We start from the raw sequence: 117,754 nt of genomic DNA on the forward strand, positions 1-117,754 counted from the left end.
CTTGACTTAGGGCATTGTAGATGGCCCTTAGTTCCAGAATATTTATGTGAAGGGAAGTCTCCTGACTCGACCATAGTCCTTGGAAGTTTCTTCCCTGTGTGACTGCTCCCCAGCCTCGAAGGCTGGCATCCGTGGTCACCAGGACCCAGTCCTGTATGCCGAACCTGCGGCCCTCTAGAAGATGGGCACTCTGCAGCCACCACAGTAGCGACACCCTGGTTCTTGGAGACAGGGTTATCAAGCGATGCATCTGAAGATGCGATCCGGACCACTGGTCCAACAGGTCCCACTGAAAGATTCTGGCATGGAACCTGCCGAAGGGAATTGCTTCGTAAGAAGCCACCATCTTTCCCAGGACCCGCGTGCAGCGATGCACTGATACCTGTTTTGGTTTCAGGAGGTCTCTGACTAGAGATGACAACTCCCTGGCTTTCTCCTCCGGGAGAAACACTTTTTTCTGGACTGTACCCAGAATCATACCCAGGAACAGTAGCCGTGTCGTCGGAACCAGCTGTGACTTTGGGATATTCAGAATCCAGCCGTGCTGGTGCAGCACCTCCTGAGATAGTGCTACTCCCACCAACAACTGTTCCTTGGACCTCGCTTTTATTAGGAGATCGTCCAAGTACGGGATAATTAAAACTCCCTTTTTTCGAAGGAGTATCATCATTTCCGCCATAACCTTGGTAAATACAATCGATGCCGTGGACAGTCCAAACGGCAGCGTCTGGAATTGGTAATGGCAATCCTGTACCACAAATCTGAGGGACTCCTGGTGAGGATGGTAAATGGGGACATGCAAGTAAGCATCCTTGATGTCCAGGGATACCATGTAATCCCCCTCGTCCAGGCTCGCAATAACCGCCCTGAGCGATTCCATCTTGAACTTGAATTTTTTTATGTATGTGTTCAAGGATTTCAAATTTAAAATGGGTCTCACCGAACCGCCTCGCTTCCTTGTTAGCCCACCCAAAGGCTCTTTTCAGAGCCACCCACCCTGTCCAGGCAGAGCTGTAGGCGCACGACGTCACCTGTAGAGTGAATAATAGTCGCCAGATTTGAATGATTTATTGTCTCTGAGAGAATAACAATGGTGGCGGTATTATAGGGCAGATACAGTATCTCGGCGCATGAAGGTCGTTATACCCATCATGCAATTTGTTTCATGTAAGTTCCTAAGGTCTCCATTGAATTGTCTCAGACAGGCAGTGGTCTAATCAGTAGACTAAACTAGAATTCGCATAGACATTATTCATGCCAGCAGCAGAGAGCTATTATTCCTACGATCAGACGCTGCTAGTACTGGACGGGTTATTTCTATGCGTGGCAGCTGTATAATGAGTACAGGAGGTAGATGTATTGCAGCGCTGCTCAGTATGACAGTGTTCAGCGCTAATCACACGCTACATAAGCAATGTGTCTGCTGAGCCGTGGTACAGAGAGCAGGAGAAAGATCGTGTTACCCAAGATACGCCAGTCACCCGCGCTTATCTACACTACACAAGCTCGCCTCACACAGCGGCAGCTGATATCTCGTTTCCTCTGCCACACCGTCACAAAGCAGGTCCTGTTCAGACCATCTAATTAGGCTTTATGTTCCCAGAGTACAAAGGGAAGGAATCTTATTTACCTCACGTCTAAATATACAATTATGGTAAAGGAAGAACGATACATAGAAGCATTTCTTGATAAGTAGTGACATTTCATCTCTCTAAAATGATAAATAGCGTGTTTCTCGGTGGATACATTGTAATGAAACCTACACTGCCGCCTTGGGATAGGAGGGAGATTATTCAAAATGGACAAATGACAGCAGAGCAGAAATCGGCGGGAGGGGAAAAAATATATTCGCCGGAGTCAGCAATTCAAATCGCAGCCTGAAAAAAACTCCTCTCTCCCATTCTCCCACCGACATTGCCGCTTGTGCCTGGGCCCTATGTGACGGCTAGCAGTATTCCTGGCGCCTGGGTTTGGTTATTCTGGTTAAAGCTCCGCATTGATAAGCGCTCCGGCATTACAGTTGTTGGTCCCTTTTATATCACTGTATAATGCGCCACTTATCTGCATGTGGTATTGTATATGGGGCCAGCTCAATATAAGCCTGAGCGCTGCAGCTACTATACTCAGCCGAGTCTCTATCCAGGTCACTGCTGCACAAATAACCCTGGAAGCGGTGTTACTGTTATTCCAGTATAAGGAGCACTCAGAGCAGGTGTGCCTACACAGGAATCACGTGGTGTCATCACTAAACACATTGATACATCTAAATGGATCCTGTTCTCATGAAACTAACTGGGAACAATAGAACCGCAGTAACGCCGGAGTTTGCGCCCTGGTGCTATTTCTGCAATTATTGGAATATGCTGACACAGGTCGTCTTGCAGTAATTATCTCCAACTGTGTGTATCCGAGATGCAGAGTGATCATAATACTGGCACAAATTGTTAGTGTAAAAAGATACTTTGTAACATTTTAATCAGAGCAAATAATTTTCCAGTTCTACAACTACACGGGCAGAGTATGGCTGTTTTCTGTCAGCACCTACAAGGAACTTTTCTAATGTAAGGAATATAGAGAAACCGGTTCTGTAGGAACAACAATTATAAACTGCAAGACTCAGTCTATACAGCCCCTGGGGTACTGTGATCCAGCCAAGTAGACACCGCACAAACCATCATAGTCACAGCCCGATTAGAGAGGAGGTGGGTGGCTCTTAAAAGAGCCTTTGTGTTGATGGATCGGAGAAGGAAGGGAAACTACTTGGCGCTGGTGTACTTGGTGACGGCCTTGGTGCCCTCGGACACGGCGTGCTTGGCCAGCTCTCCCGGCAGCAGCAGACGTACTGCGGTCTGGATCTCCCGGGAGGTGATGGTGGAGCGCTTGTTGTAGTGAGCCAGGCGGGAAGCTTCCCCCGCAATGCGCTCAAAGATGTCATTGACAAAGGAGTTCATGATACCCATAGCCTTGGAAGAGATGCCGGTATCAGGGTGCACCTGCTTCAGCACCTTGTAGACGTAAATAGCGTAACTCTCCTTCCTGCTCTTTCTACGCTTCTTCCCATCCTTCTTCTGGGTCTTGGTCACCGCTTTCTTAGAGCCTTTCTTGGGCGCCGGAGCAGACTTCGGTGGGTCAGGCATTCTAGCGTTTTTGTACAGCACAATGCAGAAAATCTGTGTGTCTGCTTACCACATCTGTTGTATTTATAGGCATCTTATGCAAACGAGGTATCACCAATGCAAGCTACACTATTGGGTAGAAGTGTCATGTGACACTGTTACGCATCGTAACCCCACCCTTCTTTTTGCGGATTGGCCTGTGGATGAAGTTGAGCTGCAATTGGTCTGCTTGTAAGCAGACCAATCACAGAGCAAGCAGCATGTCGCTTCTAGTATATATGTAAGAGGATGTGGATGTTTTGGAGATATTTCTTTCAGTTGAAATAGAGGGGTTTTTTTTTGTTATTTCATTGAACCTCACAAGCATGTCTGGAAGAGGGAAACAAGGCGGCAAGACCCGTGCTAAGGCAAAGACTCGCTCATCCCGTGCCGGTCTCCAGTTCCCAGTCGGTCGAGTTCACCGTCTGCTGAGGAAAGGTAATTATGCCGAGCGGGTGGGAGCCGGTGCACCGGTCTATCTGGCCGCGGTACTGGAGTATCTGACGGCTGAGATTTTGGAGCTCGCCGGAAACGCAGCCCGCGACAACAAGAAGACCCGCATCATCCCCCGCCACCTGCAGCTGGCTGTACGCAACGACGAAGAGCTCAACAAGCTGCTCGGTGGGGTGACCATCGCCCAGGGAGGCGTTCTGCCCAACATCCAGGCTGTATTGCTGCCCAAGAAGACTGAGAGCCACAAATCGGCCAAGAGCAAGTAACGTGATGCTGGCAGCTTCCACCACAGAACCGATATGTACCTGACACACAACACAAAGGCTCTTCTCAGAGCCACCCACGTCTTCCCAAGAGAGCTGTGTGTACTGCCATTGTCATTGCTGTATCGATAGCCGCGCTTTTATTAACCACACTTCATTCACAGACGGCGGTGCAGGGAACAGGATCATTCTGTATTATACACATGTATGAGCTTTAGCTGCTATATAATTTGCTAATGTTACGATGCTCCCACTTTCGGCGCTCTTATCTATTGTGGTTTAGTCCAGTGAAAGTATAAATGTTCCCTCTGCTATCACTGCATTCTGCCATTGAGGCCCCTTCAGCTTTTCTGGGACGTGCACTGATCGTATATAGCCGGGATTTCCTACCTAAGCTCGGCTTTGTGTGCGAGTGATCTATCTTATCACACGGCGCAATGAGAACTATATCCTCTATCCGTGCGCTCCTCACTGCAGGAGACATGCTGGAAAAGCAGCAATTCTCCAAGGCGATGTATCGGGAACACTGTGCTCTGTCCGTCATGGAATTATTTCATACATACTGTGTAACATTTCTTTATCCCTCTGGCTTTTGTTTATTTCTTCATCATAACGTATACATGTATTAGATTTGTCCAGTCAGTTGTAGCGCGGAGGGTTCGTCACAACTGGATGTTGCTCAGACATTTATAGGTTTATGATTCAGCTAGTTTATAGGAAGATTTGGTGGCTCTGAAAAGAGCCTTTGTGTTGCTGCATATATAGGGGTGCCGAGTATCTATGCCCTCTCCCCTCGGATCCTACGGGCCAGCTGGATGTCTTTGGGCATGATGGTCACCCTCTTGGCGTGGATGGCGCACAGGTTGGTGTCCTCGAACAGCCCCACCAGATAAGCCTCACTGGCCTCTTGTAGGGCCATGACGGCGGAGCTCTGGAAGCGCAGGTCGGTCTTGAAATCCTGGGCGATCTCCCGCACAAGACGCTGGAAGGGCAGCTTGCGGATCAGCAGTTCGGTGGATTTTTGGTAGCGGCGGATCTCTCTGAGAGCAACAGTCCCGGGACGGTAGCGGTGAGGCTTCTTCACGCCGCCAGTAGCTGGGGCACTTTTCCGGGCGGCTTTGGTGGCTAACTGTTTGCGGGGAGCTTTCCCACCGGTGGACTTCCGCGCTGTTTGCTTGGTCCTGGCCATATTTCACAAGAAGCAACTGCAAATACTACTGTACAGCTATAACAATGAGAGAAATGGCTACATGCAAACCTATTTATACACAATGCTGCACCCTGATTGGATAACGCCGCCTCCACCGATTGGTTTTAAATAACCGTTTGAACTATGGGAAAAAAACCGCCATTTCTAGTAGCAGATAATTGTTACAAAAATCGACATGAGAAGGCGTTGATTGTCCTATATATAATTTAACCACTTTAGCCGGACTGCGCAATTTATTTTTCAGTGTGAGCTGGAAATACACCAGCCAGATGTATCCAAGTCAGTTTAGTTCTTTAGTTAATAATGTACACATTGTGTAGGAGGATGTAACAGGGCATTGGATACAATGTGTATATATAATGTATTTCCGCTTATAGCTCATCGGCTCATACCGCTGCAGCTCAGCTTCCAACTCTGCAGCTATTACATTTATTTCGCCTTGACCAGGTCTCATGTATTAGAGGTGTAATGTCCCGGTGATCACACAGTATAGTGCTATGATCATGTAATGATCTATGTTACTGGGGCAAACAGCAGAGTTATTCCTCTCAATTCTGAGTCCATATGAAGGATATATTTTACTATTATTTTTTCACTTCCACAAAATATAGTAGTTCCCCTCCCCAGACCAAGGATTTTTTTTGTGTCTTTGAAGAGAACAGGGATTTCTTACATTCAATTGACAAAAGGAACTCAGCGCTGAGAAGACGAAAATCTGTAGAGAGTTGCGAGCGTAAAACTATACAATCAATAACAACCCGGTGCAAACATCAAATCAATCGATATAAAAGACAAAACAGTTCACTTTGGTGTTGGCACCGATTTGAAATAATGATATTTTAAAGAATTGATAATTTTATTGAATAACTTTTTATTTTATTTTTTTTCCTTCCAGCGCTTATTTTTATGGTAGATTTCTTCTGAAGATTTTCTTAGGGTTATATCTATAGGAGATCACACATTCCTCCTCACAGCTGTGGGTCTATTAAAACACAGAGATCTTGTTATCTAGCAGCGCCCAAAAGGTACCATTGGTTTTAATGCAGATACCTAATTATACATCCCCATAGCAGTCTGTCTCCTGTTGTAGTTACTCCTATTCATCTGAGCAATACTAGTTACAGTAGCTAATACTATGTAGACATCATAGAAACACGATTACAGAACCCGCACCAGAATAGAACATACACCTTTAGAACAATCTGCACAGCCTGTGCAAGTCTATGGAGCACCACTGATACCTACAGTAGTTGCAGAATATAAATGGTGGCCGTATATCAGCTTTATTATTACATACATGGAGAGCGGATAGACCGCAACCTAATACAAATAAGGTTCTCTCCCCGGTGTATAGTCAGGAGAAGCAGTGTAGAGTAATACTGGCGCATGGTTATAGCTCTCTCATAGAAGAGATGGGCGGCCCTGAAAAGGGCCTTTGTGTGCGGGTGATGGTATTAGATGCGCCTCAGTGTTTAGCCTCCGAAGCCATACAGAGTGCGTCCCTGGCGCTTGAGAGCATAGACCACATCCATGGCGGTGACAGTCTTCCTCTTAGCGTGCTCGGTGTAGGTGACGGCGTCCCGGATCACGTTCTCCAGAAACACCTTCAGCACCCCGCGGGTCTCCTCGTAGATGAGGCCAGAGATGCGCTTCACGCCTCCTCTCCGTGCTAGACGGCGGATAGCAGGCTTTGTGATGCCCTGGATGTTATCCCGCAGCACCTTCCTGTGACGCTTAGCGCCTCCTTTCCCGAGCCCCTTTCCACCTTTACCTCTGCCTGACATGTTACTTCCTGATCACTGCTGTAACTATACCACAAAGAGAAACCTCTGACTGTTATGTCACTGCCCTGAGATCCTCCTCTTATAATGTTTGGGCGGACTTAGAAGAAAACCTCTGTGCTATGAGGGCGGGGTCATTTCTAGCGTCACTTCCTGTTCTTTGTGAAACTGTTTCAATAGGGACAACATTTCGAGTCCAAATCCTCCTGATACATATATTGGAGCTTTCCTACAGATCTCACCCCCCAAACATACACTGATTGAATAGCAGCGTCCATGTGTCTAATGATACGCGTGTCCCTATTACATGGTAAATATGACATCACTGTCTCTATGGAGCTGCTGGTTCCCTCCCATCCCCCCTTTCTCATTTTGAAATATCACTTCTCTAGGTGTGAATGTGAACTTGCCTGTGATGGTCAGCAGTCTCTGCGGAGACCTGAGGCTTCTCCTGCGTGTCCATCTCTAGACTGCAGGGTGACCATCATTTCCTGTATACCTGGGTTTAGCCTGTAGTACAGATTTCATCATACGATCAGATAGTCTGTGTGAGTGAGAACCTGTACTGGAGGTGTACTGTAGGGAAGGTGTTGGGAACATGCCCTGCTCCCTCAGCAGGAAGAGGATCCACACGTTGGGAGGGGGCACAGGATTTACAGTACACAAAGGTGGGGACCAGCAGCACAATCACGGGTCATTGTGTACTCAGTTCTTCCAGCCATACAATGCGAATCTCACTAAAATAAAGCAATTAGATAACCCTGCACATTAGATATCAGCACAAACACATACCCCATATGAAAGAGACAGGGAGAGGTGATGTGTAAATCGCACAGGATTACATAGTCACTAGACACAAATGTGCCCCCTACAGGGCATGTCGTGTGCCTACAGCTCTGCTGAGAAAGGGTGTGTAGCAGATATTACTACTCTCAGCCCTCTGTCTCTCCAGCTCTCCAGTACCCATCTAGCTGCTGTCAGCTCTCTTCTGTCTCTACAGCCATCACCTCCCCCTTTTCTCTCCTCTGACAGCCCCTCTCCATCTCTCTCACCATCAAGCAACCCCCACTCTGTATCCTCAGACAGGCCACATCTTTCTGTCTCAAAAGCCCCCCCAACAAACACACTTTTCTCCCCAGCTACCCAGTCTTCCCCCGGTCTAACCAGTCATCACTCTACTGTCTTTCCAGCCACAACCCTTCTTTCTCTATGGCCCTGCATTGTTTCCCTAGCCCCATCCAGTCCCTTTCTGTATCTCTAGATCTCTCAGCCAACACCCCTTCTGTCTGCTTTATCTCTCATCTCAAGCCCTAGTGAGCTCCTCGTCATGACTTAGGGGTAAATTTACTAAAGCTTCTAAAACAGAGATTTGGTGAAGTTGCCCATAGCAACCAATCAGATGCTGTCTATCATTTTCTAATAGGCAATAGAGAAATGATAGCCAGCATCTTACTGGTTGCTGTGGGCAACATCACCAATACTCTGTTTTAGATGTTAGTGTAAATTTACCCCTTAACATTCACCTTCTTTTCTTTCTGCTACTCACCCATCTGTCTCATCAGCCGGCACCCCTTCTGTCTCATCAGCCAGCACCCCTTCAGTCTCATCAGCCAGCACCCCTTCAGTCTCATCAGCCGGCACCCCTTCTGTCTAATCAGCCAGCAGCCCTTCTGTCTCATTATCAGGCACCCCTTCAGACTCATCAGCCAGCAGCCCTTCAGACTCATCAGCAAGCAGCCCTTCAGACTCATCAGCCAGCAGCCCTTCTGTTTCATCATCAGGCACCCTTTCTGCCTCATTAGCCGGCACCCCTTCTGTCTCATCAGCCGGTACCCCTTCTGTCTCATCAGCCGGCACCCCTTCAGTCTCATCAGACGGCACCCCTTCTGTCTCATCAGCCGGCACCCCTTCTGTCTCATCAGCCGGCACCCTTTCAGTCTCATCAGCCGGCACCCCTTCAGTCTCATCAGCCGGCACCCCTTCAGTCTCATCAGCCGGCACCCCTTCAGTCTCATCAGCCGGCACCCCTTCTGTCTCATCAGCCGGCACCCCTTCTGTTTCATCAGCAGGCACCCCTTCTGTCTCATCAGCCGGCACCCATTCTGTCTCATCAGCCGGCACCCATTCTGTCTCATCAGCCGGCACCCCTTCTGTCTCATCAGCCAGCACCCCTTCTGTTTCATCAGCCGGCACCCCTTCTGTCTCATCAGCAGGCACCCCTTCTGTTTCATCAGCCGGCACCCATTCTGTCTCATCAACCGGCACCCCTTCTGTCATCAGCAGGCACCCCTTCTGTCTCATCAGCAGGCACCCCTTCTGTTTCATCAGCAGGCACCCATTCTGTCTCATCAACCGGCACCCCTTCTGTCATCAGCCGGCACCCCTTCTGTCTCATCTGCCGGTATCCCTTCTGTCTCATCAACCGGCACCCCTTCTGTCTCATCAACCGGCACCCCTTCTGTCTTATCAGCCGGCACCCCTTCTGTCTCATCAGCCGACACCCCTTCTGTCTCATCAGCCGGCACCCCTTCTGTTTCATCAGCCGACACCCCTTCTGTCTCATCAGCAGGCACCCCTTCTGTTTCATCAGCCGGCACCCATTCTGTTTCATCAACCGGCACCCATTCTGTCTCATCAGCCGGCACCCCTTCTGTCTCATCAGCCAGCACCCCTTCTGTCTCATCAGCCAGCACCCCTTCTGTTTCAACAGCCGGCACCCCTTCTGTCTCATCAGCAGGCACCCCTTCTGTCTCATCAGCCGGCACCCATTCTGTCTCATCAGCCGGCACCCATTCTGTCTCATCAGCCTGCACCCCTTCTGTCTCATCAGCCAGCACCCCTTCTGTTTCATCAGCCGGCACCCCTTCTGTCTCATCAGCAGGCACCCCTTCTGTTTCATCAGCCGGCACCCATTCTGTCTCATCAACCGGCACCCCTTCTGTCATCAGCCGGCACCCCTTCTGTCTCATCTGCCGGTATCCCTTCTGTCTCATCAACCGGCACCCCTTCTGTCTCATCAGCCGGCACCCCTTCTGTCTCATTAGAAAGGGTAGACTAGATGAGCCAAGAGTTTATGTGCCATCAAATTCTATGTTTCTATGTGTAAGCCCGCCATTCCCCTTGTGTACAAGTGTGCGACTACAGGTGCAAGGCCTGAGACACCAACATTGTGCAATACTCCTAAATAATTATAGTAACAAACAACATAGATCAATAGATCTGCATATAATGTAAGATTCAGAATGACAGGTTTATCATTTGATTATTAATGCATTAAGAATACATTTAGATGGCAGGCATCAGTTGTCATATTGTGAGTAGCTTTAGCATTGAGAATGACACCTGCATGAATTGGGGACAATATGATGCAAATGGGAAACAATAAATAGTGTTATACAATTGTTACTATTCTGTTAAAACATTAGTGGATACAATATGTAATAAAGTATCACCTTAGGCCACAAGCTAAACATAGAATGTTCATGTAGGAAATACAGGGCTACATCTGTTTAGTAATTTGGATTACACTACAAATTCTCTTGGTGGAAATATCAATAGTGAGTGCACCGCTTTTCCCCTTATATTTGCACCCAGACTATGCACTTTTTTTAAGAAAGATTAAAAGTCTTGATAGCATTTCTGGCTCAGGTCTGTAAGGGATAGACAGGTACCAGGAAGGACCCTGGTCGTGGTGCAGTGTAAACGGGTAAGCCAGGTCAATGCGACCCGATACCCATTCACTGCAGGATGATGCTACATACAAGTAGCTAAAGGACCCTTGATGTCAGGAGGAGAAGTAAGGCCCAGGGATAGTACTTTCACTACCCACGTCAACAACTACTCCCTTTAGTAACCTTGTGTCAAGCAAAGTCAGGCATGGAGCCCGAAGTGATATCAAGATCCCTAAAGATATCAAGAGGTGCTATCATGCTCAGTGCTATTGGCACTCCTCCCATTCACCATCAGGTGTTTAATTAGCTTGATTCCTGCATTTCAGATCACACACTGATAAGGCCCTATTTAGAGGTAAGTCTTGAATAAATGTATACAGTGTGATAGTATCAGGAATGTTAGGGACCCATGTGAAGAAGTCACCTGGCCGCGGTACATGGGCCCGCATATTTGCCCAAATGTGTGCTAAGAACTTCAATTATACTCCATGTTAATTGTGAGGGTTTATTAAAATTATTTTTACTATCAGTGTTCTTAGTGCTAAGAGTGTGCATCTGCATCTCTCTTCCTCCAGCATAGTGTTTAGGGTTGGACTGGCCCATAGGGGCACAGGGGAAACCACCATTGGGCCCACTGCCTGGGGGCCCACCTCCTCCTCTAGTGATCAAATTCCAGACTGTGCACTAGAATTATACATTATACATATGTATAATACTTATACTATATGCTTATAATTAAACTGTAAAGTATATATTTATCAAGGGGCCCAGCCTATGCACTCTCTTATATTTAGTCAAGTCTCCGTGGCAGCTTGCTAACCCCATCTGGAGACTGGCCACCCCCAAAACATGGGCCCCTACCTCCTGCACCTCCGGTGGGCCCTTCATGCCCCAGTCCGACACTGATAGTATTAGAAGCCTCAGCATGATAGCACCTCTTGATATCTTTAGTAATAGGATGTGCAGTGCAGTCCAGGTCCCCCCCACCCCCACCCCACATCTTTCTGGTTTCATTTGGTGCATTTGAAATGTCAGAGCTGAGTCACAGTTTTGCAACTTGTGTGAAGTGACATCCAGTCCAAAAGAGTCCAGAGCAGAAGTAAGGGAGCCATTGTAGATGGAAATGGTTATCAGGGCGAGATACAATGGCAGTGGTAGAGAGAAGAGTTTTTAGCAGTGATGATGAGGTTTTAGAGCCAGACTTCTTACAGACAGCTTTCTTATAGCATGGGGTCAGAGAGGTGGTGTTACTGCAGGATGGAGAATGGGTGCAGGGATAATTATATGCTAGAAAATTATAGTAAAAAAGAGGGACTTCATCAATAGTGGTTGGACACACTTAAGCAGAAATTCAAGACTGTTTCAAACATAATTTCATCCAAACAGACTGTAATGGCAGCAGTGGCAACTGCAACCAGGGCCGACTTAATGGCAGTATTGTAAGCCGTGACCACACAAATAAACTGAGGCCACAACTCAAGCTTATTTACAGGATAGCATGCCAGGAGAGAATAAATAAAAAAAACAACATAATAATAATTACCCTTCCTGCATCTACTCTCCACATGTGTCCATACATTAAATGGCTGTCAGCACTCTTATTGGTGAAAAACTCAAGCAATCCACCAATCAGTATGCTGACAGTCATTACACCGTCTGGCTGCATTCATGGAGGCATTATTATGGTTATTTGTTATTATTGTGTGATAAATGGAGGCACTGTAAGGTAATTTTACACTGTCACAGTCTCCTTTACTTAACAATATCTATTTTGCCAGCAAGGTAGGTATCAAGCATAATTTAAACCTGCTTTTGGTTGGTGCAAAGAGATGCAGACTGAGTAAATTATTTGATTATACAGTCCTAATATAGAGTATAGTACACTAAAAGAGGAGTTGTAACTCCAAGTCAACCTTTTCCAACGTTTATGTAGCCTGGTTCCGGCCTATCATGGGGCCTGCTGGGTGACCTGAGCCTAATGCCCAGGGTCACCATATTCCCTAATGGGCCACACTTACACTAGGGCCTAATGCCCTCTATTACAGGCACAGGTCTAATGCCTGCTATTGGCCCCGTGCCTAGTGCCTGCCTACTGCGCCCACAGGCCTGAGGCCTGATTTATCCCCCACGGGCCTAATGCCCGATCCCTGATGGACTAGGGAGGAGAGGGGAGGGTGACAGATGCCATCTCCAAGGGCCTACCAGTCCCGGTGGGAGAGGCACCGGGAGGAGCTTCGTCAGATCTTTTGGTTTCCACCCTTGGTGACCTCTCCGGTGTGGTCCTTCACTCTTCTGCCGCTGTCCCATCCTGGCCAGCAGCGCCATCACCTCTTCTCCACGTCCAGCCAACAATGGACATCTTCTTTGGTGTGCCCGGCGTCTTCTGGCCTCTTCCGCGGCCTCAGGAACACTTCACGCTCTTCCGTGTGGCCTGCTGCGCTGCTCCTCTTCCTCTGCGGCGTCCACACTTCTCCAGGTCTAGGTGGCATCTGCCATCATGGGGGCGGGGCCCATGAAGTGGCGAGCACTAATTGTCTCGCCACGGCCGTCCGTGATTGGCTGGTGCTGGATTTGAAATGCTGCATCCAGTGCTTCCCATTGGCCGCTTCTGGTCCGGTGCAGGGAACCAATGCATGGTCCCAGCACCGGACACCCGTCACCACTGCACAAGCAGCACTGGGGACAGACAAATTTAGGTTGTGCGAGACATTGCAAAATGGGCATGCAAGCACACTTAAAGATAAAAAGCAGCAATTGTCTATTTTTGGATTACAGAACAGGAAAGGTGCACTGGTCGTGGAAGTACTGCAATATGTGGATAAAGCATGGAGTGGACATAGCAAGCTCTTTTCCCATCTCCCTGTTCTAAAAATTCATTTAATATATGGCCTCCAGATAGTGGGCGTATCAGAGATTAAATTTATGAGAATAGATACAGTACTACACTTGATCTTAGCCAAAAGCATCAGCGGCCTACCTGCCTGCTTGCCAGTCCCTTCTGATGCCCTGTCTGGATTTTGCACACCGACTCCTATCTGCCTAAGAGACAAGCAGGAACAGTCTTGTGTTTGTCACTTGCTAGCTGGAGGCACAATTTGCATGAGCTCCACCTCTTGCACCAGTGGCGGAACTAGCGAGCGGTGGGCCCAGGTGCAACAAAATGCTTTGGGCCCCCCATCCCATCCAAGTCCACCCCCTCACCCCTGGAGAGGATCTGGTGAGGGGGACCTGCTCAGGGCCAGAGAAATGGATACCTAGCAACAGTGTCGTAACTAGGCATTTTAGCACTGTGTGCAAGAAACTGCATCGGAGCCCCACCCCTACATGCAAACAGGGGCAGTGCACGCCGTAGGCGCGCACAAAAATACATACTGGCGTGGCTTCGTGGGGAAGGGGTGTGGCCACAAAATAATACCAATTCATAAAACGGTACACAGTAGTCTCCATTATTCAAATTATGCTGATCAGTAGCACCACTACACCAGGTAGAGACCCTTTTACAACTTACGGCGGACAGATTCCTCTTTTTACACATTACGGCAGACAGCGTCCCCCTTTTTACACATAACGGCAGACAGCGTCCCCCTTTTTACACATAACGGCAGACAGCGTTCCCCTTTTTACACATTACGGCAGACAGCGTCCCCCTTTTTAAACATAACGGCAGACAGCGTCCCCTTTTTACACATAATGGCAGACAGCGTGCCCTTGTTACACATAGCGGCAGACAGCATACACTTTTTACAAATAACGGCAGACAGCGTGCCCTTGTTAAACATAGCGGCAGACAGCGTACCCTTTTTACACATAACGGCAGACAGCGTGCCCTTGTTACACATAGCGGCAGACAGCATACACTTTTTACACATAATGGCAGACAGCCTGCCCTTGTTACACATTACAGCAGAGAGCGTCCCCTTGTTACACATTACGGCAGACAGCGCGCCCTTGTTACACATTACAGTAGACAGCATCCCCCTTTTTACACATTGCGGCAGGCAGATTCCCCCTTTTTACACATTACGCCAGGCAAATTCCCCCTTTTTACACATTACGCCAGGCAAATTCCCCCTTTTTACACATTACGTCAGGCAGATTGCCCCTTGTTACACATTATGTACGGCAGATTCCCCCCTTTTACACATTGCGGCAAGCAGATTCCCCTTTTTACACATTGCGGCAAGCAGATTCCCCCTTTTTACACATAGCGGCAAGCAAATTCTCGCTTTTTATACATTACGGCAAGCAGATTCCCCCTTTTTACACATTGCGGCAGGCAGATTACCCATTTTTACACATTGCGGCAGACAGTCCCCCTTTTGAAAGAAAGAAAGAAAGAAAGAAAGAAAGAAAGAAAGAAAGAAAGAAAGAAAGAAAGAAAGAAAGAAAGAAAGAAAAAAAGAAAGAAAGAAAGAAAGATAGAATTATACTTACCCTCTCCGCTGGCTCAGGCTCCTCGGTGCAGCTTCTGGTCACGATTCCCGCGCAGGAGAGAAGGAGGAGGAGGGAGGTGGAGGAGGGAGCCGCAGCAGCGCTGTGTTATTGGTGGAGGCGCTGCTGCTGCTGCCCCTCTGCTTTACTATAGGCTGTTCTCGGAAGACAGCCTATAGTGAAGGAGAGGGCCAGCAGCAGCAGTGCCTCAACCAGTAGTAAAGCGCTACTGCGGCTCCCTCCTCCACCTCCCTCCTCCTCCTTCTCCCCCGTGCCGCTGCGTTGTTCTTCTCTCCTGTCCGGTCGGCTGTGTGCTGTGGGTAGCTGTTGCCCGCAGCACACAGCGGCATGTAATGAGTCAGTTTGACTCATTACATGCTTTGGGCCCCTGGACAGTGGCGGGCCCCAGTGCAACGCACTGGTTGCACTGGCTGTAGTTCCGCCTCTGTCTGGCACACATCTACAAGCCGGCTGACTGGCATCCTACCTGGCTCCGTGACTTTTGTCTGTACATTGTGATCCATCAGACATTGTGAAATACTTCAATGGAATATTTTCTAGTTCCACAAAATTCTCATCATTTGAAAGCTGTGGCAAGAGGCTTTAAACCGGCATTTAGTAGTTTCTGGAACTGCAATAGTGTTCTGGAATGTCTGTTCTATGATCCATGTTCTATGATGTGTGTGCTTGTGTGCTTTCCATTTTGAAATGTCTTGCAAAGGCCTACATTTTTTATTTTGGAAATGGCTTACTTTGGTGCACCTTTACATTCAATGTTTGAGTTGTTCAATGTTTGATATCTCTCTGGTTTTATCTGGTGCATTTGGAATACCAAAGCTGAGTCACAGTTTTGTGACCTGTTTGAAGTGACATCCAGTCCAACAGGGTCCAGAGCAGAAGTAAGGGTGCCATTGTAGATGGAAATGGATTATCAGTGCGAGATACAATGCCAGTGATAGAGAGAAGAGGTTTTAGCAGTGATTATGAGGTTTTAGGGCCAGACTTCTCGCAGACAGCTTTCTTATAGCATGGGGACAGAGAGGTGGTGTTACTGCAGGATGGAAAACGGGTGCAGGGATAATTATATGCAGTGCTTAAAGTGGTCTTAGAGAGGAGGTGGAACTACCCCCCCCCCCCTCCTGGCACCCATGCAATGAAGGTATTGCGCCCCCCCCCCCCACAAAAAAGGGGCGTGGTCTCAAAAAGAAAGGAGTGTGGTCACACAACAGTAATAATGCCCACAGAAGTAGCACCCCTAATACACATAGGGGGTCATTACGAGTTTATTGCTCGCTAGCTTGCTTTAGCAGCCATGCAAACGCTATGCCGCCGCCCACTGTGGAGTGTATTTTAGCTTAGCAGAAGTGCAAACACATGTGCAGCCGAGCTCTACAAAAACAGTTTGTGCAGTTTCAGAGTAGCTCTGAACCTACTCAGCGCTTGCGAGCACTTCAGCCTATTCGTGTCCGGATTTGACGTCATACACCCGCCCAGCGAACGCCCAGCCACGCCTGCATTTTATCAGACACGCCTCCTTTTTTGCAAACACTCCCTGAAAATGGTCAGTTAACACCCAGTAACGCTCCCTTCCTGTCAATCTTCTAGCGGCCGCCAGTGCGAACAAAAACTTTGCTAGAACATGAGCACAACCACAAAGGGCTTTTTACCTGTATGTCACGCGTGCACATTTCCTGGGGCATGCGCAGAAGTACCGTTTTTTCATCTGATCGCTGCGCAGCAAAAATTGGCAGCGAACGATCAACACGGAATGACCCCCATAATGCCCACAGCAGTAGCAACCCATAACACACAATGCCCACAGCAGTAGCACCCCTTATACAATGCCCACAGTAGTATTGCTCTTTATGCAATGTCCACTGTACTGGTAGTGCCCACAGTGGTAGTAACATAGTAACATAGTTAATGAGGCTGAAAAGAGGCAAAAACCCCATCGGGTTCAACCTGTATTCTATATTAAGCAGTGCACATTATAATGCACCAGCTGAAATAATGGTTTCATACCTATTGACAACTATATGTAGTGCCCCTTATATAGAGCCCATAGTAGTGGTGCCCCTTATGCAATGCCCCCAGTAGTAGTGCCCCTTATATAGATACCATAGTAGTGGTGCCCCATATGCAATACCCCTAGTAGTAGTGCCCCTTATGTCCTCAGGAGTGATGCCCCTTATAAAGTGCCCCCTTTACAATGCCCTCATTAGTAGTGCCCCTATTAGTAATGCCCTTAATGGTAATGCCCCTGTGTAGTATTGACCCCAGTAGTAATGTTGCCTGTAGTAATGCACCAGTCATTTAGCCCCCTGTAGTTTAGCCCCAGTAGTTATGCCCCCAGTAGTTTAGACCCCAGTGGTAATGCCCCTGCAGTTATGATACCAGTAGTTTACCCCCCCCCCCCTTTAGTTTAGCCTCCCAGTTGTAAAGCCCCCAGCAGTTTAGCACCTGTAGTTTAGTCCTCATGTAGTTTGCCCCATGTATTTTAGCCCCCAGTGACAATGTCCCCAGTAGTAATGCCACCTTGTAGAAATGCTCCCAGTAGTTTAATCACTGTAGCTATGCCCCCTAATAGTATTGCCCCCTGTAGTTATGCCCCCAAAAGTGATGTCCCCAGTAGTAATGTGCCCCAGTAGTAATGCCCCTGGTAGTAATGTGCCCCTTTAGTTTGCCCCCAGTAGTTAGCCCTCTTGTAATTTGCCCCCAGTAGCTTGCCCCCATGTAGTTTGCCCCAGTAGCTCCCCCCTTGTACTAAGCCCACCAGTAGTTTGCCCCAGTACTTATCCTCCAGTACATTTCCCCTTATATTTAGCCCCCCAGTAGTTTGCCCCCTTGTAGTTTGACCCCAGTAGTTAGCTCCCAGTAGCTTGCCTCCTTATAGTTTGTCCCCATTAGCTTGCACCCTTGTATTTAGCCCCCCCAGTAGTTTGCCCCCAATAGTTAGCCCTCAGTAGCTTGCTCCCTTGTAGTTTGCCCCAATAGCTTGCCCCCATGTAGTTTGCCACTAGTAGCTTCCCCCTTGTATTTAGCCCCCCAGTAGCTTGCCCCTTTGTAGTTTGTCCCCAGTAGCTTGCCCCTTATATTTAGCCCCCCAGTAGTTTGCCCCGTTGTAGTTTTCCCCCAGTAGTTATCCCCAATGTAGTTTGCCCCCTTGTATTTAGCCCTCCAGTAGTTTGCCCCCTTATAGTTTGCCCCCATGTAGTTTGCACCCAGTAGCATTCCCCCTTGTAGTTTGCCCCCAGTAGCTTGCTCCCTTGTAGTTTGCCCCAGTAGCTTGCACCCATGTAGTTTGCCCCCAGTAGCCTCCCCCTTGTATTTAGTCCCCCAGTAGTGTGCCCCAGTACTTAGCACCCCAGTAGCTTGCCCCTTTGTAGTTTGTCCCCAGTAGCTTGCCCCTTATATTTAGCCCCCCAGTAGTTTTCCCCTAGTAGTTATCCCCATGTAGTTTGCCTCCTAATAGTTTCCCCCAGTAGCTCGCCCCCTTGTATTTAGCCCTCCAGTACTTTGCCCCATTTTATTTTGCCCCCTTGTACTTTGCCCCCAGTAGCTTTACCCCTTGTAGTTTGCCCCCAGTAGCTTGTCCCCTTGTAGTTTTCCCCCTTGTATTTAGCCCCCCCAGTAATTTGCCACATTGTAGTCTGCCCCCCAGTAGTTGGCCCCCATTAGCTTGCTCCCTTGTAGTTTGCCCAGTAGCTTGCCCCCTTGTATTTAGCCCCCCAGTAGTATGCTCCCTTGCAGATTGCCCCCCTTGTAGTTTGCCCCCCTTGTAGTTTGCCCCCAGTATTTAGCCCACCTAGTAGATTGCCCCCTTGTAGTTTGCCCCCATTAGCTTGCCCCCTTGTAGTTTGCCCTAGTAGCTTGACCAATTGTAGTTTGCCCCCAGTAGCTTGCACCCTTGCAGTTTGCCTCCTTGCATTTAGCCCCCAGTAGTTTGCCCCCTTGTAGTTTGCCCCAGTAGCTTGCTCCCTTGTAGTTTGCCCCAGTAGCTCGCTCCCTTGTAGTTTGCCCCAATAGCTTGCTCACTTGTAGTTTGCCCCAGTAGCTTGGCTTGCACCCTTGTATTTAGCCCCCCCAGTAGTTTGCCCCCTTGTAGTTTGCCCCCATTAGCTTTGCCCTTTGCAGATTGCCCCCAGTAGATTTCGCCCTTGTTGTTTGCCCCCTTGTATTTAGCCCCCCAGTAGTTTGCCCTCTTGCAGTTTTGCCCCCAGTAGTCAACCCCCCAGTAGCTTGCCCCCAGTAGCTTGCCTCCAGTAGCTTGCCTCCTATAAATTTTGCCCCCAGTAGCTTGCCTCCTTATATTTAGCCCCCCCCCCAATAGTTTGTTCCTTTGTAGTTTTCCCCCAGTAGTTAGCGCCCTTGTACTTTGCCCCCAATAGTTAGCCCCCAGTAGCTTGCGTCTTGTATTTATTTAACCCCACAGTAGTTTGCCCCCTTGTAGTTTGCCCCAGTAGTTAGCCCCCCTGTAGCTTGCCCACAGTAGATACACACACATACTGTATGTAAAACAAAAAACCCACCATACTCATCAAGCCCCTCTCCCGCGTCCGACCGCTGTGGTCCTTCTGGCGTCCGCTCCTCAGCACTATGAGACATTATGACGTCTCTCCCATAGCATACACTGACAGAGCCGGAAGCCGGAGCTCAGTAGTTAGCTCCTGCCTCCAGCTGCCGCTGTGGAGAGAGAGAGCCGGGAGCCCACTGGTTACACAATCTCAGCATGCACCTAAAATCTACCTGAGGCGGTGGCACTCAGCGAGTTAGGTGAGACGGAGGAAACAGAACTGCTTTCCGTCTCCAAGTGGAACTGACGGAACAAAGTTCCGCCCGTTTTGGCTCACTTTAACCCCTGATTATATGTAAGAAATTATAGTAAAAACGAGGGACTTCATGCAATAGTGGTTGACGCACTTAAGCAGAAATTCAATACTGTTTGAAACATTATTTCATCCAAACAGACTGTAATGGCAGCATAAAAAGCCGTGACCAAACAAACAAACTTGGGCCACATATCAAACTCATATACAGGATAACATGCCGGGAGAGAATAAACTAAAAATATCCCATAATAATAATTACCCTTCCTGCTTCTACTCTCCACATGCGTCCATACATTAAATGGCTTCCAGACCACTAATTACTGAAAAGCTCAAGCAATCCACGAATCAGCATGCTGACAGTCAACCACGGTCTGGCTGCATTCATGAAGGCATTAATATGGTTATGGGTTATAATTGTGTGATAAATGGAGGCACTGTAAGCCAATTTTGCACTGCCCCGGTCTCCTTTACTTACCAATAACTAATTTGCCAGAAAGATAGGTCCCAAGCATAATTTAAACCTGCTTTTGATTGGTGCAAAGATCTGCAGAGTGGATTCTTTGAGTATACAGTCCCAATATAGAGTATAGTACAGTGAAAGAGGAGTTGTAACTCCTAGTCAAACTTTTCCAAAGGGTGTGTAGTCAATATGTTCAGGCAGCATGTTAACATGGTCAGAATTTTTACATTCAAGTCAAAATGGTAGAATAATGTATGTTATCTTGAAATACATGTAATCATTTTTTTAAATGCATAGCAAGAGGGATCCAGATGTGACCTTTCCAGCTCATTGAGTGTGTTAGCTCTTTAACTTTGTTTGGGCTTCAAAATTCCTTTGCCATATCCCAGGTCCTGATACCTGGTCCCCTAACCTGATCTACAGTTTCTATGCCTACTCCCTGTGTACCGCACCACGATTCTGTCTTGCCATCACGGGTTGGGTCCCCGGGGGAGATCATATCTTCCAGATGTTCCCGGTTGGACAGGCTCTCATGGCGGCTACCTGGAGTTGTCCAAACCCTACTTCCTGCCCTCCATTCCTCTACGCTGAGCCTCGCTCTCCTCCCAACATGGCTCCAGGAATTACTCGAGGGCACATCTAGGCTGGACATCACTAGTCGCTGCTTCAGCTGTCATTAATGATTAAAATAATACAAAGAAGATGCATATGAGACATATTCTGTGTCATATGCATCCTCTTTATATTATTCTAATCCCTAATCCTCTGAAAGTGGGGTAGGGAGGCACCGATCTTGGTGCCTCCCGTTGTCATTGGGGAAAGATATGGGAGCAGGGGGCGTGTGCGGGCTGGGCCTAGCAACGGGCAGGAAAAGCCCATTGAAATAACATGGGAAACATATAGGGACGTGCTTTCAACCTATGAAAGCACTCCCCTGTCAGTGAGGCCACAGTGATTGGCCGGCGGATCCGTCACTGGATCCGCTGTCAATCACTGTGTGGGCGATGGTGGCGGAGGAGGTGCGAGTGGCGGGATGCGGCGGTGGTGCGGGCGGCGGGATGCGGCGGTGGTGCGGGTGGCGGAAGTTTACCTGTACCAGAGTTTGGCAGCGGAGCTGTACCAGTTTCAAAAATGGTACCTCAGCATAATTTCTGAAATTCTAGATGGCCTCCGAGAGCCAATCACGGCTCGCCATGTCATCGCCCCCTTATACAAGTCAGCAAGAGGGGGAGGCTGTCAGTCCGACGGTGGAGGAGGAGCTGTTTAGAGCGCCTGAAGAAAGAAGACGGCTGAAGTCCTGGATGGGCGGCGGCTATGCAAAAGAGCTTAGCAACCGCGACCCACCAGGTGAAGACGCTGGAAACCCTGGGGAAGGCGGCGGCCATGCAAAAGAGCTTAAAGGCCATCGCCTCCCAGGTGAAGACATCGGAAGCCCTGGGGAGGCGGCGCCCCCCCAGGTGAAGATGCCGGATGCCCTGGGAAGGCGGTGGCCATGCAAAATAGCTTAAATGCTGCCGCCACAGGTGAAGTTCCTGCACAATAAAATAATAAAACATTAGGTGTTGTGTTTTTATTTTAATATTTTCTTTACAGGCGGACTACGGGTGCCAGTGGGCCCTTTATGTCCAGGCATGCTGGCACTTGTGGTTCTCCAAGTGCCAACATGCTGGGGCAGGCTTCCTGGGACCTGTAGGTTGCCTGTAAAGAACAATATTAACATACAATGAACCCCGCATCCTCCGCAACCAGGGGTGCGGGGTGTAGCACTGGGCTATAATAATAATAATAATAATAATAATAGCGTATACAACCCTTTTCTTCTAATGCGACACATGTGCTCTCCTTTTCTCCTCTATTTACATATGCTGGATTTAAACAATTTATGCTATGAGGAGAAGGTGTGAGCTTTTGGAGATTGGACACTGCGCATTAGAAGAAAAGGGTTGTATACGCTATTATTATTGTTTATACACCCCCAGATATTACCACTGTATATGAATTGTTTGTCTCAGGCGCCTGGTGGGACCCGTGGTCATAATTTTTTTCTTGTACCAGTGCTGGTTGTTGCTCGGGAGGGGCCCCCTTTCCGAGGAATTCCAGCCCTGGGCTGACTAGTTTGAGGGGTGATTAATGTTATGGCAGGGGGACCCCACACTGAGTGTCTCCCCTGCTATGGCATTACCCAGCCCGGCTGGTTCTGCCTGGTGCTGGTTTTAGTGATGGGTGGGGCACAACACTTGTTTTTTTTGCAGGGGTGGTGGTGTTAGCTGCCAGTGCCTCCCCAGCCAGTTACCTCACCGCACGTCACTGGTACTTAGGATTGCTTTTTTCCCTCACAGCACTACATTGAGATGTTAGGTGGGTTAATACTCTATTTCACAATTAATTTTTGGACCAGTTATTGGTCGTTTCACTTGCAGATGTTCAGGGTTTGTTTTTTATCTTACACATTTTATCATCATTTTACTTATAACTCTACTGCCCCCCATCAAAACCATTCCTCCCATCTTCTCTCATCCCTCCCTCTCCCTTTTGTTCCCATCTAAACTTATTCTTTTCCTTGTTCCTCCTATTTTGCGTCACCAATCCTATACTTCAAATACTGATTCTTGCCCAGAGAGTGGAGTGGGAGCTACAAGAGTGAGCAACTTCTAGGGGGGGAATTCAAATGTTTAAAAAGTTATTTGGGTGTCTGTGTTTTTCCTATCTAATAGACAGGAGAAAACAGACACCCAACTGACTTTTCAAACAATTGAATGCCCCACCAAGACTAACAATAGCAGCATTATTTAATACATGTCTGGCACCCTGGTCCTGCATCAGTGGTAGGATCCTCCTATCATTGAACCCTGCATATGTTTGCACCTTTTTGGCATCCCAGTCTGATCTGAGCTTCTAGCCCAGGTTAAGCTAAAACGAATTGGATAGAGGGGTGTTTCATAGCAGTCTCAAATACATGCAACCAGGTCACCATAGCCATTTACTGGCACATCTATCTTACATAAATATATAGGAGCATAAATAATACTGCAGAACATTACCAGGCAGGAATAAACTGTACTTGGCTGTGCTAGGTATTAATCTTGTCATAGTAATGTAAGGATGTGCCCTGTGGATGTAATGTAAGGATGTGCCCTGTAAGGATGTAATGTAAGGATGTGCCCTGTGGATGTAATGTAAGGATGTGCCCTGTAAGGATGTGCCCATGCTGCTGTCCCTAACTGGGGGCCGCGCTGGGGCAGCTTGTCTGTCCCCAGCGTGGAGTGTGCGGCGGCGGGGAGCGGCGCGGCGGCGCTTTGAACTTGGCGCCGCTCGGGCCGCCAATCAGAAGCGCCGCCCGCAGCGTTTGAATCTTGGCGCCCTCCGGGAGCCAATCGCGGCTCCCGGAGCGGCAGCCAATCGTAGAGAGATGCGGCGAGCCAATCGGCGCTCGCCGCGTCATAGGCCCCGCCCCCGGCGTCTGACGCCGGGCCGGACGGGGAGCAGGAGGCCGCGCCGAAGAGCGGCGAAGACAGAAGAGACGCCGGGCGGGAGCCGAAGAGGGCGCGTGCGCAGAAGAGCGCGAAGAGGAAAGAAGATCCCGGCGGCAAGAAGAAAGAAGACGGGCTCGGAGAAGAAGATGTCCAGCGGCGGCTGGACGCGGCGCGACGACGGCGGCGCCGCTGGCCAGGACGGGCCAGCGGCCGAAGATTAAAGAACAGCGCCGGAGGGGTCACCAGGGGTGGGAAGCAAAGGGCTGCCGAAGCTCCCCCCTGGTGCCTCTCCCAGCGGGTCAGGTAGGCCCTTATCAGGCGCCCCTGTACCCGCCCCTCCCTAGACCACCGGGTGTTCGGGCAATAGGCCCGTGGGCACAGTCAGGCCCTCCCGGCCTGTGGGCATGTAGTCGGGCCCTCCCGGCCCGTGGGCATTTGGTCGGGCCTCTCGGCCCGTGGGGGCACATAGGCAGGCACTAGGCCTGGGCGCAGGTTGGGCACTAGGCCCATAAGTATAGTCAGGCCACCGGCCTGTGGGCGCAGTTAGGCGGGCATTAGGCCCGAGGGGCACGGTCAGGCACTAGGCCTGTGGGAGCATTAGAGGGCTTTAGGCCCTAGTGGATTTTGGCCAAATAGGTACGATAAGGTGACCTTGGGCACAAGGCCCAGGTCACCCAACGGGCAGCAAGGTAGGCGGGCGCTAGGCCCGTGGGCAAAGTCAGGCCTCCGGCCTGTGGACAGTTAGGGGGCGCTAGGCCCATCGAAGCAGTGTTTTCCCCGAGGTGAGTAAAGGTGACACTGGGCGTTAGGCTCAGGCCACCCTGAGAGTACGGTAGGTGGGTGAGCTGTGCGGTCCCCACTACTGGGTGTTCTGAGTCGGGTAGACAAAGGGACAGCACCGTTTTATGTTGTAACTCCGATAGTGTGATATATGTTGTTACCGTGCAGGGCAAATTGCTGTTATGAGGTTTGTGCTAGTTATGTTGCACCACACCCACAGAGCTAGTTTGAGGGCTCTGCTGTTGTAGTTAGTATAGGGTGTGACACTAGGTCAGAGTTAGGCCCTGCACGGCTGTTTCTCTTTGCCTCCTTACAGGGACCTGTAAGTGGAGAAGATCGGAGTGCAAGACGCATCCGTGTACGTCTGTCCCTTGTTTGTCCCCGAGCGCCGGAGTTAGGATTGCTCACGGACGTGAGAATCCCTTTTCATCACACTACGTGCGAAAGCGCGAGTGTGTGAAATCTGGGTGGCTGAGGCTTTGTGCCGGTGATGACCATTCGCCCAACCGGTGAAGGTCGCGGCCACCCCTGGGGTATCCCCTGTTCCAGCGGAAGAAGGGTCGATACCCCCTTTGATGTAAACCATTCTCTCCTCAGCTCGGTCGACGGTCAGCTCCAAGAGGGAATTGCCGTGTCCGGATCCGACTGAAGAATTCCAGGTCCGTTGAAGGTTCCGGTACCTGAAGGTGAGAGAGATCGACGCCTGGTGAGTACCGCGTCTACACCTGCACGGCAGCAGGCACCACCACACGCACGCACTCGCAGGCCATCACCACCCTCTCACACTAACAAGAGCTTCTAGACAATACTTTGTGAGGCAACCTGCCTGTGCTTTCCTCCTGAGTGTACATGAGCTCACACATCACTTTTATGTTTCACAACGCCTCCAGCTCTGCACAGTGTGCTGCAGAACACCTCCATTATCTCCAGGGCCAGGACGAGATAAAAAAGCCCCGGTGGGACATATTAGCCTCACAGTAAAGGAGAGATGTGCTACATGCCGGGCAGATCCAGCATAGTGCGGGTGAGTTCCCAGTGGCTATGCCTGGCCTCCTACTCAACCCCTAGGATAGAAATGATACTAAAGAGTTAGGGCAGACCTAGAAGTACGAGTGTGGTGCAGAGAGCCGGCTCTCCGCTCTCCTCATGCCCTATAAAATACTGTTTTTCTGCGCTAGGGAAACACAAGGTGAGAGCAGATCCCCCGTACACTGAGACAGGGAAGAGATTATAGGGCTTACCATTCCGCCAATAGTAGCGCATGACGCATCACTCTCTGCAGCCAATCACAGCACAGCCTGCATGTATATAAGTGACATCAACAAACGTAGTTTCTATACTACTACAGGTTGTAGCCTGGTAGTGGCATACAGTCAGAGATTTCTCTTTGTGTCATAGTTACAGTAGTGATCAGGAAGGAACATGTCAGGCAGAGGTAAAGGAGGTAAGGGGCTCGGGAAAGGAGGTGCCAAGCGCCACAGGAAGGTGCTGCGGGATAACATCCAGGGCATCACCAAGCCTGCCATCCGCCGCCTGGCCCGGAGAGGAGGCGTGAAGCGCATCTCCGGCCTCATCTACGAGGAGACCCGCGGGGTGCTGAAGGTGTTTCTGGAGAACGTGATCCGGGACGCCGTCACTTACACCGAGCACGCTAAGAGGAAGACTGTCACCGCCATGGATGTGGTCTATGCTCTCAAGCGCCAGGGACGCACCCTGTACGGATTCGGAGGCTAAAGATTGAGGCGCATCTAATTCCTTCACTCACACACAAAGGCCCTTTTCAGGGCCGCCCATCACTTCTATAAGGGAGCTGCGCTAACAGCATTGTATATTATGCCCCATATCGTTGTCCTGAGAACCCTTTGATAGTGTACATTAAAGTAAACCATTTTTTTTTTATTTTATTATTCGTTTCCTCTGACTTTATTTGTGTTGATGCAAGCAGAAAATCCAATGGCACACAATCATTTGCAGTCGCTTATGAGAATCCATTGCCGAGTTGTACTGAGGGTACTGCTATGTCATGGCTAGTTGTAGGAGATACATTGTGAAAGCATAGGGAAACGTATTTACTGAACGACACTTCTCAAACATAACACGCGGTAATATAGGATTACATTAATGGGTATTATTATATAACTGCAGGGGAAACGGCGACTCCACTCACTTCCCGGCTAAATATGTCTGTGCAATCATTTATCCGTGCCAAATAGTCCTGTTATTTTATACTTACAATTAAATAGCACATTGTAACCTACTTCTATCTCACAGCAGCGGTACCACTGCATTGAAAACACACACATATACTTCGGGACTGACGTATCTTGGGTAACAGAATCGTTCTCCTGCTCCGTTTGCTGGCACCGCCGAATAAATCACCGGATTACGTACAGTATGTTCTTAAAAGCAGTTTCTTTACGACTACAATAGATTTTCAGCTACGCTGCCGTCTGTACAACCACCGGGAAGTGTGTGCAGAAGGCGCCGGGCTTTCCCGGCGCTCGCCTAGGTCCGAGTACACAGGACGGAACCATTCAGCTACTGACTGATTTGGAAGCCAACAGTTCACACCGTGCGCGCCTACAGCTCTGCCTGGACAGGATGGGTGGCTCTGAAAAGAGCCTTTGGGGGGATAACAAGGAAGCGAGGCTGCGGCTTCTATTCCATCACTTCTTGGCCGCAGCTTTCTTGGGCTTAGCGGCCTTCTTGCCGCTTTTGGCTTCGCTGCCTTCTTGGCCGGACTCTTGGCGGCTTTGGGCTTCGCCGCCTTCTTGGCCGGACTCTTGGCCGCCTTCTTGGGCCTCACAGCTTTAGGCTTCTTCGGGCTTTTGGCAGCAGCCGCTTTTGCGGGTTTCTTCACCTTATTGGGGCTCTTGGCTGCACTCGGAGCTTTCTTGGGCTTCTTCGGGGACTTGGCCACTTTCTTTGCCGCTGGTTTCTTGGGTTTCAGAGACTTCTGGGCGGCCTTCTTGCTCTCCAGCTGCTTCTTATTGAGCTTGAAGGATCCGGAAGCGCCGGTGCCTTTCACCTGGGTGAGCGTTCCTTTGGTCACTAATCCTTTCACCCCCACTTTGATGCGACTGTTGTTCCTCTCCACATCGTAGCCTCCGGCAGCCAGAGCCTTCTTCAGAGAAACCCCACTGCGCTCCTTGGAAGCGGCCACTGCCTTTAGGATCAGCTCGGAGACGCTGGGTCCGGAAGACTTGCCGCTTTTCTTGGCTCCCCCTGCAGCTTTCTTCGGCTGCCTCTTCTTTTTGGCTGCGCCCTCTGATGGCGGGACAGCGGCGACGGCTGGTGCAGTTTCTGCCATGTTATCTCAACGTCACTGTATTCAACAAATAGTAATACTGGTACACAAGCCGCTCTCTGACGTCTTTTATATACGACGCTCGTTGTGCTGTAATTGGCTGCTGAGCCTGGTGCGTTCTGTGCTCCCATTGGCGGAATAAGCAGCCCTTGTAAACCCTTCCCTGTCTGTGTGTAAGGGGAAATCTGCCCTCACCTTGTGTTTCCCTAGCGCAGAAAAATACTCTTTTATAGGGCATGAGAAAAGCAGAGTGCCGCCTCTCTGCACCACACCAGTACTCCAAGGTCTCCCCTTAGCCTATATGGCCATTGCTAGCCAAGGCGCTGCAAAGAGACCCAGGAATAGCCCCTGTCAGCTCACCAACACCAGGCTGGATCTGCCCAGCATGTAACACATCTGTACTTTTCTGCGAGGCTAAAACGTCTGATCGGGGCATTTTTCTCTTTCCCTGGCACTACATGTAACGAAGGTGATCTGGGGCTCAGTCTGTGCAGGGGAGGCAGCAGTTTCAAAGATATAAAGGTGATGTGTGGGCTCCGGTACACCCGGGTGGCTAGCACAGGCAGGTTGCCCCACAGCGTATTGGCACTCTTGTTTAGGAACTCTAGTTACTGTGACAAAAGAGAGATACCCAGCATAGTCAGCCACAGGTTAACCCTGCTTGTGTGAGATTCTCCCCGTCGTGTAGAATGTTGGTGGGTTTTTCCCAAAATGTTTATAAAAATGACCCATACAGAAATGAATGTATATTTATGCAAGAGAGGTGTGTCAGAGTGAGGGCAATGGTGATCTGTTCCCATTACCATCCCTCTTTTAAAAATGACAATGTATGAGACTTTGTCATTTTTAAAAGAGGACATCGGAGCTCTATAAGAGGAATACTTCTATTCCTCTTACATAGAATCAGTATGAATATTCCTAAAAATAGAGGGAAACTGTAGGAATATTTAGGAACATTAGGGGGGATACAGGAATAATAGAGAGGAAGGTATAGGTGAGAGGAAGGGAAGAAAGGAAGAAGAAGAAGAAGAAGAAGAAGAAGAAGAAGAAGAGAAGAAGAAGAAGAAGAAGAAGAAGAAGAAGAAGAAGAAGAAGAAGAAGAAGAAGAAGAAGAAGAAGAAGAAGAAGAAGAAGAAGAAGAAGAAGAAGAAGAAGAAGAAGAAGAAGAAGAAGAAGAAGAAGAAGAAGAAGAAGAAGAAGAAGAAGAAGAAGAAGAAGAAGAAGAAGAAGAAGAAGAAGAAGAAGAAGAAGAAGAAGAAGAAGAAGAAGAAGAAGAAGAAGAAGAAGAAGAAGAAAAGAAGAAGAAGAAGAAGAAGAAGAAGAAGAGAAGAAGAAGAAGAGAAGAAGAAGAAGAAGAAGAAGAAGAAGAAGAAGAAGAAGAAGAAGAAGAAGAGAGAAGAAGAAGAAGAAGAAGAAGAAGAAGAAGAAGAAGAAGAAGAAGAAGAAGAAGAAGAAGAAGAAGAAGAAGAAGATTGTTTCTGCAAGTATTCTGCAGCACTGTAGACATAAAATCCTTAGCATTGCAGATTACAGTACACAAGGGATAACATCAGAAGGGTAGAAATTCTTATCATAATATGGGAGAGTAGGTAGATTCCCTTGTAAAACTGTTTTCTTCAGCAGGGATACTAAGAGGATAGTCTCATTTTTTTTTTTCAATGACCAAATACTTTTATTTCATGCAGCTGTTTTCATCCTGATCCTGCTTTGTTACGTCACACACAGAGAGAATATGGTTTCTCTCATTATTATATACTTTACACGGATCAGCTTCCCACTCCTATAAGCGGAAGGGGCCTCATTTGCAGCATGCAGTTATTGCAAAGGGAATATTCAGGACTATCGTTAATAGATTTCACCACAACCGACCCCGCATCTCTGCGTCCCCTCCCCGGCGCCCCGCATCTCTGTGTCCCCTCCCTGGAGCCCTGCCTCTGTGTCACCTCCCTGCGTCTCTGCCTCCCCCTCCCTGCCGCCCCGTGTCCTGTCTCTGCCTCCCCTCCCTGCCGCCCCGCGTCTCTGCCTCCCCTCCCTGCGCTGCGTACAGACATCTGCCGCCTCCTCCACACACCCAACACAACGCTGTCTCCCACCATCCCAGAGACCCGGACTGCACACCACAGGCCTGGGCTGCCTACTCCACAAGCAGAGACGGGGGACAGCACGCCTGGTAATGTGGCCGCTGCACCAACTTCACAGGTGAGAAAGAGTGCACAGGCAGAACCGCGTCTCTGCGCCCCCCGCCGCCCCGCGTCTCTGCGCCCCCCCCCCCCCTGCTGCCCCGCCTCGCTACATCCCCCCTCTGCCGCCCGCCTCTCTGCGTCCCCTCCCTGGCGCACCGCATCTCTGCGTCCCCTCCCTGGCGCCCCGCGTCTCTGCGTCCTCTCCCTGGCGCCCCGCGTCCCCTCCCTGGCGCCCCGCGTCTCTGTGACCCCTCCCTGGCGCCACACCTCTCTGCGTTCCCTCCCTGGCGCCCCGCATCTCTGCGTCCCCTCCGTGCCGCCCACATCTCTGCATCCCCTACCTACCGCCCACATCTCTGCGTCCCCTCCCCATGCCCCTCCCTGCCGCCCCGCGTCTCTGCGCACCCTCCCTACCGCCCCGCGTGTCTGTATCTCCTCCCTGCCTCTGCGTCCCCGTCCCCTCCCTGCTGCCCCGCGTCTCTGCGTCCCCTCCCCGGCGCCCCGCGTCTCTACCTCCCTTCCCCGCCGCCCCGCGTCTCTGCGTCCCTTTTCCGGCGCCCCGCTTCTCTGTGTCCCCTCCCCGGCGCCCCGCGTCTCTGCGTCCCCTCCCCGGCGCCCCGCGTCTCTGCATCCCCTCCCCGGCACCCCGCATCTCTGCGTCCCCTTCTTGGCACCCCGCGTCTCTGCATCCCCTTTCTGCGTCTCTGCGTCCCCTCCCTGCCGCTCCGTCTCTCTGCGTCCCCTCCTTGCTGCCCCGTGTCTCTGCGTCCCCTTCCTGGCAACCCGCATCTCTGCATCCCCTTCCTGGCACCCCGCATCCGTGTCCCCTCTCTGCGTCCCCTCCATGCCGCTCCGCCTCTCTGCGTCCCCTCCCTGCCATCCCGCCTCTCTGCATCCCCTCCCTGCCGCCCCGCCTCTCTGTGTTCCTTCCCTGCCGCCCCGCACCTCAGCGTCCCCTCTATCCCCGCGTCTCTGCGTCCCCTCCCTCCCCGCGCCTCTGCGTCCCCTCCCTCCCTCCCCCGCACCTCTGCATCCCCTTCCTGGCACCCCGCGTCTCTGCGTCCCCTCCCTCCCCGCACTTCTGCGTCCCCTCCCTCCCCGCACCTATGCGTCCCCTCCGTCCCTCCCCGCACATCTGCGTCCCCTCCCTCCCCGCACCTCTGCGTCCCCTCCCTCCCCGCACCTCTGCGTCCTCTCCCTCCACGCGCATCTGCGTCCCCACAGTCCCCATGCCTCTGTGTCCCCTCCCTCCCGCGTCTCTGTGTCCCCTCACTGCTGCCCCGCGCCTCTGCGCCCCCTCTCTACCGCCCCGCGTCTCTGTATCCCCGACCTGCCTCTGTGTCCCCTCCCCGCGTCACCTCCCTACCGCCCCACGTCTCTACGTCACCTCCCTGCCGCCCCGCCTCTCTGCATCCCCTCCCTGGCGCGTACAGACATCCGCTGCCTCCTCCGCACACCGAACACAACGCTGCCTCCCACCATCCCCAGAGACCCGGACTGCACACCACAGTCCTGGTCTGCTTCTCCACAAGCCAGAGACGGGGGACAGCACGCCTGGTACTGTGGCCGCTGCACCAACTTCACAGGTGAGAGAGAGTGCACAGGCAGCACCGCGTCTCTGCGCCCCCGCCGCCCCGCGTCTCTGCGTCCCCCCCTGCCACCCCGCCTCGCTGCGTCCCCATCTGCCGCCCGCCTCTCTGCGTCCCCTCCCCGGCGCCCCGCCTCTCTGCGTCCCCTCCCTGGCGCTCCGCGTCTCTGCTTCCCCTCCCTGGCGCCCCGCGTCTCTGCGTCCCCTCCCTGGCGCCCCGCTTCTCTGCGTCCCCTCCCTGGCGCCCCGCGTCTCTGTGACCCCTCCCTGGTGCCCCACGTCTCTGCGTCCTCTCCCTTGCGCCCTACAACTCTGCGTCCCCTCCCTGGTCCCCTCCGTGCCGCCCCTGCATCTCTGCGTCCCCTCCCTGCCGCCACGCGACTCTGCTTCCCCTCCCCACGCCTCTGCTTCCCCCCCTGCCGCCCCGCGCCTCTGCGCACCCCTGCCGCCCCGCATCTCTGTGCCCCCTCCCTAACGCCCCGCGTCTCTGTATCTCCTCCCTGCCTCTGCGTCCCCTCCCTGCCGCCCCGCGTCTCTTCTTCCCCTCCCTGCCGCCCGCTCTCTGCGTCCCCTCCCTGCCGCCCTGCGTCTCTGCGTCCCCTCCCTGTCGCCCCACGTCTCTGCGTCCCCTCCCCAGCGCCCCGCATCTCTGCGTCCCCTCCCTGCCGCCCCGCGACTCTGCGTCCCCTCCCTGCGTCTCTGCGCCCCCCTGCCGCCCGTGTCTCTGCGCCCCCTCCCTACCGCTCCGCGTCTCTGCGCCCCCTCCCTACCGACCCGCATCTCAGTATCTCCTCCCTGCCTCTGCGTCCCCTACCTGCCGCCCTGCGTCTCTTCCTCCCCTCCCTGCCGCCCGCGTCTCTGCGTCCCCTTCCCGGTGCCCCACATCTCTGCGTCCCCTCCCCACGCCTCTGTGTCCCTCCCTGCCGCCCCGCGTCTCTGCATCCCCTCCCCGGCGTCCCGCGTCTCTGCCTCCCCTCCCTGCCGCCCCGCGTCCCGTCTCTACCTCCCCTCCCTGGTGCCCCGTGTCTCTGCGTCCCCTCCCTGGCGCCCCGCGTCTCTGCGACCCCTCCCTCGCGTCCCGCATCTCTGCACTCCCTCCCTGCCGCCCCACTTCTCTGCACCCCCTCCCTGCCGCCCCGCGTCTCAGCATCCCCTTCCTGGTACCCCACGTCTCTGCGTCCCCTTCCTGCGTCTCTGCGTCCCCCCCCTGCCGCTCCGCCACTCTGTGTCCCCTCCTTGCCGCCCCGTGTCTCTGCGTCCCCTTCCTGGCAACCCACATCTCTGCATCCCCTTCCTGGCACCCCGCGTCTGTGTCCCCTCTCTGCGCTCACTCCATGCCGCTCCGCCTCTCTGCATCCCCTCCCTGCCGTCCCGCCTCTCTGCATCCCCTCCCTGCCGCCCCGCCTCTCTGCATCCCCTCCCTGCCGCCCCGCCTCTCTGCGTCCCCTCCCTGCCGCCCCGCGCCTCTGCGTCCCTTCCCTGCCGCCCCGCACCTCTGTGTCCTCTCTATCCCCGCGTCTCTGCGTCCCCTCCCTCCCCGCGCCTCTGCGTCCCCTCCCTCCCTCCCCGCACCTCTGCATCCCCTTCCTGGCACCCCGCGTCTCTGCATCCCCTCCCACCCCGCACTTCTGCGTCCCCTCCCTCCCCGCACCTATGCGTCCCCTCCGTCCCTCCCCGCACCTCTGCATCCCCTTCCTCCCCGTACCTCTGCGTCCTCTCCCTCTCAGCGCCTCTGCGTCCCCTCCGTCCCCATGCCTCTGCGTCCCCTCCCTCCCGCGTCTCTGCGTCCCCTCACTGCTGCCCCGCGCCTCTGCGCCCCCTCTCTACCGCCCCACATCTCTGTATCCCCGACCTGCCTCTGTGTCCCATCCCCGCGTCACCTCCCTGCCGCCCCACCTCTCTACGTCACCTTCCTGCCGCCCCGCCTCTCTGCATCCCCTCCCTGGCGCGTACAGATATCCGCCGTTTCCTCCGCACACCGAACACAACGCTGCCTCCCACCATCCCCAGAGACCCGGACTGCACACCACAGGCCTGGTCTGCCTTCTCCACAAGCCAGAGACGTGGGACAGCACGCCTGGTACTGTGGCCGCTGCACCAACTTCACAGGTGAGAGAGAGTGCACAGGCAGCACCGCGTCTCTGCGCCCCCGCGTCTCTACGTCCCCCCCTGCTGCCCCGCCTCGTTGCGTCCCCCCTCTGCCGCCCCGCCTCTCTGCGTCCCCTCCCTGGCGCCCCGCATCTCTGCGTCCCCTCCCTGGCGCCCCGCGTCTCTGCGTCCCCTCCCTGGTGCCTCACTTCTCTGCGTCCCCTCCCTGGTGCCCCGCGTTTCTGCGACCCCTCCCTGGTCCCCTCGTCTCTGCGTCCCCTCCCTGGCGCCCCACGTCTCTGCGTCCCCTCCCTGGTGCCGCGCGTCTCTGCGTCCCCTCCGTGCCGCCCGCATCTCTGCGTCCCCTCCCTGCCGCCCCGCGACTCTGCGTCCCCTCCCCACGCCTCTGCGTCCCTCCCTGCCGCCCCGCGTCTCTGCGCCCCCCTGCCGCCCCGCGTCTCTGTGCCCCCTTCCTAACACCCCGTGTCTCTGTATCTCCTTCCTGCCTCTGTGTCCCCTCCCTGCCGCCCCGCGTCTATTCCTCCCCTCCCTGCCGCCCGCGTCTCTGAATTCCCTTCCCCGGCGCCCCGCATCTCTGCGTCCCCTCCCTGCCGCCCCGCGACTCTGCGTCCCCTCCCTGCCGCCCCGCGACTCTGCGTCCCCTCCCCACTCATCTGCGTCCCTCCCTACCGCCCAGCGTCTCTGCGCCCCCTCCCTACCGCCCCGCGTCTCAGTATCTCCTCCCTGCCTCTGCGTCCCCTACCTGCCGTCCTGCGTCTCTTCCTCCCCTCCCTGCCGCCCGCATCTCTGCGTCCCCTCCCCGGTTCCCCACTACTCTGCGTCCCCTCCCCACGCCTCTGCGTCCCCTCCCTGCCGCCCCGCGTCTCTGCGTCCCCTCCCTGGCGCCCCACGTCTCTGCTTCCCCTCCCCAGCGCCCTGCATCTCTGCGTCCCCTCCCCTCGTCTCTGCGCCCCCCTGCCGCCCCGCGTCTCAGTATCTCCTCCCTGCCTCTGCGTCCCCTCCCTGCCGCCCCGCGTCTCTTCCTCCCCTCCCTGCCGCCCGCGTCTCTGCGTCCCCTCCCCGGCGCCCCACATCTCTGCGTCCCCTCCCCACGCCTCTGCGTCCCTCCCTGCCGCCCCGCTTCTCTGCATCCCCTCCCCGGCGTCCCGCGTCTCTGCCTCCCCTCCCTGCCGCCCCGCGTCCCGTCTCTACCTCCCCTCCCTGGCGCCCCGCGTCTCTGCCTCCCCTCCCTGGCGCCCCGCGTCTCTGCGACCCCTCCCTGGCGCCCCACATCTCTGCACCCCCTCCCTGCCGCCCCGCGTCTCAGCATCCCCTTCCTGGCACCCCGCGTCTCTGCGTCCCCTTCCTGCGTCTCTGCGTCCTCCCCCTGCCGCTCCGCCTCTCTGTGTCCCCTCCTTGCCGCCCCGTGTCTCTGCGTCCCCTTCCTGGCAACCCACATCTCTGCAATCCCCTTCCTGGCACCCTGCGTCTGTGTCCCCTCTCTGCGCCCCCTCCATGCCGCTCTGCCTCTCTGCATCCCCTCCCTGCCGTCCCGCCTCTCTGCATCCCCTCCCTGTCGCCCCGCCTCTCTGCTGCCACGCGGCTGTACAGGCGTTCGCACTCCTGCAAAGCGAAAATACACTCCCCCATGGGCGGCGACTATGCGTTTGCACGGCTGCTAAAAGTAGCTAGCGAGCGATCAACTCGGAATGAGGGCCAATGTTAGGAGGATCCTACCACAGATGCAGGACCAGGGTGCCAGACATGTATTAAATAATGCTGCTATTGTTAGTCTTGGTGGGGTATTCAATTGTTTGAAAAGTCAGTTGGGTGTCTGTTTTCTCCTGTCTATTAGATAGGAAAAACACAGACACCCAACTGACTTTTGAAACATTTGAATTCCCCCCTAGAAGTGGTTCACTCTTGGAGCTCCCACTCCACTCTCTGGGCAAGAAACAGTCTTTGAAGTGTAGTATTGGTGACACAAAATAGGAGGAACAAGGAGAAGAACAGGCTTAGATGGAAACAAAAGGGAGAGGGAGGGATGAGAGAAGATGGGAGGAATGGTTTTGATGGGGGCAGTAGGGTTATAAGTAAATTGATGATAAAATGTGTAAGATAAAAAAACAAACAAACCCTGAACATCAGCAAGTGAAATAACCAAAAATATATTTCTGGTCAAGCAGGCTCCTTCTAGAGAAAAACATGAATAGTTATGCCTAACAGCTTGCAGTCAAGATGAGAGACAACTGTCAGCCAGGGAGTGTAGCAAATGTGCAGCAAACTTATTTAGATGCAGGGCTGTGCCACAGCAACTGTAGTTAAAAAGGAGAAAGTTGCTGGAGATGGAGCATCGTATTTTATGGAAGAAAAGCAGGTGAAATTAGCACCTGGACCACAAGGTTAGCGCAGAAAGCAGAGGCATTAGACCAGAGAATCAGACCCACAGGGGGAAGGATTGGGCCAGCAATGATCCATAGAAAATGTAGTGCTGTAAGGAAAAAAGCAATCCTAAGTACCATGCCACAGTTGAAGCCTTGAAAAGTGACGGCCAACCTAGATGTGCCCTCGAGTAATACCTGGAGCCATGTTGGGAGGAGAGGGAGGCTCAGCGTAGAGGAGTGGAGGGCAGGAAGTAGGGTTTGGACAACTCCAGGTAGCTGCCAACATGAGAGCCTGTCCAACCGGGAACATCTGGAAGACAAGCTCTCAACCGGGGACCCCATCCTTGATGTCAAGACAGAATCGTGGTGCGGTGCGCAGGGATTAGGCATAGAAACTGTAGATCCGGTAAGGGGACCAGGTATCAGGACCTGGGATATGGCAAAGGAATTTTGAAGCCCAAATAAAGTTGAAAAGCTGACCCGCTCAATGAGCTGGAAAGGTCACATCTGGATCCCTCTTGCTATACATTTCAAACAATGATTACATGTATTTCAAGATAACATACATTATTCTACCATTTTGACTTGTTGAATGTCAAAATTCTGACCATGTTAACATGCTGCCTGAACATATTGACTAAATACCATTTGGAAAAGTTTGACTAGGAGTTACAACTCCTCTTTCACTGTACTATACTCTATATTGGGACTGTATACTCAAAGAATCCGCTCTTTGCACCAACCAATAGCAGTCTTAAATTATGCTTCAGACATATCTTTCTGGCAATTTAGTTATTGGTAAGTAAAGGAGACCTGGGCAGTGCAAAATTGCCTCACAGTGCCTCCATTTATCACAGAATTATAACACATAACCATAATAATGCCTTCTTGAATGCAGCCAGACAGTGAATGACTGCCAGCATGCTGATTGGTGGATTGCTTGAGCTTTTCACCAATAAGAGGGATGACAGCCATTTAGTGTATGGACGCATGTGGAGAGTAGACGCAGGAAGGCTAATTATTATTATGTTTCTTCAATTTATTCTCTCCCGACATGTTATCCTGTATATAAGTTTGAGATGTGGCCCAAGTTTATTTGTTTGGTCACAGCTTTTAATGCTGCCATTACAGTCTGTTTGGATGAAATAATGGTTCAAACAGTATTGAAATTCTGCTTAAGTGTGTCAACCACTATTGTATGAAGTCCCTCATTTTTACTCTAATTTTCTTACATATAATCAGGGGTTAAAGTGAGCCGGAATGGGGCGGAACTGCGTTCCATCAGTTCCACTTAGAGATGGAACACAGTTCTGCCTTATCCGGCTCACCTAACCCGCTGTGTGCCGCCGCCTCGAGATGCCGGGTGTCTGCTGAGATCGTGTTACCAGTGGGCACCCGGCTTTCTCTCCACAGCAGCAGCATGAGGCAGGAGCTCACTACTGAGCTCTGGCTTCCGGCTCTGTCAGTGCGCGCTACGGGAGAGACGTCATAATGTTTCTCTCATAGTGCTCAGGAGCGGACACCGGAAGGACCAGCGGTCGGATGCGGGAGTGGGTCTTTGTGAGTATGGTGGGGGTTTTTTTACATATGTGTGTGTATCTACTGGCGGCAAGCTACAGGGGTTCAAGCTACTAGGGGGCAAGCTATGGAGGGAAAACTACAAGGGGGAAAACTACTGGGAACTAACTACAAGGGGGCAAGCTACTGGGGGGCAAACTACAAGGGGGCAAACTACTGGGGGGCTAAATACAAGGGGGCAAGCTACTGGGGGCAAACTACAAGGGGGCAAACTACTGGGGTCTGACTACTGGGGCAAACTACTGGGGGGGCTAAATACAAGGGGCCAAACTACTGGGGGGCTAAATACAAGGAGGCAAATTACTGTGGGCAAACTTCAAGGGGGAAAGCTAATGGGGCAAACTACAAGGGGGCTTTCTACCGGGGGGCTAAATATAAGGGGGCAAGCTACTTGGGACAAACTACAAAGAGGCAAATTACTGGGGGCAAGCTATTGGGGTTCAAGCTACTGGGTGCAAATTACAAGGAAGCTAACTACTGGTGGCAAAATACAGGGGCAAATTACTACCGGGGGCATTACTACTGGGGCATTACTTCTGGGGACATTACTACAGGGAGGCATAACTACAGGGGTTAAACTACTGGGGACATTACTACTAGAGGCTAAACTACTGGGGGAATAACTACAGGGGCTAAACTACTGGTTGCATTACTACTTAGGGGCATAACTACATGGGTCTAAACTACTGAGTTATAACTGCAGGGGCTAAACTATAGGGGGCATTACCACTGGGGGCTAACCTACATGGGGCAAACTACATGAGGACTAAACTACAGGGGCTAAACTACTGGGGGCATTACACAAGGAGGCTAAACTAAAGGAGGGGGAAACTACTGGAGTCATAACTGCAGAGGCATTACCACTGGGGGCTAAATTACTGGGGCTAAACTAGCGGGAGCTAAATAACTGGGGCATTACTACAGGCGACATTACTACTGGGGGAAATACTACACAGGGGCATTACCATTAAGGTCATTGCTAATGGGGGCACTACTAATGAGGGCAATGAAAAGGGGGTACTCCTGGGGACATAAGGGTCACTACTTTGGGGGGGCATTTCATAAGCTGCACCACTACTATGGCTCTATATAAGGGGCACTACCACTGTGGGCACTACCAGTACAGTGGACATTGCATAAAGAGCACTACTACTGTGGGCATTGTATAAGGGGCGCTACTGCTGTGGGCATTGTGTATTACGGGGTGCTACTACTGTGGGCATTGTGTGTATTAGGTGTGCAACTACTGTGGGAATTATTACTATTGTGTGACCACGCCCCTTTCTTTTTGAGAACAAACCCCCGTTTTGGGCAGCGTGCCATAGGCACGAGCAATATATTTACTGCATGGGCGCCGGGGGGCAGGGGGGGTGAATTCCACCTCCTCTCTAAGACCACTTTAAGCACTGCATATAATTATCCCTGCACCCGTTTTCCATCCTGCATTAACACCACCTCTCTGCCCCCATGCTATAAGAAAGCTGTCTGTGAGAAGTCTGGCCCTAAAACCTCATCACTGCTAAAACCTCTTCTCTCTACCACTGGCATTGTATCTCGCACTGATAATCCATTTCCATCTGCAATCTACAAATATATAAGGGGACAATACACAGAGCTTGCGCGGGACCTGTTTTCGGTTAGATCAACACAGAGGACTCGTGGACACTCGCTCAGGTTAGAGGAGAGGAGATTCCCCACAATACGGCGTAAAGGCTTTTTCACGGTAAGGACAATACGTGTTTGGAATTCCCTGCCCGAGGGAGTTGTAATGGCGGAATCTGTCAACACCTTTAAGAATGGGTTAGATAAATTCCTAATGGATAAGGATATCCAGGGGTATGGTGCATAGTCATGCATTATAGTTACTATAAATAGGGATAAAATGTAACGGCTGACAGGAGCATCAGTCAGAAATTTTAGTCAAATCATCATGCATAGGAGACCACAAATAGGTTGAACTCGATGGACAATTGTCTTTTTTCAACCTCAGATACTATGTTACTATGTATGTTACTTCTGCTCTGGACCCTGTTGGACTGGATGTCACTTCACACAGGTCACAAAACTGTGACTCAGCTTTGGCATTCCAAATGCACCAGATAAAAACCAGAAATATATCAAACATTGAACAACTCTGCTCCATTCCTTTGACAAAGTCACAGATGAAGTAAGGACTGCATTGGTATTTACCTTTTATACCTGCTGCCGGGAAGCATCTGCTAGTTTAAAAAATATATACAGTACATTTTAAAAGATTACCCCAATGAGTGAATGTAAAGGTGCACCAAGGTAAGCCATTTCCACAATATCAAATTTAGCCCTTTGCAAGACATTTCAGAATGGAAAGCACACAAGCACATACATCATAGAACCTGGATCATAGAACAGACATTCCAGAACACTATTGCAGTTCCAGAAACTACTAGATGCCTGTTTAAAGCCTCTTGCCACAGCATTCAAACACAGAGAATTTCGTGGAACTAGGGTAAATTCCATTGAAGTATTTCACACTGTCTGATGGATCGCAATGCACAGACAAAAGTCAGGGAGCCAGGTAGGATGCCTGTCAGCCGGCTTGTAGGTGTGTGCCAGAGGTGGAGCTCATGCAAGTTGTGCCTCCCGCTAGCAAGTGACAAACACAAGACTGCTCCTGCTTGTCTCCTAGGCAGATAAGAGTCGTGTGCAAAATCCAGACAGGGCATCAGAAGGGACTGGTAAGCAGGCAGGTAGGCCGCTGATGCTTTTGGCTAAGATCAAGTGTAGTACTGTATCTGTTCTCAAAAGTTTAATATCTGATACGCCCCCTATCTGGAGACCATATATTAAATGGATTTTTAGATCAGGGAAATAGTAAAAGAGTTTGCTATGTCCACTCCACGCTTTGACTAAGTATTGCAGTACTTCCACGACCAGTGCACCTTTCCTGTTCTGTCATCCAAAAATAGACAATTGCTGCTTTTCATCTTTAAGTGTGCTTGCATGCCCATTTTACAATGTCTTGTACCACCTAAATTTGTCAATTTGCAAACAGATTACTTTGGTTCACCTTTGCATACAGGAATATTATTATCTTTTAAAATGTAACAACTGATAAAGGGGGCTGAACGCTGCTCTGCAATGTAGCATTTTGTGTCTAGTTCCAGGCTGCGGGTATTTTACTCCTTCTAGTCAAAGCATTTTTAAACGCTACAATGGTACTACGTGTGATACCCGGGCAAATAAAGGACAATGTTATTGGGTGAGTAGATGATCTTTTACCTGGGGATTATGTTCGCTTTACACTATCTGTGTACCGGGATACCAACTTAAGATGGAAGTTCGTTCACGATACTTCGGAGAGGTAAGGGATATACTTCTGCACAAGCGGGTTGTTCAGGGAGCAGTCAACTCAACTTCGGTTTATTAAAGGCAGTGGGAAAATCAAACAACTTGAACAATAGTAATACGTTACAGTAAATCATCAAGTACAGATAATAAACAGTTGGTCTTCACACCGTATATTATGCCAATACTGTCATAGACTGTTTAATTATTCAGGTGTTGCTTATCCCATCACCGTCCTTCTCAGCAGTTATGCACGTTTACTTGAATTGGTTATATCGACTTATTATACTATTCAAACCTTAACTCAAATATTCCAGCTGTTACCATCAAAATATGCACGCATAAGAAAAACAGTTTGTTACCAGTTTCAATTATCTGATTACCCTTACTGAGTATCCCATGTATTCAGAAGTAAGTATTAGTACAACTTATGTTCTTCCGCCTGTGCACAGGTCTGTAGCCCTCTTTAGAGTGTGTCCACAAGTGGATATATATGCATATATATATTTAGTCTTTCTTAGACATGTCCCTGTAGTGTAAATAAAGGCCTGTCCTCTCTGTGGCCACACTGAGGGAACACTGATCCACTGCCTTTCCCATTCACTCTGGGTAGTTCTGTTCAGGCCTCCTTTGCCCTGTAACCTGGCTGTCACGGTTCATCTGACGTACAATGTCACTGGTCTGTAAAGCCCGGCAGATAAGCATCGGTGGCACTAGCACTGTATGTGCTGTCCTTTCTACTAAGACTTAGGGCATGTAATGTAAGAGGAGGCAGTTTGTGCTATTGCTGGCAACAAGTTATGCTATGCCACAGACAAAAGGGTTCTATACTCCTAGAGTAGTGCCAGCTGCAATGTTTGTAGACAGTGTGTGAGCAGGGACCCTGTTTACTTGTACAGAATCCTCCCTGAGGATGGAGTTACCTCTCAGTGCTATCTCTGGCTGCTGTATTCACAGCACTGTCTCTGCATGGATAGGGCATTCTCTGTAGCTGCTACTTCCTCTGTTCTTATATGGGCAGTGAGCTGTTACTAATGAAACCTCACTGATCTCACTCCCTCTCTCTCCAGAGGAGTTCCTTGCTGTTGCTGCTGGGACTTGCACAATGATACTAGTGCTGACAGGACACTTTGGAACTGACACACAGGAACTCAGCCTCTGCAACTCACTCAGGATCCCACTGCTTGGTCTGCTGTCCTCTCTGCTGTCCCAACTTTACAGCACCCCACAGTCCTCACACCAATCTCTCCATCTCTCCACCTTCCCTCTGGGCTCTCTCTAGGGATTGGCCAATCAGATGAGAGGTGTGGGCTGTGTCCTCCATCACACCATCCACTGTTGCTAGGCTCCAAGAAAAAGGGGGGGAAGGGTAAAGCTGCAGGGTATGTCTTTGTTTATATGGCAGCCCAGAGTATACAGCTGTCCTTTTTGGCAAAAAGTCTGGGCTACACAGGTTCTCATAGGGTCCTACATGGAGCACCTGGTACAATAAGGCAATGTACATGTCAGTTGAAGGGAGCATGAGTCCTGTAAGTTCTGGGGGATACCACACTACGTGTATGGTACTACATATACATATACTCAGGATGTGAGGCCTACCTGGGTTTCATGGCTTACTTTTATTTACAAACACACTCGCTTCATTACCTATTCAGAAATGAATTCATTAATGACCTACTTGATTTCTGGAGTGTGGCCTATCGGCCCTCATTGGTGGGCATTTTTCTGTATGTAGACCAGATGTAGGAGTTGCAAATCTGCTATATTAGGAGCCAGCAAAAAAAAAAAAAAAAAAGATACTTCACAAAGAATAACTCCCTCTTCCTGCTGCCTTTCTCCCAACTGATTCCAGCCAGTAGCTGCAGCCCTAGAGAACGCAGCTGCTAATTGTTACATCATGGAACAATGATGTCACCATTACTTGGCAGCATTAATAGGCCTGCACTTGTTCACTGACTTCAGTTGGGGGGAGGGGCAGCAGGAGGAAGGAATTATTCTCCGTGAAGCATATTTTTTTTTCTGGCTCCTTCTAATAGAGTAAGTCAGGAAAAGACCGAATCCAGAAATAAAGAAAGTAATTAATTCAGCAGTTAATTTGTGCATAGGGAATAAACTTAGTTAGAAATTATAAGTAAAGCACTAAACCTTGGTAGGCCTAGCACCCTGAGTGCCCATTGCAGCCTTTACAAATGTTTAAATAGATTTAGTGCAATATACGCAGACATGAACTAGACACAGAATGTTACATTGCACAACACCTTTCAGGTCCCTTTATCAGTTGTTACATTTTAAAAGATTAACCCAATGAGTGAATGCAAAGGTGCACCAAAGTAAGCCACTTCCATAATACAGGTTGATTATTCCTTATCCAAAACGCTTGAGACCAGAGGTATTTAAGATATCGGATATTTCCGTATTTTGGAATAATTGCATACCATAATGAGATATCATGGTGATGGGACCTAAGTCTAAGCACAGAATGCATTTATGTTTCATATATTCCTTATACACACAGCCTGAAGGTCATTTTAGACAATATTTTTAATAACTTTGTGCATTAACATAGTGTGTGTACATTGAGCCATCAGAAAACAAAGATTTCACTATCTCAGTATCACTCCAAAAAGTCCGTATTTCGGAATTTTCCGTATTTCTGAATATTTGGATATGGGATACTCAACCTAAATCATATTTAGGCCTTCGCAAGACATTTCAAAATATAAAGCACACAAGCACACACAAAATAGAACCCGGATCATAGAACAGACATTCCAGAACACCATTGCAGTTCCAGAAACTGCAAGTGGCTTGTTTACCTTGCCGTAGTATTCAAATGCTGAGAACTTTGTAGAACTAGAGAACTTTCCGGTGAAGGATTTCACACTGTCTAATGAACCGAATTGTGCAGACAAAAGTCACGGAGCCAGGAAGGATGCCTGTCAGCCGGCTTGTGGGTGTGTGTCAGAGGTGGAGCACACGCAAATTGTGCCTCCAGCTAATAAGTGACAAACACAGGAGTGTGTCTGCTTGTCACCTAGGCAGATAGGAGTAGGTGTGCAAAATGTAGATAGGGCAACAGGAGTTGCAGGGGGACAGGTCTGGACTGTACGGTGGATGACAAAGCTGCTGCATGCGTCCATGGGCCAGAATCCAAAACTTTCCTGGACGTGTGGGCAGGAGCATTGTCATGATGGATTACACCACAAGTTTGACTTCTTCGATGGTGCCTGGAAATAGCTTACAGCACCTGTGGCAGGCATTGTTTGGCATACTGTACCAGTCCCCAGTGGCAGTGCACTGCTGCATGAGTGGTAGGGTAGCTTCAGGACTAGTTTTGGCCAAAAATGCAGCCACTATCTGTTTTACCACACTGCACTCACGTTGGTATGTCTGTGGCAGCACAAATCCAATTGGGGTCCACTGGTCTGACTGTTTGGTCTCGGGGATGAAACTGTAGATCCAGTGTTCATCGACACTGATGATCTTCAAGACAGATTTTGAGTGACCACCATCAAGCATGGCCAGTATGTTGCAGCACCAAGGCACCCGAGTCTCCTTCTGCTCTTGAGCCAGCTGATGGGGAACCCAGATTGCAGAATCTTTGGTCATGGAAACCTTGCTCAGCCTTTAATGGAGTATCAATCAGGTGGATCCTCTTGATGTGCCTATCAAGTTCTCTAATACCCCTTTCACATTGCACTAAAAACCCGGTATCGAAACGGGTCCGTGTGCGATGTGAAAGGTCCTTTGGTGAATTAGCGGGTCGCCTGACCCGGTAATTCAACCCGGTAAAAAAGAAGGGTTATTACCGTGTTGATTACCGGGTCAGGCGCAGTGTGAATGGGAGCCATTCCGATGCGACACGGTTCCCATTCACAGCATAGGCAGAGGCGGCGCAGGAGATGAGCTCATCTCCCGGCGCCACCTCCACCCCGGCCCCTGCTGCTGCTGCGCCCCCCGCTGTTATGGCAACCGACCCGGCATATTGCCGGGTCGGAAAGCCAGCAACGGAGCGCAAATGCCGGATCCCACCCGGTAAGTACACGTTTCTGTTACCGGGTAGGATCCGGCATTTGCGATCTGAAAGCAGCATAACTGGGCCATAGTCACCCTGTCATCCACATCAACTGTTAATGGTGAACACATGTCAGCCACAGCGCTCCTTATCTTTCAGGCTCTGTCTCCCGCACCAAAATTCTGCAATTCACTTAAACACAGTAGTTTGGGATGGTGCTTTCTCCTCAAAAGCAACTTGCAGTTGGTCTAATCTCCCCTGCTGTTGCAGACCACTCTTGTAAACGTAAAAGATCAGGCTCTCCAGTGGCCTCTGATAACTTCCATAACAAAAATGTGAAGGATGTGAATATGCTGACTATTTCTTTGTGCAGAGCTGCTTATACACGGTTCTGTTTCTTGACATTTCACAAGCCCTTTCATCAGAGGTTACAGCTAAGTACCAAATAGTGAGATTGTGTCTACTCTGCCTATGCACTGCACATCCAGAAACGTATTGTACACCCCTCATAATCTATTCACTCCTACTTACTTACTACTAACATTCTGTATATCTATTTTGAAGTTTGACATTCATGTTTCATCTGTTTGTGAAATATTGATTTAACCTATAAATACTGTTATTTTTTATAGTAAATGCAACTCACGATTTCTGTACAAATCCTAAAAATAATCAAAATAGTACATCACAGCTAATCAGGAGTGGGGAAGTGGTGGTCTGCCAGTACAGACACATCAAACCCGCTGATAGTTGTCTTTTCAAATCTAATGAGCTATAAATGGTGAATATGCCAACTGCTGGCCTTCTGACCTGGTGGATTTCTATGGGGAGGATGGCTTTAGATATAAAAAGGCTTCACAGAATGACAAGTCCAGGACAAACCTGAACCAGAACAGTGGAACCAGAACAGTGGTCAAGACGTCTGATCTTTCTTGGATGAAGTGTAAAAACAAATAAAATTAAAAAAAGGAGGAGCACTCACTGTTGTTATAATGCACAATGGAAAAGGGTGAGTTATTAACATTACATTAAATTTTATATTAAGTCTTAATTCACATTCATTCTGGGCTATGAATATACATTGTTCTGAAAATAATATACTGTGTTCCCTTTCAATAGCTGTAAACTCTATTAATCGCCATAAAATATGAACTGAATCAATTATCTGTTGTTTTTTTCAAGCGTAAGGGAAATGCAAATTAAATACTTGAATTTGCATAAAAAGTAGCAATTAAAATAATAGATAGATAGATAGATAGATAGATAGATAGATAGATAGATAGATAGATAGATAGATAGATAGATGATAGATAATGTACTGTGCTTTTACTATTGTACCTAATCTGATTGTTATTTCCACCGAGAGAACCTTTATGTAATCCCCATTACTCTCCCCTCTATTTTCCTCATGAACATTATTAGAATTATGAAGTTTAGCTTGTGGTCTAAGTTGATACTTTGATACTGATAGTTTCCACTAATGTTTCAATAGAATAGTAACAATTGTATAACACTATTTATTGTTTCCTATATTGTCTCCAGTTCATGTACATTTATTTCTGCTGAGTCTAAAGTTTCTCACAATATGACAAGTGATGCCTACCATATAAATTTATGCTTAATGCTTTAATAACCAGATGATAAATATTAATATTGTGAATGTTGCATTAAAGGCAGATATACTACTCTATTATTTTTATGGTATTTATAATATATTGTATTATTGCCCACTGTTGGACTATGAGGCCTTGCACATGCATTTGCACACTTGTACACCAAAGGAAGGGCTTAAATATAGAAACATTAAATTTGACAACAGAAAAGAATCTCTTAGACCATCTTGGACCCCATTTTTATACTTTGAACCTCATAAGCTATGCTGTGCTTATTTCATTGTAAGGAAATCCTTATGTATTTCCCCCAAACGTAATTAATTTCCGTTTTAGATCATGTCTTCAGTGTACTTTTACTTTTATTCCTTTGAAGAATGTTTCCTTCCTGTACCTTGTGTCAGCTCTGCGCTTCAGTCTCTCTTCTCCCTGTAATAATGAGCGCCGCTGATACTGCACTCAGCCAGTCCCGCTCCGGAACACTGCTGCTCAGCCACCCCTGTATCTCTGTTACTATAGGGAGCACGGCTGGCATGTGTGCCTAAGCCAGCATTGTATTGTGCAATCATAAAGATCTCCTTTCATTAAATGCAGCTAAACGGAACCTGATGTCTTATAATGGATTCGGTGCAATATACCTGCAGTGATACCGGAGATTGGATCCCGGTGTTACACGTGCAGTGATACAGTAACAATAGCATTCTACACAGGGCATCTTGAAAGACAAACAACCTTTTAGCAACTGTGTTTATAGGAGATTCAAAGTGATACTAACAATGGGACCAATTGCTACAATCTACTGATACTTTGTAACATTGGAATAAGATACAATAATTATCTAGCTCTGCAGCAGCTACACGGGCCTATGGATTGTATTATGTAAGCACTAATGGTGGCATCTGTAATATGATGAATATATATGACCGATCTACATCAGGAACTGAAAATACATAAGACAGATTTGCAAGTAGCACATAGAATACCCATCATAGTCACAGCCCGATTAGAGAGGAGGTGGGTGGCTCTTAGAAGAGCCTTTGTGTTGATGTGGATTAGAGGAGGGGGAGATTACTTGGCGCTGGTGTACTTGGTAACAGCCTTGGTGCCCTCGGACACGGCGTGCTTGGCCAGCTCTCCCGGCAGCAGCAGGCGTACGGCAGTCTGGATCTCTCGGGAGGTGATGGTGGAGCGCTTGTTGTAGTGAGCCAGGCGGGAAGCTTCTCCGGCAATGCGCTCAAAGATGTCATTGGCAAAGGAGTTCATGATGCCCATAGCCTTGGAGGAGATGCCGGTGTCAGGGTGCACCTGCTTCAGCACCTTGTAGACGTAAATGGCGTAACTCTCCTTCCTGCTCTTCCTACGCTTCTTCCCATCCTTCTTCTGTGTCTTGGTCACTGCTTTCTTAGAGCCTTTCTAAAGGTCCGTACACACTTAACGATTAAATGAGCGACGTCGCTCATTTTCCCCCTCCTTGAGCGACGTCGCTCATTTAATCGTTCTGTGTGTATGCCGCCAGCGATGAACGATGCGCGGCCCCGCGGGTCGGCAACGATCGTCGCTGTCGGTAGGGCATGCATGAAGGATGTGGACTGTCGCCCACGACCTTCATGCAGCGCTGGCGGGGGCGTGACGTCACTGAGCGATAAGAGCTGTCATATCGCTCAGTGTGTACAGTCGGCCGCCGGCCGGCCCAAGGGGGAAACATTAGACGATGACATTGTCTAATGTGTATGGGCCTTTAGGCGCTGGAGCAGACTTTGCTGGATCAGGCATTCTGGAGAATTTCTTTGACGACAGTCACGACACAATGCAGAAACTCTGTGTGACCACTTCCCACATCTGTTTTATTTATAGGCAGCTTATGCAAACGAGGCATCACCAATGCAAGCTACACTATTGGGTAGACGTGTCATGTGACACTGGTAGGCATCTTAACCCCACCCTTCTTTTTGAGGATTGGTCTGTGGATGAAGTTGAGCTGCATTGGTTAGCTTGTAAGCAGACCAATCACAGAGCAAGCAGCATGTCGCTTCTGAGTATATATGTAAGAGGAGGGCGGTGTTTTCACAAAGTGTTTTTGTTAAAAAAAGAGCTTTTAATCTCATTGAATGTCGCAAGCATGTCTGGAAGAGGGAAACAAGGCGGCAAGACCCGGGCTAAGGCAAAGACTCGCTCATCCCGGGCCGGTCTCCAGTTCCCAGTCGGTCGCGTTCACCGTTTGCTGAGGAAAGGAAACTATGCTGAGCGAGTGGGAGCCGGTGCCCCGGTCTATCTGGCCGCGGTGCTGGAATATCTGACGGCTGAGATCCTGGAGCTCGCCGGAAACGCCGCCCGTGACAACAAGAAGACCCGCATCATCCCCCGCCACCTGCAGCTGGCTGTGCGCAACGACGAAGAGCTCAACAAGCTCCTCGGTGGTGTGACCATCGCCCAGGGAGGCGTTCTGCCCAACATCCAGGCCGTGCTGCTGCCCAAGAAGACCGAGAGCCACAAACCGGCTAAGAACAAGTGGTTTTACAGCTACTTGTCCCCGCAACACAAAGGCTCTTTTCAGAGCCACCCACCCTGACCCCAAAGAGCTGATTCATTGCTTTGATCTGGGATTCATTAGCCAAGTGTAGCGGGATAGGAGGGAGTGCCAATTGTGTGCGCTATAATACTGAAGGGAAATCAATTAGAAGTAACTTGTAGCATTGCCTTACTATCCCGCAGACATCCAGTAATTTATTTTATGTAGCGCTCTGCCTCCAGTACCACTCAAGTTGCTAAATAGAATGAATATAATATAGCACAGAAAAGCTTTTCATACAATACTGAGAGCAGGAGATAGTAAAGGGATGTGTAGGAAGATCTTGAGTCTGTTTCGAAAGACACTAGAGTGGGGGCCTCTCAAACTAAGCGGGAAGTTTCATAGAGTCGGAGCGGCACAGCTAAAAGCTCGGCCCCCAGATAAAGTACTGGAGAGCCTAGGTGCTAGATCTATAGGTAGAGTTCTACTGTAGCCACATCTAGACCGTGCCCGGACTGCACGCCGTATAGAGGAGACTCCTTACTGCAGTCAGGGCAGCGGCAAGCTTGAAGGAAGGATGGTGAGGGTTATTGCAGATCAGGGGCCGGGAGCTGTGTGACTACTAACTATAGGGAGCCCGTGCAGAGAAAGGATTTAACATTCTTCCTTTTAAACACCAATATGTAGCTTATGCTTCAGCTAGTTCATAGGAAGATTTGGTGTCTCTGAAAAGAGCCTTTGTGTTGATGCTTGTATAGGAGTGCCGAGTATCTATGCCTTCTCCCCTCGGATCCTGCGGGCCAGCTGGATGTCTTTGGGCATGATGGTCACCCTCTTGGCGTGGATGGCGCACAGGTTGGTGTCCTCGAACAGCCCCACCAGATTTGCCTCGCTGGCCTCTTGTAGTGCCATGACGACGGAGCTCTGGAAGCGCAGGTCGGTCTTGAAGTCCTGGGCGATCTCCCGCACCAGCCGCTGGAAGGGCAGCTTGCGGATCAGCAGCTCTGTTGACTTCTGGTAGCGGCGGATCTCTCGAAGAGCAACGGTCCCTGGACGGTAGCGGTGAGGCTTCTTCACACCGCCGGTAGCTGGGGCGCTCTTCCGGGCGGCTTTAGTTGCCAGCTGCTTTCGGGGAGCTTTCCCTCCAGTAGACTTGCGAGCGGTCTGCTTGGTCCTGGCCATTTCCCTATACTCTACAGAGCTATAATAAAACGAAGCAAGAATGAAGTGAACGGGAGCTGCCGCTAACGTCTCTATTTATGCACAGTGTTGAGTTGTCATTGGCTAAGTTAAAGACGCCCAATCTCCTGATTGGTTTATGTCATTTAAACACCCCCCCACCCAAAATAAAAAAAAAACCCTCCAAGTCTTTCTGTTGCTCCTTTGTTTTATGTAACCGGCAGGCGCGGGAATGAAATGAGTCACGAGTTATCACCACGATTCAGCCATAACGATTACACTGTAATCACAGTAAACCTGGAAGTGATTGCTGATTTGCTGTCAGTCCAGCATGAAGAGACAACCAGTCAACATACATAGCACACGGCGCTGATACAGGACTCTAGTCTAAGGAGTCTTGGAAAAGAAACGTGATTATAAGCAGTGCTGAATAGCTACCATCGGCGGGAATAGTATTGTAAGGAAACAACAGATGTTCCTTACAAGCTGTTCTCAGTCTCACTAATGCCGGGAGCTCATAGTATGTGACTGCAGTAAAAACAGTATAAATCAAAGGATCTGCATACCTTGCAACATTGACAGCAAAATGATTATCATTTGATTGTTAAAGAATTACAAATACACTTATATGGTAGGTCTTAGTTATTTATATATTATGGGAAGCTTTAGGACTGAGAATAATCAGAACTTCAGCATGCATTGGGGCAGTGCTTAAAGTGGTCCTAGAGAGGTGGTGGAACTCACCCCCCCATGGGTGCCACACCCCTAGCCACTCCCACACAGCATATACCACACCCCTAGCCCCTCCCACCTGGCAGATGCCACACCCCTTAGATGGGGCACATAGCACACTTGTCCTCCTTCATACATGGGGGAAGAGGGTGGTGGTATCAGCGCACACCACTTCTCCTACAAAACGTCTAATCTTACATCTACAGCAAAACTCCTTGTGGCATGCAAATGAAAATAGAATACGCATATTTTAAAACATGTCCACAAAACCGGAAACCACTGATCATTTCTCAGGATCGGCCTCTGATGATATTCTTGGATGTGAAGTAAAATTTCATAGCTTCCCACTTAACACTATCTACTGGTGCCATAACGCGGCAGCTAATAGTGACGTTACCAGCCTGGGGTCTCAGATATTACAGCACTGGAAATATGCAAGTGTGGAGCTACTGGATCAAATAAGGTTTGAGGTAAAAATATGGTAAAAAAAAGTGGCAGACTAGATGGGCCAAGTAGTTCTTATTTGCCGTCACATTCTGTGTTTCTAATGTGTACTCTATTACAGGTTATACTTTCAGCCATTTCACAGACACAACAGACAGCAATTAGGCATTTGTAGAGAATGGTCTAGTGAGGACTCTGAATAAATAGGGGGTCTCAGGCAGAGGCGGATTGGCCATAGGGTCTACAGGGAAGATTCCCGGTGGGCCGACGCACCCGTGGGGCCTGTTTTGTTTGAGGACATGTGGTCCTATTTATAGATATAATGAATAAGCTCCAAAATAATTTGCATATATGAAAATGACTTTGCCACTTAGCCTGTGATTGCAGATGATCTAGTGTATGCTCTGTCTGCCTGCTTGGCTGACATATAAGATTGAGTGAATAGTGATTGGGATACGGTTGGTGTAATAAGCAAGAAAATATATCTTTCTAAAGAATGATATAGTTTCCTAAATTCTGAAGGTGTATCATATAATGTACTCATAATATTTAATTTTATTTCCTTTTAACTCCCCCCTTGATGCTGGACATGCCCACTATCTGGAAAGTCTTCAGGGGAGGGTGCTGCTGCCATGGCCCATGGCTAGACCTTACACCTCTGGTGCTGCCCATGTGGGGCCACTAGTACAAATTTTTCCAGGGCCGCTTTTTGTTCCCAATCCGCCCATGGTCTCAGGTACCACCAGCAAGTAAGACTACCTCTGCCTTGTGTCTGTCACTCACTACCTGGCCTAAGATCTGCTCTATACACATCCAATTGTCATTTCATTAATCACAACAAAGACGGTTAAGGTGTTCTGCGCCCTATTCCGGCACCCTGAACAGCTATCTAAGGTTGTCTGGGTGTTCTGTACACCATTCCGGAACATGAAACCGCTATCTAAGATGGTCGGCATCCTGTTCCGGCACCCGGACCGGCTGTCTAAGACGGTTAGAGCTCAGTTCCGGCACCCAGAACAGGTATCTAAGGTGGTCTGCGCCCTATTCCGGCAACCGGAACAGCTATCTAAGGTTGTCTGGGTGTCCTGCACACCATTCCGGCACATGAAACAGCTATCTAAAATGGTCTGTCTCCTGTTCCGGCACCCGGACCGGTTGTCTAAGATGCTTAGAGCCCTGTCCCGGCACCCGGAACAGGTATCTAATGTGTTCTGCGCCCTATTCCGGCACCCTGAACAGCTATCTAAGGTTGTCTGGGTGTTCTGTACACCATTCCGGAACATGAAACCGCAATCTAAGATGGTCTGCATCATGTTCCGGCACCCGGACCGGTTGTCTAAGATGGTTAGAGCCCTGTTCCGGCACCTGGAACTGGTATCTAAGGTGTTCTGCGCCCTATTCCGGCACCCTGAACAGCTATCTAAGGTTGTCTGGGTGTCCTGCACACCATTCCGGCACATGAAACAGCTATCTAAGGTGGTCTGCATCCTGTTCCGGCACCCGGAGCGGTTGTCTATGATGGTTTGAGCCCTGTTTCGGCACCCGGAACAGGTATCTAAGGTGGTCTGCGCCCTATTCCGGCACCCTGAACAGCTATCTAAGTTTGTCTGGGTGTCTCGCACACCATTCCGGTACCAGAAACAGCTATCTAAGGTGGTCTGCCTCCTGTTCCGGCATCCGGATCGGTTGTCTAAGATGGTTTGAGCCCTGTTCCGGCACCCGGAACAGGTATCTAAGGTGGTCCGCGCCCTATTCCGGCTCCCTGAACAGCTATCTAAGGTTGTCTGGGTGTCCTGCACACCATTTCGGCACATGAAACAGCTATTTAAGGTGGTATGCATCCTGTTCCGGAACCTGGAACAGGTATCTAAGATGGTCTGCCCCCCATTCCGGGACCTGGTACTGATATCTAAGGATGTCCTATTTCGGCACCCATAGCATATAAGTTTGTCTGGGTGTTCTGCACCCAATTCTACCAACCGGAATGGATATAACGGCGCCCCACCCCACAGGGGCGTAGAAAGCCATGCTGGGCCCCAGTAATGTAATGCGGTGTGGCCTAAATTGGGTGCGTATCTACACCTCTGAAAGATATGATTAATTAAAGTATTAATTGTGTGCAATTTATTCAAAGGGGCCAGGTTGCTTAATGGGAAGCAGGTCCCTCCTCTTCGGCCGACGGCGCCATCTGCCCAGTGACATCTGGGAACATGACGCATGTGCACTACAGGACGCTGCCCAGTACCGCGAAGCGTAAGTATATTTGGGAAGGGGGATGTGGACTCCCCTGTCGGGCCCCTCCAGCAGCCTGGGACAGGGTAATTAATACCTGATTACCCGCCTCTTGGCACCACTGCATGTGGCGCTGCTCATAAATATTAGTTTTAATTATATTTTTTTATAAAGGCGGCGTGGTCACACCCCCTACCCTCGCAACAAAAACAATGGGCAAGTGGTCATTTATTTTTAATTATTTATTTATATATTTATACTGCTCTAAAAAAGAAAAAAACCCTCCCTATGCAGCCAGTGTGTGAAATAATAAGAATTTACTCACCGGTAATTCTATTTCTCGTAGTCCGTAGTGGATGCTGGGAACTCCGTAAGGACCATGGGGAATAGCGGGCTCCGAAGGAGGCTGGGCACTCTAGAAAGATTTATGACTACCTGGTGTGCACTGGCTCCTCCCACTATGACCCTCCTCCAAGCCTCAGATAGGACACCGTGCCCGGACGAGCAGACATAATAAGGAAGGATTTAGAATCCCGGGTAAGACTCTTACCAGCCACACCAATCACACCGTACAACTCGTGATACTATATCCAGTTTGACAGTATGAAAACAACTGAGCCTCTCAACAGATGGCTCAACATTAACCCTTTAGTTAACAATAACTATTTACAAGTATTGCAGACAATCCGCACTTGGGATGGGCGCCCAGCATCCATTACGGACTACGAGAAATAGAATTACCGGTGAGTTAATTCTTATTTTCTCTAACGTCCTAGTGGATGCTGGGAACTCCGTAAGGACCATGGGGATTATACCAAAGCTCCCAAATGGGCGGGAGAGTGCGGATGACTCTGTAGCACCGAATGAGAGAACTCCAGGTCCTCCTCAGCCAGGGTATCAAATTTGTAGAATTTTGCAAATGTGTTTGCCCCTGACCAAGTAGCTGCTCGGCAAAGTTGTAAAGCCGAGACCCCTCGGGCAGCCGCCCAAGATGAGCCCACCTTCCTTGTGGAATGGGCATTTACAGATTTTGGCTATGGCATGCCTGCCACAGAATGTGCAAGCTGAATTGTACTACAAATCCAGCGAGCAATAGACTGCTTAGAAGCAGGAGCACCCAGCTTGTTGGGTGCATACAGGATAAACAGCGAGTCAGATTTTCTGACTCCAGCCGTCCTGGAAACATATATTTTCAGGGCCCTGACAACGTCTAGCAACTTGGAGTCCTCCAAATCCTTAGTAGCCGCAGGCACCACAATAGGCTGGTTCAGGTGAAACGCTGACACCACCTTAGGGAGAAACTGGGGACGAGTCCTCAATTCTGCTCTATCCATATGGAAAATCAGATAAGGGCTTTTACATGATAAAGCCGCCAATTCTGACACTCGCCTGGCTAAAGCCAAGGCCAATAACATGACCACGTTCCACGTGAGATATTTCAGATCCACGGTTTTTAGTGGCTCAAACCAATGTGATTTTAAGAAACTCAACATCACGTTGAGATCCCAAGGTGCCACAGGAGGCACAAATGGGGGCTGAATATGCAGCACTCCTTTCACAAATGTCTGAACTTCAGGTACTGAAGCTAGTTCTTTTTGAAAGAAAATCGACAGAGCCGAGATCTGTACTTTAATGGAGCCTAGTTTTAGGCCCATAATCACTCCTGCTTGCAGGAAATGCAGAAATCGACCTAGTTGAAATTCCTCTGTTGGGGCCTTTTTGGCCTCGCACCATGCAACATATTTCCGCCATATGCGGTGATAATGCTTTGCCGTAACATCTTTCCTGGCCTTAATAAGCGTAGGAATGACTTCTTCCGGAATACCCTTTTCCTTTAGGATCCGGTGTTCAACCGCCATGCCGTCAAACGCAGCCGCGGTAAGTCTTGGAACAGACAGGGCCCCTGTTGTAGCAGGTCCTGTCTGAGCGGTAGAGGCCACGGGTCCTCTGAGAGCATCTCTTGAAGTTCCGGGTACCACGCTCGTCTTGGCCAATCCGGAACCACGAGAATGGTGTTTACTCCTCGCTTTCTTATTATTCTCAATACCTTTGGTATGAGAGGCAGAGGAGGGAACACATAAACCGACTGGTACACCCATGGTGTCACTAGAGCGTCCACAGCTATCGCCTGAGGGTCCCTTGACCTGGCGCAATATCTTTTTAACTTTTTGTTGAGGCGGGACGCCATCATGTCCACCTGTGGTTTTTCCCAACGGTTTACCAGCATCTGGAAGACTTCTGGATGAAGTCCCCACTCTCCCGGGTGGAGGTCGTGTCTGCTGAGGAAGTCTGCTTCCCAGTTGTCCACTCCCGGAATGAACACTGCTGACAGTGCTAGTACATGATTCTCTGCCCATCGGAGAATTCTTGTGGCTTCCGCCATCGCCATCCTGCTTCTTGTGCCGCCCTGTCGATTTACATGGGCGACTGCCGTGATGTTGTCTGACTGGATCAGCACCGGCTGGTGTAGGAGCAGGGATTTTGCTTGACTTAGGGCATTGTAGATGGCCCTTAGTTCCAGAATATTTATGTGAAGGGAAGTCTCCTGACTCGACCATAGTCCTTGGAAGTTTCTTCCCTGTGTGACTGCTCCCCAGCCTCGAAGGCTGGCATCCGTGGTCACCAGGACCCAGTCCTGTATGCCGAACCTGCGGCCCTCTAGAAGATGGGCACTCTGCAGCCACCACAGTAGCGACACCCTGGTTCTTGGAGACAGGGTTATCAAGCGATGCATCTGAAGATGCGATCCGGACCACTGGTCCAACAGGTCCCACTGAAAGATTCTGGCATGGAACCTGCCGAAGGGAATTGCTTCGTAAGAAGCCACCATCTTTCCCAGGACCCGCGTGCAGCGATGCACTGATACCTGTTTTGGTTTCAGGAGGTCTCTGACTAGAGATGACAACTCCCTGGCTTTCTCCTCCGGGAGAAACACTTTTTTCTGGACTGTATCCAGAATCATACCCAGGAACAGTAGCCGTGTCGTCGGAACCAGCTGTGACTTTGGGATATTCAGAATCCAGCCGTGCTGGTGCAGCACCTCCTGAGATAGTGCTACTCCCACCAACAACTGTTCCTTGGACCTCGCTTTTATTAGGAGATCGTCCAAGTACGGGATAATTAAAACTCCCTTTTTTCGAAGGAGTATCATCATTTCCGCCATAACCTTGGTAAATACCCTCGATGCCGTGGACAGTCCAAACGGCAGCGTCTGGAATTGGTAATGGCAATCCTGTACCACAAATCTGAGGTACTCCTGGTGAGGATGGTAAATGGGGACATGCAAGTAAGCATCCTTGATGTCCAGGGATACCATGTAATCCCCCTCGTCCAGGCTCGCAATAACCGCCCTGAGCGATTCCATCTTGAACTTGAATTTTTTTATGTATGTGTTCAAGGATTTCAAATTTAAAATGGGTCTCACCGAACCGTCCGGTTTCGGTACCACAAATAGTGTGGAATAGTAACCCCGGCCTTGTTGAAGTAGGGGTACCTTGATTATCACCTGCTGGGAATACAGCTTGTGAATTGCCGCTAGCACCGCCTCCCTGTCTGAGGGAACAATCGGCAAGGCAGATTTTAGGAACCGGTAGGGTGGAGACGCCTCGAATTCCAGTTTGTACTCCTGAGATACTATTTGAAGGATCCAGGGATCCACCTGTGAGCGAGCCCACTGATAGCTGAAATTCTTGAGGCGGCCCCCCACCGTACCTGGCTCCGCCTGTGGAGCCCCACCGTCATGCGGCGGACTTGGAAGAAGAAGCGGGGGAGGACTTTTGCTCCTGGGAACCTGCTGTTTGTTGCAGCCTTTTTCCCCTACCTCTGCCTCTGGACAGAAAGGACCCGCCTTTTCCACGCCTGTTTTTCTGGGTCCGAAAGGACTGAACCTGATAAAACGGCGCCTTCTTAGGCTGTGAGGGGACATGGGGTAAAAATGCTGACTTCCCAGACGTTGCTGTGGAAACTAGGTCCGAGAGACCATTCCCAAATAATTCCTCACCCTTATATGGTAACACTTCCATGTGCTTTTTTGAATCTGCATCTCCTGTCCACTGGCGAGTCCATAAGCCTCTCCTAGCAGAAATGGACAATGCACTTACTTTAGATGCCAATTGGCAGATTTCCCTTTGTGCATCTCTCATATATAAGACTGAGTCTTTTATATGGTCTATGGTTAACAGGATCGTATCTCTGTCTAATGTGTCAATATTTTCTGACAGTTTATCTGACCACGCAGCGGCAGCACTGCACATCCAAGCTGACGCAATAGCTGGCCTAAGTATAATGCCTGTGTGTGTATATACAGACTTCAGGATCGCCTCCTGCTTTCTATCAGCAGGTTCCTTGAGGGCGGCCGTGTCCGGAGACGGTAGTGCCACCTTTTTAGACAAACGTGTGAGCGCTTTATCCACTCTAGGGGGTGTTTCCCAACGTGACCTATCCTCTGGCGGGAAAGGGAACGCCATTAGTACCTTCTTAGGAATTACCAATTTTTCATCAGGGAAAGCCCACGCTTCTTCACACACTTCATTTAATTCATCTGATGGGGGAAAAACTATGGGTAGTTTTTTCTCTCCAAATAGAATACCCTTTTTAGTGGTACCTGTACTTATATCAGAAATGTGTAACACCTCTTTCATTGCCTCAATCATGCAGTGAATGGCCTTAGTAGGCATCAGGTTAGACTCATCGTCGTCGACACTGGTGTCAGTATCAGTGTCAACATCTGGGTCTGCTTGTGGTAGCGGGCGTTTTAGAGCCCCTGACGACCCATGCGACGCCTGGGCAGGCACGAGCTGAGAAGTCGGCTGTCCCACATTTGGCATGTCGTCGATTTTCTTATATAAGGAGTCTATACGTGCACTCATTACTTTCCATAAGCCCATCCACTCAGGTGTCTGCCCCGCAGGGGGTGACATCCCTTCTAAAGGCATCTGCTCCGCCTCCACATCATTATCCTCATCAAACATGTCGACACAGCCGTACCGACACACCGCACACACACAAGGAATGCTCCGAATGAGGACAGGACCCACAAAAGCCCTTTGGGGGGACAGAGTGAGAGTTTGCCAGCACACACCAGAGCGCTATATAATGCAGGGACTAACTGAGTTATGTCCCCTATAGCTGCTTTTTATATTATATATATATATATATATATATATTGCGCCTAAATTTAGTGCCCCCCCTCTCTGTTTTTACCCTGTTCTGAAGTGTAGACTGCAGGGGAGAGCCAGGGAGCTTCCTTCCAGCGGATCTGTGAAGGAGAAATGGCGCCAGTGTGTCTGAGGGAGATAGCTCCGCCCCTTTTCCGCGGCCTATTCTCCCACTTTTTCCTGGATTCTGGCAGGGGTATTTACCACATATATAGCCTCTGGGGCTATATATTGTGGTATTTTTGCCAGCCAAGGTGTTTTTATTGCTGCTCAGGGCGCCCCCCCCCCCCCAGCGCCCTGCACCCTCAGTGACCGGAGTGTGAAGTGTGCATGAGGAGCAATGGCGCACAGCTGCAGTGCTGTGCGCTACCATGGTGAAGACTGATGTCTTCTGCCGCCGTTTTTCCGGACCTCTTCTTGCTTCTGGCTCTGTAAGGGGGACGGCGGCGCGGCTCCGGGACCGAACACCAAGGACTGGGCCTGCGGTCGATCCCTCTGGAGCTAATGGTGTCCAGTAGCCTAAGAAGCCCAATCCGGCTGCAAGCAGGCGAGTTCGCTTCTTCTCCCCTTAGTCCCTCGCTGCAGTGAGCCTGTTGCCAGCAGGTCTCGCTGAAAATAAAAAACCTAAATCTATACTTTCTTTCTAAGGGCTCAGGAGAGCCCCTAGTGTGCATCCAACCTCGGCCGGGCAAGAAATCTAACTGAGGCTTGGAGGAGGGTCATAGTGGGAGGAGCCAGTGCACACCAGGTAGTCATAAATCTTTCTAGAGTGCCCAGCCTCCTTCGGAGCCCGCTATTCCCCATGGTCCTTACGGAGTTCCCAGCATCCACTAGGACGTTAGAGAAAGATGAGCTGCAGCACCAGCAGCTATGTCCGTTCTCCCCCTCCCTCCCTCTGCCCGAGTGTAGTACCAGCGGGGTAGGTGGGAGGCTGTCAGCCCTGCGCAGCGGTTCCCCTGTGTGACAGCAGCGCACAGACAGCGCCACTGTGCAGGGCTGACAGCCTCCTAGCAGTGCAGCAGCTTCGTGCGGGAGCCTGCAGTGATTTCTCCCTCCCCGCTGACAGCCCGTCCGCCGTCCGCGGACCCGCCCCCCGGACGGGGACGCGCTTTCACAGCTCCCCAGCGGCAGAGGTCGCTGCAGGGAGCTGATCCGGTCCGGCATTCCGGAATTTGGTCCGGTCCGGTTTTCACCTAATCCCGGAGAGCTGTGTGTACTACCATTGTCATTACTGTATCGCTAGCCGCGCTTTTGTTAACCACACTTCATTCACAGACTGTGGTGCAGGGAACAGGATCATTCTGTATTATACATTACACATGTATGAGCTTTAGCTGCTATATCATTTGCTAATGTTACGATGCTCTCACTTCCGGCGCTCTTTCCAATTGTGGTTTAGTCTAGTGATCGTATAAATGTTCCCTCTGCTATCACTGCATTCTGCCATTGAGGCCCCTTCAGCTTTTCTGGGACGTGCACTGATCGTATATAGCCGGGATTTCCTACCTAAGCTCGGCTTTGTGTGCGAGTGATCTATCTTATCACACGGCGCAATGAGAAAACGATATTCTCTATCCGTGCGCTCCTCACTGCAGGAGACATGCTGGAAAAGCAGCAATTCTCCAAGGCGATGTATCGGGAACACTGGTATAACCGTGCTCTGTCCGTCATGTAATTATTTCATACATACTGTGTAAACATTTCTTTATCCCTCTGGCTTTTGTTTATCTCTTCATCATAACGTATACATGTATTAGATTTGTCCAGTCAGTTGTAGATCGGAGCGGAGGGTTCGTCACAACTGGATGATGCTCAGACATTTATAGGTTTATGATTCAGCTAGTTTATAGGAAGATTTGGTGGCTCTGAAAAGAGCCTTTGTGTTGCTGCGTGTATAGTAGTGCCGAGTATCTATGCCCTCTCCCCTCGGATTCTGCGGGCTAGCTGGATGTCTTTGGGCATGATGGTCACCCTCTTGGCGTGGATAGCGCAGAGGTTGGTGTCCTCGAACAGCCCCACCAGATAAGCCTCGCTGGCCTCTTGTAGGGCCATGACGGCGGAGCTCTGGAAGCGCAGGTCGGTCTTGAAATCCTGGGCGATCTCCCGCACCAGACGCTGGAAGGGCAGCTTGCGGATCAGCAGTTCAGTGGATTTTTGGTAGCGGCGGATCTCTCTGAGAGCAACAGTCCCGGGACGGTAGCGGTGAGGCTTCTTCACTCCGCCAGTAGCTGGGGCACTTTTCCGGGCGGCTTTGGTGGCTAACTGTTTGCGGGGAGCTTTCCCGCCGGTGGACTTCCGCGCTGTTTGCTTGGTCCTGGCCATATTTCACAAGAAGCAACTGCAAATACTACTGTACAGCTATAACAATGAGAGAAATGGCTACATGCAAACCTATTTATACACAGTGCTGCACCCTGATTGGATAACGCCGCCTCCACCGATTGGTTTTAAATAACCGTTTGAACTATGGGAAAAAAACCGCCATTTCTAGTAGCAGATAATTGTTACAAAAATCGACATGAGAAGGCGTTGATTGTTTTATATATAATTTAACCACTTTAGCCGGACTGCGCAATTTATTTTTCAGTGTGAGCTGGGAATACACCAGCCAGTTGTATCCAAGTCAGTTTAGTTCTTTAGTTAATAATGTACACATTGTGTAGGATGTAACAGGGCATTGGATACAATGTGTATATATAATGTATTTCCGCTTATAACTCATCGGCTCATACCGCTTCAGCTCAGCTTCCAACTCTGCAGCTATTACATTTATTTCGCCTTGACCAGGTCTCATGTATTAGAGGTGTAATGTCCCGGTGATCACACAGTATAGTGCTATGATCATGTAATGATCTATGTTACTGGGGCAACAGCAGAGTTATTCCTCTCAATTCTGAGTCCATATGAAGGATATATTTTACTATTATTTTTTCACTTCCACAAAATATAGTAGTTCCCCTCCCCAGACCAAGGATTTTTTTTGTGTCTTTGATGAGAACAGGGCTTTCTTACATTCAATTGACAAAAGGAACTCAGCGCTGAGAAGACGAAAATCTGTAGAGAGTTGCGAGCGTAAAACTATACAATCAATAACAACCCGGTGCAAACATCAAATCAATCGATATAAAAGACAAAACAGTTCACATTGGTGTTGGCACCGATTTGAAATAATGATATTTTAAAGAATTGATAATTTTATTGAATAACTTTTTATTTTATTTTTTTTCCTTCCAGCGCTTATTTTTATGGTAGATTTCTTCTGAAGATTTTCTTAGGGTTATATCTATAGGAGATCACACATTCCTCCTCACAGCTGTGGGTCTATTAAAACACAGAGATCTTGTTATCTAGCAGCGCTCAAAAGGTACCATTGGTTTTAATGCAGATACCTAATTATACATCCCCATAGCAGTCTGTCTCCTGTTGTAGTTACTCCTATTCATCTGAGCAATACTAGTTACAGTAGCTAATACTATGTAGACATCATAGAAACACGATTACAGAACCCGCACCAGAATAGAACATTATTACACCTTTAGAACAATCTGCACAGCCTGTGCAAGTCTATGGAGCACCACTGACACCTACAGTAGTTGCAGAATATAAATGGTGGCCGTATATCAGCTTTATTATTACATACATGGAGAGCGGATAGACCGCAACCTAATACAAATAAGGTTCTCTCCCCGGTGTATAGTCAGGAGAAGCAGTGTAGAGTAATACTGGCGCATGGTTATAGCTCTCTCATAGAAGAGATGGGTGGCCCTGAAAAGGGCCTTTGTGTGCGGATAATGGTATTAGATGCGCCTCAGTGTTTAGCCTCCGAAGCCATACAGAGTGCGTCCCTGGCGCTTGAGAGCATAGACCACATCCATGGCGGTGACAGTCTTCCTCTTAGCGTGCTCGGTGTAAGTGACGGCGTCCCGGATCACGTTCTCCAGAAACACCTTCAGCACCCCGCGGGTCTCCTCGTAGATGAGGCCGGAGATGCGCTTCACGCCTCCTCTCCGTGCTAGACGGCGGATAGCAGGCTTGGTGATGCCCTGGATGTTATCCCGCAGCACCTTCCTGTGGCGCTTGGCGCCTCCTTTCCCGAGCCCCTTACCGCCTTTACCTCTGCCTGACATGTTACTTCCTGATCACTACTGTAACTATACCACAAAGAGAAACCTCTGACTGTTATGTCATTGCCATGAGATCCTCCTCTTATAATGTTTGGGCGGACTTAGAAGAAAACCTCTGTGCTATGAGGGCGGGGTCATTATCAGCGTCAATTCCTGTTCTTTGTGAAACTGTTTCAATAGGGACAACATTTCGAGTCCAAATCCTCCTGATACATATATTGGAGCTTTCCTACAGATCTCACCCCCCAAACATACACTGATTGAATAGCAGCGTCCATGTGTCTAATGATACGCGTGTCCCTATTACATGGTAAATATGACATCACTGTCTCTATGGAGCTGCTGGTTCCCTCCCATCCCCCCTTTCTCATTTTGAAATATCACTTCTCTAGGTGTGAATGTGAACTTGCCTGTGATGGTCAGCAGTCTCTGCGGAGACCTGAGGCTTCTCCTGCGTGTCCATCTCTAGACTGCAGGGTGACCATCATTTCCTGTATACCTGGGTTTAGCCTGTAGTACAGATTTCATCATACGATCAGATAGTCTGTGTGAGTGAGAACCTGTACTGGAGGTGTACTGTAGGGAAGGAAGAGGATCCACACGTTGGGAGGGGGCACAGGATTTACAGTACACAAAGGTGGGGACCAGCAGCACAATCACGGGTCATTGTGTACTCGGTTCTTCCAGCCATACAATGCGAATCTCACTAAAATAAAGCAATTAGATAACCCTGCACATTATATATCAGCACAAACACATACCCCATATGAAAGAGACAGGGAGAGGTGATGTGTAAGTCGCACAGGATTACATAGTCACTAGACACAAATGTGCCCCCTACAGGGCATGTCGTGTGCCTACAGCTCTGCTGAGAAAGGGTGTGTAGCAGATATTACTACTCTCAGCCCTCTGTCTCTCCAGCTCTCCAGTACCCATCTAGCTGCTGTCAGCTCTCTTCTATCTCTCCAGCCATCACCTCCCCCTTTTCTCTCCTCTGACAGCCCCTCTCCATCTCTCTCACCATCAAGCAAACACCCCCCCCCCCCCCCCCCACTCTGTATCCTCAGACAGGCCACATCTTTCTGTCTCAAAAGCCCCCCCCCCAACACACACACTTTTCTCCCCAGCTACCCAGTCTTCCCCGGTCTAACCAGTCATCACTCTACTGTCTTTCCAGCCACAACCCTTCTTTCTCTATGGCCCTGCATTGTTTCCCTAGCCCCATCCAGTCCCTTTCTGTATCTCTAGATCTCTCAGCCAACACCCCTTCTGTCTGCTTTATCTCTCATCTCAAGCCCTAGTGAGCTCCTCGTCATGACTTAGGGGTAAATTTACTAAAGCTTCTAAAACAGAGATTTGGTGAAGTTGCCCATAGCAACCAATCAGATGCTGTCTATCATTTTCTAATAGGCAATAGAGAAATGATTACCAGCATCTTACTGGTTGCTGTGGGCAACATCACCAATACTCTGTTTTAGATGTTAGTGTAAATTTACCCCTTAACATTCACCTTCTTTTCTTTCTGCTACTCACCCATCTGTCTAATCAGCCGGCACCCCTTCTGTCTCATCAGCCGGCACCCCTTCTGTCTCATCAGCCGGCACCCCTTCTGTCTCATCAGCCGGCACCCCTTCTGTCTCATCAGCCAGCAGCCCTTCAGACTCATCAGCCAGCAGCCCTTCTGTCTCATCATCAGGCACCCCTTCTGTCTCATCATCCGGCACCCCTTCAGACTCATCAGCCAGCAGCCCTTCAGACTCATCAGCCAGCAGCCCTTCAGACTCATCATCAGGCACCCTTTCTGCCTCATTAGCCGGCACCCCTTCTGTCTCATCAGTCGATACCCCTTCTGTCTCATCAGCCGGCACCCCTTCTGTCTCATCAGCCGGCACCCCTTCTGTCTCATCAGCTGGCACCCCTTCAGTCTCATCAGCCGGCACCCCTTCTGTCTCATCAGCCCGCACCCCTTCTGTCTCATCAGCCGGCACCCCTTCAGTCTCATCAGCAGGCACCCCTTCTGTTTCATCAGCCGGCACCCGCTCTGTCTCATCAGCCTGCACCCATTCTGTCTCATCAGCCGGTATCCCTTCTGTCTCATCTACTGGCACCCCTTCTGTCTCATCAACCGGCACCCCTTCTGTCTCATCAGCCGGCACCCCTTCTGTCTCATTAGAAAGGGTAGACTAGATGAGCCAAGAGTTTATGTGCCATCAAATTCTATGTTTCTATGTGTAAGCCCGCCATTCCCCTTGTGTACAAGTGTGCGACTACAGGTGCAAGGCCTGAGACACCAACATTGTGCAATACTCCTAAATAATTATAGTAACAAACAACATAGATCAATAGATCTGCATATAATGTAAGATTCAGAATGACAGGTTTATCATTTGATTATTAATGCATTAAGAATACATTTAGATGGCAGGCATCAGTTGTCATATTGTGAGTAGCTTTAGCATTGAGAATGAAACCTGCATGAATTGGGGACAATATGATGCAAATGGGAAACAATAAATAGTGTTATACAATTGTTACTATTCTGTTGAAACATTAGTGGATACAATATGTAATAAAGTATCACCTTAGGCCACAAACTAAACATAGAATGTTCATGTAGAAAATACAGGGCTACATCTGTTTAGTAATTGGGATTACACTACAAATTCTCTTGGTGGAAATATCAATAGTGAGTGCACTGCTTTTCCCCTTGTATTTGCACCCAGACTATGCACTTTATTTAAGAAAGATTAAAAGTCTTGATAGCATTTCTGGCTCAGGTCTGTAAGGGATTGGTACCAGGAAGGACCCTGGTCGTGGTGCAGTGTAAACGGGTAAGCCAGGTCAATGCGACCCAGTACCCATTCACTGCAGGATGATGCTACATACAAGTAGCTAAAGGACCCTTGATGTCAGGAGGAGAAGTAAGGCCCAGGGATAGTACTTTCACTACCCACGTCAACAACTACTCCCTTTAGTAACCTTGTGTCAAGCAAAGTCAGGCATGGAGCCCGAAGTGATATCAAGATACCTAAAGATATCAAGAGGTGCTATCATGCTCAGTGCTATTGGCACTCCTCCCATTCACCCTCAGGTGTTTAATTAGCTGGATTCCTGTATTTCAGATCACACACTGATAAGGCCCTATTTAGAGGTAAGTCTTGAATAAATGTATAGAGTGTGATAGTATCAGGAATGTTAGGGACCCATGTGATGAAGTCACCTGGCCGCGGTACATGGGCCCGCATATTTGCCCAAATGTGTGCTAAGAACTTCAATTATACTCCATGTTAATTGTGAGGGTTTATTTAAATTATTTTTACTATCAGTGTTCTTAGTGCTAAGAGTGTGCATCTGCATCTCTCATCCTCCAGCATAGTATTCAGGGTTGGACTGGCCCATAGGGGCACAGGGGAAACCACCATTGGGCCCACTGCCTGGGGGCCCACCTCCTCCTCTAGTGATCAAATTCCAGACTGTGCACTAGAATTATACATTATACATATGTATAATACTTATACTATATGCTTATAATTAAACTGTAAAGTATATATTTATCAAGGGGTCCAGACTATGCACTCTCTAATATTTAGTCAAGCCTCCGTGGCAGCTGGCTAACCCCATCTGGAGACTTGCCACTCCCAAAACATGGGCCCCTACCTCTTGCACCTCCGGTGGGCCCTTCATGCCCCAGTCCGACACTGATAGTATTAGAAGCCTCAGCATGATAGCACCTCTTGATATCTTTAGTAATAGGATGTGCAGTGCAGTCCAGGTCCCCTCCACCCCCACCCCACATCTTTCTGGTTTCGTTTGGTGCATTTGAAATGTCAGAGCTGAGTCACAGTTTTGCAACTTGTGTGAAGTGACATCCAGTCCAAAAGAGTCCAGAGCAGAAGTAAGGGTGCCATTGTAGATGGAAATGGTTATCAGGGCGAGATGCAATGGCAGTGGTAGAGAGAAGAGTTTTTAGCAGTGATGATGAGGTTTTAGAGCCAGACTTCTTACAGACAGCTTTCTTTGAGGATGGGGGCAGAGAGGTGGTGTTACTGCAGGATGGAGAATGGGTGCAGGGATAATTATATGCTAGAAAATTATAGTAAAAAAGAGGGACTTCATGCAATAGTGGTTGGACACACTTAAGCAGAAATTCAAGACTGTTTCAAACATAATTTCATCCAAACAGACTGTAATGGCAGCATTAGCAACTGCAACCAGGGCCGACTTAATGGCAGTATTGTAAGCCGTGACCACACAAATAAACTGAGGCCACAACTCAAGCTTATTTACAGGATAGCATTCCAGGAGAGAATAAATAAAAAAAACCATAATAATAATTACCCTTCCTGCATCTACTCTCCACATGTGTCCATACATTAAATGGCTGTCAGCACTCTTATTGGTGAAAAACTCAAGCAATCCACCAATCAGCATGCTGACAGTCATTACACCGTCTGGCTGCATTCATGGAGGCATTATTATGGTTATTTGTTATTATTGTGTGATAAATGGAGGCACTGTAAGGTAATTTTACACTGTCACAGTCTCCTTTACTTAACAATATCTATTTTGCCAGCAAGGTAGGTATCAAGCATAATTTAAACCTGCTTTTGGTTGGTGCAAAGAGATGCAGACTGAGTAAATTATTTGATTATACAGTCCTAATATAGAGTATAGTACACTAAAAGAGGAGTTGTAACTCCAAGTCAACCTTTTCCAACGTTTATATAGCCTGGTGCCGGCCTATCATGGGGCCTGCTGGGTGATCTGAGCCTAATGCCCAGGGTCACCATATTCCCTAATGGGCCACACTTACACTAGGGCCTAATGCCCTCTATTACAGGCACAGGTCTAATGCCTGCTATTGGCCCTGTGCCTAGTGCCTGCCTACTGCGCCAACAGGCCTGAGGCCTGACTTATCCCCCACGGGCCTAATGTCCGATCCCTGATGGACTAGGGAGGAGAGGGGAGGGTGACAGATGCCATCTCCAAGGGCCTACCAGTCCCGGTGGGAGAGGCACCGGGAGGAGCTTCATCAGATCTTTTGGTTTCCACCCTTGGTGACCTCTCCGGTGTGGTCCTTCTCTCTTCTGCCGCTGTCCCATCCTGGCCAGCAGCGCCATCACCTCTTCTCCACGTCCAGCCAACAATGGACATCTTCTTTGGTGTGCCCGGCGTCTTCTGGCCTCTTCCGCGGCCTCAGGAACACTTCACGCTTTTCCGTGTGGCCTGCTGCGCTGCTCCTCTTCCTCTGCGGCATCCACACTTCTCCAGGTCTAGGTGGCATCTGCCATCATGGGGGCTGGGCCCATGAAGTGGCGAGCACTAATTGTCTCGCCACGGCCGTCCGTGATTGGCTGGTGCTGGATTTGAAATGCTGCATCCAGTGCTTCCCATTGGCCGCTTCTGGTCCGTTGCAGGTAACCAATACATGGTCCCAGCACCGGACACCCGTCACCACTGCACAAGCAGCACTGGGGACAGACAAATTTAGGTTGTGCAAGACATTGCAAAATGGGCATGCAAGCACACTTAAAGATAAAAAGCAGCAATTGTCTATTTTTGGATTACAGGAAAGGTGCACTGGTCGTGGAAGTACTGCAATATGTGGTTAAAGCATAGAGTGGACATAGCAAGCTCTTTTCCCATCTCCCTGTTCTAAAAATCCATTTAATATATGGCCTCCAGATAGTGGGCGTATCAGAGATTAAACTTATGAGAACAGATACAGTACTACACTTGATCTTAGCCAAAAGCATCAGTGGCCTACCTGCCTGCTTGCCAGTCCCTTCTGATGCCCTGTCTGGATTTTGCACACCGACTCCTATCTGCCTAAGAGACAAGCAGGAACAGTCTTGTGTTTGTCACTTGCTAGCTGGAGGCACAATTTGCATGAGCTCCACCTCTTGCACCAGTGGCGGAACTAGCGAGCGGTGGGCCCAGGTGCGACAAAATGCTTTGGGCCCCCCATCCCATCCAAGTCCACCCCCTCACCCCTGGAGAGGATCTGGTGAGGGGGACCTGCTCAGGGCCAGAGAAATGGATACCTAGCAACAGTGCGTAACTAGGCATTTTAGCACTGTGTGCAAGAAACGGCATCAGAGCCCCACCCCTACATGCAAAACAGGGGCAGTGCGCGCCTTAGGTGCGCGCAAAAATACATACTGGCGTGGCTTCGTGGGGAAGGGGTGTGGCCACAAAATTATCCCAAATTCATAAAACGGTGCACAGTAGTCTCCATTATTCAAATTATGCTGCACAGTAGCACCACTACACCAGATAGAGACCCTTTTACAACTTACGGCGGACAGATTCCTCTTTTTACACATAACGGCAGACAGCGTCCCCCTTTTTACACATTACGGCAGACAGCGTCCCCCTTTTTACACATTACGGCAGACAGCGTGCACTTTTTACACATAACGGCAGACAGCATCCCCTTTTTACACATAATGGCAGACAGCGTGCCCTTGTTACACATAGCGGCAGACAGCATACACTTTTTACAAATAACGGCAGACAGCGTGCCCTTGTTAAACACAGCGGCAGACAGCGTACCCTTTTTACACATAACGGCAGACAGCGTGCCCTTGTTACACATAGCGGCAGACAGCATACACTTTTTACACATAATGGCAGACAGTGTGCCCTTGTTACACATTACAGCAGACAGCGTGCCCTTGTTACACATAGCGGCAGACAGCGTCCCCTTTTTACACATAACAGCAGACAGCGTGCCCTTGTTACACATAGCGGCAGACAGCGTACACTTTTTACACATAATGGCAGACAGCGTGCCCTTGTTAAACATAGCGGCAGACAGCGTACACTTTTTACACATAATGGCAGACAGCGTGTCTTTTTTACACATAACGGCAGACAGCGTCCCCTTGTTACACATTACGGCAGACAGCGTGCCCTTGTTACACATTACAGCAGACAGCATCCCCCTTTTTACACATTGCGGCAGGCAGATTCCCCCTTTTTACACATTACGGCAGGCAAAGTCCCCCTTTTTACACATTACGTCAGGCAGATTGCCCCTTTTTACACATTATGTAAGGCAGATTCCCCCTTTTTACACATTACGGCAAGCAGATTCCCCTTTTTACACATTGCGGCAAGCAGATTCCCCCTTTTTACACATAGCGGCAAGCAAATTACCCCTTTTTATACATTAAGGCAGGCAGATTCCCCCTTTTTACACATTGCGGCAGGCAGATTACCCATTTTTACATATTGCGGCATACAGTCCCCTTAAGAAAGAAAGAAAGAAAGAAAGAAAGAAAGAAAGAAAGAAAGAAAGAAAGAAAGAAAGAAAGAAAGAATTATACTTACCCTCTCCGCTGGCTCAGGCTCCTCGGTGCAGCTTCTGGTCACGATTCCCGGGCAGGAGAGAAGTAGGAGGAGGGAGGTGGAGGAGGGAGCCGCAGCAGCGCTGTGTTATTGGTGGAGGCGCTGCTGCTGCTGCCCCTCTGCTTTACTATAGGCTGTTCTCGGAAGACAGCCTATAGTGAAGCAGAGGGCCAGCAGCAGCAGTGCCTCAACCAGTAGTAAAGCGCTGCTGCAGCTCCCTCCTCCACCTCCCTCATCCTCCTTCTCCCCCGTGCCGCTGCGCTGTTCTTCTCTCCTGTCCGGTCGGCTGTGTGCTGCGGGCAGCTGTTGCCCGCAGCACACAGCGGCATGTAATGAGTCAGTTTGACTCATTACATGCTTTGGGCCCCTGGACAGTGGCGGGCCCCAGTGCAACGCACTGGTTGCACTGGCTGTAGTTCCGCCTCTGTCTGGCACACATCTACAAGCCGGCTGACAGGCATCCTACCTGACTCCGTGACTTTTGTCTGTGCATTGTGATCCATAAGACATTGTGAAATACTTCAATGGAATATTTTCTAGTTCCACAAAATTCTCAGCATTTGAATGCTGTGGCAAGAGGCTTTAAACAGGCATCTAGTAGTTTCTGGAACTGCAATAGTGTTCTGGAATGTCTGTTCTATGATCCAGGTTCTATGATGTGTGTGCTTGTGTGCTTTCCATTTTGAAATGTCTTGCAAAGGCCTACATTTTTTATTTTGGAAATGGCTTACTTTGGTGCACCTTTACATTCAATGTTTGAGTTGTTCAATGTTTGATATCTTTCTGGTTTTATCTGGTGCATTTGGAATACCAAAGCTGAGTCACAGTTTTGTGACCTGTGTGAAGTGACATCCAGTCCAACAGGGTCCAGAGCAGAAGTAAGGGTGCCATTGTAGATGGAAATGGAATATCAGTGCGAGATACAATGGCAGTGATAGAGAGAAGAGGTTTTAGCAGTGATGATGAGGTTTTAGGGCCAGACTTCTCGCAGACAGCTTTCTTATAGCATGGTCGCAGAGAGGTGGTGTTAATGCAGGATGGAAAACGGGTGCAGGGATAATTATATGCAGTGCTTAAAGTGGTCTTAGAGAGGAGGTGGAACTACCCCCCCCCCTCCTGGCACCCATGCAATGAAGGTATTGTGCCCCCCCCCACAAAAAAAAGGGGCGTGGTCTCAAAAAGAAAGGAGTGTGGTCACACAACAGTAATAATGCCCACAGAAGCATACCTCCCAACTGTCCCGATTTTCGCGGTACAGTCCCGTTTTTTGGGGACTGTCCCGCTGTCCCACCCGCGGGCCGCAGTGTCCCGCGGTGGGGGGGGGGCAGTTGGGAGTCTCTGTCACCCGCTGCCCTGCTTAGCAGAGCAGCGGTGAATAGACGCTGTGCGCATGCGCACAGCGTCTATTCAGTGCAGACAGAGGGAGAGGAGGCATGCCAGCGGCTCACAGAGCGCTGGGCATGCCCCCTCAGTGACGAAAACGGGGGCGTGACTCGCGATCGCGGGTCCTCCCGCGAAACCACTCCCCCTTTTCGTAGGCCACACCCCTTTTTCGGGAGCGCGCGCAGCAAAGCCGCGCGAGTGTCCCGCTTCCCCGAAGAAGAAAGTTGGGAGGTATGACAGAAGTAGCACCCCTAATACACATAGGGGGTCATTACGAGTTTATTGCTCGCTAGCTAGCTTTAGCAGCCATGCAAACGCTATGCCGCCGCCCACTGGGGAGTGTATTTTAGCTTAGCAGAAGTGCAAACGCATGTGCAGCCGAGCTCTACAAAAACAGTTTGTGCAGTTTCAGAGTAGCTCTGAACCTACTCAGCGCTTGCGAGCACTTCAGCCTATTCGTGTCCGGATTTGACGTCATACACACGCCCAGCGAACGCCCAGCCACGCCTGCATTTTATCAGACACGCCTCCTTTTTTGCAAACACTCCCTGAAAATGGTCAGTTAACACCCAGTAACGCTCCCTTCCTGTTAATCTTCTAGCGGCCGACAGTGCGAACAAAACCTTTGCTAGAACATGAGCACAACCACAAAGTACTTTGTACCTGTATGTCACACGTGCATGTTTCCTGGGGCATGCGCAGAAGTACAGTTTTTTCATCTGATCGCTGCGCAGCAAAAATTGGCAGCGAACGATCAACACGGAATGACCCCCATAATGCCCACAGCAGTAGCAACCCATAACACACAATGCCCACAGCAGTAGCACCCCTTACACAATGCCCACAGTAGTATTGCTCTTTATGCAATGTCCACTGTACTGGTAGTGCCCACAGTGGTAGTAACATAGTAACATAGTTAATGAGGCTGAAAAGAGGCAAAAACCCCATTGGGTTCAACCTGTATTCTATATTAAGCAGTGCACATTATAATGCACCAGCTGAAATAATGGTTTCATACCTATTGACAACTATATGTAGTGCCCCTTATATAGAGCCCATAGTAGTGGTGCCCTTTATGTAATGCCCCCAGTAGTAGTGCCCCTTATATAGATACCATAGTAGTGGTGCCCCATATGCAATACCCCTAGTAGTAGTGCCCCTTATGTCCTCAGGAGTGATGCCCCTTATAAAGTGCCCCCTTTACAATGCCCTCATTAGTAGTGTCCCTATTAGTAATGCCCTTAATGGTAATGCCCCTGTGTAGTATTGACCCCAGTAGTAATGTTGCCTGTAGTAATGCACCAGTCATTTAGCCCCCTGTAGTTTAGCCCCAGTAGTTATGCCCCCAGTAGTTTAGACCCCAGTGGTAATGCCCCTGCAGTTATGATACCAGTAGTTTACCCCCCCCCCCTTTAGTTTAGCCTCCCAGTTGTAAAGCCCCCAGCAGTTTAGCATCTGTAGTTTAGTCCTCATGTAGTTTGCCCCATGTAGTTTAGCCCCCAGTGACAATGCCCCCAGTAGTAATGCCACCTTGTAGAAATGCTCCCAGTAGTTTAATCACTGTAGCTATGCCCCCCAATAGTATTGCCCCTGTAGTTATGCCCCTAAAAGTGATGTCCCCAGTAGTAATGTGCCCCAGTAGTAATGCCCCTGGTAGTAATGTGCCCCTTTAGTTTGCCCCCAGTAGTTAGCCCTCTTGTAATTTGCCCCCAGTAGCTTGCCCCCATGTAGTTTGCCCCAGTAGCTCCCCCCTTGTACTAAGCCCACCAGTAGTTTGCCCCAGTACTTATCCCCCAGTACATTTCCCCTTATATTTAGCCCCCCAGTAGTTTGCCCCCTTGTAGTTTGACCCCAGTAGTTAGCTCCCAGTAGCTTGCCTCCTTATAGTTTGTCCCCATTAGCTTGCACCCTTGTATTTAGCCCCCCAGTAGTTTGCCCCCAATAGTTAGCCCTCAGTAGCTTGCTCCCTTGTAGTTTGCCCCAATAGCTTGCCCCCATGTAGTTTGCCACCAGTAGCTTCCCCCTTGTATTTAGCCCCCCAGTAGCTTGCCCCTTTGTAGTTTGTCCCCAGTAGCTTGCCCCTTATATTTAGCCCCCCAGTAGTTTGCCCCGTTGTAGTTTTCCCCAAGTAGTTATCCCCCATGTAGTTTGCCTCCTAATAGTTTGCCCCCAGTAGCTTGCCCCCTTGTATTTAGCCCTCCAGTAGTTTGCCCCCTTATAGTTTGCCCCCATGTAGTTTGCACCCAGTAGCTTTCCCCCTTGTAGTTTGCCCCCAGTAGCTTGCTCCCTTGTAGTTTGCCCCAGTAGCTTGCACCCATGTAGTTTGCCCCCAGTAGCCTCCCCCTTGTATTTAGTCCCCCAGTAGTGTGCCCCAGTACTTAGCCCCCCAGTAGCTTGCCCCTTTGTAGTTTGTCCCCAGTAGCTTGCCCCTTATATTTAGCCCCCCCCAGTAGTTTTCCCCTAGTAGTTATCCCCATGTAGTTTGCCTCCTAATAGTTTCCCCCAGTAGCTTGCCCCCTTGTATTTAGCCCTCCAGTACTTTGCCCCATTATATTTTGCCCCCGTGTACTTTGCCCCCAGTAGCTTTACCCCTTGTAGTTTGCCCCCAGTAGCTTGTCCCCTTGCAGTTTCCCCCCTTGTATTTAGCCCCCCCCCCAGTAATTTGCCACATTGTAGTCTGCCCCCCAGTAGTTGGCCCCCATTAGCTTGCTCCCTTGTAGTTTGCCCAGTAGCTTGCCCCCTTGTATTTAGCCCCCCAGTAGTATGCTCCCTTGCAGATTGCCCCCCTTGTAGTTTGCCCCCAGTATTTAGCCCACCTAGTAGATTGCCCCCTTGTAGTTTGCCCCCACTAGCTTGCCCCCTTGTAGTTTGCCCCAGTAGCTTGCTCACTTGTAGTTTGCCCCAGTAGCTTGCCCCCTTGTATTTAGCCCCCCCAGTAGTTTGCCCTTTGTAGATTGCCCCCAGTAGATTTCACCGTTGTTGTTTGCCCCCTTGTATTTAGCCCCCCAGTAGTTTGCCCCCTTGCAGTTTTGCCCCCAGTAGTCAACCCCCCAGTAGCTTGCCCCCAGTAGCTTGCCTCCTATAGAGTTTGCCCCCAGTAGCTTGCCTCCTTATATTTACCCCCCCCCAATAGTTTGTTCCTTTGTAGTTTTCCCCCAGTAGTTAGCGCCCTTGTACTTTGCCCCCAATAGTTTGCCCCCAGTAGTTAGCCTCCAGTAGCTTGCGTCTTGTATTTATTTAACCCCACAGTAGTTTGCCCCCTTGTAGTTTGCCCCAGTAGTTAGCCCCCCTGTAGCTTGCCCACAGTAGATACACACACATACTGTATGTAAAACAAAAAACCCACCATACTCATCAAGCCCCTCTCCCGCGTCCGACCGCTGTGGTGCTTCTGGGGTCCGCTCCTCAGCACTATGAGACATTATGACGTCTCTCCCATAGCATACACTGACAGAGCCGGAAGCCGGAGCTCAGTAGTGAGCTCCTGCCTCCAGCTGCCGCTGTGGAGAGAGAGAGCCGGGAGCCCACTGGTTACACAATCTCAGCATGCACCTGGAATCTCCATGAGGTGGTGGCACTCAGCGAGTTAGGTGAGACGGAGGAGACAGAACTGCTTTCCGTCTCAAAGTGGAACTGACGGAACAAAGTTCCGCCCGTTTTGGCTCACTTTAACCCCTGATTATATGTAAGAAATTATAGTAAAAACGAGGGACTTCATGCAATAGTGGTTGACACACTTAAGCAGAAATTCAATACTGTTTGAAACATTATTTCATCCAAACAGACTGTAATGGCAGCATTAAAAGCCGTGACCAAACAAATAAACTTGGGCCACATATCAAACTCATATAAAGGATAACATGCCGGGAGAGAATAAACTAAAAATATCCCATAATAATAATTACCCTTCCTGCTTCTACTCTCCACATGCGTCCATACATTAAATGGCTGCCAGACCACTAATTACTGAAAAGCTCAAGCAATCCACGAATCAGCATGCTGACAGTCAATCACGGTCTGGCTGCATTCATGAAGGCATTAATATGGTTATGGGTTATAATTGTGTGATAAATGGAGGCACTGTTAGCCAATTTTGCACTGCCCCGGTCTCCTTTACTTACCAATAACTAATTTGCCAGAAAGATAGGTCCCAAGCATCATTTAAACCTGCTTTTGATTGGTGCAAAGATCTGCAGAGTGGATTCTTTGAGTATACAGTCCCAATATAGAGTATAGTACAGTGAAAGAGGAGTTGTAACTCCTAGTCAAACTTTTCCAAAGGGTGTGTAGTCAATATGTTCAGGCAGCATGTTAACATGGTCAGAATTTTTACATTCAACAAGTCAAAATGGTAGAATAATGTATGTTATCTTGAAATACATGTAATCATTTTTTTAAATGCATAGCAAGAGGGATCCAGATGTGACCTTTCCAGCTCATTGAGTGTGTTATCTCTTTAACTTTGTTTGGACTTCAAAATTCCTTTGCCATATCCCAGGTCCTGATACCTGGTCCCCTAACCTGATCTACAGTTTCTATGCCTACTCCCTGTGTACCGCACCACGATTCTGTCTTGCCATCACGGGTTTGGTCCCCGGGGGAGATCATATCTTCCAGATGTTCCCGGTTGGACAGGCTCTCATGGCGGCTACCTGGAGTTGTCCAAACCCTACTTCCTGCCCTCCATTCCTCTACGCCGAGCCTCGCTCTCCTCCCAACATGGCTCCAGGAATTAGTCGAGGGCACATCTAGGCTGGACGTCACTGGTCGCTGCTTCAGCTGTCATTAATGATTAAAATAATACAAAGAAGATGCATATGAGACATATTCTGTGTCATATGCATCCTCTTTATATTATTCTAATCCCTAATCCTCTGAAAGTGGGGTTGGGAGGCACCGATCTTGGTGCCTCCCGTTGTCAATGGGGAAAGATATGGGAGCAGGGGGCGTGTGCGGGCTGGGCCTAGCAACGGGCAGGAAAAGCCCATTGAAATAACATGGGAAACATATAGGGACGTGCTTTCAACCTATGAAAGCACTCCCCTGTCAGTGAGGCCACAGTGATTGGCCGGCGGATCCGTCACTGGATCTGCTGTCAATCACTGTGTGGGCGATGGTGGCGGAGGAGGTGCGAGTGGCGGGATGCGGCGGTGGTGCGGGCGGCGGGATGCGGCGGTGGTGCGGGTGGCGGAAGTTTACCTGTACCTGAGTTTGGCAGCGGAGCTGTACCAGTTTCATAAATGGCACCTCAGCATAATTTCTGAAATTCTAGATGGCCTCCGAGAGCCAATCACGGCTCGCCATGTCATCGCCCCCTTATACAAGTCAGCAAGAGGGAGAGGCTGTCAGTCCGACGGTGGAGGAGGAGCTGTTTAGAGCGCCTGAAGAAAGAAGACGGCTGAAGTCCTGGATGGGCGGCGGCTATGCAAAAGAGCTTAGCAACCGCGACCCACCAGGTGAAGACGCTGAAAACCCTGGGGAAGGCGGCGGCAATGCAAAAGAGCTTAAAGGCCATCGCCTCCCAGGTGAAGACGTCGGAAGCCCTGGGGAGGCGGCGGCCATGCAAAATAGCTTAAATGCTGCCGCCCGCAGATGAAGTTCCTGCACAATAAAATAATAAAACATTAGGTGTTGTGTTTTTATTTTAATATTTTCTTTACAGGCGGACTACGGGTGCCAGTGGGCCCTTTATGTCCAGGCATGCTGGCACTTGTGGTTCTCCAAGTGCCAGCATGCTGGGACAGGCTTCCTGGGACCTGTAGGTCGCCTGTAAAGAACAATATTAACATACAATGAACCCCGCATCCTCCGCCACCAGGGGTGCGGGGCATAGCACTGGGCTATCAGCCCAGTGCTGGTTGTTGCTCGGGAGGGGCCCCCTTTCCGAGGAATTCCAGCCCTGGGCTGACTAGCTTGGGGGGTGATTAATGTTATGGCAGGGGGACCCCACACTGAGTGTCTCCCCTGCTATGGCATTACCCCGCCCGGCTGGTTCTGCCTGGTGCTGGTTTTAGTGATGGGTGGGGCACAACACTTGTTTTTTTTGCCGGGGTGGTGGTGTTAGCTGCCAGTGCCTCCCCAGACAGTCACCTCACCGCACGTCACTGGTACTTAAGATTGCTTTTTTCCCTCACAGCACTACATTGAGATGTTAGGTGGGTTAATACTCTATTTTACAATTAATTTTTGGACCAGTTATTGGTCGTTTCACTTGCAGATGTTCAGGGTTTGTTTGTTTTTTATCTTACACATTTTATCATCATTTTACTTATAACTCTACTGCCCCCCATCAAAACCATTCCTCCCATCTTCTCTCATCCCTCCCTCTCCCTTTTGTTCCCATCTAAACTTATTCTTTTCCTTGTTCCTCCTATTTTGCGTCACCAATCCTATACTTCAAAGACTGATTCTTGACCAGAGAGTGGAGTGGGAGCTACAAGAGTGAGCAACTTCTAGGGGGGGAATTCAAATGTTTAAAAAGTTATTTGGGTGTCTGTGTTTTTCCTATCTAATAGACAGGAGAAAACAGACACCCAACTGACTTTTTAAACAATTGAATGCCCCACCAAGACTAACAATAGCAGCATTATTTAATACATGTCTGGCACCCTGGTCCTACATCTGTGGTAGGATCCTCCTATCATTGAACCCTGCATATGTTTGCACCTTTTTGGCATCCCAGTCTGATCTGAGCTTCTAGCCCAGGTTAAGCTAAAACGAATTGGATGGAGGTGTGTTTCATAGCAGTCTCAAATACATGCAACCAGGTCACCATACCCATTTACTGGCACATCTATCTTACATAAATATATAGGAGCATAAATAATACTGCAGAACATTACCAGGCAGGAATAAACTGTACTTGGCTGTGCTAGGTATTAATCTTGTCATAGTAACAAGAGCTTCTAGACAATACTTTGTGAGGCAACCTGCCTGTGCTTTCCTCCTGAGGGTACATGAGCTCACACATCACATTTATGTTTCACAACGCCTCCAGCTCTGCACAGAGTGTGCCGCAGAACACCTCCATTATCTCCAGGGCCAGGACGAGATAAAAAAAGCCCCGGTGGGACATATTAGCCTCACAGTAAAGGAGAGATGTGCTACATGCCGGGCAGATCCAGCATGGTGCGGGTGAGTTCCCAGTGGCTATGCCTGGCCTCCTACTCAACCCCTAGGATAGCAATGATACTAAAGAGTTAGGGCAGACCTAGAAGTACGAGTGTGGTGCAGAGAGCCGGCTCTCCGCTCTCCTCATGCCCTATAAAATGCTGTTTTTCTGCGCTAGGGAAACACAAGGTGAGAGCAGATCCCCCGTACACTCAGACAGGGAAGAGATTATAGGTCTTCTCATTCCGCCAATAGGAGCGCAGGACGCATCACTCTCTGCAGCCAATCACAGCACAGTCAGCATGTATATAAGTGACAACAACATGCTTAGTTTCTGGCATCTAGCTGCTGTCAGCTCTCTTCTGTCTCTCCAGCCATCACCTCCCCCTTTTCTCTCCTCTGACAGCCCCTCTCCATCTCTCTCACCATCAAGCAAACACCCCCCCCCCCCACTCTGTATCCTCAGACAGGCCACATCTTTCTGTCTCAAAAGCCCCCCCCCCCCCCCAACACACACACTTTTCTCCCCAGCTACCCAGTCTTCCCCGGTCTAACCAGTCATCACTCTACTGTCTTTCCAGCCACAACCCTTCTTTCTCTATGGCCCTGCATTGTTTCCCTAGCCCCATCCAGTCCCTTTCTGTATCTCTAGATCTCTCAGCCAACACCCCTTCTGTCTGCTTTATCTCTCATCTCAAGCCCTAGTGAGCTCCTCGTCATGACTTAGGGGTAAATTTACTAAAGCTTCTAAAACAGAGATTTGGTGAAGTTGCACATAGCAACCAATCAGATGCTGTCTATCATTTTCTAATAGGCAATAGAGAAATGATAGCCAGCATCTTACTGGTTGCTGTGGGCAACATCACCAATACTCTGTTTTAGATGTTAGTGTAAATTTACCCCTTAACATTCACCTTCTTTTCTTTCTGCTACTCACCCATCTGTCTAATCAGCCGGCACCCCTTCTGTCTCATCAGCCGGCACCCTTCTGTCTCATCAGCCGGCACCCCTTCTGTCTCATCAGCCAGCAGCCCTTCAGACTCATCAGCCAGCAGCCCTTCTGTCTCATCATCAGGCACACCTTCTGTCTCATCATCCGGCACCCCTTCTGTCTCATCATCCGGCACCCCTTCTGTCTCATCATCAGGCACCCCTTCTGTCTCATCATCCGGCACCCCTTCAGACTCATCAGACAGCAGCCCTTCAGACTCATCAGCCAGCAGCCCTTCAGACTCATCATCAGGCACCCTTTCTGCCTCATTAGCCGGCACCCCTTCTGTCTCATCAGTCGATACCCCTTCTGTCTCATCAACCGGTATCCCTTCTGTCTCATCAACCGGCACCCCTTCTGTCTCATCAACCGGCACCCCTTCTGTCTCATTAGAAAGGGTAGACTAGATTGAGCCAAGAGTTTATGTGCCATCAAATTCTATGTTTCTATGTGTAAGCCCGCCATTCCCCTTGTGTACAAGTGTGCGACTACAGGTGCAAGGCCTGAGACACCAACATTGTGCAATACTCCTAAATAATTATAGTAACAAACAACATAGATCAATAGATCTGCATATAATGTAAGATTCAGAATGACAGGTTTATCATTTGATTATTAATGCATTAAGAATACATTTAGATGGCAGGCATCAGTTGTCATATTGTGAGTAGCTTTAGCATTGAGAATGAAACCTGCATGAATTGGGGACAATATGATACAAATGGGAAACAATAAATAGTGTTATACAATTGTTACTATTCTGTTGAAACATTAGTGGATACAATATGTAATAAAGAATCACCTTAGGCCACAAGCTAAACATAGAATGTTCATGTAGAAAATACAGGGCTACATCTGTTTAGTAATTGGGATTACACTACAAATTCTCTTGGTGGAAATATCAATAGTGAGTGCACCGCTTTTCCCCTTGTATTTGCACCCAGACTATGCACTTTATTTAAGAAAGATTAAAAGTCTTGATAGCATTTCTGGCTCAGGTCTGTAAGGGATTGGTACCAGGAAGGACCCTGGTCGTGGTGCAGTGTAAACGGGTAAGCCAGGTCAATGCGACCCGGTACCCATTTACTGCAGGATGATGCTACATACAAGTAGCTAAAGGACCCTTGATGTCAGGAGGAGAAGTAAGGCCCAGGGATAGTACTTTCACTACCCACGTCAACAACTACTCCCTTTAGTAACCTTGTGTCAAGCAAAGTCAGGCATGGAGCCCGAAGTGATATCAAGATACCTAAAGATATCAAGAGGTGCTATCATGCTCAGTGCTATTGGCACTCCTCCCATTCACCCTCAGGTGTTTAATTAGCTGGATTCCTGCATTTCAGATCACACACTGATAAGGCCCTATTTAGAGGTAAGTCTTGAATAAATGTATAGAGTGTGATAGTATCAGGAATGTTAGGGACCCATGTGATGAAGTCACCTGGCCGCGGTACATGGGCCCGCATATTTGCCCAAATGTGTGCTAAGAACTTCAATTATACTCCATGTTAATTGTGAGGGTTTATTTAAATTATTTTTACTATCAGTGTTCTTAGTGCTAAGAGTGTGCATCTGGATCTCTCTTCCTCCAGCATAGTATTCAGGGTTGGACTGGCCCATAGGGGCACAGGGGAAACCACCATTGGGCCCCACTGCCTGGGGGCCCACCTCCTCCTCTAGTGATCAAATTCCAGACTGTGCACTTGAATTATACATTATACATATGTATAATACTTATACTATATGCTTATAATTAAACTGTAAAGTATATATTTATCAAGGGGCCCAGACTATGCACTCTCTAATATTTAGTCAAGCCTCCGTGGCAGCTGGCTAACCCCATCTGGAGACTGGCCACCCCCAAAACATGGGCCCCTACCTCCTGCACCTCCGGTGGGCCCTTCATGCCCCAGTCCGACACTGATAGTATTAGAAGCCTCAGCATGATAGCACCTCTTGATATCTTTAGTAATAGGATGTGCAGTGCAGTCCAGGTCCCCTCCACCCCCACCCCACATCTTTCTGGTTTCGTTTGGTGCATTTGAAATGTCAGAGCTGAGTCACAGTTTTGCAACTTGTGTGAAGTGACATCCAGTCCAAAAGAGTCCAGAGCAGAAGTAAGGGTGCCATTGTAGATGGAAATGGTTATCAGGGCGAGATACAATGGCAGTGGTAGAGAGAAGAATTTTTAGCAGTGATGATGAGGTTTTAGATCCAGACTTCTTACAGACAGCTTTCTTATAGGATGGGGGCAGAGAGGTGGTGTTACTGCAGGATGGAGAATGGGTGCAGGGATAATTATATGCTAGAAAATTATAGTAAAAAAGAGGGACTTCATGCAATAGTGGTTGGACACACTTAAGCAGAAATTCAAGACTGTTTCAAACATAATTTCATCCAAACAGACTGTAATGGCAGTAGTGGCAACTGCAACCAGGGCCGACTTAATGGCAGTATGGTAAGCCGTGACCACACAAATAAACTGAGGCCACAACTCAAGCTTATTTACAGGATAGCATGCCAGGAGAGAATAAATTAAAAAAAAAACCATAATAATAATTACCCTTCCTGCATCTACTCTCCACATGTGTCCATACATTAAATGGCTGTCAGCACTCTTATTGGTGAAAAACTCAAGCAATCCACCAATCAGCATGCTGACAGTCATTACACCGTCTGGCTGCATTCATGGAGGCATTATTATGGTTATTTGTTATTATTGTGTGATAAATGGAGGCACTGTAAGGTAATTTTACACTGTCACAGTCTCCTTTACTTAACAATATCTATTTTGCCAGCAAGGTAGGTATCACGCATAATTTAAACCTGCTTTTGGTTGGTGCAAAGAGATGCAGACTGAGTGAATTATTTGATTATACAGTCCTAATATAGAGTATAGTACACTAAAAGAGGAGTTGTAACTCCAAGTCAACCTTTTCCAACGTTTATGTAGCCTGGTGCAAGCCTATCATGGGGCCTGCTGGGTGACCTGAGCCTAATGCCCAGGGTCACCATATTCCCTAATGGGCCACACTTACACTAGGGCCTAATGCCCTCTATTACAAGCACAGGTCTAATGGCTGCTATTGGCCCCGTGCCTAGTGCCTGCCTACTGCGCCCACAGGCCTGAGGCCTGACTTATCCCCCACGGGCCTAATGTCCGATCCCTGATGGACTAGGGAGGAGAGGGGAGGGTGACAGATGCCATCTCCAAGGGCCTACCAGTCCCGGTGGGAGAGGCACCGGGAGGAGCTTCGTCAGATCTTTTGGTTTCCACCCTTGGTGACCTCTCCGGTGTGGTCCTTCACTCTTCTGCCGCTGTCCCATCCTGGCCAGCAGCGCCATCACCTCTTCTCCACGTCCAGCCAACAATGGACATCTTCTTTGGTGTGCCCGGCGTCTTCAGGCCTCTTCCGCGGACTCAGGAACACTTCACACTTTTCTGTGTGCCCTGCTGCGCTGCTCCTCTTCCTCTGTGGCGTCCACACTTCTCCAGGTCTAGGTGGCATCTGCCATCATGGGGGCGGGGCCCATCAAGTGGCGAGCACTAATTGTCTCGCCACGGCCGTCCGTGATTGGCTGGTGCTGGATTTGAAATGCTGCATCCAGTGCTTCCCATTGGCCGCTTCTGGTCCGGTGCAGGGAACCAATGCATGGTCCCAGCACCGGACACCCGTCACCACTGCACAAGCAGCACTGGGGACAGACAAATTTAGGTTGTGCAAGACATTGCAAAATGGGCATGCAAGCACACTTAAAGATAAAAAGCAGCAATTGTCTATTTTTGGATTACAGGAAAGGTGCACTGGTCGTGGAAGTACTGCAATATGTGGTTAAAGCATAGAGTGGACATAGCAAGCTCTTTTCCCATCTCCCTGTTCTAAAAATCCATTTAATATATGGCCTCCAGATAGTGGGCGTATCAGAGATTAAATTTATGAGAACAGATACAGTACTACACTTGATCTTAGCCAAAAGCATCAGCGGCCTACCTGCCTGCTTGCCAGTCCCTTCTGATGCCCTGTCTGGATTTTGCACACCGACTCCTATCTGCCTAAGAGACAAGCAGGAACAGTCTTGTGTTTGTCACTTGCTAGCTGGAGGCACAATTTGCATGAGCTCCACCTCTTGCACCAGTGGCAGAACTAGCGAGCGGTGGGCCCAGGTGCGACAAAATGCTTTGGGCCCCCCACCCCATCCAAGTCCACCCCCTCACCCCTGGAGAGGATCTGGTGAGGGGGACCTGCTCAGGGCCAGAGAAATGGATACCTAGCAACAGTGCGTAACTAGGCATTTTAGCACTATGTGCAAGAAACGGCATCGGAGCCCCACCCCTAGATGCAGAATAGGGGCAGTGCGCGCCTTAGGCGCGCGCAAAAATACATACTGGCGTGGCTTCGTGGGGAAGGGGTGTGGCCACAAAATAATACCAATTCATAAAACGGTGCACAGTAGTCTCCATTATTCAAATTATGCTGCACAGTAGCACCACTATACCAGGTAGAGACCCTTTTACAACTTACGGCGGACAGATTCCTCTTTTTACACATTACGGCAGACAGCGTCCCCCTTTTTACACATAACGGCAGACAGCGTCCCCCTTTTTACACATTACGGCAGACAGCGTGCACTTTTTACACATAACGGCAGACAGCGTCCCCTTTTTACACATAATGGCAGACAGCGTGCCCTTGTTACACATAGCGGCAGACAGCATACACTTTTTACAAATAACGGCAGACAGCTTGCCCTTGTTAAACATAGCGGCAGACAGCGTACCCTTTTTACACATAACGGCAGACAGCGTGCCCTTGTTACACATAGCGGCAGACAGCATACACTTTTTACACATAATGGCAGACAGCGTGCCCTTGTTACACATTACAGCAGACATCGTGCCCTTGTTACACATAGCGGCAGACTGCATCCCCTTTTTACACATAACAGCAGACAGCGTGCCCTTGTTACACATAGCGGCAGACAGCGTACACTTTTTACACATAATGGCAGACAGCGTGCCCTTGTTAAACATAGCAGCAGGCAGCGTACACTTTTTACACATAATGGCAAACAGCGTGTCTTTTTTACACATAGCGGCAGACAGCATCCCCTTTTTACACATAACAGCAGACAGCGTGCCCTTGTTACACATAGCGGCAGACAGCGTACACTTTTTACACATAATGGCAGACAGCGTGCCCTTGTTAAACATAGCGGCAGGCAGCGTACACTTTTTACACATAATGGCAGACAGCGTGTCTTTTTTACACATAACGGCAGACAGCGTCCCCTTGTTACACATTACGACAGACAGCGTGCTCTTGTTACACATTACAGCAGACAGCATCCCCTTTTTACACATTGCGGCAGGCAGATTACCCCTTTTTACACATTACGGCAGGCAAATTCCCCCTTTTTACACATTATGTCAGGCAGATTGCCCCTTTTTACACATTATGTAAGGCAGATTCCCCCTTTTTTACACAATACGGCAAGCAGATTCCCCTTTTTACACATTGCGGCAAGCAGATTCCCCCTTTTTACAGATAGCGGCAAGCAAATTCCCCCTTTTTATACATTACGGCAGGCAGATTCCCCCTTTTTACACATTGCGGCAGGCAGATTACCCATTTTTACATATTGCGGCAGACAGTCCCCCTTTTTGAAGAAAGAAAGAGAAAGAAAGAAAGAAAGAAAGAAAGAAAGAAAGAAAGAAAGAAAGAAAGAAAGAAAGAAAGAAAGAAAGAAAGAAAGAAGAATTATACTTACCCTCTCCGCTGGCTCAGGCTCCTCGGTGCAGCTTCTGGTCACGATTCCCGGGCAGGAGAGAAGTAGGAGGAGGGAGGTGGAGGAGGGAGCCGCAGCAGCGCTGTGTTATTGGTGGAGGCGCTGCTGCTGCGGGTCTGGGACTCAGGGTCGACAGCACAAAGGTCGACACACTTTAGGTCGATGCCAATTGGTCGACACACCTTAGGTCGACATGGACAAAATGTCGACATGGTCAAAAGGTCGACAGGAACAAGGTCGACATGGAAAAAGGTCGACATGAGTTTTTTATGTTTTTTTGGTGTCGTTTTCTTCGTAGAGTGACCGGGAACCCGAATTAGTGCACCGCGTCCCCTCGCATGGCTCGCTGCGCTTGCCATGCTTCGGGCATGGTGCCTTCGCTCTGCTACCGCTTCGCTCGGCACACTTTACCGTTCCAATCGTAGTCCACGTGGATCGTTAAGTATGAAAAGGTTCAAAAAAAGAAAAAAATCGTGAAAAACTCATGTCGACCCTTTTCCATGTCGACCTTGTTCCTGTTGACCTTTTGACCACGTCGACCTTTTGTCCATGTCGACCTAAGGTGTGTCGACAAATTGGCGTCAACCTAAAGTGTGTCAACCTTTGTGCTGTCGACCTGGAGTCCGGATACCGCTGCTGCTGCTGCCCCTCTGCTTTACTATAGGCTGTTCTCGGAAGACAGCCTATAGTGAAGCAGAGTGCCAGCAGCAGCAGTGCCTCAACCAGTAGTAAAGCGCTGCTGCGGCTCCCTCCTCCACCTCCCTCATCCTCCTTCTCCCCCGTGCCGCTGCGCTGTTCTTCTCTCCTGTCCGGTCGGCTGTGTGCTGCGGGCAGCTGTTGCCCGCAGCACACAGCGGCATGTAATGAGTCAGTTTGACTCATTACATGCTTTGGGCCCCTGGACAGTGGCGGGCCCCATTGCAACGCACTGGTTGCACTGGCTGTAGTTCCGCCTCTGTCTGGCACACATCTACAAGCCGGCTGACAGGCATCCTACCTGGCTCCGTGACTTTTGTCTGTGCATTGTGATCCATCAGACATTGGCCCTCATTCCGAGTTGTTCGCTCGGTATTTTTCATCGCATCGCAATGAAAATCCGCTTAGTACGCATGCGCAATGTTCGCACTGCGACTGCGCCAAGTAACTTTGCTATGTAGAAAGTAATTTTACTCACGGCTTTTTCATCGCTCCGGCGATCGTAATGTGATTGACAGGAAATGGGTGTTACTGGGCGGAAACACGGCGTTTCAGGGGCGTGTGGCTGAAAACGCTACCGTTTCCGGAAAAAACGCAGGAGTGGCCGGAGAAACGGTGGGAGTGCCTGGGCGAACGCTGGGTGTGTTTGTGACGTCAAACAGGAACGACAAGCACTGAACTGATCGCACAGGCAGAGTAAGTCTGAAGCTACTCTGAAACTGCTAAGTAGTTAGTAATCGCAATATTGCGAATACATCGGTCGCAATTTTAAGAAGCTAAGATTCACTCCCAGTAGGCGGCGGCTTAGCGTGTGTAACTCTGCTAAATTCGCCTTGCGACCGATCAACTCGGAATGAGGGCCATTGTGAAATACTTCAATGGAATATTTTCTAGTTCCACAAAATTCTCAGCATTTGAATACTGTGGCAAGAGGCTTTAAACAGGCATCTAGTATTTTCTGGAACTGCAATAGTGTTCTGGAATGTCTGTTCTATGATCCAGGTTCTATGATGTGTGTGCTTGTGTGCTTTCCATTTTGAAATGTCTTGCAAAGGCCTACATTTTTTATTTTGGAAATGGCTTACTTTGGTGCACCTTTACATTCAATGTTTGAGTTGTTCAATGTTTGATATCTTTCTGGTTTTATCTGGTGCATTTGGAATACCAAAGCTGAGTCACAGTTTTGTGACCTGTGTGAAGTGACATCCAGTCCAACAGGGTCCAGAGCAGAAGTAAGGGTGCCATTGTAGATGGAAATGGATTATCAGTGCGAGATACAATGCCAGTGATAGAGAGAAGAGGTTTTAGCAGTGATGATGAGGTTTTAGGGCCAGACTTCTCGCAGACAGCTTTCTTATAGCATGGGGACAGAGAGGTGGTGTTACTGCAGGATGGAAAACGGGTGCAGGGATAATTATATGCAGTGCTTAAAGTGGTCTTAGAGAGGAGGTGGAACTACCCCCCCCCCCCTCCTGGCACCCATGCAATGAAGGTATTGTGCTCCCCCCCCAAAAAAAGGGGTGTAGTCTCAAAAAGAAAGGGGCGTGGTCACACAACAGTAATAATGCCCACAGAAGTAGCACCCCTAATACACATAGGGGGTCATTACGAGTTTATTGCTCGCTAGCTAGCTTTAGCAGCCATGCAAACGCTATGCCGCCGCCCACTGGGGAGTGTATTTTAGCTTAGCAGAAGTGCAAACGCATGTGCAGCCGAGCTCTACAAAAACAGTTTGTGCAGTTTCAGAGTAGCTCTGAACCTACTCAGCGCTTGCGAGCACTTCAGCCTATTCGTGTCCGGATTTGACGTCATACACACGCCCAGCGAACGCCCAGCCACGCCTGCATTTTATCAGACACGCCTCCTTTTTTGCAAACACTCCCTGAAAATGGTCAGTTAACACCCAGTAACGCTCCCTTCCTGTCAATCTTCTAGCGGCCGCCAGTGCGAACAAAAACTTTGCTAGAACATGAGCACAACCACAAAGGGCTTTTTACCTGTATGTCACGCGTGCACATTTCCTGGGGCATGCGCAGAAGTGCCGTTTTTTCATCTGATCGCTGCGCAGCAAAAATTGGCAGCGAACGATCAACACGGAATGACCCCCATAATGCTCACAGTAGTAGCACCCCATAACACACAATGCCCACAGCAGTAGCACCCCTTATACAATGCCCACAGTAGTATTGCTCTTTATGCAATGTCCACTGTACTGGTAGTGTCCACAGTGGTAGTAACATAGTAACATAGTTAATGAGGCTGAAAAGAGGCAAAAACCCCATCGGGTTCAACCTGTATTCTATATTAAGCAGTGCACATTATAATGCACCAGCTGAAATAATGGTTTCATACCTATTGACAACTATATGTAGTGCCCCTTATATAGAGCCCATAGTAGTGGTGCCCTTTATGCAATGCCCCCAGTAGTAGTGCCCCTTATATAGATACCATAGTAGTGGTGCCCCATATGCAATACCCCTAGTAGTAGTGCCCCTTATGTCCTCAGGAGTGATGCCCCTTATAAAGTGCCCCCTTTACAATGCCCTCATTAGTAGTGCCCCTATTAGTAATGCCCTCAATGGTAATGCCCCTGTGTAGTATTGACCCCAGTAGTAATGTTGCCTGTAGTAATGCACCAGTCATTTAGCCCCCTGTAGTTTAGCCCCAGTAGTTATGCCCCCAGTAGTGTAGACCCCAGTGGTAATGCCCCTGCAGTTATGATACCAGTAGTTTACCCCCCCCCCCTTTAGTTTAGCCTCCCAGTTGTAAAGCCCCCAGCAGTTTAGCATCTGTAGTTTAGTCCTCATGTAGTTTGCCCCATGTAGTTTAGCCCCCAGTGACAATGCCCCCAGTAGTAATGCCACCTTGTAGAAATGCTCCCAGTAGTTTAATCACTGTAGCTATGCCCCCCAATAGTATTGCACCTGTAGTTATGCCCCCAAAAGTGATGTCCCCAGTAGTAATGTGCCCTAGTAGTAATGCCCCTGGTAGTAATGTGCCCCTTTAGTTTGCCCCCAGTAGTTAGCCCTCTTGTAATTTGCCCCCAGTAGCTTGCCCCCATGTAGTTTGCCCCAGTAGCTCCCCCCTTGTACTAAGCCCACTAGTAGTTTGCCCCATTACTTATCCCCCTGTACATTTCCCCTTATATTTAACCCCCCAGTAGTTTGCCCCCTTGTAGTTTGACCCCAGTAGTTAGCTCCCAGTAGCTTGCCTCCTTATAGTTTGTCCCCATTAGCTTGCACCCTTGTATTTAGCCCACCAGTAGTTTGCCCCCAATAGTTAGCCCTCAGTAGCTTGCTCCCTTGTAGTTTGCCCCAATAGCTTGCCCCCATGTCGTTTGCCACCAGTAGCTTCCCCCTTGTATTTAGCCCCCCAGAAGTTTGCCCCTTTGTAGTTTGTCCCCAGTAGCTTGCCCCTTATATTTAGCCCCCCAGTAGTTTGCCCCGTTGTAGTTTTCCCCCAGTAGTTATCCACCATGTAGTTTGCCTCCTAATAGTTTGCCCCCAGTAGCTTGCCCCTTGTATTTAGCCCTCCAGTAGTTTGCCCCCATGTAGATTGCACCCAGTAGCTTTCCCCCTTGTAGTTTGCCCCCAGTAGCTTGCTACCTTGAAGTTTGCCCCAGTAGCTTGCACCCATGTAGTTTGCCCCCAGTAGCCTCCCCCTTGTGTTTAGTCCCCCAGTAGTGTGCCCCAGTACTTAGCCCCCCAGTATCTTGCCCCTTTGTAGTTTGTCCCCAGTAGCTTGCCCCTTATATTTAGCCCCCCAGTAGTTTTCCCCTAGTAGTTATCCCCATGTAGTTTGCCTCCTAATAGTTTCCCCCCGTAGCTTGCCCCCTTGTATTTAGCCCTCCAGTACTTTGCCCCATTATATTTTGCCCCCTTGTACTTTGCCCCCAGTAGCTTTACCCCTTGTAGTTTGCCCCCAGTAGCTTGTCCCCTTGTAGTTTTCCCCCTTGTATTTAGCCCACCCCAGTAATTTGCCACATTGTAGTCTGCCCCCCAGTAGTTGGCCCCCATTAGCTTGCTCCCTTGTAGTTTGCCCAGTAGCTTGCCCCCTTGTATTTAGCCCCCCAGTAGTATGCTCCCTTGCAGATTGCCCACCTTGTAGTTTGCCCCCAGTATTTAGCCCACCTAGTAGATTGCCCCCTTGTAGTGTGCCCCCACTAGCTTGCCCCCTTGTAGTTTGCCCCAGTAGCTTGACCAATTGTAGTTTGCCCCCAGTAGCTTGCCCCCTTGCAGTTTGCCTCCTTGTATTTAGCCCCCAGTAGTTTGCCCTCTTGTAGTTTGCCCCAGTAGCTTGCTCCCTTGTAGTTTGCCCCAGTAGCTTGCTCACTTGTAGTTTGCCCCAGTAGCTTGCCCCCTTGTATTTAGCCCCCCCAGTAGTTTGCCCCCTTGTAGTTTGCCCCCAGTAGCTTTGCCCTTTGTAGATTGCCCCCAGTAGATTTCACCCTTGTTGTTTGCCCCCTTGTATTTAGCCCCCCAGTAGTTTGCCCCCTTGCAGTTTTGCCCCCAGTAGTCAACCCCCCAGTAGCTTGCCCCCAGTAGCTTGCCTCCAGTAGCTTGCCTCCAGTAGCTTGCCTCCTATAAAGTTTGCCCCCAGTAGCTTGCCTCCTTATATTTAGTCCCCCCCAATAGTTTGTTCCTTTGTAGTTTTCCCCCAGTAGTTAGCGCCCTTGTACTTTGCCCCCAATAGTTTGCCCCCAGTAGTTAGCCTCCAGTAGCTTGCGTCTTGTATTTATTTAACCCCACAGTAGTTTGCCCCCTTGTAGTTTGCCCCAGTAGTTAGCCCCCCTGTAGCTTGCCCACAGTAGATACACACACATACTGTATGTAAAACAAAAAACCCACCATACTCATCAAGCCCCTCTCCCGCGTCCGACCGCTGTGGTCCTTCTGGCGTCCGCTCCTCAGCACTATGAGACATTATGACGTCTCTCCCATAGCATACACTGACAGAGCCGGAACCTGGAGCTCAGTAGTGAGCTCCTGCCTCCAGCTGCCGCTGTGGAGAGAGAGAGCCGGGAGCCCACTGGTTACACAATCTCAGCATGCACCTGGAATCTCCATGAGGTGGTGGCACTCAGCGAGTTAGGTGAGACGGAGGAGACAGAACTGCTTTCCGTCTCCAAGTGGAACTGACGGAACAAAGTTCATCCCGTTTTGGCTCACTTTAACCCCTGATTATATGTAAGAAATTATAGTAAAAACGAGGGACTTCATGCAATAGTGGTTGACACACTTAAGCAGAAATTCAATACTGTTTGAAACATTATTTCATCCAAACAGACTGTAATGGCAGCATTAAAAGCCGTGACCAAACAAATAAACTTGGGCCACATATCAAACTCATATACAGGATAACATGCCGGGAGAGAATAAACTAAAAATATCCCATAATAATAATTACCCTTCCTGCTTCTACTCTCCACATGCGTCCATACATTAAATGGCTGCCAGACCACTAATTACTGAAAAGCTCAAGCAATCCACGAATCAGCATGCTGACAGTCAATCACGGTCTGGCTGCATTCATGAAGGCATTAATATGGTTATGGGTTATAATTGTGTGATAAATGGAGGCACTGTAAGCCAATTTTGCACTGCCCCGGTCTCCTTTACTTACCAATAACTAATTTGCCAGAAAGATAGGTCCCAAGCATAATTTAAACCTGCTTTTGATTGGTGCAAAGATCTGCAGAGTGGATTCTTTGAGTATACAGTCCCAATATAGAGTATAGTACAGTGAAAGAGGAGTTGTAACTCCTAGTCAAACTTTTCCAAAGGGTGTGTAGTCAATATGTTCAGGCAGCATGTTAACATGGTCAGAATTTTTACATTCAACAAGTCAAAATGGTAGAATAATGTATGTTATCTTGAAATACATGTAATCATTTTTTTAAATGCATAGCAAGAGGGATCCAGATGTGACCTTTCCAGCTCATTGAGTGTGTTAGCTCTTTAACTTTGTTTGGGCTTCAAAATTCCTTTGCCATATCCCAGGTCCTGATACCTGGTCCCCTAACCTGATCTACAGTTTCTATGCCTACTCCCTGTGTACCGCACCACGATTCTGTCTTGCCATCACGGGTTGGGTCCCCGGGGGAGATCATATCTTCCAGATGTTCCCGGTTGGACAGGCTCTCATGGCTGCTACCTGGAGTTGTCCAAACCCTACTTCCTGCCCTCCATTCCTCTACGCTGAGCCTCGCTCTCCTCCCAACATGGCTCCAGGAATTAGTCGAGGGCACATCTAGGCTGGACGTCACTGGTCGCTGCTTCAGCTGTCATTAATGATTAAAATAATACAAAGAAGATGCATATGAGACATATTCTGTGTCATATGCATCCTCTTTATATTATTCTAATCCCTAATCCTCTGAAAGTGGGGTTGGGAGGCACCGATCTTGGTGCCTCCCGTTGTCAATGGGGAAAGATATGGGAGCAGGGGGCGTGTGCGGGCTGGGCCTAGCAACGGGCAGGAAAAGCCTATTGAAATAACATGGGAAACATATAGGGACGTGCTTTCAACCTATGAAAGCACTCCCCTGTCAGTGAGGCCACAGTGATTGGCCGGCGGATCCGTCACTGGATCCGCTGTCAATCACTGTGTGGGCGATGGTGGCGGAGGAGGTGCGAGTGGCGGGATGCGGCGGTGGTGCGGGCGGCGGAAGTTTACCTGTACCAGAGTTTGGCAGCGGAGCTGTACCAGTTTCAAAAATGGCACCTCAGCATAATTTCTGAAATTCTAGATGGCCTCCGAGAGCCAATCACGGCTCGCCATGTCATCGCCCCCTTATACAAGTCAACAAGAGGGAGAGGCTGTCAGTCCGACGGTGGAGGAGGAGCTGTTTAGAGCGCCTGAAGAAAGAAGACGGCTGAAGTCCTGGATGGGCGGCGGCTATGCAAAAGAGCTTAGCAACCGCGACCCACCAGGTGAAGACGCTGGAAACCCTGGGGAAGGCGGCGGCCATGCAAAAGAGCTTAAAGGCCATCGCCTCCCAGGTGAAGACGTCGGAAGCCCTGGGGAGGCGGTGGCCATGCAAAATAGCTTAAATGCTGCCGCCCGCAGGTGAAGTTCCTGCACAATAAAATAATAAAACATTAGGTGTTGTGTTTTTATTTTAATATTTTCTTTACAGGCGGACTACGGGTGCCAGTGGGCCCTTTATGTCCAGGCATGCTGGCACTTGTGGTTCTCCAAGTGCCAGCATGCTGGGGCAGGCTTCCTGGGACCTGTAGGTCGCCTGTAAAGAACAATATTAACATACAATGAACCCCGCATCCTCCGCAACTAGGGGTGCGGGGCATAGCACTGGGCTATCAGCCCAGTGCTGGTTGTTGCTCGGGAGGGGCCCCCTTTCCGAGGAATTCCAGCCCTGGGCTGACTAGCTTGGGGGGTGATTAATGTTATGGCAGGGGGACCCCACACTGAGTGTCTCCCCTGCTATGGCATTACCCAGGGCTGTTTCTAGCCAATGTGGCTCCCAGTGCGAGATTTAAAAATGCGCCCCTCATGACATAAAAAAATGTGCCCCCCCCACACCTAGATTATAAAAAAAAAACTTGCGTGCGCACCCGAAAAGGGTGTGGCCTCATTAAAATGGGCATGGCCTCGTCTGAAGAGACTACCTCACAATCCAGTTTTTTACCCTGCTCCAACAGATCACGACCACCACAGGAAAAAAATATTCTACCATATTAAGCCCAACACAGTAATGCCCCCTGCACCATATTATGTCACACACCGCAATGCCCCTGATACATTAAATCCCCACACTACGGCAGGCAAGAGTCCCCATTTCACACACTACGGCAGGTGTCCCCATTTTACACATTGAGAGAGAGAGAGAGAGAGAGAGAATACTTACAGAGGCGATTACCGCTCTTCGGCCTGCCTCACCAGTCGCTCCTCGCGCCGGCCTTTCCCTCTTCCTAACTTGGATCCCCCTATGTACTCCGCTCGGGGAGGGGGGGGGGAGTTTTGCGGAGTGATGGGGTTGCGTTGTGATGTAACGACGCAACCGCGTCATTCCGTGAAACTCCGACCCCGAGCGGGTTACTCGGGTAGAAATAGGAGGGAGAAGCAGAGAGCCACAGTTAGTGCCGCGGCGGGCGCCCAGTGCGGTTGCACTGCTCGCCTGCCCCAAGAAACAGCCCTGGCATTACCCCGCCCCCGGCTGGTTCTGCCTGGTGCTGGTTTTAGTGATGGGTGGGGCACAACACTTGTTTTTTTTGCCGGGGTGGTGGTGTTAGCTGCCAGTGCCTCCCCAGCCAGTTACCTCACTGCACGTCACTGGTACTTAGGATTGCTTTTTTTCCCTCACAGCACTACATTGAGATGTTAGGTGGGTTAATACTCTATTTTACAATTAATTTTTGGACCAGTTATTGGTCGTTTCACTTGCAGATGTTCAGGGTTTGTTTGTTTTTTATCTTACACATTTTATCATCATTTTACTTATAACTCTACTGCCCCCCATCAAAACCATTCCTCCCATCTTCTCTCATCCCTCCCTCTCCCTTTTGTTCCCATCTAAACTTATTCTTTTCCTTGTTCCTCCTATTTTGCGTCACCAATCCTATACTTCAAAGACTGATTCTTGCCCAGAGAGTGGAGTGGGAGCTACAAGAGTGAGCAACTTCTAGGGGGGGTATTCAAATGTTTAAAAAGTTATTTGGGTGTCTGTGTTTTTCCTATCTAATAGACAGGAGAAAACAGACACCCAACTGACTTTTCAAACAATTGCATGCCCCACCAAGACTTACAATAGCAGCATTATTTAATACATGTCTGGCACCCTGGTCCTGCATCTGTGGTAGGATCCTCCTATCATTGAACCCTGCATATGTTTGCACCTTTTTGGCATCCCAGTCTGATCTGAGCTTCTAGCCCAGGTTAAGCTAAAACGAATTGGATGGAGGTGTGTTTCATAGCAGTCTCAAATACATGCAACCAGGTCACCATACCCATTTACTGGCACATCTATCTTACATAAATATATAGGAGCATAAATAATACTGCAGAACATTACCAGGCAGGAATAAACTGTACTTGGCTGTGCTAGGTATTAATCTTGTCATAGTAACAAGAGCTTCTAGACAATACTTTGTTGGGCAACCTGCCTGTGCTTTCCTCCTGAGTGTACATGAGCTCACACATCACTTTTATGTTTCACAACGCCTCCAGCTCTGCACAGTGTGCTGCAGAACACCTCCATTATCTCCAGGGCCAGGACGAGATAAAAAAGCCCCGGTGGGACATATTAGCCTCACAGTAAAGGAGAGATGTGCTACATGCCGGGCAGATCCAGCATGGTGCGGGTGAGTTCCCAGTGGCTATGCCTGGCCTCCTACTCAACCCCTAGGATAGCAATGATACTAAAGAGTTAGGGCAGACCTAGAAGTACGAGTGTGGTGCAGAGAGCCGGCTCTCCGCTCTCCTCATGCCCTATAAAAGACTGTTTTTCTGCGCTAGGGAAACACAAGGTGAGAGCAGATCCCCCGTACACTGAGACAGGGAAGAGATTATAGGGCTTACCATTCCGCCAATAGGAGCGCATGACGCATCACTCTCTGCAGCCAATCACAGCACAGCCTGCATGTATATAAGTGACATCAACATACGTAGTTTCTATACTACTACAGGTTGTAGCCTGGTAGTGGCATACAGTCAGAGATTTCTCTTTGTGTTATAGTTACAGTAGTGATCAGGAAGGAACATGTCAGGCAGAGGTAAAGGAGGTAAGGGGCTCGGGAAAGGAGGTGCCAAGCGCCACAGGAAGGTGCTGCGGGATAACATCCAGGGCATCACCAAGCCTGCCATCCGCCGCCTGGCCCGGAGAGGAGGCGTGAAGCGCATCTCCGGCCTCATCTACGAGGAGACCCGCGGGGTGCTGAAGGTGTTTCTGGAGAACGTGATCCGGGACGCAGTCACCTACACCGAGCACGCTAAGAGGAAGACTGTCACCGCTATGGATGTGGTCTATGCTCTCAAGCGCCAGGGCCGCACTCTGTATGGCTTCGGAGGCTGAACACTGAGGCGCATCTAATACCATCACCCGCACACAAAGGGCCTTTTCAGGGCCGCCCATCTCTTCTATGAGAGAGCTATAACCATGCGCCAGTATTACTCTACACTGCTTCTCGTGGCAGTCTCCTGTTATACACCGGGGAGTGGACTATAGATAAATGCATACATATGAATATACATAAATGCGTTTTATTCCGGGTTGCTGATTGTATCCGATCTCTAGGTAATACATGCATGAGGAAACTACTGTAGGTGTCACTGCTGCTTCATAAACTTTTCCACAAGCTCAGTAGATAACAATGTAATCTGTAATCTTTCGTTTCTAAGATGCCTGCATAACACTGCCGACTAGAACTAGTACTGAAGCAGGTTCACCCTGACACCGGCATCTCCTCCAAGGCTATGGGCATCATGAACTCCTTTGTCAATGACATCTTTGAGCGCATTGCGGGGGAAGCTTCCCGCCTGGCTCACTACAATAAGCGCTCCACCATCACCTCCCGGGAGATCCAGACCGCAGTACGTCTGCTGCTGCCGGGAGAGCTGGCCAAGCACGCCGTGTCCGAGGGCACCAAGGCCGTCACCAAGTACACCAGCGCCAAGTAGTTTCCCTTCCTTCTCCGATCCATCAACACAAAGGCTCTTTTAAGAGCCACCCACCTCCTCTCTAATCGGGCTGAAACTGTAAATCGGGGTAAAAGATAGGCATTATGTAGCAGATGTCGCCGTTAGTGCTTAGAAAAAGCAATCCATAGAGCAGTGACCGACCGTGTAGTTTCTGCAGAACTAGAGAATGATTGTGTCTCATTGAAATGTTACAAAGTATCATTAGATTGTAGCAATTGTGTTACGATCACCCTGCCTCGCTGATGATCATAGATGCTACAGGGTCGTGGGTCTCTCAAGATGCCCTGTGTAGTGTGCTGCTAGTGTTACTGTATCATTGCACCTTAACACCAGGATGCAAACTCCGGTATCAGTGCAGTTATATTCTACTCAATCCATTCTTAGACATCCGTTTCCGAGAGCGGCAAGGCATTGGGGTGATTTTGTTTTGTCCCGCCGAAATCTGGTCGACACTCATTGGTCCATTTTGAATATTCCTCTTCCTATCTGAAGGCGGATGTGTGCGGGACATTTGCTGTTCCAATGCACGCGTTATGTATTTGGGAAATATATCCGGTGCATTGAAAAAATAAAGTCAAAACAGTAAGGCATGTATTATGTCTGTTGTGCTCATCAGAGTTCGGCTTCATAACTATTATGATAGCAGTTAAAACATCAATGAATCACACGGTTATAAGATAATAGATATGTGTGATACTCTATAGCTAGAAATTAGCTTCTGCCCCTAAACTGATCGCTAAAAAGTAACTTTTTAAAAACCTTATATTTTACTTATCTAACCTTTAATGCCTACATTCCAGGTTCATTACACCAACAGGACGTATTGTATTGAAGTGGACAGACTATTAACTCCTATTTTTTAGATATTTCAGGCTGTTCTACTTTTTCCACATGTCCACACATAAAGTTTAGTAGTACATATACATATATATATATATATATATATATATATATATATATAATTGATTGATTAATTTATAGTACGCATATGAAGATTTCCTTGAACGTCTCGTAGCATATTATTTACATTATGTGTATGAATATGCTTCTATAACATTAATATGAAAAATAGCAATATATATATATTAAAAATAAAAAAACCTATATACGGAACTCTGCAGTGATTTAAACATTGTGATTGGCAGTACGGTAGCCTAATTGCTGAGGTGAACGTGTATCAAACAGCTCAGTGCAATGAATAACCAGAAATACATTAGAAATCTTAAACTGTGCTGCTGGCAACGTTTGGGGCGTGCCTGTGAAAGAAAGGAAAGGCAATACATGACTCCTCCTGCCAAGGTTCTCACAGTCACCCATCAGGTCCGCTCTTCCCCTTAATAAAGGGCAGCTAAGAGAGGTGTTCCTTATTCTCAGACAGTGCTCGCAATCCGTATGAGAAGATGTCAGGCAGAGGTAAAGGCGGAAAGGGGCTCGGGAAAGGAGGTGCTAAGCGTCACAGGAAGGTGCTGCGGGACAACATCCAAGGCATCACAAAGCCTGCTATCCGCCGTCTAGCACGGAGAGGAGGCGTGAAGCGCATCTCTGGTCTCATCTATGAGGAGACCCGCGGAGTGCTGAAAGTGTTTCTGGAGAACGTAATCCGGGACGCCGTCACTTACACCGAGCACGCTAAGAGGAAGACTGTCACCGCCATGGATGTGGTCTATGCTCTCAAGCGCCAGGGACGCACCCTGTACGGATTCGGAGGCTAAAGATTGAGGCGCATCTAATTCCTTCACTCACACACAAAGGCCCTTTTCAGGGCCGCCCATCACTTCTATAAGGGAGCTGCGCTAACAGCATTGTATATTATGCCCCATATCGTTGTCCTGAGAACCCTTTGATAGTGTACATTAAAGTAAACCATTTTTTTTTTTTTTTTATTATTCGTTTCCTCTGACTTTATTTGTGTTGATGCAAGCAGAAAATCCAATGGCACACAATCATTTGCAGTCACTTATGAGAATCCATTGCTGAGTTGTACTGAGGGTACTGCTATGTCATGGCTAGTTGTAGGAGATACATTGTGAAAGCATAGGGAAACGTATTTACTGAACGACACTTCTCAAACATAACACGCGGTAATATAGGATTACATTAATGGGTATTATTATATAACTGCAGGGGAAACGGCGACTCCACTCACTTCCCGGCTAAATATGTCTGTGCAATCATTTATCCGTGCCAAATAGTCCTGTTATTTTATACTTACAATTAAATAGCACATTGTAACCTACTTCTATCTCACAGCAGCGGTACCACTGCATTGAAAACACACACATATACTTAGGGACTGACGTATCTTGGGTAACAGAATCGTTCTCCTGCTCTGTTTGCTGGCCCCGCCGAATAAATCACCGGATTACGTAAAGTATGTTCTTAAAAGCAGTTTCGTTACGACTACAATAGATTTTCAGCTACGCTGCCGTCTGTACAACCACCGGGAAGTGTGTGCAGAAGGCGCCGGGCTTTCCCGGCGCTCGCCTAGGTCCGAGTACACAGGACGGAACCATTCAGCTACGGACTGATTTGGAAGCCAACAGTTCACACCGTGCGCGCCTACAGCTCTGCCTGGACAGGGTGGGTGGCTCTGAAAAGAGCCTTTGGGGGGATAACAAGGAAGCGAGGCTGCGGCTTCTATTCCATCACTTCTTGGTCGCAGCTTTCTTGGGCTTAGCGGCCTTCTTGGCCGGGCTTTTTGCCGCTTTTGGCTTCGCTGCCTTCTTGGCCGGACTCTTGGCGGCTTTGGGCTTCGCCGCCTTCTTGGCCGGACTCTTAGCCGCCTTCTTGGGCTTCACAGCTTTAGGCTTCTTCGGGCTTTTGGCAGCAGCCGCTTTTGCGGGTTTCTTCACCTTCTTGGGGCTCTTGGCTGCACTCGGAGCTTTCTTGGGCTTCTTCGGGGACTTGGCCACTTTCTTTGCCGCTGGTTTCTTGGGTTTCAGAGACTTCTGGGCGGCCTTCTTGCTCTCCAGCTGCTTCTTATTGAGCTTGAAGGATCCGGAAGCGCCGGTGCCTTTCACTTGGGTGAGCGTTCCTTTGGTCACTAATCCTTTCACCCCCACTTTGATGCGACTGTTGTTCCTCTCCACATCGTAGCCTCCGGCAGCCAGAGCCTTCTTCAGGGCGGCAAGAGAAACCCCACTGCGCTCCTTGGAAGCGGCCACTGCCTTTAGGATCAGCTCGGAGACGCTGGGCCCGGAAGACTTGCCGCTTTTCTTGGCTCCCCCTGCAGCTTTCTTCGGCTGCCTCTTCTTTTTGGCTGCGCCCTCTGATGGCGGGACAGCGGCGACGGCTGGTGCAGTTTCTGCCATGTTATCTCAACGTCACTGTATTCAACAAATAGTAATACTGGTACACAAGCCGCTCTCTGACGTCTTTTATATACGACGCTCGTTGTGCTGTAATTGGCTGCTGAGCCTGGTGCGTTCTGTGCTCCCATTGGCGGAATAAGCAGCCCTTGTAAACCCTTCCATGTCTGTGTGTAAGGGGAAATCTGCCCTCACCTTGTGTTTCCCTAGCGCAGAAAAATACTCTTTTATAGGGCATGAGAAAAGCAGAGTGCCGCCTCTCTGCACCACACCAGTACTCCAAGGTCTCCCCTTAGCCTATATGGCCATTGCTAGCCAAGGCGCTGCAAAGAGACCCAGGAATAGCCCCTGTCAGCTCACCAACACCAGGCTGGATCTGCCCAGCATGTAACACATCTGTACTTTTCTGCGAGGCTAAAACGTCTGATCGGGGCATTTTTCTCTTTCCCTGGCACTACATGTAACGAAGGTGATCTGGGGCTCAGTCTGTGCAGGGGAGGCAGCAGTTTCAAAGATATAAAGGTGATGTGTGGGCTCCGGTACACCCGGGTGGCTAGCACAGGCAGGTTGCCCCACACTCTTGTTTAGGAACTCTAGTTACTGTGACAAAAGAGAGTTACCCAGCATAGTCAGCCACAGGTTAACCCTGCTTGTGTGAGATTCTCCCCGTCGTGTAGAATGTTGGTGGGTTTTTCCCAAAATGTTTATAAAAATGACCCATACAGAAATGAATGTATATTTATGCAAGAGAGGTGTGTCAGAGTGAGGGCAATGGTGATCTGTTCCCATTACCATCCCTCTTTTAAAAATGACAATGTATGAGACTTTGTCATTTTTAAAAGAGGACATCGGAGCTCTATAAGAGGAATACTTCTATTCCTCTTACATAGAATCAGTATGAATATTCCTAAAAATAGAGGGAAACAGTAGGAATATTTAGGAACATTAGGGGGGATACAGGAATAATAGAGAGGAAGGTATAGGTGAGAGGAAGGGAAGAAAGGAAGAAAGGAAGGAAGAAAGGAAGAAAGGAAGAAAGGAAGAAAGGAAGAAAGGAAGAAAGGAAGAAGAAGAAGAAGAAGAAGAAGAAGAAGATTGTTTCTGCAAGTATTCTGCAGCACTGTAGACATAAAAACCTTAGCATTGCAGATTACAGTACACAAGGGATAACATCAGAAGGGTAGAAATTCTTATCATAATATGGGAGAGTAGGTAATTAACGGGAGTAAGAGATGGTCAAAGTGCTTACTTGGCCATTGCTAATTGCAGAATAAAAAAGTGGATGCTATTTTAAAGAAATGACATAATAGTCCGATGATTTTGGCATATAAATGGATGATAGTCATTTATGCACACAATAGTTCTGGGGAATGACATTAAATGATGAAGCTTGCTGAACAAGAAGTGAGATAACAGTCACCCGAGGAGGAAGGGTTCAACTAATCTTACTTTTTAAATGTACTACCGTGATAAAAGCTGGTGCTGCAGGTTCAGCACTGGACGTCACTGACGGGCAGCAGGAGAAAGATGTGCCGAGACCACAAGGCTGAATGTCTAGAACAGAGTTCAACTGCTTTGACCAGTGATGGAAAGCACAGATATGGGCTAGAGAGGAGAGGATCGCCATACAGGAATGGAAGGCAAATGGAGATGGACGTGAGATGTGGACAAACAGAGATGATGACTGCTACCTGGAGGGCGTGGGCCAGCAGCAAGTATCATCAAAGTCTGAACCTCATCCCCAATCCATGATGGCAGGCTGGAGTAAGGCTCTAGAGCGCTGGGAGTCTACAGAGATACTCCAGAGCAGGTAGGGGGACCACGGAGCTGGATCTGGGACACACCAGTGGCTTTCTGCGTCTCCAAGGATGGTAGAAACATAAATAAATAAATACATCAATGAATTAATTAATTTATTAAGTAATTCTAACCCATGGTAAATATATATTGGCCTTAAATCCCTATGGTCCCATTTAAGAGCCTAAACTCTATTATTTTATCATAAGTGGAACTTTTTTTCAATTCTTTAAGATTGTAGGTTTTTTTGTTTTTGTTTCAAGAACCAGCAAAATGAATATAGATAAAATACACGTGCATAAATAAAAATTCAGTGATTATAATGGATCAACAAACGATTGCTTGTATACGCAGGGCCTTTGTTTTTTTTTTTTTTTAATTAGTTTCCACTGAGTAGTAGAAAAGCCCCTTTCTATAATCCAGATCTACAGTAGCCTTGTATTTTCTTCATGCAATGTCCCAGACATATAAGGTTTAGCCTGTGGTCTAAATGGATACATGTGCATAGTTTGTATCAACAAATGTTTCAATGGAATAGTTACAATTGTATCATACTATAATACTGTTTCCCATTAGTATCAAATCGTTTCACACATGCAGAAGTTCTATTCATACTCAATTCTACAGCTACCGTACTCACTATATGCTTGTAACTACATAATATGTATTTATGGTTTAATAATGAAACGATTGTTAGTTTAGATCATGCAGTATGCAGGTTGTTGTTTTCTCTGTGTTTTTTTCTCCGTATTCCTGCACTCATATATTAAGGTTTCAGTGGAATTAGTAGGTATAGCTTGTAAGTACATATTATAGTATTTACTGTTTTCTGATAGTATAATCAGTTTCCAACGCATTTCGAATATCTGATTATACTCAAATCTAAAGCTATAGAATATGCTATGTAAGGGGGGTATATTCTTCTACTTTACAAGTACAACTGAGAAGAGGGGAAGAAGAAGGAAAAAAACAAAACAGTAAAACCGATTCTTGGCGGTCTTTTTGAAAAATCCAAGGCTTTGTCTAAACCAATCAGGTCGAAGGGCGTTTCTAAGTGCTCTTATCACAGGGCAGCAATGCGTATAAATAGAGCTGTAGAACGGCAGCTCGCCTCAAAGCTCCCCGCAAACAGTTAGCCACCAAAGCTGCCCGGAAAAGTGCCCCAGCTACTGGCGGCGTGAAGAAGCCTCACCGCTACCGTCCCGGGACTGTTGCTCTCAGAGAGATCCGCCGCTACCAAAAATCCACTGAACTGCTGATCCGCAAGCTGCCCTTCCAGCGTCTGGTGCGGGAGATCGCCCAGGACTTCAAGACTGACCTGCGCTTCCAGAGCTCCGCCGTCATGGCCCTGCAAGAGGCCAGCGAGGCTTATCTGGTGGGGCTCTTCGAGGACACCAACCTGTGCGCCATCCACGCCAAGAGGGTGACCATCATGCCCAAAGACATCCAGCTGGCCCGTAGGATCCGAGGGGAGAGGGCATAGATACTCGGCACCCCTATATATGCAGCAACACAAAGGCTCTTTTCAGAGCCACCAAATCTTCCTATAAACTAGCTGAATCATAAACCTATAAATGTCTGAGCAACATCCAGTTGTGACGAACCCTCCGATCTACAACTGACTGGACAAATCTAATACATGTATACGTTATGATGAAGAGATAAACAAAAGCCAGAGGGATGAAGAAATGTTACACAGTATGTATGAAATAATTCCATGACGGACAGAGCACAGTGTTCCCGATACATCGCCTTGGAGAATTGCTGCTTTACCAGCCTGTCTCCTGCAGTGAGGAGCGCACGGATAGAAGATATCGTTTTCTCATTGCGCCGTGTGATAAGATAGATCACTCGCACACAAAGCCGAGCTTAGGTAGAAAATCCCGGCTATATACGATCAGTGCACGTCCCAGAAAAGCTGAAGGGGCCTCAATGGCAGAATGCAGTGATAGCAGAGGGAACATTTATACGATCACTGGACTAAACCACAATAGATAAGAGCGCCGAAAGTGGGAGCATCGTAACATTAGCAAATTATATAGCAGCTAAAGCTCATACATGTGTATAATACAGAATGATCCTGTTCCCTGCACCGCCGTCTGTGAATGAAGTGTGGTTAATAAAAGCGCGGCTAGCGATACAGTAATGACAATGGCAGTACACACAGCTCTCCTGGGAAGACGTGGGTGGCTCTGAGAAGAGCCTTTGTGTTGTGTGTCAGGTACATATCGGTTCTGTGGTGGAAGCTGCCAGCATCACGTTACTTGCTCTTGGCCGATTTGTGGCTCTCAGTCTTCTTGGGCAGCAATACAGCCTGGATGTTGGGCAGAACGCCTCCCTGGGCGATGGTCACCCCACCGAGCAGCTTGTTGAGCTCTTCGTCGTTGCGTACAGCCAGCTGCAGGTGGCGGGGGATGATGCGGGTCTTCTTGTTGTCGCGGGCGGCGTTTCCGGCGAGCTCCAAAATCTCAGCCGTCAGATACTCCAGTACCGCGGCCAGATAGACCGGTGCACCGGCTCCCACCCGCTCGGCATAATTACCTTTCCTCAGCAGACGGTGAACTCGACCGACTGGGAACTGGAGACCGGCACGGGATGAGCGAGTCTTTGCCTTAGCACGGGTCTTGCCGCCTTGTTTCCCTCTTCCAGACATGCTTGCGAGGTTCAATAAGATAACAAAAAAAAAAACTCTGTTTCAACTGAAAGAAATATCTCCAAAACATCCACATCCTCTTACATATATACTAGAAGCGACATGCTGCTTGCTCTGTGATTGGTCTGCTTACAAGCAGACCAATTGCAGCTCAACTTCATCCACAGGCCAATCCGCAAAAAGAAGGGTGGGGTTACGATGCGTACCAGTGTCACATGACACTTCTACCCAATAGTGTAGCTTGCATTGGTGATGCCTCGTTTGCATAAGATGCCTATAAATACAACAGATGTGGTAAGCAGACACACATTTTCTGCATTGTGTTGTAAAGAACCGCTAGAATGCCTGACCCACCGAAGTCTGCTCCGGCGCCAAAGAAAGGCTCTAAGAAAGCGGTGATCAAGACCCAGAAGAAGGATGGGAAGAAGCGTAGAAAGAGCAGGAAGGAGAGTTACGCCATTTACGTCTACAAGGTGCTGAAGCAGGTGCACCCTGATACCGGCATCTCTTCCAAGGCTATGGGTATCATGAACTCCTTTGTCAATGACATCTTTGAGCGCATTGCGGGGGAAGCTTCCCGCCTGGCTCACTACAACAAGCGCTCCACCATCACCTCCCGGGAGATCCAGACCGCAGTACGTCTGCTGCTGCCGGGAGAGCTGGCCAAGCACGCCGTGTCCGAGGGCACCAAGGCCGTCACCAAGTACACCAGCGCCAAGTAGTTTCCATTCCTTCTCCGATCCATCAACACAAAGGCTCTTTTAAGAGCCACCCACCTCCTCTCTAATCGGGCTATGACTATGATGGTTTGTGCGGTGTCTACTTGGCTGGATCACAGTACCCCAGGGGCTATATAGACTGAGTCTTGCAGTTTATAATTGTTGTTCCTACAGAACCGGTTTCTCTATATTCCTTACATTAGAAAAGTTCCTTGTAGGTGCTGACAGAAAACAGCCATACTCTGCCCGTGTAGTTGTAGAACTGGAAAATTATTTGCTCTGATTAAAATGTTACAAAGTCTCTTTTTACACTAACAATTTGTGCCAGTATTATGATCACTCTGCATCTCGGATACACACAGTTGGAGATAATTACTGCAAGACGACCTGTGTCAGCATATTCCAATAATTGCAGAAATAGCACCAGGGCGCAAACTCCGGCGTTACTGCGGTTCTATTGTTCCCAGTCAGTTTCATGAGAACAGGATCCATTTAGATGTATCAATGTGTTTAGTGATGACACCACGTGATTCCTGTGTAGGCACACCTGCTCTGAGTGCTCCTTATACTGGAATAACAGTAACACCGCTTCCAGGGTTATTTGTGCAGCAGTGACCTGGATAGAGACTCGGCTGAGTATAGTAGCTGCAGCGCTCAGGCTTATATTGAGCTGGCCCCATATACAATACCACATGCAGATAAATGGCGCATTATACAGTGATATAAAAGGGACCAACAGCTGTAATGCCGGAGCGCTTATCAATGCGGAGCTTTAACCAGAATAACCAAACCCAGGCGCCAGGAATACTGCTAGCCGTCACATAGGGCCCAGGCACAAGCGGCAATGTCGGTGGGAGAATGGGAGAGAGGAGTTTTTTTCAGGCTGCGATTTGAATTGCTGACTCCGGCGAATATATTTTTTCCCCTCCCGCCGATTTCTGCTCTGCTGTCATTTGTCCATTTTGAATAATCTCCCTCCTATCCCAAGGCGGCAGTGTAGGTTTCATTACAATGTATCCACCGAGAAACACGCTATTTATCATTTTAGAGAGATGAAATGTCACTACTTATCAAGAAATGCTTCGATGTATCGTTCTTCCTTTACCATAATTGTATATTTAGACGTGAGGTAAATAAGATTCCTTCCCTTTGTACTCTGGGAACATAAAGCCTAATTAGATGGTCTGAACAGGACCTGCTTTGTGACTGTGTGGCAGAGGAAACGAGATATCAGCTGCCGCTGTGTGAGGCGAGCTTGTGTAGTGTAGATAAGCGCGGGTGACTGGCGTATCTTGGGTAACACGATCTTTCTCCTGCTCTCTCTACCACGGCTCAGCAGACACATTGCTTATGTAGCGTGTGATTAGCGCTGAACACTGTCATACTGAGCAGCGCTGCAATACATCTACCTCCTGTACTCATTATACAGCTGCCACGCATAGAAATAACCCGTCCAGTACTAGCAGCGTCTGATCGTAGGAATAATAGCTCTCTGCTGCTGGCATGAATAATGTCTATGCGAATTCTAGTTTAGTCTACTGATTAGACCACTGCCTGTCTGAGACAATTCAATGGAGACCTTAGGAACTTACATGAAACAAATTGCATGATGGGTATAACGACCTTCATGCGCTGAGATACTGTATCTGCCCTATAATACCGCCACCATTGTTATTCTCTCTGAGACAATAAATCATTCAAATCTGGCGACTATTATTCACTCTACAGGTGACGTCGTGCGCCTACAGCTCTGCCTGGACAGGGTGGGTGGCTCTGAAAAGAGCCTTTGTGGGGATAACAAGGAAGCGAGGCTGCGGCGGCTCTTCCATCACTTCTTGGCCGCAGCTTTCTTGGGCTTAGCTGCCTTCTTGGCCGGGCTTTTGGCGGCTTTGGGCTTCGCTGCCTTCTTGGCGGGACTCTTGGACGCCTTCTTAGACTTCACGGCTTTAGGCAGCAGCCGCTTTAGCGGGTTTCTTCACCTTCTTGGGGCTCTTAGCTGCACGCGGAGCTTTCTTGGGCTTCTTCGGAGATTTAGCCACTTTCTTTGCCGCTGGTTTCTTGGGCTTCAGGGCGGGTTTCTTGCTTTCCACCTGCTTATTAAGCTTGAAGGAGCCGGAAGCGCCGGTGCCTTTCACCTGGGTGAGAGTTCCTTTGGTCACCAATCCTTTCACCCCCACTTTAATGCGGCTGTTGTTCCTCTCCACATCGTAGCCTCCGGCAGCCAGAGCCTTCTTCAGGGCGGCAAGAGAAACTCCACTGCGCTCCTTGGAAGCGGCCACGGCTTTTACAATCAGCTCGGAGACGCTGGGTCCGGAAGATTTGGAGCTTTTCTTGGCTCCCCCTGCAGCTTTCTTCGGCTGCCTCTTCTTTTTGGCTGCGCCCTCTGATATAGGGACAGCGGAGGCGTCTGGTGCAGTTTCTGCCATGTTAGCGTACAACAAAATACTTAATACAGATACTAAATAACACGCTCTCAGCTCCGGATGTCTCTAATATACACTGCCTGCTGTGCTGTGATTGGCTGTTGAGCTTGGCGCCTCCTGTGCTCCCATTGGCGGAATGAGCAGCCGTGTAAACTTTTCCCTGTCTGAGTGTAAGGGACATTCTGCTCTCACCTTGTGTTTCCCTAGCCCAGAAAAAGAGTCTTTTCTAGGGCATGAGGAGAGCGGCGAGCCGGCTCTCTGTACCGCACTCGTACTCCAAGTCTATTCGAACCCTATATGGCCATTGCTGGCCTAGTCGCTGAGAAGGAGGACAGGCATAGCGACTGGAAGCTCACCCACAGCAGGATGGAAGTGCCCGGCCTGTAACACATCTCTCCTTTACTGTGAGGCTATTATGTCCACTCTGACCTATCTGTCTCCTCCTGGCCCTGTAGATAATGAAGGTGATTTGCAGCACACTCTGTGCAGAGTAGGGTGCATAATAAAACACATAAAGATGACGTGTTGGCTCTTGAACACACAGGTACATAGCACAGGCATGATGCCTCACACGGTGCTGGCGCTCTTGTCTATGAATTATAGCTACTAGGACAAGGTAAGTATGCTTAGTAGATACAATTGCTGGTTACTCATCCCTGGGGGTTTTCTGGCTGTGAAGAGTGCGGTTGGCACTTCCCACCAACGATCCTATAGCTAGGAAGATGGCTGTGGTGCCCTGGTCCCATTCCTCTCAGACTGCCAGGAAATAAACCCCTAGTGAATAATAATTACCTTGTGCCAGAAACTCTGATCATGCTACCAAGTGCCAATACGGACAAGAAACTCACGGGAAAGTTACAGAAGGAGGTGCCCACCACGGTGGCAGGACCAGGGTGCCAGACATCTGGTACATAAAGCTGCGACTGTTGGTCTAGCTGTTGCTCACTAGAAATGAGGGTAGCCTGCATCCACACCCCTTCATAGCTCTAGGATCCCCCCCAACGTTAGTTCAAGGTCATTTAATTTCCAGACAAGGACAGTCTCCATAGTGCCTGTAATGTATGCACCATACCGACATTGAGACATACACACTATATCTCCAGAACTACCAACTTTTTACAGAGAGAAGTATACAAATGGGTACTGAGAAAAGGTGTTTGTGTAAAGAGGGATGGGGAAGGAAGTGTGGGTGCTGATAAAAGGAGGAGAGAGAGAGAGAGAGAGAGATTATACAAATAGGGAGAAGGGTGCAAAAAATAGTGAGGTGTGAGAACAGAGCATAGAATATAATGGGTGTGACTGGAGAAATAAGGTAAAGCCCAGAAGTCAGGAGGAGAAGGAGTAACAGGGAGAAGTGTAGTGGGAAATGGAAAGGAAAGTTTCTCTCTCTCTCTCTCTTTTTCCTATCTTCTTCGTTTTGTCTCCAACTTCCTCCTTTTGTTCCTTCCACTCCCTGCTTGACTCACTTTGGTCTTGAAAGTGAAAATGATAACCACATGGAAACTAGTGGTATACTGTATAAGACATACCTCCCAACATGACCCTCTCCAGGAGGGACACAATGCTCTGCTGCTGGACTTTTCTCTTAATTTGTGATTGCCGGCACCTGTGTTGAACAGGTTTATGGATAAGAAAGGTGTTTAACCACAGGTGATGGCAATAATAGATTAAGAGGGAAGTCCAGGAGCAGAGCATTCTGTCCCTCCTGGAGAGGGTCATGTTGGGAGGTATGATAAGATGTCATTTTATTTGGCAGCATGTGTACATGTTACATGATATTTAGGCTATCCATTTCTGCCTGTTTCCGTTTTTCTCCTTTTACACAGTATATAACTTTTTATGCCATTTATTTTACCCCAGTGCTGTTAAAGTGTGTGGACATATAAAAATGGATGTCAGTAATTCCCATTACAGATTTACTTTAAAGGTTTCATAAATACAAACATTTTAACGCAGCCTCAACAGTCAATAGGAACATAATTGCATTTCCAGAAGTCTTGGGTAGTAGCACAGCCGATCCCTACGCAGAGAGAAAGAAACAGGAGAAGCAGTCATCTTTTAGTATACTGTAGTCCACCATAGGAAGACGTGAGTGGTTATCAGTATAGTTTGCATTGCATTGCATTTGTATTCTTAATTCCTTTACATTTAGGTCACAGATTCATTTTTCTTAAAGCCATATAATACCCTATAAGTGTTTAACTCAAATGGAGTGTCATAAAATATACCTTTTAACTAATACTTTTTATAAAAGTATTTTGTTTAAAGTGAAAAGGAAATTAAAATGAACTAATAAAATGTGCATCAATAAAAATTCAGTCATACAAAAAGACTAAGTAATTAATCAATTTTTGATTGTTATTTCCACCAAGAGCCCCTTTCTTGTAAACCCCTTTTCTGTCTAGATAGATATTTACCTCTATGTTCTTCCTGTACTGTACATTAGTCTTTCTCAGTTATGAGATTCAGCTTGTGGTCTGAAATGATACTTTGCTAAAGATTGTATCCACTGCTGTTTTAATAGAATAATAACAATTGTATAACACTATTTACTGTTCCCCATTAGTGTAATATTGCCCCCAATGCATGCTGAAGTTCTGATTATTTTCAGTCCTAAAGCTTCCCATAATATATAAATAAATGAGACCTACCATATAAGTGTATTTGTAATTCTTTAACAATCAAATGATAATCATTTTGCTGTCAATGTTGCAAGGTATGCAGATCCTTTGATTTATACTGTTTTTACTGCAGTCACATACTATGAGCTCCCGGCATTAGTGAGACTGAGTACAGCTTGTAAGGAACATCTGTTGTTTCCTTACAATATTATTCCCGCCCAGAGCCGGCCCTAACTAATATGATGCCCTAGGCAAGATTTTGGCTGGTGTCCCCTAGTACCGCCGCTAGTTCTGCAGGAGATGCCTGGCATGAGTCAGCTGGTAGCTCTGCTAACGTCGGGCGCCTTTTGTTTATGAAAATGCATCTTATTTGCATTACTTTGTGGCTAGGATGCACAAGCAGCTTCTGTTGATTAAAATGATATGCGGCATGCCTATATTCTGTGTGCGACTGCGGCGGTATCTGCATACAAAATGCTACATTACAGTGATTTCCAGGAATACACTGCAACGTATGCAGATACAGCCGCAGTCACACACAGAATATAGGCATGCCGCATATCATTTTAATCAGCAGAAGCTGCTGGTGCCCCTAAGCATTCCAAATGCCCTAGGCATTTGCCTAGTTTGCCTATGCCTAAGGCCGGCTCTGTTCCCGCCGATGGTAGCTATTCAGCACTGCTTATAATCACGTTTCTTTTCCAAGACTCCTTAGACTAGAGTCCTGTATCAGCGCCGTGTGCTATGTATGTTGACTGGTTGTCTCTTCTTGCTGGACTGACAGCAATTACTTCCAGGTTTACTGTGATTACAGTGTAATCGTTATGGCTGAATCGTGATAATACCTCGTGACTCATTTCGTTCCCGCGCCTGCCGGTTACATAAAACAAAGGAGCAACAGAAAGTTTTGACGGTTTTTTTTTTTTTAAATGACAACGCCCATTGCATAAACCAATCAGGAAATTGAGCGTCTTTAACTTATCCAATGACAACTCAACACTGTGTATAAATAGAGACGTTAGCGGCAGCGCTTAATGTAGATCGGTCATATATATTCCTCATATTACAGATGCCACCATTAGTGCTTACATAATGCAATCCATAGAGCAGTGACTGCCCGTGTAGCTGCTGCATAACTAGATAATTATTGTATCTTATTCCAATGTTACAAAGTATCAGTAGATTGTAGCAATTGGTCCCGTTGTTCGTATCACTTTAAATCTCCTATAAACACAGTTGCTAAAAGGTTGTTTGTCTTTCAAGGAGACCTGTGTAGCAGTGGCGGAACTACACTGGGGCCCGCCACTGTCAAGGGGTCCAAAGCTAGCACGACATGTAGGGAGTCAAACTGACTCCTTACATGCCGCTGTGTGCTGCGGGCCACCGCCGCCCCCAGAGGAGAGGAGCAGCAGGGAGTGGGACGCAGCGGCCACAGAGAGGAGGAGGAGGGGGGAGGAGGGAGCCGCAGCCAGAGCCGGCGCTTCCATTAGCCAGCTGCCTATGGGTGCTGAGGCCGAATGGGGCGGACCACTGTGACTGCCTGTGAGAAAAAGAACGGGCGGGGGGAACAATTGGCAGACGCTTGCCTCACCAGGTCCGCTGGCTTCATGATCTATGGCTCCCAAACGGGTGTCCCTCCAGCTGCTTCCCGCCGCATCTGCCCTGTGAATAAGAGCCTCCCTGTTGAACCCCTGTCAGCGGGACATACTAAAAGGAATGACACTCTGGTCTGCATAAATGGAATGCCAATTGACTATAATGGGAGTAGATTGAACATTTATATATATTTCCAAAAATCTTAAACTTATGAACTATATCTTCAGCACACTTCTTCCTAAGGTGATGTCACATATTATAAATCCAGAATGACGCGGAATGACGGCGGTTTTCTATGGAATGACAGCTGTTTTCTCCACAGCCCCTAAGCAAAATTAGCATGAAAGCACTGCATATGTCCCATATAAAAACCCCGATTTTTCTATGATCCCCTAAGCGCACACAATAATCCTTTTCCATATGCATCCGCCTACATCAATAGCCTACTATACATGTCACATAATGCAGAATTATGGCGGTTTTCTATGGAATGACAGCTGCTTTATCCAGCGCCCCTAAGCAAAATTAGCATGAAAGCACTGCATATGTCCCATATAAAACCCCCGATTTTTCTATGATCCCCTAAGCGCACACACTAATCCTTTTCCATATGCGTCCGCCTACATCTGTAGTCTACTATACATGTCACATAATGTGGAATGACGGCGTTTTGCTATGGAATGACAGGTGTTTTATCCACCGCCCCTAAGCAAAATTAGCATGAAAACACTGCATATGTCCCATATAAAACCCCCGATTTTTCTATGATCCCCTAAGCGCACACAATAATCCTTTTCCATATGCGTCCGCCTACATTATTAGCCTACTATACATGTCACATAATGTGGAATGACGGCGCTTTGCTATGGAATGACAACTGTTTTATCCACCGCCCCTAAGCAAAATTAGCATGAAAGCACTGCATATGTCCCATATAAAACCCCTGATTTTTCTATGATCCCCTAAGCGCACACACTAATCCTTTTCCATATGTGTCCGCCTACATCTGTAGTCTACTATACATGTCACATAATGTGGAATGACGGCGCTTTGCTATGGAATGACAGGCGTTTTATCCACCGCCCCTAAGCAAAATTAGCATGAAAGCACTGCATATTTCCCATATAAAACCCCCAATTTTTCTATGATCCCCTAAGCGCACACAATAATCCTTTTCCATATGCGTCCGCCTACATCTGTAGTCTACTATACATGTCACATAATGTGGAATGACGGCGCTTTGCTATGGAATGACAAATGTTTTATCCACCGCCCCTAAGCAAAATTAGCATGAAAGCACTGCATATGTCCCATATAAAACCCCCGATTTTTCTATGATCCCCTAAGCCCACACAATAATCCTTTTCCATATGCGTCCGCCTACATCATTAGCCTACTATACATGTCACATAATGTGGAATGACGGCGCTTAGCTATGGAATGACAGCTGTTTTATCCACAGCCCCTAAGCAAAATTAGCATGAAAGCACTGCATATGTCCCATATAAAAACCCCGATTTTTCTATGATCCCCTAAGCGCACACACTAATCCTTTTCCATATGCATCCGCCTACATCAATAGCCTACTATACATGTCACATAATGCAGAATTATGGCGGTTTTCTATGGAATGACAGCTGCTTTATCCAGCGCCCCTAAGCAAAATTAGCATGAAAGCACTGCATATGTCCCATATAAAACCCCCGATTTTTCTATGATCCCCTAAGCGCACACACTAATCCTTTTCCATATGCGTCCGCCTACATCTGTAGTCTACTATACTTGTCACATAATGTGGAATGACGGCGTTTTGCTATGGAATGACAGGTGTTTTATCCACCGCCCCTAAGCAAAATTAGCATGAAAACACTGCATATGTCCCATATAAAACCCCCAATTTTTCTATGATCCCCTAAGCGCACACAATAATCCTTTTCCATATGCGTCCGCCTACATTATTAGCCTACTATACATGTCACATAATGTGGAATGACGGCGCTTTGCTATGGAATGACAGGTGTTTTATCCACCGCCCCTAAGCAAAATTAGCATGAAAGCACTGCATATTTCCCATATAAAACCCCCGATTTTTCTATGATCCCCTAAGCGCACACAATAATCCTTTTCCATATGCGTCCGCCTACATCTGTAGTCTACTATACATGTCACATAATGTGGAATGACGGCGCTTTGCTATGGAATGACAACTGTTTTATCCACCGCCCCTAAGCAAAATTAGCATGAAAGCACTGCATATGTCCCATATAAAACCCCCGATTTTTCTATGATCCCCTAAGCGCACACACTAATCCTTTTCCATATGCGTCCGCCTACATCTGTAGTCTACTATACATGTCACATAAGGTGGAATGACGGCGCTTTGCTATGAAATGACAACTGTTTAATCCACCGCCCCTAAGCAAAATTAGCATGAAAGCACTGCATATGTCCCATGTAAAACCCCCGATTTTTCTATGATCCCCTAAGCGCACACAATAATCCTTTTCCATATGCGTCCGCCTACATCATTAGCCTACTATACATGTCACATAATGCAGAATTATGGCGGTTTGCTATGGAATGACAGGTGTTTTATCCACCGCCCCTAAGCAAAATTAGCATGAAAGCACTGCATATGTCCCATATAAAACCCCCGATTTTTCTATGATCCCCTAAGCGCACACAATAATCCTTTTCCATATGCGTCCGCCTACATTATTAGCCTACTATACATGTCACATAATGTGGAATGACGGCGCTTTGCTATGGAATGACAACTGTTTTATCCACCGCCCCTAAGCAAAATTAGCATGAAAGCACTGCATATGTCCCATATAAAACCCCTGATTTTTCTATGATCCCCTAAGCGCACACACTAATCCTTTTCCATATGTGTCCGCCTACATCTGTAGTCTACTATACATGTCACATAATGTGGAATGACGGCGCTTTGCTATGGAATGACAAATGTTTTATCCACCGCCCCTAAGCAAAATTAGCATGAAAGCACTGCATATGTCCCATATAAAACCCCCGATTTTTCTATGATCCCCTAAGCCCACACAATAATCCTTTTCCATATGCGTCCGCCTACATCATTAGCCTACTATACATGTCACATAATGTGGAATGACGGCGCTTAGCTATGGAATGACAGCTGTTTTATCCACAGCCCCTAAGCAAAATTAGCATGAAAGCACTGCATATGTCCCATATAAAAACCCCGATTTTTCTATGATCCCCTAAGCGCACACACTAATCCTTTTCCATATGCATCCGCCTACATCAATAGCCTACTATACATGTCACATAATGCAGAATTATGGCGGTTTTCTATGGAATGACAGCTGCTTTATCCAGCGCCCCTAAGCAAAATTAGCATGAAAGCACTGCATATGTCCCATATAAAACCCCTGATTTTTCTATGATCCCCTAAGCGCACACACTAATCCTTTTCCATATGCATCCGCCTACATCATTACCCTACTATACATGTCACATAATGCAGAATTATGGCGGTTTTCTATGGAATGACAGCTGCTTTATCCAGCGCCCCTAAGCAAAATTAGCATGAAAGCACTGCATATGTCCCATATAAAACCCCCGATTTTTCTATGATCCCCTAAGCGCACACAATAATCCTTTTCCATATGCGTCCGCCTACATTATTAGCCTACTATACATGTCACATAATGTGGAATGACGGCGCTTTGCTATGGAATGACAGCTGTTTTATCCACCGCCCCTAAGCAAAATTAGCATGAAAGCAATGCATATTTCCCATATAAAACCCCTGATTTTTCTATGATCCCCTAAGCGCACACAATAATCCTTTTCCATATGCGTCCGCCTACATTATTAGCCTACTATACATGTCACATAATGTGGAATGACGGCGCTTTGCTATGGAATGACAGCTGTTTAATCCACCGCCCCTAAGCAAAATTAGCATGAAAGCACTGCATATGTCCCATATAAAACCCCCGATTTTTCTATGATCCCCTAAGCGCACACACTAATCCTTTTCCATATGCATCCGCCTACATCATTACCCTACTATACATGTCACATAATGCAGAATTATGGCGGTTTTCTATGGAATGACAGCTGCTTTATCCAGCGCCCCTAAGCAAAATTAGCATGAAAGCACTGCATATGTCCCATATAAAACCCCCGATTTTTCTATGATCCCCTAAGCGCACACAATAATCCTTTTCCATATGCGTCCGCCTACATTATTAGCCTACTATACATGTCACATAATGTGGAATGACGGCGCTTTGCTATGGAATGACAGCTGTTTTATCCACCGCCCCTAAGCAAAATTAGCATGAAAGCAATGCATATGTCCCATATAAAACCCCTGATTTTTCTATGATCCCCTAAGCGCACACAATAATCCTTTTCCATATGCGTCCGCCTACATTATTAGCCTACTATACATGTCACATAATGTGGAATGACGGCGCTTTGCTATGGAATGACAGCTGTTTAATCCACCGCCCCTAAGCAAAATTAGCATGAAAGCACTGCATATGTCCCATATAAAACCCCCGATTTTTCTATGATCCCCTAAGCGCACACAATAATCCTTTTCCATATGCGTCCGCCTACATCTGTAGTCTACTATACATGTCACATAATGTGGAATGACGGCGCTTTGCTATGGAAAGACAACTGTTTTATCCACCGCCCCTAAGCAAAATTAGCATGAAAGCACTGCATATGTCCCATATAAAACCCCCGATTTTTCTATGATCCCCTAAGCGCACACACTAATCCTTTTCCATATGCGTCCGCCTACATTATTAGCCTACTATACATGTCACATAATGTGGAATGACGGCGCTTTGCTATGGAATGACAGCTGTTTTATCCACGGCCCCTAAGCAAAATTAGCATGAAAGCACTGCATATTTCCCATATAAAACCCCCGATTTTTCTATGATCCCCTAAGCGCACACAATAATCCTTTTCCATATGCGTCCGCCTACATCTGTAGTCTACTATACATGTCACATAATGTGGAATGACGGCGCTTTGCTATGGAATGACAACTGTTTTATCCACCGCCCCTAAGCAAAATTAGCATGAAAGCAATGCATATGTCCCATATAAAACCCCTGATTTTTCTATGATCCCCTAAGCACACACAATAATCCTTTTCCATATGCGTCCGCCTACATCTGTAGTCTACTATACATGTCACATAATGTGGAATGACGGCGCTTAGCTATGGAATGACAGCTGTTTTATCCACCGCCCCTAAGCAAAATTAGCATGAAAGCACTGCATATATCCCATATAAAACCCCCGATTTTTCTATGATCCCCTAAGCGCACACAATAATCCTTTTCCATATGCGTCCGCCTACATCTGTAGTCTACTATACATGTCACATAATGTGGAATGACGGCGCTTTGCTATGGAATGACAAATGTTTTATCCACCGCCCCTAAGCAAAATTAGCATGAAAGCACTGCATATGTCCCATATAAAACCCCCGATTTTTCTATGATCCCCTAAGCGCACACACTAATCCTTTTCCATATGTGTCCGCCTACATCTGTAGTCTACTATACATGTCACATAATGTGGAATGACGGCGCTTTGCTATGGAATGACAGGTGTTTTATCCACCGCCCCTAAGCAAAATTAGCATGAAAGCACTGCATATATCCCATATAAAACCCCCGATTTTT

The 117,754-nt window shown here is 48.6% G+C and overlaps 14 protein-coding genes, 1 long non-coding RNA gene, 4 other non-coding genes and 1 pseudogene across 19 annotated transcripts; 7 read left to right on the forward strand and 13 right to left on the reverse strand.

Moving 5' to 3' along the window:
• Positions 1–2,705: 2,705 nt before the first annotated feature.
• Positions 2,706–3,160, reverse strand: LOC134934855 (histone H2B 1.1-like). Its single transcript, XM_063930198.1, has one exon. It carries the CDS (start codon positions 3,135–3,137, stop codon positions 2,757–2,759), a length of 381 nt encoding a protein of 126 aa, XP_063786268.1. The 5' UTR covers positions 3,138–3,160; the 3' UTR covers positions 2,706–2,756.
• A 279-nt stretch (positions 3,161–3,439) lies between these two features.
• Positions 3,440–3,949, forward strand: LOC134936435 (histone H2A type 1). Its single transcript, XM_063931461.1, has one exon. It carries the CDS (start codon positions 3,482–3,484, stop codon positions 3,872–3,874), a length of 393 nt encoding a protein of 130 aa, XP_063787531.1. The 5' UTR covers positions 3,440–3,481; the 3' UTR covers positions 3,875–3,949.
• Positions 3,950–4,593: 644 nt separating this feature from the next.
• Positions 4,594–5,085, reverse strand: LOC134936433 (histone H3). The gene has a single exon (XM_063931459.1). It carries the CDS (start codon positions 5,058–5,060, stop codon positions 4,650–4,652), a length of 411 nt encoding a protein of 136 aa, XP_063787529.1. The 5' UTR covers positions 5,061–5,085; the 3' UTR covers positions 4,594–4,649.
• Positions 5,086–6,253: 1,168 nt separating this feature from the next.
• Positions 6,254–63,000, reverse strand: LOC134934354 (uncharacterized). Its single transcript, XM_063929808.1, has 4 exons — positions 62,656–63,000; positions 49,946–50,345; positions 16,814–16,825; positions 6,254–6,869 (listed from the first exon to the last, which is right to left on the reverse strand). The coding sequence occupies exons 1-4, from the start codon at positions 62,960–62,962 to the stop codon at positions 6,554–6,556; spliced, it is 1,035 nt and encodes a 344-aa protein (XP_063785878.1). The 5' UTR covers positions 62,963–63,000; the 3' UTR covers positions 6,254–6,553.
• LOC134938206 (U2 spliceosomal RNA) lies at positions 13,314–13,506 on the reverse strand. Its single transcript, XR_010180816.1, has one exon. It is a non-coding gene; the product is annotated as a U2 spliceosomal RNA (small nuclear RNA).
• LOC134933507 (histone H1B-like) lies at positions 26,941–27,841 on the reverse strand. Its single transcript, XM_063928754.1, has one exon. The coding sequence runs from the start codon at positions 27,814–27,816 to the stop codon at positions 26,941–26,943; it is 876 nt and encodes a 291-aa protein (XP_063784824.1). The 5' UTR covers positions 27,817–27,841.
• Positions 40,365–40,557, forward strand: LOC134938187 (U2 spliceosomal RNA). Its single transcript, XR_010180803.1, has one exon. It is a non-coding gene; the product is annotated as a U2 spliceosomal RNA (small nuclear RNA).
• Positions 47,636–48,459, reverse strand: LOC134933522 (histone H2B 1.1-like). The gene is made up of 2 exons (XM_063928773.1): positions 48,421–48,459; positions 47,636–47,996 (listed from the first exon to the last, which is right to left on the reverse strand). Exons 1-2 carry the CDS (start codon positions 48,457–48,459, stop codon positions 47,652–47,654), a joined length of 384 nt encoding a protein of 127 aa, XP_063784843.1. The 3' UTR covers positions 47,636–47,651.
• On the forward strand, positions 48,673–49,152 carry LOC134933554 (histone H2A type 2-B-like). The gene has a single exon (XM_063928859.1). It carries the CDS (start codon positions 48,703–48,705, stop codon positions 49,150–49,152), a length of 450 nt encoding a protein of 149 aa, XP_063784929.1. The 5' UTR covers positions 48,673–48,702.
• On the reverse strand, positions 60,691–61,200 carry LOC134936432 (histone H3). Its single transcript, XM_063931458.1, has one exon. It carries the CDS (start codon positions 61,155–61,157, stop codon positions 60,747–60,749), a length of 411 nt encoding a protein of 136 aa, XP_063787528.1. The 5' UTR covers positions 61,158–61,200; the 3' UTR covers positions 60,691–60,746.
• A 5,529-nt stretch (positions 63,001–68,529) lies between the features above and the next one.
• On the reverse strand, positions 68,530–68,724 carry LOC134938192 (U2 spliceosomal RNA). Its single transcript, XR_010180805.1, has one exon. It is a non-coding gene; the product is annotated as a U2 spliceosomal RNA (small nuclear RNA).
• A 14,867-nt stretch (positions 68,725–83,591) lies between these two features.
• On the reverse strand, positions 83,592–83,784 carry LOC134938204 (U2 spliceosomal RNA). Its single transcript, XR_010180815.1, has one exon. It is a non-coding gene; the product is annotated as a U2 spliceosomal RNA (small nuclear RNA).
• A 12,213-nt stretch (positions 83,785–95,997) lies between these two features.
• On the forward strand, positions 95,998–96,309 carry LOC134934355 (histone H4). The gene has a single exon (XM_063929809.1). It carries the CDS (start codon positions 95,998–96,000, stop codon positions 96,307–96,309), a length of 312 nt encoding a protein of 103 aa, XP_063785879.1.
• Positions 96,310–98,335: 2,026 nt separating this feature from the next.
• Positions 98,336–98,647, forward strand: LOC134934356 (histone H4). The gene has a single exon (XM_063929810.1). The coding sequence runs from the start codon at positions 98,336–98,338 to the stop codon at positions 98,645–98,647; it is 312 nt and encodes a 103-aa protein (XP_063785880.1).
• Positions 98,648–99,518: 871 nt separating this feature from the next.
• On the reverse strand, positions 99,519–100,484 carry LOC134936430 (histone H1C-like). Its single transcript, XM_063931457.1, has one exon. It carries the CDS (start codon positions 100,244–100,246, stop codon positions 99,581–99,583), a length of 666 nt encoding a protein of 221 aa, XP_063787527.1. The 5' UTR covers positions 100,247–100,484; the 3' UTR covers positions 99,519–99,580.
• A 1,286-nt stretch (positions 100,485–101,770) lies between these two features.
• Positions 101,771–103,523, forward strand: LOC134934357 (uncharacterized). The gene is made up of 2 exons (XM_063929811.1): positions 101,771–101,899; positions 103,173–103,523. The coding sequence occupies exons 1-2, from the start codon at positions 101,771–101,773 to the stop codon at positions 103,521–103,523; spliced, it is 480 nt and encodes a 159-aa protein (XP_063785881.1).
• A 702-nt stretch (positions 103,524–104,225) lies between these two features.
• Positions 104,226–104,731, reverse strand: LOC134936436 (histone H2A type 1). Its single transcript, XM_063931462.1, has one exon. It carries the CDS (start codon positions 104,691–104,693, stop codon positions 104,301–104,303), a length of 393 nt encoding a protein of 130 aa, XP_063787532.1. The 5' UTR covers positions 104,694–104,731; the 3' UTR covers positions 104,226–104,300.
• A 283-nt stretch (positions 104,732–105,014) lies between these two features.
• On the forward strand, positions 105,015–106,258 carry LOC134934857 (histone H2B 1.1-like). Its single transcript, XM_063930199.1, has one exon. The coding sequence runs from the start codon at positions 105,035–105,037 to the stop codon at positions 105,413–105,415; it is 381 nt and encodes a 126-aa protein (XP_063786269.1). The 5' UTR covers positions 105,015–105,034; the 3' UTR covers positions 105,416–106,258.
• Positions 106,259–107,178: 920 nt separating this feature from the next.
• On the reverse strand, positions 107,179–108,042 carry LOC134934856 (histone H1B-like; annotated as a pseudogene).
• A 1,695-nt stretch (positions 108,043–109,737) lies between these two features.
• LOC134934858 (uncharacterized) lies at positions 109,738–110,667 on the reverse strand. The gene is made up of 2 exons (XR_010179828.1): positions 110,487–110,667; positions 109,738–109,855 (listed from the first exon to the last, which is right to left on the reverse strand). It is a non-coding gene; the product is annotated as an uncharacterized LOC134934858 (long non-coding RNA).
• Positions 110,668–117,754: the final 7,087 nt, after the last annotated feature.

Source organism: Pseudophryne corroboree, chromosome 6 (assembly GCF_028390025.1).
Source record: "Pseudophryne corroboree isolate aPseCor3 chromosome 6, aPseCor3.hap2, whole genome shotgun sequence".
Classification (NCBI taxonomy): domain Eukaryota; kingdom Metazoa; phylum Chordata; class Amphibia; order Anura; family Myobatrachidae; genus Pseudophryne; species Pseudophryne corroboree.

Bases quoted from the DNA above. Each gene is read 5' to 3' on its own strand.
- LOC134933507 (XM_063928754.1), bottom strand. From the start codon at position 27,816: ATGGCAGAAACTGCACCAGCCGTCGCCGCTGTCCCGCCATCAGAGGGC.
- LOC134936433 (XM_063931459.1), bottom strand. From the start codon at position 5,060: ATGGCCAGGACCAAGCAAACAGCGCGGAAGTCCACCGGTGGGAAAGCT.
- LOC134934357 (XM_063929811.1), top strand. From the start codon at position 101,771: ATGTGCCGAGACCACAAGGCTGAATGTCTAGAACAGAGTTCAACTGCT. The intron at 101,900-103,172 runs GTGAGATGTGGA...CCCCGCAAACAG, and splicing joins GAAGGCAAATGGAGATGGAC to TTAGCCACCAAAGCTGCCCG.
- LOC134936430 (XM_063931457.1), bottom strand. From the start codon at position 100,246: ATGGCAGAAACTGCACCAGCCGTCGCCGCTGTCCCGCCATCAGAGGGC.
- LOC134934855 (XM_063930198.1), bottom strand. From the start codon at position 3,137: ATGCCTGACCCACCGAAGTCTGCTCCGGCGCCCAAGAAAGGCTCTAAG.
- LOC134934857 (XM_063930199.1), top strand. From the start codon at position 105,035: ATGCCTGACCCACCGAAGTCTGCTCCGGCGCCAAAGAAAGGCTCTAAG.
- LOC134934356 (XM_063929810.1), top strand. From the start codon at position 98,336: ATGTCAGGCAGAGGTAAAGGCGGAAAGGGGCTCGGGAAAGGAGGTGCT.
- LOC134933522 (XM_063928773.1), bottom strand. From the start codon at position 48,459: ATGCCTCGTTTGCATAAGCTGCCTATAAATAAAACAGAT. The intron at 47,997-48,420 runs GTGGGAAGTGGT...ACGGACCTTTAG, and splicing joins TGCCTATAAATAAAACAGAT to AAAGGCTCTAAGAAAGCAGT.
- LOC134933554 (XM_063928859.1), top strand. From the start codon at position 48,703: ATGTCTGGAAGAGGGAAACAAGGCGGCAAGACCCGGGCTAAGGCAAAG.
- LOC134936435 (XM_063931461.1), top strand. From the start codon at position 3,482: ATGTCTGGAAGAGGGAAACAAGGCGGCAAGACCCGTGCTAAGGCAAAG.
- LOC134936432 (XM_063931458.1), bottom strand. From the start codon at position 61,157: ATGGCCAGGACCAAGCAAACAGCGCGGAAGTCCACCGGCGGGAAAGCT.
- LOC134936436 (XM_063931462.1), bottom strand. From the start codon at position 104,693: ATGTCTGGAAGAGGGAAACAAGGCGGCAAGACCCGTGCTAAGGCAAAG.
- LOC134934354 (XM_063929808.1), bottom strand. From the start codon at position 62,962: ATGTCAGGCAGAGGTAAAGGCGGTAAGGGGCTCGGGAAAGGAGGCGCC. The intron at 50,346-62,655 runs GCTAAACACTGA...GTGCATAAATAG, and splicing joins CACTCTGTATGGCTTCGGAG to AGACGTTAGCGGCAGCTCCC.
- LOC134934355 (XM_063929809.1), top strand. From the start codon at position 95,998: ATGTCAGGCAGAGGTAAAGGAGGTAAGGGGCTCGGGAAAGGAGGTGCC.